The 144,179-nt window shown below is 46.5% G+C and overlaps 2 protein-coding genes across 21 annotated transcripts in view; both read left to right on the top strand.

Annotated features, from left to right (window-relative positions):
• Nucleotides 1-13,008, top strand: part of futsch — a 199,838-nt gene extending 186,830 nt beyond the window's left edge. For all 4 annotated transcript variants that reach the window (XM_065452204.1, XM_065452177.1, XM_065452185.1 and 1 more), the window contains exon 5: nucleotides 2,082-13,008. In XM_065452204.1, the coding sequence (XP_065308276.1) occupies nucleotides 2,082-7,633 (5,552 nt within the window). In that variant the 3' untranslated portion in view covers nucleotides 7,634-13,008. The remainder of the gene's footprint in view (nucleotides 1-2,081) is intronic.
• A 27,406-nt stretch (nucleotides 13,009-40,414) lies between these two features.
• Nucleotides 40,415-142,876, top strand: LOC135918464 (protein lingerer-like). Of its 17 annotated transcripts, none has more exons than XR_010569677.1 (23): nucleotides 40,415-40,499; nucleotides 41,308-41,496; nucleotides 43,235-43,321; nucleotides 44,444-44,554; nucleotides 46,679-46,880; nucleotides 50,442-50,534; nucleotides 57,399-57,599; nucleotides 63,557-63,777; nucleotides 75,957-76,109; nucleotides 78,916-79,151; nucleotides 82,510-82,834; nucleotides 100,569-100,722; nucleotides 101,148-101,393; nucleotides 102,332-102,492; nucleotides 107,811-107,952; nucleotides 110,019-110,110; nucleotides 126,783-126,851; nucleotides 130,785-130,866; nucleotides 134,362-134,630; nucleotides 135,191-135,228; nucleotides 137,300-137,387; nucleotides 138,117-138,209; nucleotides 140,017-140,061. XR_010569677.1 is itself a non-coding variant. In XM_065452103.1 (23 exons), exons 2-23 carry the CDS (start codon nucleotides 41,347-41,349, stop codon nucleotides 140,227-140,229), a joined length of 3,444 nt encoding a protein of 1,147 aa, XP_065308175.1. In that variant the 5' UTR covers nucleotides 40,415-40,499; nucleotides 41,308-41,346; the 3' UTR covers nucleotides 140,230-142,876. The 17 variants fall into 17 exon arrangements, 11 of the variants coding, with proteins under 11 accessions (XP_065308175.1, XP_065308177.1, XP_065308174.1 ...); XR_010569681.1 differs by lacking the exon at nucleotides 140,017-140,061 and adding an exon at nucleotides 138,731-138,789; XM_065452103.1 differs by lacking the exon at nucleotides 135,191-135,228 and adding an exon at nucleotides 138,731-138,789 and having other exon boundaries at nucleotides 110,022-110,110; nucleotides 140,017-142,876.
• Nucleotides 142,877-144,179: the final 1,303 nt, after the last annotated feature.

Genomic DNA, 144,179 nt, shown 5'->3' with positions numbered 1-144,179 from the left:
AGGTAAGTCTGAAAGGGTTCGCAAAGAAAGTTTTCGCTTAAATATGTGGCTAGGTTTGGGCAATGATTGATTCTAGTGCGATCATGGCTCATTTATAGAGTGCAAGGCAAACTATTTTATATGAAGAGGCATCTAAACACTTTGCTAACTAATCGTAAAATGGCCTCACTTTGAAAGTACGTCTTCCCACGAATAACATGGCGCAAAACTTTTCGGAATCCTTCGATTTTAATTGGAGTTATCCCATCGATACTAGGCTTTCTCTCTCTTTTCGGTCTGCGCTAGCGCACTGGAAGCTACACAGCGGACAAGCCAAAAGGGCAGAGCCCCGGCCAAAAGTTGTGTCGGGGCGACGAAAGGGCTCGTCGCGATGGCGAAATGGCTCGTCGCGATGGCGAAATGGCTCGTCGCGTAACCCCGTGGTGGACGGTGTATACTGCGCTACGCATCACGCGGCTGCCATCTCGGAGGCCAGGCGCAGCAGACTCCGCTACGCGCGATGCGAAGATTACATTATTTTTCCGACTTCTTGAGATCGCAGACTTATACGTTTGTCATTTATTTGACTCAAAAGTTGCTATTGCGTATTATTGAGAATGTTCTCGCAATCCCGAAATCAGTCAATAGCTTTTGTGGGCCAACTGCTTTCGATGACGACATTGCGGATGCGAGAGCAAGCGTCTGTTCACTCCTTTCAACATGGGATTGTGAATTCCCTGCTGCATTCAGTGCTGTAATATTTGGCTCACATGTTTACAGGAGCCTGATTAAGAGATATGCAACGTTATATATATATATATATATATATATATATATATATATATATATATATATATATATATATATATATATATAACGTTGCATATCTTGCATATAACGTTATATAACGTTGTATCGTTGCATATAACGTTATATATATATATATATATATATATATATATATATATATATATATATATATATATATATATATATATATATATATATATATATATATATATATATATATATATATATATATATATATATATGTCATTAAATATGTGCATATGCCCGTTCTTGGGAAATTTTCCAGAACGGGCTTGTGCGACAATGGCTGCATAAAACTTGAACATTTCATGTCAGCCCTGTGATATACTCGAATAGAACGTTAATAGAATGGTCAATTATATTTCATGGATTCACTTATTTACTCTTTTGTTTATTTAGCCATTCGGCATGTGGCACTGGTAATGCGTCCGTGCTTGGCCAATCCTCTAGAATGGGTATGGCCCGCTGTGACGCAAGAGGTACAGAATTTCTATATGTTGCTTGATACGTGTCGTACCATTCTGTGTCTGGAAGATTACTGTCATTACCATTCTTCCCTCAACATGCCTCATACATCCTCTTCGTCATTGTGACATCTCCGTGTATACGTTTCGTACAGTACAACACGCCGGTTAGAGTTTGCGTTTCGGCATAGCTTGTGAGCGACGCACTGCGCAAACATAAAAATGGCACGGCAATAAGGTTGTGACCTTTGTGGTGGATAAGCAATGCATTCCATGAGAGAACTCATTGCACAGTATGAAAGCAAACAGTAGCGTGCATATTGCGGTTAGTTGTAATGCATTTATTTAATCAACCACTTTATTAAAGCATCGCTTCACATAGATTCCTACGTGGGTGTTGCATCAGCTTAATTTTTTTTAATGAAGTGTGCCATGCACTTGTGTATCCTTTGAAGTTTTACAGCGCAAGCTATTCGTCGTGCCTAACCACCAGCTGAAACAGCATCGCTGTTAAAAAGACAGTTCGGCTTCGTGTGGAAGAATCTGCATCCATATTGACCGGCCTTTCAAACGCCATGTTTCAGGGAGACACAAAATAGTTCTGGCTGCAAAAAAAAAAAATTGATACTAGCAGTCTTGTGAGATGTGGAATAGCCAGGTGCTTTACGACACGCAGCTATAAATAAAATCAGCCCACAGTTATCTGTGAGCAAATTACGACCTTTGAAGGATTGTGTAGCTATATGAACAGAATGAAACATGTAGGTACCTTTTCAACCAGACTTACTGTTTGCGATATATTTTCAGGACCGCCTGAAGAAGAAAAGAGTGTTCCCGCCTCCAGGGAGCCGGCGACTACAGAGCAGAAACCAGCGAGTCCGTCAGCGCAGATTGAAGTTTTCGAAGAGGTAACGCCGGAAACATCGCTCTCTCAAGGAAGCGGTTCGATTACACGCGACCTCTCGGAAACACGTGACGATGGAAGCGCCCTGCCTGATTCAAATATATCGAAATCTTCCCCTGTCGACGAAAGCTCAGTAAAACTTTCTGAGGAAAAGGTACACCACTTTCCCTTGGACTTGGACGCAAGCTCCGCAACGGACCTGAGTTCTTCTCCTGTCGCTCTGAAAAAGAGTGCAGGTCACCCAGACTTGCGGACAATGAGCGACAAAGAACCTGAAAGCGCAACTGAAATTGCTTCCGCTGACCTCGAAATGGCGTCCGAAAAGAGCGATGTCTGCGATGCACGTCTTTCTTCTGAACCAGAAGGAACAAAAGTACGTGATGAAGCATCGTACGGTGAAGCTGACGAGAAACAAACTGCTACCAGTGGTTCACCGCCACTCATCCGTCAAGAGCAAGACTCTTATGAGCCAGAGGCACCATGGATACACCACCGCGGCTCTCAGGATGTTCCATCGCTGGAAATTTCCGATCAACCGATGAAGGATCCTAGAGCGACGTGCCCTACCTCTCTTGATGCGCCAGAGCTGGCGCACATGCAACAGAGGATGTCTGTCGAGTACGAAAGCTCAATAACTTCCGTTTCCGATATTGAGTTCGCGATCGATGCCAAGACCTTCAGATCGGGAGTATCCGAAGGCTCTTGGCAGGATGATTCAAAGACAGCTGAATGCTCCAAGGGCGAAAATGACGCGTCTCGTCCATCCAGTCCAGAAAGTCCGCCCAAGTCCCCAGTTAAAAGGATAGCCGCAGAGCATCCACGCACGTCTAAAAGAGCTCGCACTACGTCAGAGTCCAAGCACCCTATTGCTACACAGGGGTCCTCAGAAGCCGACATATCCAGTGAAGACGAGGACAGCGCACACAAAGTCATTGCTCATTCTTTCCCGGATGCCCCAAGTTATGGTGCAGAGCTGCCCAAAGAAAGCCCACAGTCAGCGCACAGTTCCCAGCAAGCGGGTCTTCATCCTGAAAAGGACAAACCGCTTGAGGGCGATGAATACTGTGCGTTACCAGGAGGCGCAGATTATAGCGGTTCTCGGCATCCTCCACTTGAAGTGCAGCCCGACAGCCTTCCTTATTTTTCTGACAAGACCGAAGGCTTGTATTTCGCGCATAAGCGAACACCGTCAGAAGAAGATTATCTGCCCATCGCTGAAAGTCCTGATGAAGCTAAGAAGAATGGCAAAGGTTCAGAAGCTCCTCAGTTAGCTTCACAACATGTGGCGGACTCGTCGTCCTCTACAAAACCCAGTGAGCATGATGTACAAGTACCGCCATCACTACTTGAGCCAGAGAAAGCAAAAATTTCAGGTGAGACGGGCTCCCAGCTTGATGAGACATATAGCAGCCAATTGAAGAGATCTTCAATTGAGAGTGAAACGACTTCATCTAGTGATGACGCAGGATCTGGTCGTAGGTCTCTTACGGGGTCTAAAGATACTGATTTGATGCGTGAGTACACTAGACACTTGGAAACTTCACCTAGCGCAAGGTTCAGTGTTGACTCCACGTGCAGTGTGACGTCGGAAGAACGAAGTTACACAGAACTCGAGAAGCCTTACCAAAAAGACGACAGCCGCGAGAGCTTTTCCAGCACAGTAAGAGATCATCCTGACCAATCTTCTGTATCTGGGACCTTATACAGTGACTCTACCATCGAGCCTTTCAGCACTCTCGATCACCAAATGTCTATAGCACCGCACATCAGCACAGAACAAGTCGAATTGGGCTCCAGTGCCGACGCATTACTTCCTGTAAAGCCCGAGAGGCCCACCCAAGTCGCCAAGATGGAGCAACAGTCTGACGTGTTTCCAACTTCAACTGCCACCTCTGAAGAAATGGAGAGCGACGTAGAAGCTCCCCTCTGTGAAGAAACTGTTACGAGGGAACCAGGTGGGCACATCTCGTCTGCAGCCGAAATTCCTATGATGGAAGCCCGACAACCAGTTACCGTTGTAGCGCATGGGCATGGTATAGCTTCAGGTCTGTTTGCCGCGTTAAAAACAGAGCTGTGCGTTATAGACTCACCTTCTATGGACACTGTCTTAGTCCAAACGGGCAAGGATGCTCAGAGTCTTTCTGATCAGGGCGTCTTCGACACCTCATTGAAGTTTTCGCAAGAGCATCGTGAGCTTGACTCAAGTGAAATCAAGATTCCTGAAACTGAACGAGAAGCTCCGACAGATCAAGCACGCTCGGACAATTACAAAATAGGAAGTGCACTTCATACTTCAGGTATAATGCCAGATAAAGAATCCAAAGAAACTCGTTCTATTTCCGGAGACGACGAAGCGCTTCCGGGGCGCAAAGTTTCTGGGGAGGTTACTCCTGTTAAGGCTCTCAGGTTTCAACTAGGAGACGACTCTTTCATAGAACCACTTGCCGACCACACGGATACCTCAGCACCCTGCACGTCGTTCGATGCTGATCATGGTCTATCAAAAGAAGTTTTTGAAACAAAAGTTCGCTTAGAGAAATTTCTTGAGGCCGAATTTCTCGAAACCATGGCAACAGATGAAGAGGAGGAGTCGTCGCGTGCATCTGTGAAGCCATCTACTACATCAATTACAAGTTCCTCGCATCAAGAAAATGGCCATAAGGTCGCCGAACCGAAAGACGACGTTACCGACGACGGTGTCACACTGGCGTCCGGTCTTTCATCCGGACTTCCAACTGAACTCGTGTGCATGGCACAGTCGTCCGTCGATTTATCAAAAGACATTACCCGCATCACCAAATGTGCCGACTCGCAAGAACGCGTATCACCTCCTCCAACTTCTCCGCTGGACGCCGCAAAGCAGGATGAACCAGCCGCCGTGGCCGCCGGACTCGCGTCGGGTCTGCCCGTCGAGTTGGTGTGCATGGTAGAGTCCAGAGAGCTGTGCTCCGAGATTAAACGCGCAGAAGAGGAAGCTATTCATCACGTTATAGAGAAGAAAGCTGACTACGCAGAGGAGGATGACGGTGTCGCGATGCAAGCGTACATAGAGCGGCGACTCAGTGACAGCGACCACTTCACAGACAAGCAGCAACGCGCCAGCCCTCCGTCCGAAATAGTTTCAACTTCGCAGCACGGGATGCCGATTCCTGAGCGAAAACCTAGTAAAGGTTTTGATGAGCTTCACTTGAACGGCACGTCGCACTCGCCACCAAGCGTCGGTCTCGTTGCTGGCCTTGCAGCTGGACTTGCCACGGAGCTAGTATGCATGCCACAATCGGCTGAAGAGCTTTGCATTGATGCTTCAGAATCAAGGTGGCCGCCAGCACGAGGTTCCCGCGTCGAACCCATACCTCCGGAGATGACAGCTTCTATTTACGAGGAGCTAACTGAGCATACAGGGGAGAAACCATGCTCGGACACCGACACTGAGAGCGTCGGGCAAGGTGCGGCTGATTCGGCTGTGCCGCATCGCATGGGTCAGATACCGGTTCAGCGTGAGGTAATCACGACCGTCACTTCTCGGCGAGTTGTTTACCAGCATGATGGTCTCCCGGACACCTGGGACGCATCGACTTTTTCGGAGCCACCTCAACACGACACAGAAGACGACTCGAGACGTACAACCGTAACATACGTCTATAGGACTTACACTTCTGGAGAAGGTGATGATAAAGGCGACCCAACGCTTTCTTCCGGTACTCTGCCTTCTAGTCGAGGAGAAGATGGTCTTCCATTTGACATTCTGCGCTCAACTGCCGAAAGGCATCCTCGAGAGGAAGATATGCCTGACGAAGGTGATCACGTTACTGGAACTTCGTCCAGGAGCTACGTCTACACCGTTTCGTCTGACCACAGTGCTCCAGAAGCGTTTATCCGTCATGCTGACGACACAGGAACCCTACATCATCCGGATTCATCTATCCACAGTATCGCGATGGACGAAGTAGCTCGCATAACCGAAATGGCCGCCGCTGCAGTATCCCAGTCACCAAACGGCTGGACGGTTGTCCACCGCTCGGCTGACTCTTCTTCGCAACGTCCGCTGGAGCTGACCAGTCCTGCGGAGCTGGTGGAGAGAAGAAACGGACACGCCACGCACGTGACAGAGACTCGGCAGATTGTCTACCATCCTGGCAGCAGTGCCGAATTTCGCTTCGCACTGGGACCATCTGCAGAGGAAACATGTCTTCCCCCGGAAGGTAGCGACCCAAAGACAATCTTGGAGTTCATGGCAGCTCAGACGAAGCAGGCGGCTAAGGAGATGTTAGAGGAGCAGCCGCTGTACGAGGAAGACGAAGAGGCCGCCCAGGAGCAGAGTTCGCTTAGCGACGCCAGCCCCTTGGTGGAGGAGCCCGTGTTTGGAAAGACCCTGCAACCGGACTACCCTGAACTCGTCGAATTGTCGGCCGGAAACACGCCGTCGGAACCGCCGAGTCCGCACTCCGCTGCGCAAGACGCGCGAGTCAGGCACAACGGGGAGCCCTCCGGCACCTCTTCCGTCCAGCGAATGGTGGTCGTCGAGGAGACGGAGCCCACGTCCACAATGGCGGGCGGGAGCGAGGCGCGTCGGGTCGTCAGCTACGTCGAAGAACCCACTACTGTCGTGCGGGAAGAGTGGGTGCTAGAAAGCGGCCGCGGCGCGGCGTCGCACGTCATATCGCAGTCGTCCATGTTCCAGCATGAGGTACTCACCCGGGAAGAGTCGACGTCTGCTGGTACCGCGTCTTCTCCTGCCTCTACTGGTGGCGATGCCGTCCGCTTCACGACGCTCCATCACCTGGAACGCGACCTTGGCGCGGCTGCTGGCGCTGTCCAACGAAGCTCTCTGAAGGCATCAATGGCAGCGGTGCAACACGAACAGTTGGGGTCCGATGCAGAGGGTGCAAGTGGGACTGAAGCACCTCGCGATACCGTCAGAGAGCTTCAGACCACCTCCGCCGAGGGGCAAGCGAACGGCCGGCGAGATGGTGACGCCGCCGCGCCGTTCGACATTCGGGACTGGGGCAAACCACTGGGCCTTCCCGTTCCGCCCGACCCGTCGTCCAAGTCGTCCAAAACCGGCGGCAAGAAGGCAGGCGCGGCAGCGATGCCACGTGACGCCGCCGATGTCGTGTACGTCGACCTGACCTACGTCCCCCACCACGGCGACCCGGGCTACTGCGACGCAGAGTTCTTCAGCCGAGTGCGAGCGCGCTATTACGTGCTGAGCGGCACCAACCCCAGCCAGCAGGTGCTGGACGCCCTGCTCGAAGCCAAGCGCGGCTGGGGAGAGCCGGACGCCCCGGTCACCGTCATTCCGACCTACGAGACCGACGCGCTTTGCTACTGGATCGCACACAATCAGAAGGCCCTCGAAGAGCACCACATTGACGTGGCTCCCTCGGCGTCGCGCTGCACCATCAACCTCCAGGACCACGAGTCGTCCTGCGCCGCATATCGACTCGAGTTCTGAACGATAGGAGCCGTCTTTTTACACACTTTGCATCCAAAGTATTCGCTGTTACGTCCGGCTTCCTGCTGGATGGCAGCACCGGGCCCCCTGCCCTACTGCTATGTGGTAGTGGGAGAGTCTCTGTCCAATCACGCTAACGCCTGTCAGAACCTTCTTTTGCCTGTTTCCTTTCATTTATTGCCCAGTCGTGGTGACGGTTTTAAATCGTCGGGCAGGAACGCTAAAGGTCCTCTGTCCCTTTCGGCCACGAGCTTTCGAAGCGCAAGATCTCTGAATGTTGTGAGCGTCGTAGTTGTGATGTGCCACATGGACTGAGACTGTTTTGTCGTGTAGAAGGAAAAGAGTTTTGCTTCTGCCCAACGACTGGAATCGTCATTGTTGCCTCTTTCTCTTTTAGCCCCGAACTGTTGACATGATTTGTTTCCGTCATGTTCGTTTTCAAACTAGACATTGAAGTTGAACAACACGACCGCGAGCGCACGATACGCGAGTATATGCATAATGCATTTATGCGCTCTCAATTCAGCGTGCGGTCTCTCGCGAGATTATTTTGTTGATTGTGATTCATCTTCTGGCTCACGTCTCTTTATTTTTAATTAGAAACGTTACTTTGCCTTTTGGATGGTTTTCTCCTTGCCTGAAAGCAAAGAGTGATTTCTAGTAGCGTCTTCTCATTTCCTTCCCTAATGCGGAGAGTCCATTTAGAGGTTAAAGGCGCTACAACTTCGGCATTGTGTATTACGACATCTAATCCCTATAGGCCTAAACACATCTCTAATAACTTAGAACCCGTCTATAGCAATTTTTTCCTGACGTTCGCGCGCGGCACGCATTCAGAGCACCCTTTGGGCAGTCGTGCTGCGTAATCCCCTTTCTAATCCCCTTTTAATCTTCTTGTTTTCTGTGATACATCTCCCTACGCTTGAACCCTTTTAAATATTCCTACTGCTACCAGATAGGCTTATTTACAAACATATATCTTTTTTGTCTTTGCTTCAGACCCAATTTTATTTATTGTCACTTGAATAAATCGTGTATGTATTGTTTCGAGTTTAATCGCGTACGGTACCTATCATAGCGATTGTCAACCGTAGGAGTCAACGTAGCTTTTTTCAACCGTATACTGAAGAAATTTTAGGAAACAGCCTCGTTGCTTGTTTTATTTATTTAGTTTTCACTTACCGTATTAGCCCCGCACGGATGTTATATAGTACTTCGAACGCTGTACAGCGTGACTTGGATCTCTCTCGGACACCTCGGAGTAGGCGAAGACCCCCGCTATTGTCGCCATTGCTGCGGCGTTTCCATAACAATTAAAGCTTGCGCTTAATAGTGTGTCGTCCCTTTTGTTGAGCCAACAGGGACATGGTGGCGTGTCAATGAGGCTTCCATGAGCGTACGAGGTTATTTGCATTCAAATACACAAACACAGTTATATACATAATATATATATAGGGAGAGTCTGTCTGTTCGATACGTGCAATACACACACACACGCACATTTGTGATTATCTCGAGTGCTTGCACAAAAGAACCACTGTGTATACTACTAAAAGTCACAAAAAATAAAAATAGGAAGAAATAAAAGCTATACGAATTGTTGCAAGAGATAATAGAGTGTGTAAGGCGAAGTTGAATATAAACTGATGGAGCCAACACTTTATTCTGTTTGTCTTCTTGCAAAGTATGAGAGGTGGTCGTGGTTTTTTCGCGAGTTTTTTCACGGTCCTTATGTAAAGGTGCGAAAAAATGGTTTGTAAGTGAGAGCGAGAGAGAGATAGAGTGAGAGAATTTGAGGCAGGGTAACGCAAAAGGCTCATTATCCTCTCTTTTCTTTCGAGTTCGGCTGTTTCGGTAGGGATCCTTGTATACGCAAAGTGATGGGTGTTGTGGGTCGACTCGATCCCTCGACCTGTCGTAGCCCTGTGCGGCCTTTCGCTTTGCGCCTGAGATTGCGCATCAAAATAGAGCTGCTGAAGTTATGTCCACATAATTGTATGTAACCGCCACAGTTTTGCAGACTCACAGTCGCCGTCGACAACCAGCGTATACGAGTCAGGAAGAGCGCGCCTTTGTGATCGACGAAAGGCAGCCGCACGACGTTCCTTGTCATGAGCATTCCAGTGATATGAGCTTATCAAAATAGAGAAGGCCGATGTTATCGCCCACGGTCGTGGTCTCGGCGCACATAGTGCTGTTGGCATTGGCGCTGTTCGTTGAAGAAGCGGAGAATGTGATAATTACGGCACCGATGTTCCTCCAGGATAGTGGGCAGGGTGGTTACGGTTAATAAGAGGGCACGGGCTTACATGTGGAACGGCCGTTTAGTTCTCGCTTGTTGTTTCGTTTTTTGAATTTGTTGAGCTGTACTAGCATAGTTTCGGTTTCGTTTTGTACGCGTAACTTCGCTCCTCAGTGCCTCGTTGTTTGAGTGGCTTATTAATTTTTCAGGGTACTTACTATATTTTGCACTTTTGTTTCTTGCGTAGCTCCAAGCATACAAAGTTCGGCTCGTACACGCAGACATCTTACCTACTAAATTTTTCCATGAAGCGCGCGGTGCAGCTGGCCTCGAGAAGTAGCGTATTTAGTTTTACCTGCAGGTAACTCTTGGTACCCTTACCGGCGCAATACCTTTCTTGTTTGCTTCATAATTTTCTTTTTATGGTATAGACCAACTTACGAGACATGTAGCGCGCAGAAGCTCCTTCTTTCAATGTTGCTGTTGACCGATATTGGTCCGCTCCGCGCAAGCTCTATTTGCCCAACAACTATTGAAATCTGATGCGTCATCGGCTTCACCGCTTGGCAGTTTCGAGCACCGCTTACAGCGCTTCACCGTAACATCTTTCTCGGTGACCTAGCACTGGTCGTGTAGTGTACTGTGTGTATGTGGTTATTTAAATTATAAATAAATAGTGGTGCAGCTTAGACGGAGCGAGAAACTGAAAAAAACTTGTCACTGAAAAGAGATGAGCGAAGTCGTGTATGACGCCTAGGGCGGAGACCTTTGGAAAAATCATGCAGCAGCATCTGAGCCAGTGACGGAATACCTCACGTTTATTTTCTTGTTTTTCTTTTATTCTTTCTCGTGTGTTTCTTTTTCACTGCGTATTGCTCTTGTTTTGCAGATAAACGTCGTCTAGTCATTTGCTTGCGTATTTTGTGCCAGTATAAAGTGTTTTGTTTCTTTTTTCCGGTAAAAGCAGGGTCTTCCGCTTTGAAGGCGTCGTGTTTGGTATTCTTTATAAAGCCTGCTAAAAGGGTCGACCCCTTAACATCTAAAGCAAGCGTTTAAAGTACCCGCGAAATTCGCGCGGACCTGCGTATTGGCTGATTTGTGTGTCATTGATTCGGCCCTGATGATCTCTCTATGCGTACCACTAGCGCGTTTCTCTTATGAACCTGTGTAGGCGCCAAGTGTATCTACGCTTTGACGTGATCGACAGTGAGCATTGGTGAACCTCGTAAGGGTTTTTGTTACGAGTGTTGCACTATCAAACCGCACAGAATGAGTCGCCACTCCGCGCATTTGAGGCAATGACGTGCTTCATCGCAGACAGCTATCTCAAGCCGTTCTGGCCAATTCATTTTCCCGGCATGCTCGCAAACTTCTCAGGGACATTTATGCCTCGAAAATCAGTTGGTCTTCCTTTTATGCCTGTTTTTATTATTATTATTCAAAGCACTATACCGGAAGTTTCAACGATTAAGCTTCCATCCTCTAAATGAGCTCGGGAGAGATGAGGGGAATTAGACGAAGCCGCGATTCGTGACTTTGACCTTCCATCCACGAAGTGAACCTTCATAATGGTCGAAACGTCATTTCAAGTATAGGCCGGCTCGACTAAAACCGTTTAACAACGTTTGCAGAATCTGAGACGCAATATTCAAGTTCACTAACTTGAGAAGGTGCCAGCTACATGCACGATAGCGGTAATAACAAAACTTAAAAGTTCTGACGTCCTTCAAGCAAAATTTATTGTAGCAGTCGCCAGTAAAAAAAAAAGAAAAAAAACATTTCTTCTCTTGACCCGTGAAATTGACGTTGTCGACACTCGGAGATAATCTGAAGAAATAGAAATGGGTGTCAACCGCCTCGCGCATGATAACGTTAACTTCTCGGACATTGGCGGAAGATGTAAGCTCGACCTCACGCTTGTGGCGACTCGTCTAGTGTGTCTCATGCTCGTCGCGTTGAGAAACTGTCCAGTCACGTAAGAGCTAAATGCACTTGGTGGTATGCGAATAGGGCTTCGAACAGAGCGTTTGTTCGATACCCTTGCCTTCAGCCATGGAAGAATTTCTATCGAACAGTATAGTTTGTGAAATCAATGAAGTTTCTGAAAGCAAGCTTGTGCTTATTTAGGCTCATCTGCACTGGAACTTTTGCTGACCATGAGCAGTTCGGTTCGAATCGCTTTTCGCACACCTACTGGTTCCTATTTAACTTCTTTTATTTCACTGTGACCTTTTATTTTTGTTGTGTAATTGTCCGCGCTCCTGCCTGTTCTTATGTTCCCTGTTAGCGGCTATAGAAATTTCCATGTTCTCGTCGGCCTTCGGGCCCTGGGGCGCACAAAGAATAAAAACGATAACTTGCAAAAAGAAATATGTAGCCAACATTCTTTCTTCGTAACGTTCCACTTCACATTTTCTTCGATGGCGTCCATCTACGCGACGAACTATAGAGGCGAAGTTGTATAGCGTTTTGAGCGACAGTCTCATCGCAACGCGTGTGTGCAAGTGGAAGAGAGCGTGTGTGTGACAGCGAGGTTGTTTTCTAGGCAAGTGACGCTTATTATTGTCGTTATGTTTTTTATATGCTGTAACTCTGGGGGAGGGGAGGTCATCGATTACAGCTGATTGCGGTTGCGCTCCTTCTTTCCACGGGCGGGGCTCGCAAAACTGTGTATCTTGCCGCCTCTTTGCGCTTTATGTTAAAAGCATCGACAACAATGTCGTTCCTGTTTGTTTTCGTACTAGGTGTGTATAACACGCACCGGAGGCTAATGAAAAAGCACACACACCAAACCAAAGAAAAGGGTGGTGAAGCCATGGGAAGCGCGAGTGAGTGAGTGTAGCGGTAGAGAGTGTGAAAAGCATGGACAGAGTCCTGTTTTTGTACGGTGCGCATTGTGTTTTGTAGTGCACGCTCCTTATGATTGTCGCTATCGTTGCAGCTGCTGTGTTGTTGAGGCGGCGCTTGTTTGCGTTCACCGTGTATACTTGCCAATCCGTGCGTGTGCATGTAAAGTGTGTGTATGTAAAAACTGCCGCGGCGGCCACCGATCGCCCTCCCCTCTGGCGGCCGCCCGGCAAGGTCGCTTGTGACCGGTTAACCGGCGCTACTTATGGCTAATAAAGCTGTGCAGCACTTACCTCTGTTCTCTGCGTGAGTTTGTGAGTCCGTGTGACGCCTCTTAATTAGAGGGGCGCAAGCGCACGCATGTGCCCTGCAGCCGGTGCGAAAAGTTTCGAGGCCACTCCATGAGCGGCTTCATAAATCGCCGAATTCCGTTGCGGGGCTCCCGTGGAACGCCTACGAAGCTTTGCAGCATAGAAGAGTGAGGAAGTCGGAATCTCTATCGTAGAGTCCCTTCGAAACTTTTGACGAAGGCTGAATGCATGCGTCGAGAACGGTGAGCGCATATACCGGTCATCTCAAGCAGGGCTGGCGACGAAAGCGCTGCCGGCGGCAGTCAGCTGTGTTCGCATACTTCTAATCTTCCACATTGTCAAAAGTGCGACGACACTTCGGGGCTCTTGCTTAGTGCAGTAGCGCCGTGCTTCCAACATTCAAAACAGTCGTAATGAATTGGCATGCTGTTTCCTCGGTACGTTTATTCTTTTTAACCGTCAGCAACAGGGCATACACAATTTCTTCAATGATTTCCATTATGTTGAGGTATTCTCCCTCAAGCTAGCGCTGTGCCCTGCAATGCGGTTCCTGCGGTGTTATGTACTCGCGAGCGCCTGGTTGCGTGGTTATACTGCTCGTGCTTGAGATGATTGGTGAATACGCGAACCAACTGGAAATGTGCGGGAAGTGTGTGGAAGGGCCACAAGCACGTGTATACAGGAATGAGCACCGGACGGCGCCTTGAAATGGCCATCTTTGCAAGTACAAAGGTAAACCGAAGTGGGCCGAAAAATGAACACTTGTCGGCAGTTACGGCACAGGCACCTCCTCAGTTGGTTTTAAAGGGCCCTTCTTTAGGTTTAGGCGTTGCAAAAAGATAATCGCGGTGCCACGGCAGGTCCCACGGTGACGCTCGCGTCTGCATTGTATCAGCCAGCATTGTATCAGCCAGCCAGTCTGCATTGTATCATTAACAGCAGAAACTTCAGTCATTATGAAAGCCTATGCCCCCTTCCTCTCGTGAAGACGATCTGGTGCGTAAAGACTTCCAAGTACAATTCACGTTGGCTGCACTGCCGAGAAACCCAACACGTAGCCTCAGCGCTATTTCCGATCGCGATGCCGACCATGCCGGTTATAGCAGAATGGTGATCCAGAAATAAAGCAACACGCACCAAGACTCCAAAATTGGACCCACAAATGTACAGTCCCGATTAAAATCTCCCAGGCCGCAGCGACCGGGTGAGATCAATGTTTCTTCTCGCTCTCTTTTATCCACGCAACCGGCGAGCGTCGTCGATGGCAGCACCACGATATAGCAGAGCGCGGCTGCTCCGGGCGCAGTCACTGCGGCCTGGAAACTTTCGACCAAAACTGTACATTAGATAAATCGTCACACGAGCATAAGAGCATCTGTCCGGAGTCCCGATAGCTGGTTGCACAGCCTGCGCATAGTAGTGCAAAGCCTTTTGTCACATACATGTCTCCCTAAATGCAATATGGTAGGTCCAACGAAACGTCATTATTATCATAATCACCATCGTCAGCCTAATTTCTATCCGCTGTAGTACGAAGGCCTATCCCAGAGATTTCCAATTAACATTTGCCCGCGTCAGCTGACCCCAGTCCTATGCCTGCAAATTTCCTCATTTTATAAAACCGCCTGACTTTCTAACGTTCACGACCGCATTTTCCTTCCAATAGAGCCATTCTGGCACCTTGATATACACTGAGGGCATTCAGTTGTACACTTCTTAGGAAATTTTGCCGACAGGAACCGTCACCGGAAAAACTAACGAAGCACGCTGATTTACTTTAATGCGTTTGCAAGTGTAAACCCTGAAATCGCGCCTCTGGAAGAAGAAGTACAAGTTTGCAAGTCCATTTGTAAGCCGTGCAGGTCAGTGAAGAAAGAAGAAAATATGGAGATCCAAAGCACATGTTTGAATCTACGGGAAGCGAAGCTTTAATGAAGTGGGTTGCTAATTGATATATCACTGACGGCGATGCATGTTTACCTGCATCATACGAAGCGTGTGATCTCACGCAGTGTGTATGCTTATCCAGTACAAAGGCAACAACCTTGATCGCACGCAATTTTAATGCGAAGCGTTCTTCTCGAGTGTAGTCCGGTTTTTCTTTCTGTCATCTGTCTGACCGTTTTCGTGAAGTAGCTAGAGTTATCAAGCGCCTAGATAGTGCACGAGTGCCGACGAAACAGTACGCGATCAGTTCTACATGACAATCCACTCTCGGCTTCTCGTAAGAGCAAACTTGAGTTTTTCCGCAAGTGGCGATTCTTGGCTTTGACGTTAGCCTTAGGGGCCTAACGACGCAAGTGACACTTGGCGCTAGGCGCGTGTGAGTGACGTCACAACTCCCTGAAAAAGAGAGGCTCGCTCCTTCCTGCTTCAGTGCTCCTTGGGAACTGCGTGGAGTCTTCACGTCGCTCTGCATGACCGTTTCCTGCCAAAATGCCTCTCCCCAAGAAACTCCTTACCCTGGCCGAGTTCGAAGAACGTAAGCGGAAGTGCGCCGAGGCCACTTGTCGTCATGCGGCTTAGGTGACTGACGGCCACGCTGCCCGACTGGAATGAAAACGTTTCGCCAAACGTGAACGCTACGCCGCCCAAACGTAGTTTCTTCAATGTAATAAAACATGACCTCTTCAACAACCACTGCGTCATTGCGTTGCGTCATACATGCCACAAGTTCGCACACACATTACAACTGTGGCCGCTGTTCCGCCCCAGAAAATTAACATTATTCTTGACAATCCTTCGAACCAAACAAAAATGCTTCGCATCACCTCGCGCTCAACTGGGGTAGCGGCTGCCGGAATTTTAAGTGCGGAGACCTTTAGGGGCCCGGGATATCGTCCGTCCAATGTCGTTGGGTGTCACGCACTTAGGCTGATACCGAAACTAGTCAAGAGAGGGCGCCATAGTATCTCTGAATAGACAGTCTAGGCTCAGTTTTAGCGCAGCTAAGTCCGGTGGGATGCTTTTCAACGATACAGCTGATCAGGAGCTCACAATACAAGGCCATGAAATACACCGAGTGGCCGAATACAAATATCTCGGGGTATGAATAAACAAAGGGCATATGTACACGGAAAAGCATGAACAGTCTCCCATACCAAAAGGGCGGAGATGCCAGGATAATGAAACATAGGGCATTGTGGGGGTAGAACATGTATGAAGTACTGAGTGGTATTTTGAAAGGAATAATGGTGCCGGGGCTTACTTTCGGGAATGCGGTCCTGGGCTTAAGGGCAGAAGTTCAGTCGAGACTAGAAGTAAATTATAGTATTGGAAGATCATTCGTACTGCATCGTTCGAAGCACGGGAAGCTTAGAGTAAAATCCTACACGAAAAACGCCTGAGGAAATTGGGCGATAACAGGTGAGCAGCTAAGGTATTCAAATACCTATACAGAAAGAGCATTGACTCACAATGGCGGAAAAGAACTAGGAAGCTAACCAGTAAGTATGCCAACCACGAGGATGGAGAAAGAGCATTAAACGACAGGTTGAAAACGCGAAGGGGTGAAAATTGGATAAAATCAGTGGAAAATAAGCATAGTGTTGAACTATATCGATACTGGAAACAGCAGATCAGGAAGGAAGCGTTTTACGATAACCCAAGAGGCAGTGCCCTGCTCTATGAAGCTAGGTCGGATGTCTTAGAACGCGCAGCTATAAAAAGAAATTTAACGAAGAAGACACATGTACTGTGCGTGGTAAATCTGTAGAAACAATAGAACACCTCATACTAAAATGTGATGGTATCCATCCCGATGTCGATGCGGGCACAGTCACGCTTCCTGAAGCCCTAGGGTTTAGGGATAACAATAGTCATGTAAATAAATATGCGGCGTAAATTAGCAAAACGCGATAGGAAGATTGATGGCTCAAAAGCAGAGAGCCGACATAAGGTTAAAAGTGTAGGAGGAAGTATTTAAAGAAAATGGCGAATTTTAGTAACTTAAAACACAGTTAAACAAAAATCAAAACTAAACGTGGTGGCAACTGCCATCACCCCTTTTCAAAGGGGACGCTCCTACTTTCCATACATCCATCCATAGACTCTGCTCGTGAAAAGGTTGCTCGAGTGTTGCACACCAAAATGGCAAATTTACCCCATGAAATCCTGCTTGTAATTGGAAAGCCCTACATGATCACGGCAAACATTAATGTAATCGATGGTTCAGTGAACGGTACCTGTCGGAGTGCTGAAATTGTGTGAACATCCCATCGATAATTTTCCTACGCGTGTGTGGTTAGAATTTGATGTGGCTTCTACTGGAAAGCTCACCCGACTTCTTTCTAAACGTATGGTTAGCGATGCTCGACAACACAGCCATGACATTCAGCCAACTTGGGTTCCCCGTCTAGCCTCGCGTCGGAACCATTGCTTTAAAGGGCAAGACGGGCATTGCTTACAGAAGAAGACAGTTCCCTTTAGTTCAAGTGCTGTCACCGTTCATAAATGCCAAGGAGGAACCTACCCGTCTGTAGTTTACGAGTACAGCAAAAGACAGCGCCAGAAGTTAGTTTACGTACTTATGTAGAAAGTTTAAACCATATCTACTGTCGTTACTAAATGTACTAGAGCTTTAAAAAATCTAAAGTCAACCTCAAGTAACAAAAGAAAAGAAACAATGGATAAACATAACAAAATAACAGATAAACAAAAGCAAAACACGAAAAGAAGACCTAAACACTGAAAAATAAAAGCAACACACAAATAAACAGAATATAAATACAAGGTTCTCAAAACAATAACACAAGGGACACACTGGCGAATCACTGCTGCGCACTTCCGACAGCTTTCACGTTGAGTGAAACTGCTTCCATTTTTTTTTCTTCTATGTAACCCTCGCTTCTCTTACGCACTAACGAAGGCGCTCAGCTGCTGAGAACGAGTACCGGGTTTGAATGGGGGCGAGATGCATAAACGCTCGTGCACTTTGATTTGGGTGCAGCTTAAAGAACCCCAGGTGGTCAAAATTAATCTGAAGCCTTCCACTGCGGTGTCTCTCATTGGCCCAGCGTTGCTTTAGGAGAAATGTTGCCACGTGACTGGCCGCTCGATGCCCTTTGCGTGTATTCGCGGGCTACATTTACGCTCGTAAAAACGCTTTTATGTAGCACGTATTGAGCAACAGAAAGCTGTATCCGGAGTTCTTCATGTTGCTCTGCAATTTTCTCGTTGACATTTTTTTCATCTAATTATAATGTATGAGGAGGTGACTAATTAATTAAGACTAGTGTAATTATACGGGATGCAAAATATAATCAGAGTTTCTCCAAACGACGTCAAACAGCATCATTTCGGTTCTGTCCAGTTTCGGTGCACCTGCATATATTTAAATCTTGGTGCATGATAGTTGGGACACCGTGTATATTAGCGCATTTTTTATGGTTGGTACTGTCTATAGTTAGCGTGGACAGTGTGCTTGCACATGTATTCCAGTGCAAAGCGTACCAGTAAAAGCATTTCAGCCAGTCCCTGTGCGCAAGATGCAAGATGGCTATCCCGAGAAGACGCACCGATTCGCGGCGTTAAGCAGTGCCGCGTGCAACTGAAGAACCAGGCTGCTTCCTGTCACCGTGCAGTCGTATAGATGTAAATGTATGGATGTAGATGTAGATCCTTGTCATCTACTGGCACGTACCTACTCTGGAGGATTGGCCAAAAACCGGGTAGGCTATAAAAAAGCGTAAAAGAAGTCAGTTTTATAACTGGTAATTAAGCTATAGTCGATGGATAGTCACTATCCATCGATTATAGTCGCTAGAACGATGTCATCAGCTTTTGGTGTGTGTACTCCCAGGTCGATGGACGTCTTCGCCTACAGCAACGTACAAAGCTCCCGAACGATCACCATCAGTTGTCAGAAGTGTGCGCTGTATAAGTGCTTGCTAACAATGATGTCGCCGAAGGAACAGCTTCCACCTGCTGCTTTCAATACACTCTGTCATGCAGAAGAAATACAATGAACTTTGACTTTAAACTACCGCGTGGAGAATCTGCTGTCGTCTGGGCTTGTCAGCGGCAGAATGGTTGACATCCGGGCCAGTTCGTACATAGTTGAAGGAAAAAACTAGTCACAAAAAACAACGGACAAGAACAGATGTTCCCACCTCAACGACTGTCGTTGTGGTGTGAACATCTCTTCTTGTCCGTTGTTTTTTGTGACTGGTTTCTTCCTTCAACTATGTAAGCGGCAGACGTGACTTAGGCACAGAAGTAACGCCATTTGATCGCTACTTCGTTAAACTATATTTGTGGTATAGCCTACCCTTGACACATTCCTCCCAGTAACGCACAAGAACTTGTCAAGAAGTCTCTTAGTAAGAAAGAGAAGCGCTTGAAGTGTGTCCGACAACCTGGTAAAAAGAGAGTGATTGATCCGGGCACAGCAGCGCGAAGAACAGGCTTTGGCGCGCCATGAGTGTTATTCACGGACTGTAATGTTGTGAGTGGATACCGTTGTTCTCGCTCCTGTGGCGCGAGTTTTTCATCACACCAGACTAAGCGCCTCTCTGTGTCTCGTTTCATTACGTACCCTGCGCTCAAAGAACGCAGAACAGAATCTTTCCGCGTGCAGACGCCACCAGGCAACGTGGGATCTCGTTAAAAGACCGTCGTTTTGCACGTGAGGCAATGTATATGTCATTTTTTAAAGGAAACTACAGCAAAAAGTGCTGTTCATGGCTTCTACCAGCAGCGACCTACAGGAAATATACTGAAGATCCTCACCAAGAATCAGGCAAATTGTGAGAACTTCGCATGGCTTCCAGCGTCTCAAATTGGAGCAAACCTAGAAAAATTAAATACCCCAAGATTCGGAATCGAGCAATAACTTATGCGCTCATCGTATCCGTAGCATGCCTTATACTCCTACATACGATACATACCTACCGCGATGACAGGCTCCGATGCCTATATTATCACCAGCAGCAGCCTATTTTATATCCACTACAGGACTCGCTTTATTCCACTCGCTTATTCTTTCAAACTACTCTCGATACTCTAGCATATCCGCCTTGAAATTGCAACTAAAACTTCCTTCTCTCGCTTCCCGTCGCCGAATTTCACGTCTCTGCCTTTATCACAGGTTTTTCCATTGCTCGCCCCGTGACAGCAACCTCATCCTACCAGTACGTCGAACACCTCGCACAGGCCATCCAAACAGCGTCATCCCGCATCGTTCCCGAACAACTACATTTCAGAAATCATTTTTTGTCCACACAGCTCGCGACTGGAATGACCTTCCCTGTCACTTAGCACAAATCCCTGATCCAGCCCATTTCAAGACTGCCATCGAGGAAGCCATGTCATCGTCATGATTCTCATGTAACATTCATTGTTAACCGCCGTTCTTGCGCCCACCCCTCATGTAATGTCCCGCCAGGGACCCTTGAGGTTCAAATAAATAAAAAATAATAAATAAAAAATGTGCATTTTGTTTCGTCAGAATATTGTCCATAGCCAGGGCTAGTTCTGATGGGGCAACTAGCCCTGGGCGCAGCTAACTACTGCGCCACTTGTAAGACACACTCGTGACACTCGTAATGCCGCTCCGGAACGCTTGCATAGTTATTTATTGCAACGAACGCAATTAGCGCACCCATCTTGAACTTCGCTTACGCATTACCCATTACTCGATCCTTACTTTCACCAATCATAAACAGGTTGGCTCGTTTAGTTCATCGAGAACATCGGGAGAAGCTCACATGACGCATAAAGAAGCTAAATAAAAAAGAGGGTTCAAGAATTATTTTAATGCTCTTAATTGAGCCAGAAACGTTAAAATTTTGTGACACATTAGACTTAATATGGCACCCATTTCTACTAAATATAAATTTTGCTTAAATGCAGAGTTCCATCGGGGTATTTGAAAATTCTTCTTTCACCTTGTATTCCCTTTACCCCTTTCCACAGCACAGGGTAGCCAGCCGGTACTTACACTGGGTAACCTCCCTGTCTTTCCTCCCCTTTTCTCTCTGTCTCTCACCTTATAGCTAATAACGGCCACGTGCCACTTTCGAACACTTGCTTAAGAAATTTTTTTGCAAAAGCTGTATTTGATTCACAAGTCTTTATCTGCACGCACAAATTTGCCATAGTGATAAGTCCCAGTTCGGTAAGTTTGATCTTGGTGACATTTGTAGTTATACCAGCGCAGTCTAATCTTGCGCCACTCGTAAAATATATTCATAACGCTCGGGAGCTCTTGCGTGCATACGTAATTCATGGAAAGGGCTGCGATTAACACGCACACTTCGAACTTTGCCTACACATTACCCAAGCATACTCCTTATTTCCGCTAAATTTAAACAGAGTGCCTTGTTTACTTCGCCGACGACTCAGGATACACCAACTATCGACGTCGTATAATGCATAAAAGGGGACAAAAATAAAAACAAGGTTTAAGTAATTACTTGCAGCGCTTCCAACCAGGCCAGCAACGTTAAAGTGTCCGTTCACATTGTACGTAACACGACACCCATTTCTCCGAAATACAAACTTGATGCAACACGGAGTTCGTAAATGCTGAGGTTTTAAGTGCCGAAACCCCGATATGATTATGAGGCACGCCTTACTGGGGGACTCCGGATTATATTGACCACGTGGTGGTTTTAACATGCACCCAATGTGCGGTACACGGGCGTTTTTGTATTTCGCTCCCCATCGAAATGCGGCTGCTGTGGCCGAGGTTGGACCCGGTGCCATGGGGCTTAGCAGCGCAACGCCAAAACCAGCACGCCACCACGACAGGTTAACGTAGAGTTACCTAAGGACATTGCCAAGCGTAGCTTACAGCGTCCGTGTGACACTTTCTAATATTTCACTACGAAAACTTTTGCAATAGCTGCATTTATCTACATGTATTAAGTTTCAAAGATTGAACGTAGAGTCCCCCGCGCTTTCGCTAAGTGAGATCTTGGCTACATTTGTTACATTGACAGGGCAACGCGCTAAATTCTGCATCGGTCGCAAGACAAACTCGAACTCTGGAGCACTTTCATGTTTAATTTATGGGTAATTGCATGGGCAGTTTGACAGAACCCATCTCACATTGACTGTCGACGATAAAGCGTTAGCATTGAATCGATATAATCACACAACGTATTCACACCGTAGAAACGCGTTATTTATGAGGCATGTACTGCAGCGGGGCTCCTCTGTTGCGCTTTCCTAATACGTGGCGCCATCTAGCGCCGGCACGGTGAGGCCTGCGCAGTACATCCATAATGTACGGTGCGCTGCTGTGTGCAAACGCTGAGAAACGCGTCAGGCGGCGATCGGGCTCCCCTCTTGCGCTTCTTTCTGAACACTTCATTAAAACTTTCTGGGAGAGTTGGTGCATACTTGACATAAAAATTGTAACAGCACAAACACATGCAACCACAAAGTATCAAGGACGAGACACAAGCGCTGTGTCTCAGGGAACCCTGTTCCCTTTCTGGACACGCTGCACCATCTAGTGGCACTGCCGAGATTGCGCTTGGCCTCTGAGACGAGAAGCACGTCCCGCAGTGCTGAGAATTGTTTCGTCGCTTGCCACACACTCAGTGGCACAAACTCAGTGACCCAAGTTGACGAGACGTTCACTAAAGAGCAGCACATAACCAGTGCATTCGTGGAGCACCTCGCTAAAGCGTTGGCGTAAAATGCATTCATGGAAAAGCGGCAAATACCCTGTGAATTTGTGGTGCAGCCGGAAAATGCGTCGGATCGCTGTCCTCGAAGAACCCTTGTGACGTATGCTCGATTCCGATCTGCATGGGAGAAATTTAAGGGATCTTTTTGTAAATGTAGAGCTGCACACACCTACAGGCACATATCCTGTGATCCAAGTTGGCATGAAAGGGGGTCATTGAAGACAAGCCCAGACCCAGTGCTCCAAGTGGCGTCAAAAGGTTTCTTCGAACAGCGGTACCTATACCCAGTCCCACATCTACAGCAACCCATATTAGCATGAAAGAGGTTCGCTGAAGAGTGGCCCGTATGTAGATATTACCAGTTACTTAGTGACCCAAGCTAGTTCAATGGTTGGTTTCGAACCCTGTTCCCTCGGCACAACAGCAGTGTAACACGGCGCCTCAAAGCGCGAGCTGTCACAAAGAAAGAAAAAGAAAATGTGGCATGTTGCGTACGCATCGAGTGTTTCAAAGAGCTGGCTGCCTTTGGAACTAGAGAGCTATGCGTGCGATCGTGGACTAGTGGGAACAAAACATGTCGAAAGTTGATGCACAGCTTGTGGAAAGCACGAATGATGGACCGCAACGCCGAATTGGTTGTACCTATACGCGGGTGCATTTCATCCAGATAATTTTGGTGAGGTCCCCATTCTTACCACCCTTGAGCTTCCCGCAGAATGCCTTGGATCAATGCAGAGCGCCCGTGTGTGCTCGAAGGCCCGACCTACGTGAAGAGGTCCTGTCCATTGTAATCAACAGCCAGACACGTTTCCTGGCCTGTTCCCCGTTGTGGATAGGTGCCGTTGTATGTAAATCATAATCATAAACACACAGCGATCATATAAAAAAGCTAGTTGTTGTTGGCAAGATGCATACCACCCGCTTGTTGGCGAATCCCCCGTTGTGGGTATGTGCCACAGTGTGCAAATCATCATCATCACGGTCGAGCTCAACTACACGTCCATCGGCACCTTGACAAACTACGAAACTAAGCACTGAAGTCCCGGGATATTGTACTTCCCTGGGGGTCCTCGCAAGCCACTTTGCAAAATATGGCTGGTAATGCGCGGCTCACGGTTTCCTCCAAAAGAAAATGCCCATTCCGGGCTGTGGCAATTGTGCAATGTAGAATTGAGGTAAAAGTCGCAGAGAACTACTGCTAAATTATTGTGGCCGCAACTTCTGGCCCATTGACACTCCCTCAACGGCAAGCACCACTAGCCTTCGATGACCGTCTCGATGATTCATGATGCAAGAACTAGACGCCGCACTTGCTGTTTCTATACGTTCATCGGCAGCCGGACCATACGACTCTACGTGCATCGCGATCCGTTTTCTTGGAGTTTTCTCTCTCCGGTTTCTCTCTCTAGTTGCCGTCTCGTGTCACTAAGGTACCATACCAGACAAGTGTATAAACGGTCGAATCGTGACGCTTCTGAAGCCTGGCAAGTCTACCCATGCCATATCAGCCCTAGCAAGCTGTGTGGGGGAGATCATAGAATGGTGTTGACGAGATTGAAATGGTTTCTTGAGAAGTGCGACTTCTACCCAGACATTATGGCAGGCTTTTGCAAAGGAAGATCCTCCATTGACAGCGTAATTGACTTGGCTTCCACCGTCGAACAGGAAAACAAGCGTCGGCGCTTGTTAGGAGCACCCTTTTTGGACGTCAAAGGCGCATATGACAATGTGTTACCTGACGCCATTCTCGATCCACTCGATGACCTAGACATTGGAGGCAGAATGTTTCAATGGATCACCTTACAGGCCATGCCATCTTTACGATGACGATGGATGGGGAGACCAGTCACCATCAAGTCGGCGGTGGCCTTCCTCAAGGAGGCGTACTCAGTCCCACGCTTTTCAATACAACCCCAATTAGACTTGCTGATAACGTAGTAAAAACTGTCAGAATGAGCCTATACGCTGACAATATCTGCGTATGGACTTCAGGTGCTTCCCGACCACAACTTCGTCCAAGACTGCAACGTGCAGCGTCTGCCACTTCAAAGTTCTTGCGCTTGCGAGGTCAGTAAATGGCGACTGCAAAGTGTGCAGCACTTGCGTTTATGCGCAAAGCGGAGTACCGATATCAGATTACGATTTACGGAACACCTATATGCCATATTCAATGCATCACAGATTCTTAGGTATCATTTTTGACTGAAACTTGCCCTGGTATAAGCATGTACCAATGCTCAAGTCTAAGCTAGGTAGCTTCGTACATACGTTATTGCAGGAATGAAGCGGGATCCATCAGAGAAATCATTGCTCTAGTTGTACACGAGGTACTTTTCGTAGGCTACCCTAGGATGCAGCTTACCAATCGTGACAAATATTTGCCCTTCCTGCCTACGTATATTCGAAAGCTAACAATCTCAAGCATTGCGAATATGTATAGGTCTGTCATGCTGCACCTCAACCAAAGGCCCAATTGCTGAAGCACGTGTCTGCCCAGTAGATGTTTACCGCTCTTGTGAACCTCTAAGGGCGTACCTTCTATTGTCGACCCACCACAACGTCAACCGCTTTCGACGATTCACATTTCACGTCGCCCCCCCCCCCCCCCCCCTAGAGAGCTATTTTTCTCAATCTCTGTGCTCTTACACTATGAGAGCGCTATTTCAGCAGCTTTTGCTCCGGTCAGATTAGTAAGTGTATACGAGCACAGGCTTTATGAAGACCTGTGGTGCACCTCTATATACCGGGGGTTACTAAACTGTCACGTAAGCTCTCATGTGGTCTTAAGCAATTTGCCCTATTCCATATTTCTACAGAATATGCCGCCTCTATCCATGTATATACTGACGAATTAGTGTCTCCAACTACTTCAACAGCGGCATTCGGAATACCGAATTTGACGATCTGTAAGCGCTTCCGTCTCAATCGCCAAACTAAATCAATGATCGCAGAGATTGTAGCCCTCCGTGAAGCAGTCCGTTTTATATCGAATCAACCGCCTCAAGTATGGACTATATTTTGTGACACGAAACCAGGGCAGCAAGGAATTGATTATGTCGTTAAACAATGACCTTATTATTATTGCCTTGCTCAAAATGTACTGGGATTACACGAGTTCGTACAGAGAACTGGCCATTGTATAGCGTTACAGTGGATTCCAGGGCACTGTGGTTTATATGGAAATGAGTCGACCGATGAAAAGGCGAAGATGGCCCGCAATAGTGCCACGCAAGTGTCCATCCCGTTTTCTTAACCGGACATCGATGCTCCAGTGTGTGCACTGTTGTATGAAAACAATAGAACATACTGGGCGCTGCCGACTCACCGTCATCGACGCCTTCATGGACTCGACCCAAACATACCAATGAAGTTACCGCCGAAGATCAAAAGTTATGCAAGCCTGATTCACAGGTTACGACTAGGTGCGGCATTCATTCGGCGATATCTACACCTTACTGGCCGTGCAGATAGTCTAGACTGCAAGAAGTGCGACAAGCCCGAGACAATCGAACATGTCTTGTGCATTTGCCCGCGATATGCTGTGCAAAGACAATCATGAGTACAAAATTTGCTCAAGTATGCCAATCAACCTTTGTCTGAACATGTCCTATTAAGACCTTCGCCGGATTCTTGTCGGGGTGATGTTGAACAAAGCTTTAATCAAATTCTTGCACGAGAACCGTCTAGATTTAAGACTTTCAAGAGCGTTTGCTGTGCACGTTCACTGACCGCCATCTTCGCCCTCATTATCAACATTTCTGTCCCTCTCTCTTTTTTACTACCGCCTCCCTTCCCCTGTCCGTAGCAAGTAAAACCTTTGATACAGGCTGAACTCTTCACTTTTCTATCGCTTCGCTTTGATACAGGCCGAACTCATAGCTTTTCTCTATCTCTTTGTCTAGAAAGGCATATGTAGAAGAGCTTATTTATACCCTTGAAAAAAAAAACGCGCTAAAAAGACGCGGACTAAAAGTTGTTACATCACCTTGCCCACATCAAGCTCCTGCTGCTTATTTATATACGTTCGAGAGACTTTGCGAGCACCATTATAATGTGGCAAAGGCAGTGAGCGACCATTTGGTTATACTAATTCTGTTGTAATGGCACCACAGAAAGTAAACGAAGAAATTATATGTAACGCTTTATGCAAGCGCCAGCTCTCAACTAAAACTTTAAGGTCAAGAAACAGGCAATACTATACAGGGTGTTCCATCTATCACGCACCAAAATATTAAAATATGAAAACGCCAGGTAGCTGGACAGAACCAAGGTAGTGTTTCCTGGCGCTTGCAGATACGCAGATTATTTTATTTAATTCCAACTAATTATATTGAGACGTGTACTTGCTTATCCTTTTCGGTTGACCGCTTTTCACTGTCTGACAAATGTTATCGCTCAGCGCTGGACGCGCCCGCATGTATTGGAAGTTTCTTGAATGTTACTGATGGTTCTTTCTGCTGTCTGTTGTCACCGAAGCTTGTGTAATCTGATTGCATGCGCGATGCGAATTCTGTAGAACTTTCTGAAAGACACGCGGGCACCAGCGATTACTCTGGAACCTTCGATGGTTCATGTATAAAAGCCGTGCGCATGACCAGTAGATCAGATTTCGACGATTGCCGACCGTGTTCGCCGCTATCGCTGTACTTTGAGCGTAACTTGCTTTTGTGGGCACAAAGGCACAAGTTCACCCAAAAAAAGGTTAGTTCCGTCATTTACAGATTTGCCGCAGTATTATTCACCGTCACTACTACGTGACAATATAATTCGTCTTAATTAATCAAGTTCTAAAATATCATAATTGAATCAAAAAGGTCAATGAGAAATTTGTACGACAACATACAAAAAAAACTCCCGATAAAGCTTTTGATCGCTCAACAGGCACCGGGCGGCCGTCGTATAAGACGCCAGCGGTGCGCCAGCGACATGTCGATGGATAGATGTATGGATGGGTGTTATGAGCGTCCCCTTTGGAACGGGGTGGTGGGTTGCGCCACCAGGCTCTTGCTTACTGTCTAATGTCCTGCCTAGGTTAAACAATAGAAAAGGGAAAAAAACACTATGAACTACCCTACCCAAATTTTCTGATCCCTTATTGCGAACTGTGCTTTTGTACGTCTCCGTTTTTTGTAGTTTCCCTACTGTTCTTCCACCAATCCTCCAATCGCCTCTTACTAATGCCTCGTGCTGGCGAACAGCGCCGCGAACGGCAGAAGTCAGAGCACTGGCATGTGAAGCAGACGACGGGGCGAAGGCGCTCACGTTGCTTCCAGTAATTTAGCACTGTGGATTTTGAGGCCTGACATACCGAAGAACGAATTCTTGTGTGCCTGCTTTTGAGAAAGGTCGTCTCTTGTACGAGGCAGGCAAGATCCATGGCACCAGGTAACATATAAAGTAGAAAATTAGGGCAAATTGCGATGAAAATGCACCCTGCCAGCAGAGCTCACAGCAGTAGGCTAAAACGTGGAGCACCAGCATTTACATTCTACATCTTGTTTTGCTGTGCACGTTAACATTGTCGCGTACTTCATCATGCAAATAGGGAAATTGCAACAAAAAAAAATCACCGACGATGTATGAAAAATGTATAAAATACGTACCACTGGGTACGTACCCATGATGCCGCTAGGTCTGTAACACTGGGTTTGTGCCCCAGGAGGCAAGGGGCATCTGCCGTTCTTCAGTAAACCTTTTTCGACGTTAACTTGGGTCACTGCAGGTATCACAACATCACACCTACTACGTAGTGGCGTTCACGTAAAGCAATTTTTCTTGCAAATCAGGGTCCGCGTCAACGTTGTGGATTTTTTTTTTTTCTACAATCGGAAGGCGCGTTTTTGCCAGATATGACCTTCAACATCGCGTTTGTGCTTTTTAAGGTCTTTGCGAGGGAGATATTTGCCCAAAAGGTTTTCGCTGCTACCGAAGCGGTGTACGATGACTGTTCTAATTTTCTCGTGGTTCATACAATGACCAAGTATTTGTCAAAAGACTACAAAGCTTACCAGAGGGACTGCAGTGGTTATGAGCGATAACACGTAGGCTTGTACGTGCGCTCCTTGGCTCCAATGACATTCAGGCGGGCATGCAGGTCGTAGAGGAAGGTGCCGAAATTTACGCGATGGGATGGAACCCCCGACAGAACACACACTACAACCGTACGATGTTCAAACCGTACGCATGTATCTCTCATGCCGACGCCAGCTATACCTGAGCACCACTTTAACGAATGGAATGATCCCATCCCTGTTCTTGTGTGATCTGTGCGTTACGCGATCTTTATAATGAAAAGACCTGTAAACGAATGATTTCGGACGCCCCAAGCACTTTGTCATATAAAGGCGTTCGGTTGCATTACGCTACTTTGACACGACTGGCTCTATACGTCGAGTCCCGCATAGCACGAGCATATAGCGCTTGTATACGCTCTATCGTCCATTCAGCCAATACAATTATACTCGCGGACAACTTTATGTGGCTGTGAAGGGAAAGCTGCGGAGGCAAAGCGCACACAAGTGAGAACGTTTCTGAAAATAGTCCCGCGTTTTAATTCAAATTAGTCTAGGATGGAGAAGACAAAATATGAAGACCTTATTAGTAACAGTAGAAAGAACACACCACTGAGTGTAAAGGTTCACTTATTTTTACCGCTTTTCCCTTCCGCGTCTGGGAAAGCGCGAAACCGTCGCACGTGGGAGCTGCGTCTATTCAGAGTCTGTTCCGAGCACACAAAAGCACTGTCAAACGCTGTCGGTCTACTTGGCGCGGTAACATATGTGCAGCAGCCACGCGCCCGCAGCTTTCCCTTCATATACATCCACAGAAAGTTGTCCGCGAGTGTAATGACTTTCTTTCTTGCGTCACGATCGGGAGCGTCTCGCCTCGTATGATGTGTTTCGCACATGCACGATGCTAGCTCACCAGGGGCTAAAGAAAACATAAATTGTAGAGAGGCCTGGGAAGCCCTGCTGCGGAGCGAGGACCCTACTCCACAGCAGCACGCCATCCGCCTGGCGGAAGAGGCCGTGAAGAGTCAAGACCTCTTTGCTTGCCTCTAGTCGCGGAGGTTCCGGCCCCCGTCCCCAAGGCCTGTGTGCCAGGGACGGGGAGTAGGGGCCTCCTTATCCGGCGGTACAATATAGTTGCTATCATCATCGTCTCGCCTCGTGGCACCTAGCACTTTATGGGACACCGTGTTAAATTGCACCCCCGCCTTCGGGGTCGGCTCTCATTCCCCAGTCCTTTCCCCGTAGCTGAACGCTACGAAGATGCCGCGAGACGTTGTACCACCGTCGGGTTCGGCCCAGGTTGTAGTGTTTCTTCCTGGAGTAAAAAATTCGACGATGATTACGATGTTCCCTAGTGCGAAATCTATACCCGTTTTCATTTCGCGATTTATTAGCTGGCGCAGACATTCTGTCTCGTGCGGTACGTTGCAAACGCAGCGAAGTGTGGCACGACTGCCTCGCCAATCGAGAGATCGCTAGAGGAAGCGCGCTGCGGTGAGGCGACGGGCGCGATTCCCAGCAGCCGCCGCAGACAGACAGACCTCCGCTCATGCAATGCTTCATTTCCATATATGGTATCGGTCGACGCGCTCACTGCATGCCATCGGTGAACAGACGACAGCGCACTACTCTGGCGCCATCTCGTAGCCGTCGTCGCCGCAGAGCCCGTCTTACGGGGCACTACGCTTTTCTTCTCACGCTTTCACCCTCCTCCTCCGCTTTCCTCGTCGCGCTTTTATATGGCCCTCTTTCACCCCCCGCTGCGCTCCGCGTTCGTTCTTTCATCCTTCGCTGTGCTCGTTCACTCGGTTACGCCGACGGTCAATGAAGGAACGGACGCCTAAGAGCTGCGTTCTAAAATTATGGACAAAAAAAGAGACGTACGTCTCCCTTCTTCAGCTGCTTCACTGATCGCACATCTGTCGGTATGTTCTCGTTCTCATGTCGATTGCAATCATTTTTATATTTGCAATGCTTCGTCCTTCTTAATGTATTAGAATATAGCCCAATATTCAGTCATGGTCCATTTCACACAGCTTAGCGCGACGAGAGCCGCCGGTGGCGGCAAGTGCGAACACGCCGGTGCGTTTGCGTTCACCGTCGATGCACAGCAAACAGTCATGTGCCGAAAAAAAAATTATGGGGTTTTGCATGCCAATACCGCTTTCTGATTATGAGGCACGCCGTAGTGGAGGACTCCGGAAATTTCGACCACCTGGGGTTCTTTAACGTGCACCTAAATCTAAGTACACGGGTGTTTTCGCCCCCATCGAAATGCGGCCGCCGTGGCCGGGATTCGATCCCGCGACCTCGTGCTCGGCAGCCTAACACCATAGCCACTGAGCAACCACGGCGGAATGCAACTAGAGTTGGGAAGCGTGAGGAAGGAAAATGTGCCCTAAAACGAAGACTGGTGCACTGATAAGACGGCAAAATGGCGACTACAAATCTGAGCGTTCGCTTTCGTAGCCCATAGTCCGAAGCCGTTACAGCTGCGGAGGCAATTCCCATGGGACACGAAACTCTTGCCTAATAACGGTTCCTTCATTCATGTTAGAACTACTAGACCATAACAAAGCAGCGTCGGAAATGTACAGCGCTCAGCGATCGAAACGCAATACTCGGAGCTCGCGGATGCCATCGTCTTTTTTCTTTCTTTCTTCTTTTTGCGCCACATGGGAGCTCTACATGATCGCCGTGCCTTGCGCACGACGGAAGACGGCGCGCTTCCTCCACTATTTCCTCCCTTGCGTGCGCAATATTGAGCCACCATCGTCGGCTCAGCCTCACACGCTTTCAATCGCACATACACACATACGGCGCGCGGCGATAATGTTATCGCCCTTGGTCTTTATATGAACATCGTGGCGACGCCAACGACGACGGCAGTAAACTCGCAATATATCGTAATAAAAATTATTGGCGCGATTAAACAAGGCATGAAAACGGGATATGACGAACTAGATGAGAGAAGCAAAAAGGGAGTCACGGTTATTTATTGTGCTCGTGCGCTTTTTCACGGGCAATAACTATAGCAGGTCGCGTCTCAAACGGTGTGTGACTCAAACAGTGGAAGCCAGAAAAACGTTGTCGTGTGCGGCACATTTCTCAGGCGGTGCACTGTGCAACGGGGTCGCGTGCAATCTACCATTGTCATGTAGTCGGGCCCAGATCGTATAGACAGACATTCTATTCATCTGAGATTGGGGGAAATCAGTTGTCTACGCGCTACAATTCTCATCCGCACAGGCACGTACCCAGGATTTTCTCTCGGGAGGGAGGGGGCCCAACCCAAGGTAACTTTTCTATGCAAATAAAGGGGGGGGGGGGGGGGGGTACCTTTACAAGTACAAATGTGAGTAATGCCCACCATTCGTCATAAAGACGCGTAAACCTGCAAAAGAGAAATGAAATAAGGTGTAACTCACAGGTACGCCTGTGAGATAACCCTCTCCGCCACCCTCCTTCTCCCTGAGAACATGCCTGCATCCACACATGGCGACGCACTGCAGAAAATGTGGCCGTGTTTTTGTGTTCCATTAAATTTGCTGTAGCCAGAAACTATGACCAGACAATCTGCAAGAGCATTAAGCTTTGGCACGCCTACAAGCAAAAGCACAGAAAATGTGGCCGTGTTTTTGTGTTCCATTAAATTTGTTGTAGCCAGAAGCTATGACCAGACAATATGCAAGAGAATTAAGCTTTTACAGGTTAACAAACAAAAGAACAAATACTCCTGTCATTCAGTAGTTACGTTGCACGAAAAAAGAAAGCTTTTGAATGGACACCGTCACTTCATATCATCGCATGTTGTTTATCCTGTCTGTTTTCTTATTTAGGCTTGAGTTACAGGGTCCCTGAAACGGTTCGAAAGAATTTTGTGGACGCGTGTAGGGTGCAGCTACAGTAAAACATTCGCGCTACAATTTGAGTGAAGCGTTCCTTAAGAGAGCTACGGATGATTACAAGTTACCCACCCCCCTGGCCATGCGTTAAAGGGACACTAAAGTAAAGAATGATTTCTCCTGCATCAGTAAATTACCGTTCTACAACACCAAGAACACCACTCTTACAACGATAAGACGTTTGGTTAGCCAGAAAAAGCGCAAGAACGAAATACGGGTGGCGACGCCTACTTGAGTTCCCGCACCTGGGGGCTGTGACGTCATGGATTTTGATGGCATCTTCTAGGGCCTACTAATTATATATAGTGGTACAGATTGACTACATTGTGTTCTGAAAGAACCAAATATTAAACATGGTAAGTTTTGGGAACCGTTATTCAGCCAACACGGCTCAAATGCGAAAACATACTTTGGAATCCCTGACGTCACGCTGACGTACCGGCGCAGAGGTTTCGGCGCGAAATTCAAATACTGATACTTGTACCTTCATTTTCTCATCTAATAATCAAACTATCTTTTTGAAATGACTGCCTGCAGGGTTCTCAAACAATACTCCATTAGTCTGAACTGATTTATTGTTTCCCTTTAGTGTCCCTTTAAAGCGAAGCTTTGTTTGCCTCTTCTCCCGACTTTCCGGGCGCTGCTGCTGCTGCTGTTGTGGTCTAGCTCGCACGCGCCGCGGGGTTTCTTGCAACACCCCCAGATGGCGCTCGCCTCCACGCCTCCCTAACTATAGTCACGTAAACAATAGTCATGATAACAATATAGTCATGTACATAAATATGCGGTGGAAATTAGCAAAAAGCGATTGGAAGATTGGTGGCTCGAAAGCAGAGAGGTGACATAAAGTCAAAAATGTAGGAAGACGTATTCAAAGAAAATGGCAATTTTAATAACTTACAACACAGTAAACAAAAATAAAAAGCTGAGCACGGTGGTAACTGCCATCCCGCCGTTTCAAAGGGAAAGCTCCTACCTTCCATCCATCCATCCCTGCCGGCGCCACCGCCGCGGCGTTTCACAGTTTGTGTGCATGGCTCAAAAGATTTTTCACTCGAAGGACATGTACGACTTAAGAGAATTTCAACCGGACTAGTGTGATCTCTCTATAAGTGGCTTGTCGTTACCACGTTTTCAAGTTCAAAACTACTTTTGGCTCTTCTGTGTACGTGCACGGCGCGCTCAGCGTGATTTATCGGTTTTTTCTAGGCATGGATACGAAATCTGTCGGCTAGTGCTCGCACGTTTCCCGCGTATTGTACGTTTGTCGCGTATGCATGATGCATTAAATACCATGTCAAGGAGAAAGAAAAGGGCCAACGATGGCGCAAAGGTTAGCGTGTTCGGCTATTTATGTATACGGAGTGATGGACGGTGGAGCAGACGATCGAATCCTCACCATGGCCACTTTTTTTTTTCTAGTTAGACGGGGATGACGTAATTTGTGTGCCGTGTTTCTGCCACGGCTTTCTAATGACGGCCGGGTCACACAATGAGACAAGTGATGCCCTCGCATTAAAACATGTCCAGATGGGAATGCGCTATATAGAACTAGCGAAAAACGCCCACCTGTGTGTTTTTGTGGGCGGGGTACTCAATTTAAGCTACCGTGAGCGGATGGTCTAAGTAAATGTAAAGCAGGGGTGCATGAGCTGGTGATGATATACTTGCCGTCAACTCTTTCATACCATTTCCTCACTCTTTGCAGCTCTACCCTTGGCTTAATACTGTCGTGAGCGAAAGGACGGCCATCTTGTGTAGGTCAACTTGAAAATGTGGAAAAGCCTACTTCCAGTATTTCGCATATCCCTTGTCGCCGGACATTCGATATAGAGTTCGTCGCGGGTGCTGTATGTTCGAGCTTCGCGCCCACATCGCAAGATGAGATACATATTTGTTGTTGTTGTTCTTTCAGAACCTTCATTTCTTTTTTTTTTTTTGAATGCCCAAGAACAGTGAAGATAACAGTCAATTGACTGTTAAAACTTCAATTTAAGTTTAAATTATTTATATTTAATTACATACGTTAGAAAATACGCAAGGGCACGAATAGGCTCCTAACGTCTTGAGAGCTTCGTTGCTTGCGAGCTTTCCGATAATTAATTACTGTTTTATATAATGGAGATTTACGATCCGCACAAACAAACGAGTGCCGAAAGCCGCTCAGAAGTTGTGGGAAAAGCAAAATAAGTGCTGTTTTGTGCCGTAAACACACGTAACAGGACTCCCTGCAAGAAAAACATCACTGTATGGTCGCAGCGTCAAAGATAAAAATGCTGCTTTACTACACTGCCGAGAAGGTTAGATTGGTCTAGAAGCAAAATTCGAAGGTTATCACGCATACTTTTCCGCCGCGAAACCGAAAACAAAACGCATTACGTATCCATTTCGCTTCCGTATGCTCTCCAAAACAATGTGGAGGACCATGTACTATTAGATGCAATTCAGAGAATTGTGACATCATTTTTTATAGTTGAGTTAGTGTTCTAAATTTGAAGTTTTGTTTTCGGAAAATTTGTGATTGTGACCAATTTTGAATAAAGAATCGACAACATAAATGAAAAATCCGAAGCCAACAGTGACTAGAATTTAGGTTTTTCTTTTAAATGCAACAAACTTCGTCAAATTTGGTGCAGTGGTTACCTATGAAAACGAATTCTCCTTCTACATGTATTTAAATAGGAGCACTCGAGCTAGAGCTTTCTCTTGAGGAGGAGGAGGAGGAGGATGCAACACGTATTGAGCAACAGAAAGCCGTATCGGGAGTTTCTCATGTCGCTCTGCAACGTTCTCATTAGCCCCGTTTACATGAATGCGACAGTGGCGCATCGCATTTCCAAGCGCATTTGGGAAAGGCGATACGACACCGTTTACATGTAGCGCATTAACTCTCACGAGAACGTAGCGCCACATGGTGTCGTATAAGGGAAGTGCAGCCGACTTCAGGTGTAACTGGCTTCCGGTAGTGGGCTGAGTGCACGTTGGTGGCTGAGTGCCGAGAAATAGGCTGCTTTAGTCTTGCGTACGCAACTTAAATTGTACGCTATACGCTATACTGTAGTGTACGCGAAGCACCGCACGTTTTTCACACTTTCCGTTGGCCATCGAGATTTTCGGATCTCAGAGGCTATATGCCGTCGTTGCGGCTATTTCCCTACTCTAGCGATAGGTAGCGCATACATCTCGAATGTTTCTTTCGTTAGGGTTCGAGTCGTTCGAAACGAGAAGCGATCTCGAAAACACCACAAGGTTATCTATAATACTCAGTCGTCGAAGCGGCCTGAGACTAAGCGAAAGCCGTTTACACAATCATTTGCTGCGAACGAAGTGCATTTTACAAAAGCAACGCCAAATTCAATTCGAAGCGGGCAGCCGGGACCGCCGCCATGTTGGTGGCTAGTTCCTTCCCATCATTCCTAATGCGACGATCGTGCGTTTACATGCTCCGCGAGAGTCGACTCGCGCCCGTAAATCTACCCTTGCCTGGCGCATTAATGCGATGCGCCTTCCTAGCGCATTACTGCTGTTTACATGAATGTGATGCGCTAGAAATGCGATGCGACGCGACAGCATTCATGTAAACGCTGCTATTTACACTTTTCATCTAATTATAATATTTCAGAAGTTGATTAATTAAATAAGGCTAGTTAGCTAATTAGGCGGAATGAAAATATAATTTAAGTATCACCAAGCTATGGCAGACATTACCATTGTTCTGCCCAGCTACGTGTAGTTTGCATATTTTTAAAGTTTAGCTTAAGTTACGTGTGACACCCTGTATAAAGAAAGATGAGAAGCACCACTTCGCGGTTGTCTTCGCTTTATTTACCCAATAGTTTCAGTCGGTGGACCGACCAGTTTCAAGGGAAACTGTACATTCTCGCAACAGTCTCCTTATATATTTATGTATAAAAAGAAAAAACTCGCAAATGGTACCCGCGTATATTTGAATTCATGACATAGGGCGGGCGTAAGTTCCTTTGCTGCTCTGGGCAAACTACAGCGGGGCACATCTTTCGCTTCGAGGAGACCATTGGTTGAAGCGAGAATTATTGATAGCTAGCACAAAACTTGCATAAAAAGACAAGAAAATTCGGATAAGGAATTACGCGTAGCCCTCTGTAAGATGCCAACGTTCCGCAGTTTCATCTCTATAAGACACTTAAAACCACGCAAACTGTTGAACTTGCGAGATTCGCACACCGAGGTTAGTGGTGAAGTCGTGTTATGCATTTCGCAGAAACTCCGTTCTGTGAAAAATATCGAAGCGCGCGCTCATTAGGTCCATCTTCGTTATATCGGGTACTTCGTAAAATCGGGTTTCGTTAGATCGAGTTTTAACTGCATATGTTCGTAGCAACCGTCTGTCACTGCCCGCAGTCTACAGCACGCCAATGTGCCTGATCTGAACTAGCGCGTGCGTACCCGTTGACAAAGGGGACGTATTGTAATCTGCGCAACAGAAACAAGCACAATGGGGCGAATCAATTTCACCTGGCCAAAACGGCAAAATTAACGCTACCCAAGAGCCCGCACCCCATTATTCCCCAAAACTGCGTGAAAGCAGTAAGATAACTTTAGAACGACAGGAAGTTGAAGTGGACAACACGTGTTGTCCACTTCTCTTCTCTTGTGTTTTGTCTGCACAAGTCACCTTTCTTTTTTTTTTGCATAATGAAGCTAACTTTGATCCGCAGCAGATGCTTTAGAGGGGTGCCAATCAGATTCAACATACAAAAAACTGACATATTAACTTATTCAATTATAATGAAAATAAAACGGACTACTAGAAAAATTAAGTCGAGAAAGTGAATTTGTAACAAAACTGTCAGCGTTTGCTTTTATTTCCGCTTTTTTGGACGTCGATAAGCGCCGTTGTCCCAAAGCCTCTCTTGTACTATGTTTTATCTTATCACGTACTGTATTCACGGACTATCTAATGTCACCATAAGCATTTTGTCACTTATAGGCCTTTTGAGAGCTTCCAGACTTTCATTTTTCTTTAGTGCTTCCAAGTTGCTTGATGTTCTAGCTGCTTCTTTTTTATGTCAGCATAAGGGCATACATTGAAACTTAATTTCTTCAGTGACATTCAATGTCACCAATATCCTCTGATAACCTTCAAATTTACATCAGTGTTGCTCAAAAAAAAAACGAAACAAATGGTGAGCGCATGTCATACAAGTTAATACGTGTAGCGCATGCTGTTTATTTTTTCCTGATTTTGGTCATCCGTGTTGAACAATGACACTTGGGCGAGCTGCTCTGGAAATCGCGCTGATTTTTTGTAACCGCGAGCGCGCCAGTTGTGGCATGTTTGGTCTCGTATATAAAAAAAAAATTATGAAGTGTTCTCTTATTTTTGCTCGTGCCACGTCTTTTGCGGGCGACTAAGCAATTTTGCATGGTTTGCAATTTTGCATGGCACGTAACCATGCAATTTTGCATGGTTACGTGTGTTGCATGGCCCGCAGTTGGCCCATGGCCAACTGCGGGCTTTCAAAAAAGAGCGCTACTTGCTCCGCAAAAGTTTTTAGAGGAGACCAACATTTTGGGAAAATATTAGGTATCAGATGATCCGAATGCGCTAAATGAGTAACATAAACGTTGTTCGTGATTCATAATTGGTTTATGTGGCGATCGCAACTTTTATGCAATATGTATAATTCTCTTCTGTACTTGCAGTGCATTACATGTGTTGTTTGTTATGGCTGTTCTAAATATCTGACTTTATATATGCGTACGTGGACTGAAGTAATGCACAGAACTATGCGACTCATGTACTGTAGGACTGTATATTTTTTATTCATCCAGTGTTCTACTGAGTGCCATATTTCGTGTCGCTATTTTCCCTTTTTACGCAAATTTGTTTCCTTTGCCAAGTGACAAGGAGTAGCCGGTGCCACCATAAAGGCGCCAACCTCTCCTAATATTCATTTCAATAAAAAAAAAACGGCCAGTAGAGCAGTTCTTTTTTCTTATCCCTTCATTTCATTCTTTCTTTCTTTTCCCCCCAGCAGCCGTGATCGAGAACCTGTTCGGGCATGTGCGGCGTAGGGAGGAGGCCGCACTCGTGACCGCTTCTTTGAAAGCGCCGGCGCCATCTCCGTCGCCCATCCTTTTCGGCGCGAACAGCGAACTAACCGTACTTCGTAATTATCGATATTTGCTCTTTCTGTGTCATATTCGACTGTGTATATTCATTCTGATATCCCCCCCCCCCCCCCCTCTGCTCCTCTAATGTGCATTTTCGCTAGAAATTGTGTAACAGAACACCCTATACGTTGAATCGTGTCAACTATATAACGTTATAATCCTTGTGTAGTGAAAAAAAAATGTTTTGCAGCCTTTACCTACGGTCCCTCGTTGGGCATGTAAGGTATGCTTTAACAAATAAATAGGCCTTTTTTTTTTTTTGCCGGTTAAGAGTGAGTTAGTCCGTCCGTTATTAGTTATGCACACTGATATCTACTGTAGCTTCGGCCCCCTATAGTAGAGATCAGTGGTCATGCCCTTTTCTAATCCATTTAGATACGTAAGAAGTCCCACCATTCTTTTTTTTTTTTTATCGGCATGGCGAACGTGTCGTTTTTGCGGATGACTGTATAGTCGAGGCGGACATGGCTTCCGTTAATAACGCGAGTTTCTGAAAACTCATTAAGAAAACATTCGCTAATTTACTCTTTCATTAGAATCCTGGGGCAGTTCTTGAGATGGCGCATTTTGAGGCGGTCACATTTTAATGCACCCTCTTTTCATTTTCTTGAAATCTTGAAAATCGCACGCAAATTAGTTGAGATGTCCACCACCGAATCTCAGCGCTCCATTAGGGCAATATCCAAACCGAGCTGCTCCGCTGCTATGTAAGACAGATACGGCAAATCGCCGCAGACGCTTGCCGTGCAAAACGTGCGGTATCAGTATCCGCCGTGTCTGTGTCAAACTTCGTCGTGCTTTTCGTCACGGGGCGTTTCCGTCTAATATGACAGCGGGGCGGCCTTTTCTGTGCTCCTGGCTCGCCCGGTTTCAATTACACCGTGGTTCCAATCAAGGAAGGTTCACTATCGTGATCATACAACAGTGCAACGATACCCTTGTTTTGAGGTAGTTTGTTGTCCCTATCCGCGTCGTTTTGCTCCACTTTTTCCCCTTCGACAGCGCAGCGTGCTGTCACTCTGGGTGTGTAACAGCAAGCTGTGAAGCGTCCAATGCACTTATTCATTTTAGGCAGGTGTTTTCTTCATACGTTCTTCTTTGACATTGATCCGGCAAGTAAACGATGTTCTTCAGCTAGTGCTCTCTTCGACGATACCAGTTGAAATATCCGGATAAGTACTTTCATTTTTATCTACACTCGCAAAATGGTTGCAGTATTTACGCGTTTGCGCTTCATGATGCGTTTCTGGCTCCTGCAATCGCTTCTGGCACATGCAGCTCGCAAAAGCATAGCCTTCGAGATTTGCATTTGTTACGTTGAGGAAGCCATCTTTTTTCTGAGGACCTAATCTGGGCACTATCGGGCGCCACCTACAACTTGACTTCCAGAGCACCATTGAGTTTCATACACAGAACGGCTTTGACATGCCGTACGCCTTTGCAACGAGCGGCAGTCCACGTTAGTTGCCCTTCGAGTTAGCCCACATACAAAAACAGATCTCGAAGGCCATGTTCAGCGTGCTGCAGGCGCGAAAAACTACATTACCACCTATTAGCCCCAATATCGCCAACCAGATAGTTCAATGTTTTTTTAAACTGAAAGAAGTTTTTTATTTGACCAGTATTATTACAAGATAACATGAAAATATTTTGTCATTATAAGAGAAATAAGAAACGGCGCCCAAATTCTGACGTCACCGACGAGAGGCTCTCTTGGTCACGTGACACACAAGCTTTTTGTGAGCGCATTTCCAAGGTAAACGCATTTGGACGTGTTTTATTGTTCTAAGATAACCGAGCGGCTCTGTGCTCGGCCTCGTCGTGTGCATGATATTTTTGCACATATTCCTGAACCGCGAGCGCCCAAAGATTTGATGCAAATTCGTTCTAGGACTCCGTAAGCTCTTTGAAAATCGTTTTTCGTCGCGTTTGTGCGTCCGCGTACAAGGCTTAGCGCTTAAGCCTAACGTTGTGTTGCGCGGCTCGCCTCGCTTGGAGACACCGCTGTACCGCGGCTACCTCCGTCATTGCAGCGCTCCCGCCGTTATGAAACGAACCGATTCTGAAATCGATGTCGACTTACAAAACTAGCGTCTCTCAAAATGAATCGCTTCGTCTGAGGTCGGCGTCTCGAGAGCCTTGTGTGCTGCGAATAGCTTTTCTTTCTCTGCCGTTGAACCCGATCCCCCCCCCGTGAAAGTTGAAACGCGACGGCATTTGGCCCGCGCGTTTAAGCGGCTGGCGTCGGAGGAAGCTCCTTCGAAATCATATGTGAAATTCCACTCCAGTTCAGGACTTTTGCCTTGCGTGCCTGCGTACATTCTTTGCGAGGAAGCGACGCGCGAGAAGACAACGTAGTTTGTGCGCGCGGCGGCGAGTCCGTGTCTCTTGCGCGAAGTGCGCCGTAGGTCTAGCGCACGCGTCCGTTATTTCTCCTGTCCGAAGCATCCTGCGGTGAGCTTCGCGTGGTTGGTGACGCATCGCCAACTTAAGCTTCGCCATCCCCGCTGTACCGATTGTTCTGACCCGTGATTCCCCCCCCCCTTTTTTTTTTCTCCCCGCAGCTTTTGTACATAACATTTTGTACATACGGTATTCAAGTGATGAGTTCGAGTAATACACAGAGGGCGGGGAAAAGCAGCCGAGATCGAGGGAACAAGTCACCGTCGACGGCGACGACACAGTCTCCCAAGGCGGTCACTGCCACAGATGGGCATGCCAAGCCGCCCGACGGCTTCATTCCCAAAGTCCAGGTAAGTGTCCCTGCACAGTGCGTCGCGTTGGCCCGCTGGCACCCTTCTCGCATCGTTTCTTTTTTTTTTTCCCCTAGAACTCTCTTGTTCTTTTCTTTTGCAATGTCGTCTCTTTGTTCTTTTCGGTTTGTGTAACTATTTAGAAATCGTACTGCCATCAGATAGGCCACGTTTGTGTTGGACCATGACCTGTTGGGCGCCCTGTAGGCAAATGAAGCAAAGAGGGGGGTGATGATTTACGTTTACAAAGCTTTCGCAGAGCTTTACGTTGTATAAGGCCCCCCTTTCGCTCGTTTTGTGAAATTCCGGCAATGTTAACCAGAACTCTAGGTTCCAATTTTGTGCATGATAGGTCAATATGGTCGGTGCTTCATAAGGGTTTATATCATTCTGACCTTGTTGAATGGAAGCTCTAGGGTCCAAAGTTGTGCATGATGGACGAGTGGGGTCTGTCCATGCCGAGTCAATAGACCTATTACGCTTGCCATGTTGAATGGCGTGTATCCATGCACATTCCGATCACATGCTTTTACGTGCTAAGTCGCCGGCAGCTGGATGAACTGTTAGCTACACATCTGTTAATTAGTTACACATGTGTTTAGCATAATGTTAGGTGGTCAGCTGCAGTGTAACATCAGATATGTGCTAGTGTTCTGCATTGCTTGAAGCAGCACCAGACCTCCTCTTCCTTTGTGCAAATGCGATTCAGGAGTATCACTTTGAGCAGAAATCATTGTAATGGTATTTTGAAACAGTGCAATGCCTCACATGTTTCATTCTGTTTTTTGTGAGTGCTGGCTTATGGCACATGCAGTAAGAATCTTGTTTGTTTATAGTGTATATGCTTGCATCATGCACTGTGACGAGAAAGGTTTTGTGCTACTCACTGCAGTCATATGCAACAAGGAAGTCGAAAAAAGCATTATTGTAGTGTGACAAAGCTTTGACCACAAGGATCCTTCGGGTAGTACTTAAAAATGTCTACGAGTTACAATGTCAGAGACATGTTATTGAGAAACATCTTGTTGAAAGAAAAGCGAAGTTGTGTGATATGAGACAGGCAATCTTGTGAAGTGCTATCGGATTGCGGTCTGCTGCATTCGCAGTGATCTAGATAAGTTGGAAACTGGGTTTATGTTCACCTGAACTCATGTGACATTGAACCTTATGTCAGCACCTTTGCCTCCAGCAAGCAAAAAGCGTTTTTTCGTTTATGATAGTCTGTGGATTTCCTGTAGTTAAAATTCGGGCAGCTTCAAGTACACTTTTCAGCTGTGGCCATTGTTTTGTGTTGGTTTTTTCCTTTGTGTTTTGTGCATTAAATAACACAAACCCCGCAGCTACATATTGAAAAAAGAAAAGCTATGAAAAAGAAGATGCATATACTGGAGAATGTGCAATGCAAGTGGGTTAATTTTGGTGCCCGCCATTGTAAACGTGTTAAACCAGTAAATTGCAAGGACTGAGAATATTTGAACATGATTCTACAATACTCACCCTAATCTTAGGACTTTTCCAGTTGGTGGCCCGTGAGAGTGAGATGTGTGAAAGGTTTAAGTGCCCAGTTGGCAATCCTGTAGCATTTATCGTGAACTTGTAGGAGAGTGTTGCCGGTTGCCAGAGACTGACATTCTATAGGAGCTTGGCAACCCTCCTAAAGCTTTTTGCGTTGTAATAGTGTTGGCAAAAATGCCACAAAGGGTCTTCTCAAAACTGATGTGGCCTTGTTTTTGTGCAGCCAACTCCCGAGCAGATCCGGCTGGCACAGATTATCAATGACCCAACGAAGCAAGATGATCCGGACATCAGGAACAAAGTCAACCAGGTGAGTCCTTTGCCATTCTGATAGGGCAACTTGACCCGTGCAGGATTCTATTATGCAAGGAAGCTGTATTGCTTTAACAAGTGCACCGGTTTGCTTCCTGTTGGACAGGTGCCAGCATAGCTGGCTATGCAAATGCCTTGAGCTGTAGGATTTCTTTCTTTTTTGTGACTGTTGGCAGCATAAAAATTGTGCTTCTGGATTGTCTGCATTCACTCCAATCCACAGCGGAGAAGGCAATGCACTTCATGCATTCAAGACTGCTTTGTCTTTGGCAATTTTGCATGTTTTTCTTTTGTTTTCTGAAGTTGCGCTAAACTTGGCTATTATTTGCCCGGAAATGTGGTAACACAGTGTGGGCAAACTGCACAGTGAGACCTCCACAATCAGTTGCTTTCAACAGTTCAAGGACTAAAGTGGGTTTCTGAGTAAACTTGCTCCCTGCTTACCTTTTATGGGCTACCCAGTTGGTGACACCAGCTTGCAGCATCATCAGTTGTCATAAATAGCAGCCTGAATATCACACCTAGACAGATTTAGACTTATTCATAACTTATAAGTGTCTCCTCATCGCCTCTTTCTGGCCACATTGAAGGGACCTGGAGAAGCAAAAAAGGCTTGCACTCGCTGAAGACCTTGTTTCAATCGAGCTGGTTCCATAATGCATCGAAAACACAGCAGGCCAACTGCAATTTTGTGTTGTCAGAGTTGAATCTTTGCAAGTCAGCTGCACTCTTCATGAATGAATAGGTGTTTCAACATTTACTTGAACTGAGAATACTGCTGTTTGCAGTTGCAGCTTCAGTTGTCTAAGCAAGTACTTAAGGTTCCTTAAAGTTTGTTGAGTTGACTGTGTGCTGTTATGACGTAATAATGGAAGTCTATTACTGCAGTCCTCAAAAAGGATAAATGTAAGTGTCCTTTATGTCAAACTTCTGATTGCTTGCATTTATTTAGAGGAGCTTTGCATTCAATTTGAACCATTCAAGCCTTGAAATTTGTGAGGCAATTAAGTTTGCCTCTGCGAACTTAAAATGGTACAGGAAACAGAATAGCGCAATCCCAGTGCCATTGCAGTATTTGTGTGCATGTGTGTGTGTACTCATTATCATTATTTCACTGCAGGTGATGGAGGTGACAGGCCAGTCCAGTGATGCAGTCGTGATAGCACTGCATGACTGCGACAATGACCCCGCACGAGCCATCACCATGCTGATTGAAGGCAACAAGCAGGAGGTTAGTGTTGGATGCTTCCTATGGTGTTTTTTGTGGAGCATGTCCAGGATCATGTACAAAGTTAGTGCAGGGTATCTATTAACAAGGAAAACCGGGAATTCTCAGGGATTTTGAATAATCTGGAAAACTAAGAGAATTAGTGCTTCAATCAGGGTAAATTAGCCGTCATTTTATTGATAGGGGGATGAAAGTCGCCCTAGTGCTGGCTCGAGTAAGAGAGGAATCGTAACGAATTGTCTTTGACGCCGTGCCATCTGCTGGAGGAGTTGCCAGTGCACATTCGACAGATTTTCTGGACACCCCATTTTAGGGAAATGCCTAATAATTCGGACGGCTTCGTGGCACCACCACATGCCCCATAGTCAGTATATAAAAACGTCAGTAATTTCACATGCAAGAACCCTTCGCTGTCCAATTTTCCGGACTTATTGCCGTGACGGCAGGTCCGAAACTGCATTAATCAAAGCCAACATCGCCACTTTGATTATCTTGCCGCCTCAAATCGGCGCTCTCACACGCAGATCCGCTGGCAGCCGTAGCCACCACCGCGGCAACACGAGGCTTAGCTACTTCGACGTTGCACTTAAGGTTCTTGCCGTTCAGTGCCGTGTTTTTCATTGAAAGAATTCGACGCTGTCAGTAATGGCACCGACTCCGCCTTTGTAATCCTTACGATTGGCTGCGAAGCTTAGAAAGCATGGCACTTTGCATAATGCCGGCTCCCGAATGACAGCGGCGCCTCAGCACAGGGACGTTACACGGTGAAGCATACATAAAGTATTGCGGTGAAGCTTAACAAGCGTGGGAGGGGGCAATTGTCACGGGACACAGTACATATTCCATATTTATACAAGCATGCACCCACCGTGTCTTGTCACAGTACGAGCACTGAGATGCCTAATAGGTGTACAGAGCTTTTTCGGACGTGCCTGTGAGGATTTGAGCCCATAAGGGTAGTAAAAGACATGCATCCATTTTTTTCGCACTGCCCGTTTGATTTTTCGAACGTTTTCGTAGCCCCTAGGGATTCCAAAAAATTGATGACTGTACAACTGACCAAGAGGGTGCTTCACATGATGGTCCGTGGGGCGAATGCGTGGCGAAACGAGAGCAAGAAAAGAAATGTTTGTTGCAGTCAGGAATGATTGGGTAAGGAACTGGGCCGCCTTTACTTTGAAGGGGCTTGAGCTAAAAAAGCAAAGTGTTGGCTGATGCAAAGATGCAGGTGATCCTCATCCATAGCAAAAATAAACTCTTGAAAGCAGTGAAACACAAAATATAGACATTGTGTGTGGGCTCAGAGTATGTGAGGATAGTTGAGGTTGACTTTCCGACTGCTGAGAAAACCTCACTTGTGACAAAGTTCAGTCCTAATACGAATGATGTTGCTATCACTTGATAGAAATTGCTCATTTTCGAGAATATTTGCTTCTGTATGCATCTCTTTTCATTCGTACTTGAAAATGTTCAACTCTATTTGCAATGGCCTTTACCACTTCTATTTTTTTGAAGATATTTGCTGTGCATTTTACTATCCCATCCCTTCAATTTTCTATTTGGAATAAAACAAACACTACTCCTTACTATTCAAACTGGATTAGCTATTTTTTTTTTCCCCCTTAAAGTGCATATTTGAGAGTGACAGAATCGGGCGACGTTGGTGTCAGCCTGTCTTGACATAAAGTTGTGTCGCTCAGGGAAAACCTGGAAAACTCCCAGAGTTTGAAAATGTCAACTTGTTAGACACCCTTTAGTGTGTGCTTATGGTCTATGTGGATGAAAGTTTTGGATGCTTGTTTATGCTGCTCCCTTCATGTACCTACCGCATGTTTATTCTGTGCGAGTTGATTGGTGTGAGCGCCTGAGATTTTTGAGGCCAGTAATGCCACCAAGCTCTGCATTGCTTTCATTTACATGCAGATATCAAAACCTGGTGCAGGAACATTAGGTTTCATTCTATGTGGCATTGGTGTTACAAGTGCGTACTGCACTTCTTAAGCAGGCATTATCACCTTGCAATCACAGGAGAAAGGCCCAACATTAGACAATGCCAGGCATACACAGGGCTCTTCCTGCTTTTTGTGTGCATGTGAGCTGCTGTGCTAAGCGACTTTCCCATCACAGGGCGAGTGGGAGACTCGGGGCAAGAAGAAGAAGCCTGTGAAGGAGGGCAACCAGCAGCAGCAGCAGCAACAGAAAGGGGACCAAAGTGGCCCCGCGAGCAGCAACAAGGAGAACCGTGGGGGGCCTCGCGGGGAGGGCGGCCCCCCACGCAACGTGCCTAGAGGGTCTGGTGGTGGCCGCGGAGGAGGTCGCGGAGGAAGCTGTGAGTGCGGCACCATGCATTGCATTGCCTATTGAACTACTCTAGCCACTTATCTGTAGCCAAGCACGCTTGCATTCGCAACATTAGTTCTAAAAAGCATTTAAGCATAAAGCATAAAAAGAATTTATTGCAAGAAAACGCCATAAGAACATTGTTGCTGCTTTGCATCAAGTAAACAAAATTTCAAAATACACATTTTGAACAAAAAGACCATGTATAACATTCACACAAATATAAGGTTTCTGTTTGTAGCTCTTTATATACAAAGGAAAATGTTAGCTCTAGTAGCTACCATGCTCGTGCGGCAGCTCTTATGAGCTGCCGTACAGCACTGCAGAGTCCAGTAATTGTGCAATGCCGAAGTGCACTCCCGGCTGCCTTCTTTCACAATACTACTCTTTGCACTGCCATCAGCAAGTGGACCTGTTCAAACGGCGTTGACATCTTGCAGATAACTGTGACCTTTAGAACACACTGGATATCTTTAGATCTGAGTGTGGCAGCAATGAAACAATTCATAGTTGAAAGCGAAAGCTACTGACGGATACCTGTTGATGTTCCGGGGCTATTGACACACTTTCGCCATCCGTGCTGAAGTCTGATAAATCAAAATCATCTTCTGAGTCTGTGCTGCTGCCACCATAAAAAAAATTCTGACGAAGGCTCATCGGAATCTGTCGAAATTCGTTGTTTCCAAAGGGCATCTGCGCACGATGTCGATGCGAAGTCTGAAGCTACGAACGCTCGTCACGCTTGACTAAAAGGTGCTTTCAAACTTTTTCTGTGGTGGAGAAAAGAAACTCGAAAAAATAGTTCCTCTTTGATGTGGTGGATGACTCTGGCTATCCAAAAGCGTCCCGAGCACTCTAAAATATCAAGTTGAAACCATCGATAAGAGGCTATCAGTGGGTATAGGCACGGACAGGAAAGTGTTAAACAGCCCATTATCAGGCGTGGACGAGTTGACGTGCCACAAATTTGAACGTATCCCAGCTTGCAAGACACAGTGGGCTTAGGTGGTGTTTCTCGTGAGGACTGTCAAAGTGCCCTTGTGGCTTGCAGTAGTTTTGCCGTATCAAAGGCCTAATTTAAAAGTGCTTCAAGGGGGATGGTGTTGGAATCATTTTAGTGAACCATGGAAACTGTTTAAGGGGGGAGGTGGGGATCAGAATTAACTTTTTTGTTTCTTGACAGAAAGGGCTGAAATTTGGCACACACACTGCACATTGCAATAAAGGGACAAATCTAAAATTTCATTAGGATATCTTAATTAGTTTTTGTTTTATAAGAATTTACAAGTTCCTTGCTTGTGGAAAGCCTGGCACAGTAATGAAACGTGATAGGGAGCTCGGAATACTTTGCATGTTTGCCCAGTTGTCTAATCTACATCAAGACAGTGTTCGATTTTTTTTTTTTTTGGTGCACTTATAATTTTTTGCTCAACATAACATGCACATGACTATGCTTCACTGCATGGAGCCATGTAGTAATTGTGAAATAATTAAATAATGGAAAGATAAAGAAACATTTCAAGACTGTCTTTAAATAAAGCACAGCTTGTGGATCACAGCAAAACAAACTGGGCCAAAATCGGTCCAGCCATTGTTGTGCTACGCTTTCCACGAGCGAGGTGATGGACTAAAAAAATGCAATTGAGAAAACTGGCTGCAAAGTTTTAAAAGCACTGCAAATTTATTAAAAAGCACCAGGGCTGTAATATTTTGAATCATTGTTGTCAGGCATCTTCTTACACATTTGCCTCATTGTTTGGTGGGCTTTGGATGCCTTCTTCAGGCGTTCTTTATCCTTTTCTTGCGCCGTCTGGAGTAGTGCATGACCACCATTTTCACTGCCAGACTGAGCCTGGTATCGCAGTGTACACCCACAGAACGCTGTTGGCATCTTGGGCACAGAGTTTTAGCGATCAAAGAGTTCATCGCGGAAACAGGCATAATAATGAACTCACAGTCACAAGGGGCCGAAATGTGTTCTTGGCATTGCTGCTTCCGCTCAGTCGCGGACACTGCGCGAAAAGAGTCGCGAACGCTGCATGCCTGCGCTTCTGCAGTCACCGCTGACACAAAACGCGGCTCGAGGCGCGTCTGAATCGTGCGACGATTCGTCTGGTGAGCCTTGAGTCACCATACAGTATGTAGCTCGACGACGGTTGGGGCTCACTCGCAGGCTGCGTGTCCCTGTCGCACGATGCATCAGAAACGCACACCGTCTCTGCCGGCGATGGAGACCTTCGATTCGCGTCGCCTCCAACAACGCGATCTCGGTTGCCGACTCGCGCACGTCGTACGCAGAGCCCCCGTTGGCACGTATTCTGGTGGCTTGGTTATCAGTGCCGATGTCACAGGGCGATTGTCGGCTTCGCTGCTGGAATCGCACGGTGCAAGATAACGCGGCACGTTATCCGCGTGTTCAGTCGGGTTCTCCGCTTCTCCCGCTGGCCGCCGTCTTTTTCTCGCCGTAGGAGGCTTGCGCTTCCGTTTTCCGAAGGCATGCTTCATTTAAAAGTTCTTTTCGAACGAGCGACGATCCACCACTGACCTGGGAGTTTTCATAAATCCGAAATCTGCGAGTGTCAAACGAAGAAAGACGCCAGCATGGTTTTCAAAGCAGACAACTGCGGTCCGCTGTGGTTGCCAGCTTGCCCGCTGCTGCAGCAGCAACCAATGGCGAGACGCCTTTCAGTACGGCAACCAATCGGAGGCCCGCTTTCATCGCAGGGCCCGTGTGACCGCCTCTAGCAGACCCGCGCGTCTTTTGTGTTTGTGCGTTTGTTACAAGATGGCGACGACCGAAGAATTCAGAAACGGAATGGCGAAACTTCGAGCTTTCGTACGATACCAAGATGGCGGCGTTCGGTGGCGGGAAAGACGAGTTAGGGCTCCGCGAACCATGGTGATTTTACGCGATTTAAAGCTGTTTTCTCGCCCTACGCACTGATAAATTAATTTTTTTCGGGCACTTTTATTGCGTTTTCAGACAAACCATTTTGATACAATGTAGATTAGGCATTGCAGATACCGAAACGCGTCGTTGCCAAAAATCGATCTTTTTTGCGATTTTCGCGATCTGATCCCCGCGGTCCCCCCTTAAATGCATTGCATAATCACTGGTTTTCTTCAGATTCACCCTGTCATGCAGAGAAGCATACATAAAACGTAATGAAGCATATCAATAGTGGTGAAGGGGTCACTGCCACGAAACATCAGACGTGTTCCTTAATTATACACGCATGCACCGTTCCCAGTCACAGTATAAGCACCGATACATCTGATTGTACTGGCAGCCATTCGAAGCTGTTTCCAGTGTTGGTTTGGTGGTTTGCGGTCTTCCTCACTATTAAGTTTTTCCAGCTGTTACTTCTTTTCTTCTGCAGTCCCTTGAAAATTGTATCAATGGGGTTCAACTCTATCGACATTTTATCAAAAGGTCCAAAAATACAAATTCTTGCACTAGCCTGCCGTTTAAAAAATGTGTTTAGACCAGCTACTCAAAAGTGTCCAATTGCATCCCCCTTTTAACCATGTATTTTGGTGTTTGTTGCAGGGAAGAATAAGGAAATTGAGAAGAATGAACGAAACTTGGAAGACGGACGTTCTGGCGAGCGGACTGGTGACATGCGGCCACGGGGAGGCAGCCGTGAGTGGTGTCTTGCTTTGTCCTTTTACATCTATGGCTGTGTTTTAGGCCCCTCTGCATTCCGGCATGCTAAGAAAGCAACTGCAGATTACCTATCTGAATTGACTGTTTCACTTTGGATACTGTGTCGTCAACAGGCAGGCACATGTATGAGGTGTTAGAAGCAATACCTTTCTTCACCTTTTGTACAAGTGCTCCAGAAATGCACGTCAGGGCCGTAGGGATGTCACTAGGCTGCGAAAGCGGACAGTGTTAAGGGGAGACGCTCCTCGGGAACTTTTATATTTTTAAATATTAATGCTAGACTAATGAAAATTGTACCGCTTGTAGACCTTGATATCCTTATTCCAAATCTGTTTTTAGTTTTAGGATAGCTCGATGCTTTCATGTTATAAGTGCCATGCATAAGTGAGAAACAGTGCATGTTTGTGCAGCTACTGGACGTAGCAGTTAGCATGATAGAGCAGTGCAAAATGGTTTTTCTTGTCCCTAATACTACTGAGTGCCGATAAGCAATATGTCATTCCCTTGACAGGCAACATTTTAAGAGAACCTAATATCTGGTGCTTCGTTTCCAGTGTCTGGTACCCAATGTATCAAACATTTTCATCCTTAAAAGTAAACTGATTGCATTAAACCCTAGATAAGTGCATTCTATGCATCTTAAAGATTACGGACACCAAATTTGGTCTTGATTGAACCGCAATAAGTACATAAAATGTCATACACAAAAGCCATGTTCGGCCTAAAATTTGAAGTTGAGAAAAACTCACTTGAAAGTTGTAAAAATTGTTTATTTCTGTTGTAGCAGTGAAATCTATATGAAAATTGCACACAGTACAGGCCAGCGTATCCAGATCCGGTACACCACTTTAGAATTCACCTACACCATATGTTGTTCCCCCAGTCTTTGTGGGCAGCATGCTCAAGACGAGCCTCCTTGGCTAGACGGTGACGGTGAGGCACTGCCTCTGCTGTCAGCTTTAGTGACCTGCTGGAAATCCTTCTCTTTTCACACTTTTTGCTCAGCGCAACTAGTTCCCTTAGGGAAGCACTCCTAGTTCCTGCAGGAGCTGCTCATAGCCCTTGTAAGCTTGGTTATACCACAGGACAGTGAATGCTGTTGCCATCGCCACGACTGTGCGCGAGGCAAACCTCGTCTTGGGGCACAACATCCTAATCTTGCTGTTCAATGATTCAGCTCCGTTTTGAGTTTTTCCCTTGACACAGCGAGTGAGTAGCTGTTCTTCTTTGAGCCTTTTGTATGCGGGCAGCATTGTCTCACCTTGGCTGTTTGTGAGAGTAGGGATATGTGCTGGGCCTGCCTGGCCCAACGCTTCTGCCTGCTTGAACTTGCACTAGGAGGGTTCTCCATCCGGACAAAACTTATGGCTCTTGGCTGTATCCGTTGAGCACGAATGGAAGAATGATGCCAAGATTGCACAATATACTTCCTCTGTTGGCACTGATGGCTACTTGAAGGTAGCTCTCTATCTTCTGAATGACTGCATCTGTAAGCTTCTATCCTCATGGCATTTTGAGCTTTTGCAGGGCAGTTCCACGCCACTTGGCTACATGGTTGGTGCAGTCTTCTTTTGTGATGGGCACACTTCCATACAACTTTGCCAGTGACACAGCTGTATAAGCCTTGCTGTCACCATCGCCGAGGAAGGTTGTAAACCTCACTGGTGTATGTACTGCAGGGCTGAGAGAGAGAGAGGACTGCTGAGAGGATATTCCATATCCTCTCAGCAGCATTAGCCTCCATGGCATGTGCTGAGCAATGCACATTTTTTTCGCACACTGGCATGTTAAAAGCTTGCCATATTTCTTCCTCCTCTTCGCTTTCAAATGTCTTGCGTGTACTGCAACTCTGGCAGTAGTTGGGCAAAACTTTAATGAAGTGTAGGCAAGGCCCCGTTTCCACAGAAATGGCTGTGCCTATGCCATTATGACGCTTGTGGCTTCGTTTCTGCCAACTACGATCAAGCATGACGGCTACATTGGCAGAACATACTTCGTGTGCTGTTACTTTCCGAGCTAACTGCTTTTGTAGCACAAAATCGCAAGGAAATTCACCAGGGGCATACCGTATTTACTCGCATAATGATCGCACTTTTTTTGTCAGAAAAATTGACGCAAATTCAGGGGTGCGATCATTACGCGGGTTAAATTTACCGCGAAAAAAAACATTTTTTTTTTTTTTTCGCCCCGCGTTTGCTGCGGGATGCGAGATTGCGGGTGCGGGACACCAAAACAAAAATGGCGGCCGGCGGAGCAAGCCGAGCGCGCCGAACGCGATTTTTTTTTCTTCTCGTGAGTACATTACGTGTATTGAAACAGTTTCTTCCGTATCAGTGATGAATAATATCGTTAATATCGGCAAGTTTGCGGCAGTAACATAGCCATGTCCACTTTGAGGGGACAGAAACAGGTGGGCGTGCTTAGCTGCCAGTGACATAGAAATGCATGGGTGCGACATCTGTCTTCACTACTATCCTAATACGGCACGTTTCCGCTAAGGGTGGGCGAATATCTTAGCTGTGTTACAAGCGTCGGCGTATGAATAGGGTGCACGTTTATCGTATCAGAGTAAACGTGGCTACTATCATTGCCGCGCGCGATTTGTTGCGTGCTCACGAGTACAAAAGCAGATGAAAAGAGTCGAAATGCGCCTTTATTGTTTTTGTTGAGATCAACCATTATAAAGCCAACCCATAATAAAGGCAAGTTTGGTTGTACCTCATTTTGTCATAGATGTGCGGAAAGTGACGAAAGTAATGAAATGAGGCATCTACTTAAGAATGTTTGGTGCGTGCAGGCCGCTTGGCTTGTCTTGAAGAGTCGTTCGCGTAGCATTCGACAGATGGTAAGCGCGATCATTATTAGCTAGACTTAGCACACGACATATCGCTGCGGCAAGTTTGGGGTGCGATCATTACGCGGGGAATAAAAAAAAATCGAATTTTGACGACAAAATTTAGGGGTGCGATCATTACGCGAGTGCGATCATTATGCGAGTAAATACGGTAATCTGGATGCATCCTATCTTTATGCTGCTTTTTGGGCAGCTTCCTTGCGCTCAAAGAGGCTTCTTGTTGGAGTTAGCACTTCGATGGCCGTCTTTCTCCTTTGCTCGCTGAGATGCAGTGCCAGGAATATTCATGTGTAGCTGCTGTAGAATTGCAGTTGACGCAAGCAGGTTCCCAGTGTTGAAGCGTAGGACAGCTTCCCCAACAGCAGCTTGCACGGCAAAGAGAGATGCATGCTGTTCCTTTGAGACTCTCCAAATCACTGAGTGAAGGTTCTCATTCGAATTCTGGCTTGCCTCGCTGGCCTTTCTGAAGCAGTTTTTTCAGATATCTGCGTATGTACAGGCAGCATCGCTTCTGCCACATGTTCTGGCAAGTTGTGGTGCCTAGGTTCAGGCTCTTCCTTTGCTCTCGCAGCATTCTGACGACAGAACATTGTCAGAACATTGCCGAGAGCCCATACTCCTTGGCGGTGTCATGGAAAGCATCACCACTTTTTAGCCGCACCCGGGACACAGCACGAGTCCAAGGAACTCTTGTACGATGAATAAATCCACGATTGCAAATTCACTTCCGCTGTCGTTGAGGTCCTCTCTCCTGTCGACAGCCAGCATCTTAACCTTTCGTTCCATTGCAGACTGCGACGCCAGGCACGTTTTCTAGTGATCGCTGCACGCTCACAACTTTCTTCAGTCGTGAAGGAAACGGTGCCTGCATGATCTGTGCCAACACGCATGGCATGGGCAGAGGAAGTGACGCTAGACGTGCTGGTTTGCAGCTCGGAACTCGATCCGGTAGAATGGCCAGTATGACAGGCCTAGCCGCCTTCCGTCGCGCATTCCAAAGCTGCTTGATGCATAGTAGACCACCATCTTTCCCAGCCTTATGGGCAGCGAAATGAACACCTTATCAAACGTTGCTAAGCAAGCGGCTGAACAAACGTAGACAACATAGACAGTGGTGCCATGAAACCAGAGATAAACAAACGTAGTGAAACGCGAGAGCGGTCGAGCAGGCGCCAAAGAGCGCCAGACCAATAGGAGTGAGGCACGCGAGGTGCGTTGGCACAGGGGTGTGCGCGTTGGCACGGACGCATCCTTCAGAAATGACGCGATAGCAGCGGTTTCCCTTCACCTACGCCATTTTAACTGCCGCAAACTGCGCACAAAGAAAACAGCTTCAAAACAAGTGCAAGATGGCGGCCACCGGCCATCTTGTTTGCAAATGGCGACGGTGTGAAGTTTGAACATTTTTGACCAAATTTTGCTGATTTCGCGTTCACCTTGGCCCCTTTAAGCGAGATTTTTTATTTTCCGATTAAATTTAGCTTCTAGATTTTGTGGAGGGATGCTTAAATGTATAAACATAGCGAAAATGCATTTTTCCAAAAATCAGCCTTTTTTTTTTTCCTTTTCAAGACCCGTGTCCCCCCCTTAAGGGGGGACACGGGTTGTGGCGACCAAAAATCGCGAAAAAAAACTCGATTTTTTTTATTGCATTTTTGGAATGTACAGCTATTATTGCATCTATATTGTTAATTTCATACCGATAACATCAGTATTTTAGCCGCAGTGACGCCTTATACGACATGTACTAGCTGAATTTCAGGTGGAACTTGCGCTGAAACGGCATATTTTCCGAAACGCGCGCCTGCTCTTCCACGTGCGCTAGCGCGGACATCTTGGTCTCATTTGAAAGAGGCGACTTTTCCCATCAAATTCCCGCCAGAACGGGCCCCATTCAGCCATTGGCCACTTAGAAAATGCGCGGCAAAAGAAGGTACTAGAACGCCCTCCTATTCGTCACTCGGTGCACGTGACTTGAGCTTGCCTCCCGATTGGCGGAACTGCATGGCCATCGTCTGCTCCGCGCTTGGAGCCGCGCACTGAGGTGCGCCATCTTGCCCCAGTGTCAACGCGATGTCTGAAACGGAAGCGCAAATTTCGAACGCGGTACAAGTATGGTGCACAAAAAGTGCGACGAACGCTCATCGAAAACTTAAAAAAACGCTGCTCAACACTGCAAAACGCTCAGGACGCCACAACCCCAGCGACCGATGCCGAAATCGTCGATGCAGCAACGGCAGGCCTAACGACCTCATCGGCTGCTGCGGATACTGTGACAAGTCCGCCTGCCGCGGACCCTTCGACCAGCGCTCGCGTACGGCAAGATACGATCTACCGGCAACCCTCCAAGCGGGAGGAGGAGGAAGCGAAAGCCAAAGCAAAGCTATCGGAGTTGTCTTCCGCTCCAGCGACGGAGAGGAAACGCGAGATTTTGGGTGACGGTACCGACGACGCACTTCGCCCGCCTGATGGGACTATGTTTACGATTGTGGATTTGAGTGCCGTGAACACTTTATTAACATTTGCGAACTGCAACAGCTGCAGTGGTGCCTTAGAAATCGTCCGAGATGAGCGGGAATACGGACTCGCGCTCGCTTTGAAGCTGCGTTTTATGTGCGCAAACTGTGGAGAGATTGCGTCGGTGTGGAGCTCGCCGCGCGTTCAGTGCTGAAGGAATGAAACCCTTTGCTGTGAACGTTTTGGCTACGCGTGCCATGCAGGCAAAGGGGGACCGGCAGACCGCGTTCAATGACGTTTGTCTCGTTGATGGGCATCGGCCGTCGGGCTCTTCACACGAAAACGTGCCAGAGCTATGTGAAGACGAAGTTGACGCCAGCGGCCGATCGCGCGGCGCGTAATCTGACGTGCGCGCGGTCGGTTCGCGAACTTTACGCCGAAATGAACGTGGGTCATACTGGGAACATCGTTGTGTGCAAGGGAAAGGGCCTCAGAGGCCATAATGAAAGAACTGTCTAAATGCGAGCGAGCAAAGTCGCACCCTCATGGCCGAGAAAGATAGGCGTCAAATGGCAGCATCAGCCAAGAAGTGCAAAGCATGAGAAAATTTGTGCCAGTCCCTCAAAAAGCGGCACACAGGGGCTGGGAGTCAGCAGGACTACATGCCTGGTGCCTACTGAGCTGTTCCAGCTGTAAATTTGTAAATAAAGTAGGGTTTTGCACGTTTTCTCACTTATCTCAAAACATGTTTATGGCTCACTTCACTAGACTGTCGGAGTGATAGCTCATGATCTACAACAGCTAGAGCGCTAATTCTTTCTTTAGCAGAAAGCCTAATCTACATATTAAAAAGTGCTGAGAGCAGAATTTCAAATTTGTGCATATGTATATTTCCATTTTATGAATTTTCTTTTGGTGTGGTAGCCTTAGGTCAAGGAAAGAATTTTGATCACCTCCTGAATGGCTAATTAAAATTTGATTTGAAAACTTTTTGCAGCATTGCAGTTATTGCACATTATAGTATCTAGCCATGCAATAATATTCACTTTCTGCAGAGCCGTTTTTTTTTTTTTTTCATTGTCTCCGGAAACAATAGAGTGGCAGCACGGTCAATCTCCTGAACTAATGAACCTACAAGAAAAATTATTGCATATTTGAAATCAGCACGAAAAACTATGTAAGCTTGTGCATTTTCATCAGATTTGGCCATAAGATGCAGGAAATAATCGCCACAACCCATGTCCCCCCTTAAGGCACGTAAATTAGGATGTAGGCAATTAAGGATGCCTATTGCACATTCTATCGTCTCTTGGTGCGACCATTTCATTCCACCTTTACTGTGGGCAGTTTTGTAGACATCATTGGTAGAATACCTTGCATTCTGTGTATCTTTTTCTTCAACATGACAAATTTGTAGCTGGTGCATTATGGAAAACCAAATTGACCATTTCATCTCTCTGGAAGGGGTGTGGCTATTTCACTGTCGTCAGTGCCTTGGTGTGTTCTCCCTCACCTTTCTCTCTGTGCAGGGCGGGGTGGCCGGGGGGGCCGAGGAGGGGGTGTTGGTGGCGGTCGTGGTAGCCGCACGTTCCAGAACCGGGGACTGGGTAGCCATGATGGCTTCCCCCAGTCTATGGACACATGGACCAACAGCACGTCAGCCGGAGGGCAGCGGGCATCCAGGGGAGGTCAACAGCAGCAGCAGCAACAGCAGGATGCCATGCCAGTCGGTGGGTGTTCTTTAATTGTTCACCTAGGCACTAAATTTGGCCGTGTATTTCACAGTAGTTGGTTTGTTCTTCTGCATCTTTCTGAGCACAAGGTCATGGGTTCCCAGTTGCAGCATCTGCATTTTGATGCAAATGGAATGTGAAAATGCATGTAATATCGAGATTCGGGTGCACATTGATGAAGCCCAAAGTGCCCAAATAAATCTGGAGCCCTTCACTGCGGCATCCCTCGTAGCCCACTCTGCTGTTATTGAAGCACTGTTTGTTGTTTCTTTGCAAATATTGATCAAACGTATCATACTTTTTTAAGATTACTGTTCCAATTCTAAATAAGTAATTCGTTTTGGTGTAGGTCAGTTAGTTCCTAAGATAACTAACATTCCACTTCCATCGGGACACAATGAAACATTAATGACACAATAAAAAAATATTTTTTCTTGTTTAGATACCGTATTTACTTGCATAACGATAGCACTTTCTCGTCAAAAAAATTGACTCAAATTCAGGTGTGGGATCATTACGCAGGTTAAATTTTCTACGAAAAGGAAAATGTTTTTTTCATCCCGCATTTGCTGTGGGATGACGACAGGCCAACAAACGGGCGGTTGTCGCTGTAACAGTGCAGGACACCAAAACAAAAATGGCGGTCGGCGAAGCAAGCCGAACACGATTTCTTTTTCTTCTCGTGAGTGCATCACGCGCGTTGAAACAGTTTCTTTTGTATCAGTAATGAATAACATTAATATTGGCAAGTTTGTGGCAATAACGTTGCCATGTCCACTTTGAAGGGGTAGGATATCTATTATAGTTTACGAGTTACAATTGACAGCCTGTAATGGTCATGCCCAAATTAATTTATTAATTACACATAAGTTCGCCAAGATTTTCACATCTGCATGTTCACAAAGGCCCATTCTGTGCAATAAAGCTATTGATGTATTTTCTAAATGCCAAAGTGAGCATAAAAATATTTTTTCTGCTTTCCTTTGCATATTGTCTTACTAATGACTTGCAAAAAACCCATTATAAATTTTTTAATACAGTGCAGTTAAAGTTTCAGCATCTAAGTGCAAAAGACAATGATGTTGTCTTCATTTGTTGTAAAATGGCACCGGGATCATCATCATCATCATCATTTATTTTTCCTTAAGGACCCCTGTCGGGGTATTACATAAGGGGGGGGTTACAGAAGATAAGGATAGAAACAAAGATATGGTTACAATTTCTTACAAGACTCAGCCTGTGGATTCGCATTAAAAATAACAAAAATAAAACAACAACAACAAGAGGCACACTGAATAGAATGCAAAAGCAAATCAGCAGAACAGTCACAATGTGAGACGGCAATCACAAAAGAATGAAGGCACAGTACGGTCATTGTAAGGTTAGGGTTTAAGGTGATCAGTAAGCAGCTGCTTGAAGATAATGGGGTTGCGCTCATTGACAACTCTATCTGGTAAATTGTTCCACTCTATAATGGCGCTAGGCAAAAACGATTGATTAAAGGAAGCTGTTGAACCATGCAAGCGCTGGATGCTGCAAGAGTTAAAAAGGCGACGAGATGTACCGGTTGGTGGGATTAGAAGCCTTCCATGCAGTTCGGGGAAGTTATAATAAAGTCGCTGGAAAAGGCACAGTTTCGCAATTTTCCGACGCAACTCCAATGGTTCGAGTCCTAGAGATGATTTAATCGCACTGACACTTTCTTCACGGCTGTATCTGGAAGTGATGAATCTAGCGGCACGATTTTGTATTGATTCTAACATATTAATAGCTTGGTGCGGGCTCCAAATAGCTGAGGCGTAGTCAAGTTTACTTCGAATAAAAGTTTCATAAGCTAGTTTTCTTGTGGATGAGGGGCACAGCGCAAGGGTACGTCTGACGTAACCAAGTGATTTATTAGTGTCGGTAGCCAATTTTGTTATATGGTCGGACCAGGTCAACTTGCTATTAATAGTAATACCGAGATAACGATACGACTCAACGGTGGATAGGGCTGTCGAGTTTAAAAAGTACGAGTGATTCTTGTTAGAGTGTTTACGGGATACCTGCATAACTTTACATTTGGAGATGTTAAGTTTCATTAAAGAGTTGGAACACCAGGTCTCTAATGAATGTAAGTCTTTTTGGAGCGTTGCATGGTCGGCTGGGTCTGTAATGCGACGGTAGATTACGCAGTCATCTGCAAAAAGTCGGATATTGGATGATATGCCGTTGGGAAGGTCGTTTATGAAGATGAGAAAGAGAAGGGGACCGAGGACGGACCCCTGTGGTACTCCGGAGATGACGCTAGCAGTGGTTGAGAAATGATTTCCGATAGCTGTGTACTGGAATCGATTAGTAAGAAAGCAACGGATCCATGACAGTGCGAGAGGGTCGAGACCGAGGCATGAAAGTTTGGCCAAAAGCCGCTGATGGGGAACACAGTCAAATGCTTTGGCGAAGTCTAGATATATGACGTCAGTTTGAAGTGATGAGTCTAAATTCAGGTGAAGTTCAGTAATAAATTCAAAAAGCTGTGTATCGCATGACAAACCAGGCCGGAAACCATGCTGATTGTGAAAAAAGAAGGAATGATCACCGAGATGACATGCTATTTGCGAATATATTATATGTTCTAGTAGTTTACAGGGAATACTCGTTAGGGAAATGGGGCGATAGTTGGAAGGATCAGAGCGGCTGCCTGACTTATATACCGGTACCACTTTACTAATCTTTACTTTTCTGTGGAATTCAAGACACAAAGGGCGAGACCTGGCTTGAGTCTCAGACCAAAATAGTATCATTCTGCTCCGAGCAACTCGGCTTATCCGTTAGTACAGACGACTTGGAGCGTGCACACCGACTTGGTCGTTACCAGCAAGACAAAACTAGGCCTATTATTGTAAAATATGCAAGATTTAAAGATAAATCAAGAATTCTTGCAGTGGCTTCTAAGCTCAAGGGCACGAATTTTTCGATTCGCGAGGACTACTCAGCCCGAGTTCGACAGGCGCGAAGGAAACTTTATCTTCGTGGACAACAGAGCGGCAGATCATTTAAACTTCGCTTTGACAAGCTGCTGCTTGATGGCAAACAATTCACGTACAATGCTGAATCTGATTGTATAGTTGAACTGAGGGCATAGCGATCACTGCGTCTCTCCAGGCATGCGCGCCCCTCCTCTCCCCCCCAGACCTGCCGCGCCTCGGTTACTGTCCCTGTTTATCAAAGTATGTCGGTCTTGCTTGCAAACATGCGTAGTTACCTGCCTAAGAAAGACGCTCCAGAATCTCTCTTGAAAGACAACAATACTGACCTTGCTATACTTACGGAATCTTGGCTGCATCCAAATATTGCTGACCATGAGCTACTAAATGATAGCCACACATACGCTGTTCACAGGCTTGACAGGTTGGGGCGCAGGGGAGGCGGCATTTTGATTTTTGTGAAAGAAAGTGTTCCTTCATATGTCACCAAATTGAACTGTCAACATGAAATTTTGTGTGTAAATATATCACTTCGGTCAAGTATGACTGTGATTATAGCTTGTTATCGCGCTCCTGACTGTGATGTTTCTTTCAACCATGAACTAAATTCTGTACTAGCGAATCTTTACTCACGCTTCCCGTCTGCAAACTTTATGCTCTGTGGCGATTTTAATTTTCCGGACATTAACTGGGCAAATCTAGACGCACATTACCAGCAATCCAAAGATTTTCTTGACACAATCCTTACATTCAACTTTACTCAGATGGTTAATATGGCAACCCGTGGGGAGAACATTCTAGAACTTGTCCTTGTCTCTAACCCCAAAATAATAAAATCGCTATCATCCGTAGCTGGTCTAAGCGACCACAAATTACTGCTATTTAATCTCTGCATCCCAGTTCCTTTCAGACAGCCCTCGACCAAATACATTAGGGACTACAACAAAGCAGATTTTAGCAAAATTAACACTGAACTGAGCACTTTCTCACATTTTTTTCGTGAGACTGCTCCTTCTCGTACAGTAGATGAAAACTGGTTGTTATTTAAGAATAAATTATTACGGCTTGTTGAGAGACATGTACCTCTTGTTCGCATTCGCGGTGATTTAGGAAAGCCCGTCTGTTTCGTGATGCGAAACGCTCTAAATCTTGTTCAGAGTGGGACAAGTACTTCAAATGCCTGCGCAAATACACTAGCACTTTGAGACAATCCAAAAAGAAGTTCTTCCACCACGATTTGCCTAACATCATACATGTCAAACCCAAGAAATTTTGGAATATTTTGAAACCAAACAATAGCTCCAATAACATTTCCTTGACTTATCCTGACGGTTCAAACGTGCCGCTTGATCAGCGATCAGACGTAATGAACTCATATTTTTCTTCTGTTTTCACTCGTGAGCCTGCACTGAAGGACTTTGATTTGCCCATCCACAGTTTTCCCCTCATGTTTCCCATTGCAATTACTTCTCAAGGCATTATGAAACTTATTGATAACCTAAAAATTTCTAGTGCCCCCAGGCCAGATAACATCACTGCTAAGGTACTAAAAGGTACGAAAGAAATTTCCAGTCATATATTACAAATAATTTTTACCCAGTCCATTACTGACAGTTCACTTCCAAATGACTTCCAAATGAAAGCAACTGCACAAAAAGACAAGCTGAGAAAACGGAGCTCAAAGTTGCATTTGTTGTAAACGTGTAAATCTTTATTTTGAGCACCTAAAACCCGTCTGCGATGTAGTCCTTTGCCTGTGGGGACCCATTTGCTTTCCATCTTGATGTAGTTTTTTGCGTTTTTGCAGCAGTTCCGTGCACCTTGGTTGCCTTTTTTGGTCGTCATGCAGAGGCAGGTGACAGCGCACTCAAAACATCCGCTCTTGTATCTCGTTGCGCAACGTCTTTATTAGTGGAGTTGGAGCTGAAATTTGCAGTTGAATATTTGCCGCGGAAACTTCTGCTCCACCGCTGTCGCGACTGCACGCGGACGTAACGTCACCATCACTCACGGTTGCGCCTTCACCATCGCTTGCGGTTGTGGCTTTACCCTCACTTGCGGTCGCGCCTTCACCGTCGCTCCCGGGTGCTCCATTACTGTCACTCACGGTCGCGTAGGCGTTCTGTGGTTGTGTCGTCAGTAACGCACGCGGGTGTGCTTTCCCAGTCACCGACGTGCGCCGGTCATGCCTCGTCAACAAGCTCAGTGGCATCTGCTCTTACGAGTAGTTTTCTGCCTCTTTTCCACGCCTTTCATGGTCTTCCATACACGCAGGCTGTTCGGAACTTCATTCCTTTGGGGCATATCGCAGAAAATGTGCCTAAGCTGCCACGATCGTCAATCACGTCGTTAGGAACGCACTGCTCACTGCTGTGCAAATGCGCGCGAGAGAGGTTCGTCGGCAATTCAAATCTACAACAGCCAATAGGAGCGCGCCCTGTGCCCCACGTGACTGCTACGCCCAATTGCAATGCCACATTCGCCTTTTTTTCGCTTGCGTTTTCTGGTTTATTTTTCGGTGGAGAAATGCGTCGCTCCGGCTATCTTTAGCTCCGTCTCTCCTCTTTACGATGGTACCAAGATGGCGGCGCTGCGTCAATGGATAGCCAGGCGATCCGCTGTGTGACGGGGCCTTCCGAAGCCCGATTTTTCGAAATTTTTTATGACAGCACTCTACAAAAGTGTTGTTTTCTCTATTTGTACCACGTATTTTATTATATTTCACTACGAGGTAAATAAAGGTCCGTGGATTGCAAAAAAAATAATAAATCAGAAAATAGAAAATTCTGACAATTTGACCACTTCAATTGCCGCGTCCCCTCTTAAGGATGTTTAGTCGTGCTGTTCTGTTTGTGTCATGCATTCTACTTGGTCATATTGCCTCTCGTTTACAATGGATATCCCTTGCTGATTTCTCTAGTGCGGAAATGATTGTGGAAATAAAACCAAAGCATTTGGCTGACAAGAGTTCCTTGCTTTCCTTCTCAGGCAACTGGAACGACCTGGCGGTCAGTGAGGACTGGAGTGAGGAGGACTGGACTGGTCAGCTGGAGACGAAAGTGTTCACGGCAAGTGGAGTGGCTGCAAATCCTCCGCCAGCACCCGACACAGCAAGCATCATACAGCTGTTGAAGGAGTCTCCACACGAGTCAATCAGTGTTGCCCAGTACAACCAGCAAGCTACCGAATCTATCAAGGCAGCTGTTGGGGTGAGCTTTCTGTCGTCCTAGTGGGCAGGGGAGGAAACAGACCATGGCAGGTTTTGGTAGGAATGCATCGGCAATCTTCGTTCCAAAATGAATGGTTGAGGTTGTGAAATTCTTAATTTCTTTATTTACAACATGTTCTTTTGGTTCTTTTTTAGTTTTCATTTTTTATGAGGTGATTGTGCAGCAGGCATTTAGACTATTCGTTGCATCATTAATTCAGAAAAAGTCATGGGGAAACGCAAGAATGTCACAGACCAGAACTATCACAAGAAGCCAACAAACACTGACACCAAGGACAACATAGTGGAAATTACTTGTGCAATCAAATTAAATAAAGAAGCGATAAATTAATGGAAATTAAAGTGGATGAAATAACAACTTGCCGCAGGTGGGAACCGAACCCACAACCTTCGCATTTCGCGTGCGATGCTCTGCCAATTGAGCTACCGCGGCGCCGTTTCCCTATCCACATTCTTCGGTATTTACCGTATTTACTCGCATAATGATCGCACTCGCGTAATGATCGCACCCCAGAATTTTGTCGTCAAAATTCGATTTTTTTTTTATTTCCCGTGTAATGATCCCACCCCGAACTTGCCGCAGCGATATGTGGTGTTCCAAGTCTAGCTAACAATGATCGCGCTTACCATCTGTCGAATGCTACGCGAACGACTCGCCTGCACGCACCAAACATTCTTAAGTGGATGCCTCATTTCATTACTTTCATCACTTTCCGCAATTCCATGACAAAAAGACGTACTACCAAACTTGTCTTTATTATGGGTAGGCTTTATAATAGTTGTGGTCAACAAAAACAAAAGAGGCGTTTCGATTCTTTTCATCGGCACTCGTGAGCACACAACAAATCGCGCGCGGCAATGATAGTAGCCACGTTTACACGGATACGTTAAAAGTGTACCCTATTCATACGCCGACGCTTGTAACACAGCTAAGATATTCGCCCACCCTTAGCGGAAACGTGCCGTGTTAGGACAGTAGTGAAACCGGTGCCGCAGTTTCCGCAGCACACCGGCCATGCGTTTCTGTCACTGGCAGCTAAGTGCGCCCATCTGTTTTTGTCCCCTCAAAGTGGACATGGCTACGTTATTGCCGCAAACTTGCCGATGTTAAGGGGGTATGAGGGTCTTGAAAACTTTTTTTTTATTTCTTAACGTATCTTCCTGAAAATTCGCATGCAGATATATCTTTCAATGCTGATTCCAAATATATATTCAGATTTGATATATCTCATTTAGAAATGAAGATATCGCAAAATAACTTATCCCACATAGGTCTTTTGTTACGGGCCATTATGGTAATTTCTTAATTAAAAAAACTAGTTTTAAAGAATAGCTGTCATTTCCAAGGACCTACTGCACATCCTAAAGCTAAAGAAATTTTTTAAAAGTCATCATATAGGTCATGAATGAATATCAAAGTAGGAAGAAAAAAACAATGCAGGAGTAATTAGCTTACACCTGACCTAATTGCTAGTCTATTTGGTTTAATGAAAAATGGAAAGCTTTAGGATGCAGCTGAGGTTTCACTGAAAAAAATGATACCTAATTCAATAAAATCAGTTGATGCAAACATTATGAAAAGTTCCGTAAGGCAAAGGCATTTGATCGAAAAAGCAAAGCTGAGAAAATTGCATTCAAAGTTTTGCTTACTCTGCCACTTTTGTTTACCTATCACATGGAAAAATTTAATGCTTTAGCATGCAGCCCAGTCATTACTGAACACAATAACACCAAACTCACAGAAATCTGTTCATGTAAAGATTGTGAAAACTTCTGTATTGCGTTGGCCTTTGACAAAAAAAAAGCTCAAAAAGTCACCTGCTATTTTCTATGAATCTGCCACACATTCACAAAAGTCCTGGGCAGTAGTCCTGGGTTCTGTCAGGCTTGTGTTTCTTGGCCATCCTCTTCTTCACCTTTTCAGCGTTGGTGTGACTTTTATCAGACCTGCACAGCCTCTGCTTATCTTTCTCAAGGCTCCTACGAATGAGGCAGCTCCCAGGACTGTAACCAAGCTGTGCTGCAACAGCTCTGCTGGTTGCTGCCATTCCTTGGTTGAAGCGAGAAACTGCTTCTGCAACAGCTCTTTCAACAGCCAGCAAAGAGTCATGCGTGTTCTTGGAGCTTTGGCTCCAAATGACAGAGTGTAGGCACTCAATGGCGTTCTGTGTCATGCCATCTTTGCAGCGCTCCAAGAGGGCCTCGTCGCCCAGCCTTGCAAAGATTGGCTCAAGAGCAGTGCGAACGTGGCCTGGCAGAGGGTTTTTGTGTGGTGACGGCTCCACTTGGTTCGCCAAAGCACGATTGAAGGCACACCACGAATCAACCCCTTGAGGACAGCAACTGTGGTCTGGGGCTTCATCTGTCGAGGTCATGTGCAACAGCGTGGCATGCACTGCCTTTTTCATGCCTGCAACGTCGTGGCTGTGGCTCCGCAAGGCATACCCATAGTAGTTTGTAATTTTCTTTATCTTATCTTGGGTGAGGTTGCCCTTTCCGCCAAGAGATTCTCCTTGTGCCTTCTTCTTCTCCACCAAGTTGCGAAGAGCCGTCCCCATCCGCTTGTGGACATGGTTCAAGCAGTCTTTCTTTTCAATGGATATATATCCATACACTTCTCCTGAGGTCAATGCATGAAAGGTGCGGCTATCACCATCAGAAAGTATAGTTGTGTACCGCAACCCATTTTTTTCCAGAGACCTGTTGAACAAAATGATAGCTGCTTCAGTCTCCATCCGGCCGGCATTGCAGTCGATGTTTTTCATGCACTTGTGGTTCATAGCCCAGTCACCGTACCCATCATCACTGGGATCAGGTGCCCCTTGGCACCCACGACAGTACCTCGAGAGCACAACATGGTCCAGTACTAGGCCAGTGTATAGCTCTATGATGCAGCCTACTGCAATATTTGAATTGTGACCACGTGTTTTCCATTTGCCATCAAATATGACATCTACATTTCCTGGTGGATTCAGGAAGTTCTTGTACATGTCCTTCACCACTTTGACGCTTGCTGCTTCTGTAGCAGTAGCTACTGCCTGGCAAGCTTTCACCATGGTGTCCATATGCCCCCTGAAAGTCTTGTGGTGAAGTCCTCGGTGAGAGAGGTTCATGGTGGCACAAAAATCTGCTAGGGCAGTCGCTCCCTTGCCTATACTTTGAATTCCCTTCATTGCCCGCAAATTGACTTCAAAGGGCGTGATGTTGGATTTCCCGGGCACTCGTGGCGACGAGAAGTGCCGCTCGGCGAAATCGCAATTTGAGCATGTGAGCTCCAACTTCACTGCTAGGCCGTATTCTCTCTCACTGCACTTTGCGAGTTGGAGAGTGGTCATCCCACACTTGCTGCAGCTTGTGGACACAAACATCTTCTTTAGCACTGAGAGATCAACGATGATGTACTCTGTGCCGCGATCGTCATCTTCACTTGCTGTGCCGACGTTCATTAGCTCGAACTTGCGGGAAGTCGCGGACTGCTTCGCCAATGAAGTTTTAACGTTGTCTGCGTAATTTTCGCGCCCCGCGCACTCCGCCTCCGTGAAAAACACAGTGTCGAAGCGTTGAGCACGCGAGCTCGGTTCAGCCGCGTCCGTCGGCACCGAAGCGGCGTGCGGAAACGCCGAAGTCAACGTTAGGCTTAGGTCAGCCGGCTCGGCCGCTTCCGACGACACGGAATCCGAAGCGACTTGCAGCGTCTCAAAAGTTGGCATTTTCGACGGGCTTAGTCCAGGCGCATCCACCGGCACTGCACAGACTTGCGGTAACGAAGTTGACACTGATCGGCACTGTCCAGCCGCGTCCACAGGCGAAGCTAGCGTCGACGGGGTTTGTTCAGCCGCGTCCACCGGCGAAGCTGTTGTTGGCGAGCTCAGTCCTGCCGCATCCACCAAGGGCACAGCAGCTTGCGGCATCACCGAAGCTGTAGTTCTCGACGATGTAGCGCTGTTCTTATTCCATGCGCGTCTCTTTTTGCCGACTGCTTTTCGCGTGCTTGCTTTCAAGCGCGCGTCTCGCGCCATCGTGACACGCGGAACAAAGCCACCAGGCACGCAAAAGCAAGAAATTCGTGGTTAAAAGAAGCGACCCAATAGCCAAAATATCTAGAAGAACGATAAAGAAAAAGGCAGAACGAAAAATACTAGGAAACAAAGAGGAGCTCGAAAAATGACGTGCGTCCAGGCGAAAGCAGACGACGTGAAGGAGTCGGACAACGCGGCCGCGGAAGGCGAAGCATACGTCACGGCCAATCAGAGGGCTGCGCCTCGAGGAGGCGCCCGGTTCACCCAATCAGCGGCTGTCTCGCGACGATTTCCCGCTTGAGAACGGGTGCCAATCCCTCTGCTGCACGAGGGTCTACAGCGTGCCGAGGGGCGCCAGAATGGAGAGCGGGAAACCAGCTTTCAAACGAGACCAAGATGGCGCCGATCGGTACGCGTCGCGCGGAGCTACGGCAGCTTGAAAATGAGGCAAATCTTCGCGCTTGGCGTTCAATTTCGGCTCACCGACGTTTATAAATTACCGTTTATTTTATACTTCGAGTAGGAATTGCGCCATAATATTTTGTAGAGGCATAGTTGGGACATTAAGGACTTCAAAAACGCAATTTTTGAAAATTGCCATTTTTGACCATTTTTCGCGATTTCAAGACCCGCGTCCCCCCTTAAGGGGGGACACGGGTTGTGGCGACCAAAAATCGCGAAAAAACTCGATATTTTTTTATTGCATTTTTGGAGTGTACAGCTATTATTGCATCTACATTGTTAATTTCATCCCGATAACATCAGTATTTTAGCCGCAGTGACGCCTTATACGACATGTACTAGCTGAATTTCAGGCGGAACTTGCGCTGAAACGGCATATTTTCCGAAACGCGCGCCTGCTCTTCCAGTAGTGCTAGCGCGGACATCTTGGTCTCATCTGAAAGAGGCGACTTTTCCCTTTCAAATTCCCGCCAGAACGGGCCCCGTTCGGCCATTGGCCACTTAGAAAATACGCGGCAAAAAAAGGTACTAGAACGTCATCCTATTCGTCACTCGGTGCACGTGACTTGAGCTTGCCTCCCGATTGGCGGAGCTGCATGGCCATCGTCTGCTCTGCGCTTGGAGCCGCGCTGGCCGCGCATTGAGGTGCGCCATCTTGCCCCAGTGTCAACGTGATGTCTGAAACGGAGCGCAAATTTCGAACGCGGCACAAGTTTGGTGCGAAAAAAGTGCGACGGACGCTCACCGAAAACTTCAAAAAACGCTGCTCAACACCGCAAAACGCCCAGGACGCCACTACCTCAGCATCCGATGCCGAAATCGTCGATGCAGCAACGACAGGCCTAACGACCGCATCCGCTGCTGCGGATACTGCGACAAGTCCGTCTGCCGCGGACCCTTCGATCAGCTCTCGCGTACGGCAAGATACGATCTACCGGCAACCCTCCGAGCTGGAGGAGGAGGAAGCGAAAGCCAAAGCGAAGCTATCGGAGTTGTCTTCCGCTCCAGCGACGGAAAGGAAACGCGAGTTCGTGGGTGACAGTACCGACGATGCACTTCGCCCGCCTGATGGGACTACGTTCACAATTGTGGATTTGAGTGCCGTGAACACTTTATTAGCGTTTGCGAACTGCAACATCTGCAATGGTGCTTTAGAAATCGTCCGGGACGAGCGGGAATACGGACTCGCTGTGAAGCTGCGTTTTATGTGCGCGAACTGTGGAGAGATTGTGTCGGTGTGGAGCTCGCCGCGCGTTCACAGTGCTGAACGGATGAAACCTTTTGCTGTGAACGTTTTGGCTACGCGTGCCATGCAGGCAACGGGGAACCGGCAGACTGCGTTCAATGACATTTTCTCGTTGATGGGGATCAGCCGTCGGGCGCTTCACACGAAAACGTGGCAGAGCTACGTGAAGACGAAGTTGACGCCAGCGGCCGATCGCGCCGCGCGTAATCTGACGAGCGACTGCGTGCGGTCGGTTCGCGAACTTTACGCCGAACTGAACGTAGGTCATACTGGGAACATCGCGGTATCGTACGACGGGTCATGGATGACCCGCGGTCATACGTCCCATATCGGCATCGGCACTGTGATCGAGTTGTTCAGCGGACTTGTGCTCGACTTTGTGGTATTGAGCAATTTCTGTGCTGGGTGCGAGTCGGGGCCTAAGGAGAGTGACCCTTCCTATGGAGCCTGGAAGAATGGCCACAAGTGTCAAAAGAACACTAATAAGAAAGCTGGGGAGATGGAGGTGGAAGCTGCCCTCATTCTTTTCAGGCGTTCATTGGAGCGGCACAATCTGCGGTATACAACGGTGCTTTGTGACGGGGACAGCCACAGTTATCTCGCTTTACAAGATGATGAAGTGTATGGGTATATCCCGATTGAAAAAGAGGACTGTGTGAATCATGTGCAAAAGCGCATGGGGACGGCTTTGCGCAACTTGGTGGCAAAACACAGAGGCCCTGGACATGAGAGTCTTGGTGGAAAGGGCCGCTTGACAGCAGACTTTATCTCCAAGTTAACCTCTTACTATGGTTGGGCTCTGAAGACCCACAAAGGAGACGTAGATGCCACTCAAAATGCAGTGATGGCCACATATCATCACGTGACATCAAACGATGGTGTGGCTAATCACACTCTTTGTCCATCAGGCCCAAACTCCTGGTGCAAGCAAAATGCTGCAGCGGCCAAGGGTGAGCCGGTTCCAAAACATCCTCGAAAGCTTCCTCCTCATGTTTGTCAGGCTTTACGTCCCATTTATGAACGTCTTTCAGACAAGAAACTGCTGCAACGTTGCCAGCGTGGTAAAACGCAAAATAACAATGAAAGCCTGCATTCGATGATCTGGGCACTGGCGCCAAAAGACAGGCACGCTTCTTTATTCATGGTGGAGGCTGCTGTGGCAGAGGCAGTACTAAAGTTCAATGCAGGCAATGCAAGGGCCTCAAAGGACATAATGAGAGAATTATGCCTGAATCCAAGCGAGCAAAGTTGCACCCGCATGGCCGAGAAAGATAGGCGTCGAATGGCAGCATCAGCCAAGAAGCGCAAAGCGTCAGAAGATTTGCGCCAGTCCCTCAAAAAGCGGCACACAGGGGCTGGGAGTCAGCAGGACTACATGCCTGGTGCCTACTGAGCTGTTCCAGCCGTAAATTTGTAAATAAAATAGGGTTTTCCACGTTTTCTCACTTTTCTCAAAACATGTTTTTGGGTCACTTCACTAGACTGTCGGAGTGATATCTCATTATCTAGAACAGCTAGAGCAGTAATTCTTTCTTTAGCAGAAAGCCTAATCTGCATATTACAAAGTGCTGAGAGCAGAATTTCAAATATGTGCACGTGTACTTTTGCACTTTATTTTCTTTTGATGTGGTAGCTTTAGGTCAAGGAAAGAATTTTGATCACCTGCAGAATGGCGAATTAGAATCTAATTTGAAAACTTTTTGCAGCATTGCAGTTATTGTACATTATAGTATCTAGCTATGCAATAATATTCACTTTCTGCTGAGCAGTTTTTTTTTCCATTGTCTCCGCAAACAATAGAGTGGCAGCACTGTGAATCTCCTGAACTAATGGACCTACAAGAAAAATTATTGCATATTTGAAATCAGCACAAAAAACTAACTAAGCTTGTTTATTTTCATCAGATTTGGCCATAAGATCCATAAGATGCAGGAAATAATCTCCACAACCCATGTCCCCCCTTAACGATATTATTCATCACTGATACGGAAGAAACTGTTTCAATGCACGTAATGTACTCACGAGAAGAAGAAAAAATCGCGTTCGGCGCGTTCGGCTTGCTCCGCCGGCCGCCATGTTTGTTTTGGTGTCCCGCACCCGCATCCCGCAGCAAACGCGGGACGAAAAAAAAAAGTTTTTTTTTTTTCGTGGGAAATTTAACCCGCGTAATGATCGCACCCCTGAATTTGCATCAATTTTTCTGGCGAAAAAAGTGCGATCATTACGCGAGTAAATACGGTATGTGTCCTAGAAGAACCCTGGGAGTGTTAGCCAGCGCCACCATTCAGAGCCCTTGGCGGCGGACGTGGATCGTCCTTTTTGCCGCAGGCGTCATGAGAACGTGATCTTTTTGGGTGAAGGCAACTGGCCAATAAACCCACATATGCTACCTGAAGGCATCAATGTTGCCGGATTCTATCTTTCACGGGCTTGTTCAAACAAACATCGGGTGGCTGGAGCTGCGATGTCATGCTGCCGGGTATCATGACAATGTCGGTGTTGCATGCAGCCAGCTTGTCGTTGTTGCGCTGGTCAAGGTGGCACCTGAACGTGTCGAGCACAAGGATCCCACGCAGACCCACACTGCCGCCGGATCTCTTCCGCCGAACGTTATCATTCCAGTCAGCGACCAAGTCCGTGGTCATCTTACCTCTTTCATTTGTACGCATAATCCCGCCACTCGGAAACACGATTCTTTTCGGGAGCATCTTCTGTCTGAAGATAATATATGGGGACAGCTTGTGCCCATCCGCAGTACAACAAAGCATTGCGGTGACTCAAGTTCTTTTCGTGGCCAGAAGACAAAACTCGCATTTGCTTCGCCCCTTTTTCAACGGTTGTGGTGGCAGGCATGTCAAAGTAGAGCAGCGTCTGATAAACATTTCCAATCTGTCCGAAGTGGTAGCCGTTTCTATGGTGCAACTTAAAACGTACCGCTGAAAACTGCAATTTCTTTTCATATTCTTCAGGCAATTTTTGCCATATCCCTGTCCACCTTCGAAGAGAAAAGCCTTTTCTTTTCATAAGATTTGATAGACGGCCTCTGCTCGCTTTGAAGTCACTCCGCATTAGACCTTTCTGTAGGGCTAACTGCATCGCCCGTACTTTGAGCAGATCGGTCATCAACGGCCGCTGTGCCGCTCGCTACTCTTGCACGTGTTCCGCAAGTGGGCGGTAGATTACACCGGCGCCTGGTTACACGTACAACATGGAGGTATGCACATGGAGGAAGCTGTGACAGCTAGGCTGGAAGCGTGTACGAGACGGCCATTTTGCAAATGTTGACGGCGGTATGGTAACACTTATTTAGGGTCGTACCCCATTCTAACGTGCATGCAATTTCTGGGCCCATTCCATCTGAAAAAGTGTGTGCATTAGGTTCAAGTCAATACAGTAATTCGATATAGATGTTCTGAAGAATTCGATAACAAAAAAGCTCATACCAGTTGTAAGAGCACTTTGTTGATGAAATGAGCTAATAGCGGTGTTATGCGGGTCCTCCCAATCTGGATTGAAGTCCACGACCGTAATTGGCTCCTTTCTGCAGCTTGCATAAAGGAGCCAATTGCGGCTAAGAAATTCAGTGGGGAATAGGCTCAATCAGAATCAAAACTGCACTGTACAACACCCATATACATTCGGTTTGTTGTGGCATAAAATTGTCGGGGATATTCTGCTCAAGTGGGGACGTTTATTCCAAAATCAACTTCCTTTTTTTTTTTTTTTTTCCTTTGAGAGAGAGAGAGATTTCGATAAACAGTGGCGGAGGTAGTGGTAATGTTTCTGTGGTACTGAATGGTTAGGTGTGTTGCCGTGTTCGTGCCAAATACTGAAGCTCAGGATCTTCGTTGTACCTAGCCTGACATTACGTCAGTTACCCTCTGCGCATTGAAAACAGCTTTTTTAATGAAATACAGTCTACACTCGTTACAAACGCCCCATGTACAACATACTTTCGGATATAACGGACGATATTTCAACTTTAGTTTGTTCTACCTATTTATTGACACAACCAAGTTAGCTTTTCAGACTGTGCTACAATGGACTCTGCTACAGCAGACGAAATTAGCAGCAATTTTTTTCAAAACGGGCGTATAAAACATACTTAACATACTTTTGCTGTGTCAGCACGGGCTGACAACTTATTTTCAACGGTCAACCGACGATAGCGGCTCAATATCACGCACGAGAGTAAGGCCGGGCGACAATGCGCTGTCTTTCGCGCATGAGGCACCGGAGAAGGGAAGGGAGAGTGGGGTTCTACTTTTGAAAGCGATCTGCGATGTGGACAAAGTGCTTGCCTGCACGGGCACCAGTATCTTGAAAGCGATCTGCAATGTGGACAAAGTGCGCGCCCTCACGGGTCTCGTCTTCAAAGCAATCTGGGATTTGGACAAAGTGCGCCCAGTGCTGGTAGCATCATATGCGCTGTGCTTTCGATGTTCGCGTTGAAGCAAGAGACCGCACGGAGGTCAGTTCACTCGCTGCTGCTACTGCCGCGCTTCCTCACTCCGTTTTGACAGCAACTTTCCGAAGTCGTAGAGAGAGATAAAACTACTATCCTTACTTCGCATGGCTGTCTACTGATTTGCTATTGCAATCGATGCTTTGCCTTTTGGGTGAAACTGCAACCTTGTTTAGTTTGGACGTTCCATTCTTTGCAATGATGTTAGACATAGTGACCAAAGTTTCGGAAGTGAGGTGTTTCGGATATTACGGACTTCAGACAAAGGACATTATTTGTCAGATTATCAAGGGTCTGTTGCAATGAGAGTCTACTGTAATATTATAGGCGAACTTCACCCATTTTGAAGGTACAGTTGCCGACCGTTTATTCGGACCTCACGGGGACTGCGGAAATGTCCGAATAAATAGGCGTCCGAAAAAGCAGATTAAGAAAGAAAAAATGAAATCCTTTATTTCTACGCACTTATTCGGGCTCGGCAGTAGGCTTGAAGAAATCGTGAGTGCGCCGTTGCACGCTGTTCTGTTTACGCGCAATCGGATAAGCCTGAATCACGGAGAGGGTCGTACCATGGTCGTACGGTCACTATAGGCAGCTGAAAGCACAGTCACTGCTTGTGCATGCTCCGCTTGCGACGGCAGCGTACCACATGGTGCATCATCGTCCGGCGGTGCAGTAGAAACCTGACGAATGATCTCGCCGTCGTCGAGTTCTGCGCATGTCAGTACAGCAGTGTCAGCACCCTGTGAAACTGTCAAATGAGACGGTGTCCGGAATCGTAATGCAACCACTGCGCAGGTCTCGGCAGAACATTTTCCGTGTCAGTAGGGAGCACATCGGAAGGCAACAAATCTTAGGCCTCCCGGCACGCACTTGCCGGCGTTCCCCAGCGCTGTCTGTGCAGGCATTGCGGCGCCATTAGACACTTGACGCGATGTTTCCGTACGCCGCGTGTGATCACCGAAACCTCGACACAGCACACAAACACCACCGTGCCGACACCAGTCGCACAAACGAAAAACGTGGCCTGCTCGCAGCGTCGTGCACAAAAAAAAAACACATCAGCTGCTGGATTGTCTTGACATGGCTTACTAAGCTGAAACCGGAACTGCTGTACGGCCACTCAATCGAACCAGGCAGAAATGACGATGATGATGAGCGGGGATTTCCACTAGCGCCACTTCAAGGGGCAGCAAGAAGGCTCCGTTCAAAATGAAAATGGCGTTCAGCAAGTCGAACTAAGCACCAGTCCGAGTCGGTGCATGATACCCTTCATCGAGTTGGCTCAAGGAGTGTCCGAAAAATCGGACGAGAGGTTGCAAGGTGTCCGAACTTTCGGCAGTTGTTACACATTATGGTCTGTAAAGAGAATGGCGGGGCCGCGAAGCTGATTGAATAATCAGGCATGTCCGAATTTTCGGAGTCCGGAAAGTCGGTCGGCGACTGTACCTAACCAAAGACTTGAGATGTGTTGATCATATGCAGGCACGTCACAATGTTCACTGAATCACAAGTTGGTAACATACAAGGTATAGAAGTACCACTTTGATGAATGAGTGTGCAAGGTCACCAGTGACGTATGTGCATGTGCTTTTCAAGGCAGACACAAAAAGAACACACACTTGCCATACATTTACTAGGCGATCAAGTGCCGAACAATATGATGGAGAGCACAGGCCAGGCCAAAAGGGTCGACGCTCCTCTAGATTCATAGCACTGTGACCATGGTCATTGCTAGCAATGCTAAATGCTATCCTAGTTGATTTTTGGAAATGTGCCAGCTTCTGGCTGTCTGTACTTTCACATATTTTTATTTATTGGCAAGTTCATCTGTGGCTGGTTGCAGCATTTTGTTGGACACCTAGCAAGCTCTCTTTGCATTTTTTGTAGTTTGGAATCAACTTTGTTAGTTCATTGTTGCATATGGTTGCCTTGATATCGTGGGGAACCCCTCTGTCCATTGCCAGGTTGGCTCGGCAGCCAATTCCGTGACCAGCAGCAGCTACCCCGTGGCTCAGACGGCGTCCTCTGCAGACGTGTCTTCTGTCACCACCTCCAAGCCAGTCCCTGCGTCCCAGCGGACAAAGACGCCAAGGGTGCGGGTGCCACCTCCCTCCAAGGTCTGTGAGAATGTGTACAATAACAAGCTACAGAATTCAGGCCAGGGCTTATGCATTCACTAGCGCACGTACCGCATGCACTAGTGAATGGCTCAGTCGTGGTACCGAGGGGGGGGGGGGGGGGGGGGGGCACTAGGTGCTATCACGCGATTCTGGAATCTATTCAACTTCAAGAGGCGATGAGGCACTTTAAATTCCTTTATTCTCTTAAATAATTCTATTGAAATCTGCACAGTTAATGTATTTTTACCAGCTGACCAGAAATGCGATTATTTTTTTTTTTTCCTATGATAAATATTTTTCATTAGATCCAAAAGAGGATGTTCTTTAAGGCCTAATGAGCTAATGAACAGCAACTTGCATACAGTACACTTATTGGTTCTGAATGTTCACAGTGGGTCATAAGCTACAAATTGTTTTAGACCATTTTTGAGCAAAGAAATACGTTTGTCAAATTTAGTCATAAAAAGTGCCCACCTTGATAATAGAAAAATATCAAGTTGAGCATTTGTTATAGCTAAGTTATGACTAGATGGCAAAATCTCTCAAATTCACGGAAACTTGTGGGGGGGATATAGAAAGTGTTCACAAGCACATCCCTCTGGAAATAATAACTTTAGTAGACCGAGGATACTGCAAAACTTCAGCAGCTGAACACGCCCGATCCCAATCGCGCATGCAGTGAGCAACTTTCAGGTAGCAATGTAACTAAACGCACAAAAGCTTTTCTTCAATTGTAAATATCGCCAGCTTTAGTGGTCAGAAATGGTCTGCGGGCATTAAGGGCGGACGTGGCTTTGAACATCAACTTCCTTGTTTCTTCATCGATTTTGATGAAAATTGGCACAAATGTTTAGAATGTCTCCCTGGTGCTTCCATAAAAGTTTCAAAGCGATATCTTCAGAACATTTTATTCAATTTTATTGAGCAGAATTTTTCTCCCTCATACTTTCTGGAGAGCCTGGGGAAACCAAAAAACTTGATAGAAGGCTTGTGAAGTATTGACTGCATAGCTAAATGCGGGTGAAAAATCATGACATTCTTGCTTTTTTTTTTTCGAAGCAAATTTTTTTTGGAGTGTCATATTTTGTTACCTTTACATCAAGCGCACTTTCAGGGTGGATGAATAGCCATATCATAAACTATATCATAAACTATATCGTAGTCCGGGGCAGCAGCGCAGACAATGTGCAGGTGACGGTAAACCAGGGGTGACTCCACTCACGCTGCGTACACTCAGCAAACACTAAAGTAATGCAAGGGAGAGGAATTCTGCATGCATATCGCCCATGTGGTACGATGTTCAACTCGGCAAGCAAAAGATCGGGCAGCTACTCAGATGCCAAGTTCACATGAGCGAAGCTCCCTTCCTTGAGGCGAACGAGTAATTTCAATTCATGCGAGGCTAACTAGAATGAGGGAAGCAAATTGCAACACCTCAACGCCACGGTCCACCAGGTTGTGTCCCTCCACGTGCGACAGGCAGCTTCGTAAAGCCTTGGGCCTAAAGCGTCGCTACCCTGACAACAACCGGCATCGAAAAAGCAACACCCAAAATGGGCGCAAAACAGGCAGTCGCGAGGAGACATCAGCTCTGTTAGGTGGTCCTACCCCTCTCTGTGCACACAGCATCCGAGTTGACGGTGCCCACCGTCCGAGACGGTGTCGGAGCGCCTGGTGCCAGGCCACAATACCAGTCGGCCCGTAACAGCACCCGTGGCCTGCGGCCACTCGGCTCCCAGAGCCGCGACTTCATCAGAGTCGGAGAGATAGAAGAAGCTATTTACATAAGAAATTCGGACCACCCACGAGGCTTCCCTACGCACTCGCTTCAGGCTTGCCAATGCTCTGTAGGCGCTAAGCCTCGCTCTCCCAGGATGAAGACCACGTGGCTCTCGTACCGACGAATGTCATTTAAAAAAACACTTGCGGAAAGGCTTAGAATGTTGACAAGTTCAAACGCACGACAGCCACTGTCGCTTCGCTTAAGAAAGCACGCCGCCAACGCTAGTGATCAAATTCCACGCTAGCCCTACTCTTCGGTTCAAACAAAGGTCTCTAATGAAGCAAAACTGTTAAAACTATCATCTGATGCCCCAAGAGCCCCACATTGGGCGCCAGATGTGGGGATTCTCATTCGTGCTCTTGGGACTAGGGAACGACAACACAGTAGTGCAAACAATCGCAAGGGCATTTATTGCACCTTCCATAGATCACTGCCTGCTAGCCAAGTTGCTATCCACAAAACATGCCGATGGGCGCGCAACAAATCTAGAAGTCCGACTCTCTCGAACTCTCTCGTACTGCGCCTCAACCAGACCAACTACTGCGGGCATCACACAGGCCACGCGGTGAAGCCTAACCGCCGGAGACGGGAGGCATGCGGGAAAACTACACATCAGGGGACGCGTGAAAGTCGCACATCCCCACAGTGTGCATCTGTGTGTGTGTGTCTGTGTACGGGCCTCGATTACACAAAGGCCTAAGGTGGGCTTCGTACAGCAGCTCTCGCCATAGAACTCCGCACCCGATTCACAAGTAAATGCTGCAATGGTGTTCGCATGGCTACAAAGTTCTGACGCTCATGACAATCGAACTTGTGCTTAACAGACCTAATTCCGTGCACTGGCGTTAGTGGCCACGAAATTTCGCAATACCTTTCAGCAACTATTCGAAACCTTTACGTGTGAAAGCTGGTTTGTGTTGCTTATCCTAACTACTGGCCAGAGGGCAAGAGCGGCGGTGTTTGTTAAAAAGTATCTGTAAGCACTAAAAATGCTACTTGTTCTGTGTGTGCTTTCTACAGATACCAGAGTCAGCAGTTGAAATGCCAGACGACAGTGCCGTCTCTTCACTAGAAGTTCAGTTTGGTGGCCTTGAGTTCGGCACAGACACGTTTGACTTCGGGGCTGCGGATGGCTTGGCAGCTGTGTCCACAGCACAGCCCACAATGCCGCCAGGGTTGGTTCAGAATGAGCAGGCAGCAGTCACTTCATCGGTTCCCTCGTCCACACCTTACCTGGATGGACATCATGGTGTCAGGTAGGTGGCCTAGCATATTAGGTTTATCCTGCGAGTTTTCATTGCCAGTTTCACATATAGCAAAAAAAATTATACAGCTGTAGCTGACCCAGATCTTGATAGCAGTCTGAGTGCAAAGTTTGTTTCAAGAAAATTGAGAAATACAGACAACTCTATTTAGAAGTGAAATGAAGTACATGTTTACATGTTGCCCATTGTAACAGGTTGGTGTGCAGCGGTGTGAAACGGTTATCAAAAGAGAAAAAGATCATGTTGATTGCCGGTGCTCTGCATTTTGCGTGAAGCGAGATTGCTCACGAGGAAGTGGGTGCACATTTGGCATGGCAAACTCTGCACCAACACAGCATCGCCTTAGATTTCACACATGACGACTCTCTATGACAAGACCGCAGTCACAATCATCTTTGCTTACTGCCGCAACTTGCACTTCACACAAGACAGCAGAGCATTTATAAAATCAAGGCTTACGATAGCAAAGCGCGCGCCCATTGCATCTGAGCCAGCCGCAGCTGCATCAGTGTGAGCAAGAAACTCTGTTTTTCGCTTGGTAACTGGCGTTGAACCAGTCTTGTAGTTTTTCTTGAGCCTTTATTTTCTCGGCAGCTGGCTCGATGGATTCCGACAGGGTCATTCTGGACTCGCTCTTGGCTTGCGCCAAGGACGCGCAGCTTCTAGGATGGCTCTGAATACGCCTCCCCCCCCTCCTCTTCCTATTCCCCATTATAGGACTTCGCGCCATCCCTTAATAAATACATTTTGTCATCATCATTTTCTCCAAATCATCTGGCTGCAGTAGTCGTGCTGGAATGCCGCATGAAGACTGGCAACATATTACATAACAGACGTTGCCTTCAATAATTCTCGAAGTCACATGTCACCATGAGCAACGTCGCAGTGCAAACACGTGTGCACAGGTGCACTAGCACGTTTACGTCATTCTCCAACTTTGGAGCGCAGCACCTGTGAGAAGGCAAAACGGCGTTCAGTTCGAAATTTCAACTCTTCATGCGGTGCGTTGCAATGTAATACTTTGCAGGCATGATCAGTATCGTACATTGTATGCCATGCGCTTGTTAGTTCAAAATGGCCAGACCTGGTGAGAGGCCCTATAATATATGCAGATTCGGAAAATGCAATGTTGCAGAACTTGATGTTTTAGTAGATTTTAGGCCTGAATTCCACTTTCCCCTCCCCCTAATCTTTTGTGCATGTGTTTAAATCTTGGCTGTCGCCTCTCCGGTGATGATGTGGTTTGTGACTTTCGTTCTCCTGAATGTGCACAGTTGAATGAGACTAATTAAAACACACTGAGGAGATGCTGCAACCAAGGGCTGTGCTTTTTATAGGCTGGCCTATTGCTCCAACCTCGGAGATTGTGAATGGTAGTTACAACCGATAGAAGAAGGGTTCACTGTAGCACTGGACTGTAGTTTGCTTTCAGCAGGGATGCAGTGAAACCTTGTTAACCTTCATTTTAAAAGTTTCGTTTTAAAAGTAGTAAAGTCAAATTTCTGACTTCAGCAACCATTGAACGTAATGTGTTTTGTATCCGCATAAACTATACCAGCTTACTGCATACGTATTGGTTAACACAGTGTTTTCACTTTTCATTGTGAAGTCGCGGCGGTACATTGGCCTGGCAGAACAACGTGCTTCATAGATTGGAACGGCCTCCCTAAGCGCAAACGCAGAGGGCGCATGGAAGGGTAAAGCCGCATCAGCATCAGCATCATTTCAGCGCTGTGCCAGAGTCGGAGAGTGTTGGGGCCCATGTTGTGGCGTCGATCAAGCTAGGACAAAAACCGGGTGCTCAGAATAGAAGAAAAATTGGGACATCGTTCTGCCATCGAATGTGGCACGAAGAAGTCGGGGCTGGCACGCGAGAGGGGTGTACCATTGGCTACAGTGTGTGGCATTTGGAATGCCAAGGAGAAGTTAGTTGCACGGCAGTGCTGCTGCGACCGCAAAAATATGTCTGCTATGAGGTTCGACTTTTCGCCATTGTTACCTCTGTTAATGCCGAAGCGTCACCTAACAAAAGTAAGGGCGATTCAAGCCCGACAGTGGCAGATGCTGCACGTTATGTCAGCCTCATGCAGGTGTCAGTCTCGTGGCTGGTGGAAAAGTTTGTTCATATCTTAAGGGAGGAAGAGGAGTTTAGAAACTTATTTTTTGACTAAATTTAATGACAATTGTCACCCAGGCAGTTTTTCATGCTGATTTCAAAACTACAATTACTTTTTTAAATTGACTGAATGATTCAATATATAATTAAAATTAATCACCTATTGTTTATCTGAACACCTGTCAGAAGAGTATCAGCCAGAATGTTTTATGAAGACATGTCTGGATACTACAAAGTGTAAGCTGCACAACTATTGGCTACTTTTTTTATATTGCATGTATTAGTTTTACAGCAATTTGAAGTTCGATCTTTAGATATGGAAATCATGTGGTCCAATTAGTAGCCAGATTTTAAAATTTACAAAAGCAAAATTAAAAAATCTGCTCCTAGCATTGTGTGGTACACACATGTAGCTACATGCCACTTTTAAAATTACGATTCTACATAACCTGAAGACAGAGATAGCGCTTCGGCAAGTTTAAAGAACATCAAACATGAGATTCTAAGAAAGCTTGAAAAAAGAAAATGAGCTTATTTTTATAACGGAACACCACGAAATATTTGAACATATACAAGTGCTATTGCATTAGTAGCCTCCAGGAATGTAGTCTGGCTAGTGTCATTAGGTGATGCCTTCTGAGCACTTGCTGAAAGCTTTCAGCAGATGCGTGCTCAGCAGGCGTAGCCAGCATCTTGTTTGTTCCGGCCGCCGTGTCGTCAGCACGATCTAGTAGTTCCGATTTTTGGTCATTAAGCATTAGCGCCAACTCCTGCGCTGTGGAAAAAGTGCTTCTTTATGGAAACTTTAGCCTATATTTAGCCAAGACTGGTGCCAAACATTTATATTACAGCTACAATATTGATTTAGAATGCTCAAAATTTGGTATGGCACTGCGGTTGCTTAGTGGGTATGTGTTGGCCTGCTAAGCACGAGATCACGGGATAGACGGAAGTGCAAAAACACCCGTGTACTGAGATTTAGGTGCACTTTAAAGAACTCCATGTAGTCCAAATTTCCAGAGTCCCCCACTAAGGTGTGCCTCATCATCATATTGTGGTTTTGACACCTAAAACCCCATAATTTAATTTCTTTACTGTATCGCCAAAGGAAAAGACCTTTCTGGCCATCTCATCTGCCCACCGCGAAACAGCAGAAACTCAGTCAAGCATTCATATGAAGCATGCGTTTTGATCAAGCACATCTCTAATTATTTCATGCCTACTCCCTTGCAGTAAGGTTCCATCATCAACAGTCTCCAGCAGTCCTGCGGGTTCGCTAGGTGCCTCCTCGGTTGCCAGCAAAGATGTTGCTCCCGCAACGGCTGGTGCAGTGCCTCAACCACAGTCGCAGCCACCGCAGCAACAGTCTCAGCAGCAGTCACTACCTTCTCAGCCAGCAGCAGCGCCGCCTCGGCCTCCTGGCATCCCTGCGCCCAAGGAACCTCAGGGCCTGGGAAACAGTGTGGCCCCTGCGGGCAATGCACTGGGCAGCGTCCCCGCGTCCTCTGCAACCTCAGCAGGTGTTGCAGCATCTGCAACTTCCTCGGCCAGTCACAAGGTGAGCAATAGCTTCAGTGGACCACCAGTCATCTGTCCCCCGTGTTATGACCTCCTCAGCCCAACTTATATCTGATCTTGACTAGACTGCCTTTGTATAGCCATGTTTGATTGGTAATGCATGGTGCCATCTTACTGTTTTGTGTAACGCTAGCCCAGGGTTCTCCCCAGAAATTTTTTAGAGGCGAACATCATGCAACAAGGGTGGAAGGGTGGGGGGGGGGTACAAACACAATTAAGCCTCTCTCTCTCATTTTTTTCCCAGGACAACTATTCTGACATGTTGAGTTTCACATTCACCAATTTTTCTTTTCGGGTGGTTTAACAGAACTAAGGCGAGCCAGCAACGTGTCCCATTGCCATTGCCAAACTTTGCTGGGACAAAGAAATGCACCACTTGGCCGTGTTAATATGTGCATGAAACACCTGTTGCCGATTCAAATTGGCCAGTGGAAGCTCCTCCTGCGTGTCTGTGGCAATAGTAACGAATTGCAATGCTTTGTTTTTCTTATATCTCTCTGTCTCTCTTGCTAGTTGCTGCTTTTGCTTTTTTCTCCACTGCAAAATACAGTAAAAGCTTGTTCATTCGAATTCTGCAGGGATGCTATGAAAATTTGAATTATACAAAATTCAAACTAATGAAAGCTAAAGAAAGCAATCGCTCGGTTAAAGGGGAACTTGGGTCTTTGGGACCAAAAATCTGCCCAAAATTCGAATTTTCAAATTTGTTCTTTAACAGCGCGAAGGTTAAGGCGGGACACGGCTCTTTGGGACCGAAAATCGGTCAAAAAGCCCGATTTTCAATCTTTTCATTTTTGGATTCATGGCATAATTCTGCAACTTTGAGCAAATTTCCATTTAAATCTGATGCGTAATTGCGCCGTAATGTCGATTTAAAATAATGTAGTTTCTGAAAGCGCCCTTTAAATTGAGGACAAACAGCGCTAGTTACGACCGCGCGCCGCGCAAGAACGAAAAGCCGCACCTATGCCATCTTGGTCTTGTTTGAAAGCTCGCGCGTCCGGCTTCCCACCCTCTCTCGGCCAGCCACCATGTGCCAGCCGCAGTAAAATAAAACAACCGCAAAGTTTTCTTCAACACGCGTTCTTATTGGTCGGTAAAAGCACGTGACCCGAATGGCACCATCTGATAGGCTTAGGCCGGTTGCCCTGGCATGAGCGCTGCACATGCCGCCATTTTGAGCGGGTCCTCGCTACTGCACGGAACTATGCCAGGGGGACCGAAGAAGCACCATTGCGTGTATATGTTCGGCCGGAGACGAAGGAAAACGAAAAAGAAAGTAGGGTAATCGTCTTCTTTTCCGTCTGAAGTAAGCGACCGACGAGGAGCAAGTGCAGACGAGCAGCCGCATGATAGCCGCGGAGAAGCAAACAAGGCATCGCTGGACGACGCATCGCTGAACAGTGCTCCCATCACTTCTGCGGATCGTCAGCCGCCCGATTGCCGCGGAGAAGCAGAAAATGCTTCGCTGGACGATGCTTCGCTGGACAGTGCAGCCAACACGCCTGCGGACGCCAGACTCGCCGACCAACGCACGGACGGGCAACCGCCCTGCCGCGGAGAACCAAACAATGCCTCGCTGGAAGTTGCATCGGTGGACAGCGCGCCCGACGCGTCTGAAGTGTCCGCCCGAGTGAGAATTGACTCGAAAACTGTGACCGACAGCGACGTAAGGGAGGCAAGCGCTCGTGAAAAGGCTACGCTCGAGCGGCTTGCGTCGACGGCAGCAACGACGCGAAAGATGCAGCAGTTCACGGAACTCGGCGGCGCGGCAGCGTCGGTAACAGACGAACGTAAGACAGCGTTTACTGCCGTCGACATGCGTGCGATAAACTCCCTCCTTGGCTTTATGCGCTGCCAGACTTGTCAAGGACACGCGGAGATGGTGACAGGAGATCGCGAGTACGGCCTCGCAGTGAAACTGATGCTCATCTGCGAGAGGTGCGGTGAGATAGCGACTGAGTGGAGTTCGCGACGGGTACAGAATTAAAAGAAATGCAACCCGTTTGAAATTAATATCCTTGCCGGGCGTGCGATGCTCGCAGCGATGGGCCTGTCTGGCCGAGGTCTCCACAACAAGACGTTTCAGCGGCATTTGAAAAAAACTCTGAACCCCGGTGCGACGCGCGCAGCTGAGGCTGTTATGGTGCAGTGTGCAGAAAAAGCGGTTACACTTTACGAAAACTTGTGTTTTGGACACAAAGGCAACATTGCTGTGTGCTTTGATGGCACCTGGATGACGCGGGGCCATTCTTCGCATATAGGAGTAGGCGCAGTGGCGGAGCTATTTACCGGCTACATCCTGGACTACGTCGTGCTTTCAAACTTTTGTTTGGGCTGTGAAATTGGGCCCAGACCTGACTCTGATGAGTATGCTGGGTGGAGGAAATCTCATCAGTGCCAGAAGAACACTGATTGTAAATCTGGCCAAATGGAAGTTGAGGCTGGATTAATCTTGTTCCAGCGTTCTTTAGAACGCAACAAAGTAAAGTACTCAACCATGCTGTGCGACGGTGACAGCCGCACTTTTAATGCTACTATCAAGGATGCAAAGGTGTACGGCTTTGTAGATGTTCAGAAAGAAGACTGCATCAATCATGTACAAAAACTTATGGGTGCAGCGCTTCGAAACCTGCTCCAGAAGCACAAAAGTGAAGGCATGCGGGGACTTGGTGGCAAGGGGAGGCTCACAGCAGACCTCATCAACAGGCTGAGTGCCTATTATGGTCGAGCGCTCAAGTCTCGCTGTGGTGATGTTGACGCCATGAAGAGAGCGGTAATGGCAACGTACCACCATGTCACATCAACCGACAGCTGCTCTAACCACAGCCTGTGCCCAAGTGGCAAGGATTCTTGGTGCCGTCATAATGCGGCAACAGCAAAAGGTGAGCCACAACCAAGGCACAAGTATAACTTGCCAGCGGACGTGGCAAAGGCCCTTTTGCCTGTGTATGAGCGCTTGGCAGATGTAAAGCTGCTGGATAGGTGCAAGCGAGGGAGAACCCAAAACTCCAATGATTCATTCCACTCAGTCATCTGGAGTATGATTTCCAAAGAGCAGCATTTCTCCCTTTTTGCTGTGGAGGCAGCTGTTGCAGAAGCAGTGCTACGCTTCAATACTGGAAATGAATATGCAGCAACAGCCATTCTTCAAGAAATGAATATGAATGTGACAGACTCCGGCTCAAAAAGAGCCAAAGAAAAAGACTTGCGTCGCACCACTGCTTCCAGGAAAAAACGGGCATTATCACTGGGCCTCCAGACGATGGCAAAAAAGAAGCACCAATCTGGGATGCACCCAGATTATTCCCCAGGTGCATTTTCGTAATTTGAGGTGCTTTCGTTCTCATAAAGGTGCTTGAAACCGTTTTTCTTCGTTTTCTCAAAACTACAATTTTGACACACAAGCAGTTTTGGAGTGAACATATTTCTGTTTGTATTTGTGCTAGCACAGTAATTTTTTTTTCCCTGAAAACAGAAACTCTTACTCTATGTAGTAAGGCTAATTTCACTGCGCATATTGGTCAGTAACATTTTTTAAAAAGATACTGTGTATAAAGCAGGTGAGGGAACTTTTACTGCAATGGGTTTAGCAACCCCTAGATTTAGACCTAATTGGCCTAGGAGACTCATTCTTGTTTTACTACATTCCTTAGATGTTAAACATTAATTTGGTATGCTAAATTTTATCATTGCATCAATTGTTTGGGAAATTATCAAACTCCAAATGAAAAACATAATATTGTAAATATTTTGAAAACTGTTTATTGTATGGAAAAAATAAATGCAGATTTAGAATCAGTGCATAAAACTTAATAAAACATAGAAGTTTCATTGAAATCAATCCACAAATAAAAAATTTTTTTCAAAGAGGGGTGTCCCCCCTTAAGGGGGGAGGAGGGGATCAGAATTACCTTTATTTCTTGACAGAAAGGGCTGAAATTTGGCACACACACTGCACATTGCAATAAAGAGACAGATCTAAAAGTTCATTAGGATATGTTAATTAGTTTTTGTTTTATAAGAATTTATAGGTTCCTTGCTCGTGGAAAGCCTGGCACAGTAACGAAACATAAGGAGCTGGGAATACTTTGCATGTTTGCCCAGATGTCTAATCTACATCAAGACAGTGTTCGATTTTTTTTTTAGTGCGCTAATAATTTTTTGCTCAACATAACATGCACGTGACTGTGCTTCGCTGCATGGAGGCATGTAGTAATTGTGAAATAATTAAATAATGGAAAGATAAAGAAACATTTCAAGACTGTCTTTAAGTACAGCACAGCTTGTGGATCACAGCAAAACAAACTGGGCCAAAATCGGTCCAGCCATTGTTGTGCTACGCTTTCCACGAGCGAGGTGATTGACAAAAAAGATGCAATTGAGAAAACAGGCTGCAAAGTTTTAAAAGCACTGCAAATTTATTAAAAAGCACCAGGGCTGTAATATTTTGAATCATTGCTGTCAGGCATCTTCTTACACCTTTGCCTCATTGTTTGGTGGGCTTTGGATGCCTTCTTCAGGCGTTCTTTATCCTTTTCTTGCGCCGTCTGGAGTAGTGCATGACCACCATTTTCATTGCCAGACCGAGCCTGGTATCGCAGTGTACACCCACAGAACGCTGTTGGCATCTTGGGCAGAGAGCTTTAGCGATCAGAGGGTTCATCACGGAAACAGGCATAGTAATGAACTCACAGTCACAAGGGGCCGAAATTTGTTCTTGGCATTGCTGCTTCCGCTCAGTCGCGGACACTGCGCGAAGGGAGTCGCGAACACTGCATGCCTGCGCTTCTGCAGTCACCGCTGACACAAAACGCGGCTCGAGGCGCGTCAGAATCGTGCGACGATTCGTCTGGTGAGCCTCGAGTCACCATACAGTATGTAGCTCGTCGACGGTTGGGGCCCACTCGCAGGCTGCGTGTCCCTATCGCACGATGCATCGGAAGCGCACACCGTCTCTGCCGGCGATGGAGACCTTCGACCCGCGTCGCCTCCAACAACGCGAGCTCGCTTGCCGACTCGCGCGGCCGTACGCACAGGTGCGAGAGCCTCCGCTGGCACATCTTCCGGTGTTATCAGTGTCGATGTCACAGTGCGATTGTCGGCTTCGCTGCTGGAATTGCACGGTGCAAGATAACGCGGCACGTTATCCGCGTGTTCAGTCGGGTTCTCCGCTTCTCCCGCTGGCCGCCGTCTTTTCCTCGCCGTAGGAGGCTTGCACTTCCGTTTTCCGAAGGCATGCTTCATATAAAAGTTCTTTTCGAACGAGCGACGACCCATCGCTGACCTGGGAGCTTTCATAAATGTGTCAAACGAAGAAAGTCGCCGGCGTGGTTTTCAAAGCAGACAACTGCGGACCGCCATGGTTGCCAGCTTCCCCGCTGCTGCAGCAGCAACCAATGGCGAGACGCCTTTCAGTACGGCAACCAATCGGAGGCCCGCTTTCATCGCAGGGCCCGTGTGACCGCCTCTAGCAGACCCGCGCTTCTTTTGTGTTTGTGTGTTTGTTAAAAGATGGCGACGACCGAAGAATTCAGAAACGGAATGGCGAAACTTGAGCTTTCGAACGATACCAAGATGGCGGCGTTCGGTGGCGGGAAAGACGAGTTAGGGCTCCGCGAACTGCGGTGATTTTACGCGATTTAAAGCCGTTTTCTCGTCCTACGCACTGATAAATTAATTTTTTTCGGGCACTTTTAGCGCGTTTTCAGTCAAACCATTTTGATACAATGTAGATTAGGCATTGCAGATACCGAAACGCGTCGTTGCCAAAAATCGATCTTTTTTGCAATTTTCGCGATCTGATCCCCGCGTCCCCCCTTAAGGATGAGACGAGTGCACATACCTTGCGCTGTTAAAAAAAAATGTCACACTAACTTACCCACGCTTCAACAGTGCCTTCAATTTTTATTTTCATTCCTGACACATTTCCTCGCCTATCTCTGGAATTTGGTTACAAAATACCACACAGTTCTGTTATAGTGATCTGAAGATGCGAATCCGCAAGCGTTGCCCTTTAAGGGGGGATATGGGGATCAAAGCTAACTTTTTTATTTACCATTCGATTTTGATTAAATTTTGCACAGATGTTAATAATATCACATAAACAAAACTGTGAAAATATGGTGAAAATATGGCTGCAATATCTGAAGTACTTTTTTGTTTACAAAATTGTTCTGCTTTCATTTTTGCAAAATGCCTGCACACCTGTATATTGGTGCTAGGAGTTCAAACAAACTTTGATAGCACTCCTATATGTATCCTCCACACAGTGACATTCCTGTAATTTTTTTAGCCTAACGGATTTTTTTTATATTTTCATTCTTTTGCAGCTACTTCAGTTGCATGAAAATTGAGACTGTGAAAACAAAATATAACAAATTATTGAAGCAACTATTTTGAAAACAAAACATGTCACTGTGTGCAGTGGTGCACAATGAGTGTAACAAAACAAACGGTGTAAAAATATTCATAACGGTGGCTGAGATATTGGCTTTGCAAGTTGACCTTGGTCGTAGAAAAAAGTTTTGAGAAAAAGGTGTTTGAAGTTTTGGGCCATGTTTATTCGACTAGAAACCACCGGCCTTGTAGGTACAGGAGTCAGGCTGCTCTCTTGGCTTCTTGGATCTTTTATGCTTGCTTTCATGTGCTTTTTGTGCCCTCTTCTTGCACAAGGCATTTTTCTCAGCTGCTCGACTCGCTTGAGTCCGTCGCCACCGAGCATGATCCTCCAGCCGCAAACCCTATCTTCCGTTCGGTTGCCGGCACAGAACGAAGTGACGCGCGTACAGTGGCGGCGGTCATATTCAACACTTCTGACAAGATGAATTGTGACTCAAGATGCGACTGCATGGTGCGACCGTTGCTGATGCGATGCACGGTTCGTCTTCACGGCCGCAGACGCACGCGCTTGGACCGCACTTTCGTCGTTCATCTCGGTGACGGCGGTGGCACAATCGGGGTACGTCGCGGAGCATTTACAGGGCGTTGCAGGCCCGGAAGCATCGGAAAAGTCGGTTATTAGTTCGGTATCATCACCACTGGAACTCAAGGCTGCAACAGCCTGCGAATTGCCCGGCAATGCGTGGGCAGTCTAAGCTTGCGCGCGGACGCAACTCTGCTAGGACTAATCCATCGGATGTTCGGCGGCTTGCGCTTGCGGCTGCCGAAGCGGCGCTTGGTCGCGTATTTCGTCGTCCACGCCCGCCAAGTCATGCTTGAAACCACAAAATGAAATAGAAAACTCAAATCCGATTAAAGCGATGAAGCGGCGGCGCACCTCGAATATCCAACACGTAAACAAAGGAGCAGCAGCCAGCGCGCAATCAAACGGGAGATGCAGACGCCGCAGCAGCTCGGTTCCAGACCCGGCCAATGGGGCGGCTCATAGAACGCACGTGACGGAGCAAGCCAATCGGCGGCCGCGACAAGCAGCTCCGCGACCTTCAGACTTTTTGCTTTTTTATGCTTGCCCTTCTCTCTATCAGGAAATGAAAGAGAGGAGTCAAAAGGCGAAGAGGCGCGCTTTTCAACGGTACCAGCATGGCCGCGCCGCGTACTGCCGTTCCGGAGCTAGGGACGCTCGAAAACCGCGACTTTTCCACCGATTTTCACGAAATTTTCGCTGTATTGCCTTATGTATATATTTATTTATGGTACTTAGCAGTCGTTTTCAGCGGAAATACTTGGAAAACTTATAGAAAAGGGGTCAAAGATTCGAAATCTGCAACTTTCTAAAAAGTGATTTTTGGGTCGTTTTTCCGGAGTTGATCCCTGCGTCCCCCCTTAAGGGGGGACGCGGGTCTTGAAATCGCGAAAAATGGTCAAAAATGGCAATTTTCAAAAATTGCGTTTTTGAAGTCTTTAATGCCCCAACTACGCCTCTACAAAATATTGTGGCTCAATTCCTACTCGAAGTATAAAAAAAACGGCAATTTAGAAACGTCGGTGAGCCGAAATTGAACGCCAAGCGCGAAGATTTGCCTCATTTTCAAGCTGCCGTAGCTCCGCGCGACGCGAACCGATCGGCGCCATCTTGGTCTCGTTTGAAAGCTGGTTTCCCGCTCTCCATTCTGGCGCCCCTAGGCACGCTGTAGACCCTCGTGCAACGGAGCGATCGGCACCCCAAGCACCCGTTCTCAAGAGCGAAATCGTCGCGAGACAGCCGCTGATTGGGTGAAGCGGGCGCCTCCCCGAGGCGCAGCCCTCTGATTGGCCGTGACGCATGCTTCGCCTGCCGCGGCCCCGCGGCCGCGTTGTTCGACTCCTTCGCGTCGTCTGCTTTCGCCGGCGCGCACGTCATTTTTCGCATTCCTCTTGTATTTTTCGTTCTGCCTTTTTCTTTATCGTTCTTGTAGATATCTTTTAACCACGAATTTCTTGCTTTTGCGTGCCTGCTGTCTTTGTTCCGCGTGTCACGATGGCGCGAGACGCGCGCTTGAAAGCAAGCACGCGAAAAGCAGTCAGCAAAAAGAGGCGCGCATGGAATAAGAGCACTGCATCGTCGAGAACTACAGCTTCGGTGATGCCGCAAGCTGCTGTGGCATAGAGATATGGCTGTGGCCTTGGTGGATGCGGCTGGAGTGAGCTCGCCAACAACAGCTTCGCCGGTGGACGCGGCTGGACAGTCCCGATCGGTGTCAACTTCGGTGTTACCGCAAGTCTCTGCAGTGCCAGTGGATGCGCCTGGACTAAGCCCGTCGAAAATGCTAACTTTTGAAACGCTGCAAGTCGCTTCGGATTCCGTGTCGTCGGAAGCGGCCGAGCCGGCTGACCTAAGCCTAACGTCGACTTCGGCGTTTCCGAACGCCGCTTCGGTGCCGACGAACGCGGCTGAACCGAGCTCGCGTGCTCAACGCTTCGACGCGGTGTTTTGCGCGGAGTGCGCGGGGCGTGAAAAGTACGCAGACAGCATTAAAACTTCATTGGCGAAGAAGTCCGCGACTTCCCGCAAGTTCGAGCTAATGAACGTCGGCGCAGCAAGTAAAGACGACTTTCTGAGCTGTTTTTTTTTTTTTTTTTTTTTTTTTGCCAAGTACCAATGCAATACAGAGGTTTTCACAATCTTTACATGAACAGATTTCTTTGAGTTTGGTGTTATTGTGTTCAGTAATGACTGGGCTGCATGCTAAAGCATTAAATTTTTCCATGTGATAGGTAAACAAAAGTGGCAGAGTAAGCAAAACTTTGAATGCAATTTTCTCAGCTTTGCTTTTTCGATCAAATGCCTTTGCCTTACAGAACTTTTCATAATGTTTGCATCAACTGATTTTATTGAATTAGGTATCATTTTTTTCAGTAAAACCTCAACTACATCCTAAAGCTTTCCATTTTTCATTAAACCCATTAGACTAGCAATTAGGTCAGATGTAAGCTAATTACTCCCGCATTGTTTTTTTCTTCCTACTTTGTTATTCATTCATGACCTATATGATCACTTTTTAAAAATTTCTTTAGCTTTAGGATGTGCAGTGGGCCCTTGGAAATGACAGCCATTCTTTGAAACTAGTTTTTTTAATTAAGAAATTATCATAATGGCCCGTAAGAAAAGACCTATGTGGGATGAATTATTTTGCAATATCTTCATTTATAGATGAGATATATAAAATCTGAATATATATTTGGGATCAGCATTCAAAGATATATCTGCATGCCAATTTTCAGGAAGATATGTTACGAAATAAAAAAAAAAGTTTTCAAGACCCTCATCCCCCCTTAAATTGGGGACAAATCGCGGCCAATTTACGTCGTGCATAACTCGATAGCTACGTGTCTGCCAGCGTCATTTTGGTATCATTCAAAAGCTCACGTTTCTGGCTTTCTTTATTCGGCGGTCGGCAGCATTCTCAGCCGCAGCGCTGTGGTTACAAAAATAACATCAGAAAAGAAAGCTCGTGGCGCACGCTATTATTGGCCATTTGGAGCATGTGACCAAGATGGCAAGTCATTATTGGCTCCAAGAACCACGAGCGCTCAAACGACGAAAACAGCCGCCATTTTGTCTCAGTCTCGCGACGGCGACGCTGGATAGGCTGCATGTCCAACAAAGTTTCTTTTCGTGAATCGTTACAAGCTGAAACGTACGAGACGCAGTAAACTTCCAAATGCTAATTCTCATCGCAGTCGTCACAGGATATCCTGCAGCTGGCTGCTTAAAGGGACACTAATGGGAAAAATTATTTCTTCTGCATCAATAAAAAACCGTTCCACAACACCAAAAACACCACTCTTGCAACGATAAGACATTTGGCAAGCCAGAAAAAGCACAAGAACAAAATGCGGGTGGCGATGCCTACTTAACCCTTTCGCTGTCGGACCTTTCTGGCCGTGACGCACCCCCAGTGTCGGGTTGGTTTTAGGGAGCGAGCATAACAGGGAATGAACATAGCAATTTATTTTTGATTATAATTGGTATACAAATAACATAGCCAATGCAATATGCACATTTCAGTGTTCTGCAGCTGTTGTTAGTAAACATCATCATCATTATCAGCCTGACTAAAATCCGTTCAACATCCGAATCTGACGATGCAGAACCATCTTCCTCGCATGCGACTCTGTCCGAGTTCGAATCCGAGCTCGGCTCGTATTCTGAATCGGAATTGAGCCACCGCTCCAATGAGCAGACGAAGGCCCCGCGCGCTGAGCCATCCGAAAGTAAGCGCGCGCAGGGCGGAGGCGCTTTCAGTCGCCCGCACAACGGAGAGCAATGGGACGTTCCGTGGTCAAGAAGACAGAGGGAGATGGAAAAAGGCTAAACAAAGTTCGAAGGGCTTTATGTTTACTGCTACAAGTCGGAAGCGAGGGTGCGGCGAGAGAGTGAAAGCAGCAATCGAGTCACTCTTTTCGGAGAGGCAACGGCACGTGCGCCTGAACTTGACGCGCCGTAGCATACACACCAACAGAAGAAAAATAAAAACCTTCAAACCAGCGGAGATGGCAGAACAACCCTTGAACCCATAACCACACGCGCGCGACGCATGATAAAGCGAACACGGAGCCACCGCGCCACTCAGCAAAGAGAAAGTGGGGAGTGGCACTCGCACCGTACTCTTCAATACATGGACTTGGACAGGTCGGGGCGAATATACGAACTTGTAGAAGGAGTCAGCACATAGCGTGGCCAATCCAGGAGCGCCAGCTTTGCGCTCAGGCGCGAAATTTTGAACGCGCGATAGAGAACGTACCGGTACGTCAGTGACATGTAGGGGGGGAAGCGCGATGACGTACCCGTACGTCCGTGACAGCGAAAGGGTTAAGGGGGGAGGAGGGGATCAGAACTAACTTTTTTGTTTCTTGACAGAAAGGGCTGCAATTTGGCACACACGCTGCACATTGCAATAAAGAGACAAATCTAAAATTTCATTAGGATATCTTAATTAGTTTTTGTTTTATAAGAATTTATAAGTTCCTTGCTTGTGGAAAGCCTGGCACAGTAACAAAACATGATAGGGAGCTGGGAATACTTTGCATGTTTGCCCAGATGTCTAATCTACATCAAGACAGTGTTCGATTTTTTTTTTAGTGCGCTAATAATTTTTTGCTCAACATAACATGCACATGACTGTGCTTCTCTGCATGAAGCCATGTAGTAATTGTGAAATAATTAAATAATGGAAAGATAAAGAAACATTTCAAGACTGTCTTTAAATAAAGCACAGCTTGTGGATCACAGCAAAACAAACTGGGCCAAAATCGGTCCAGCCATTGTTGTGCTACGCTTTCCACGAGCGAGGTGATGGACTAAAAAAATGCAATTGAGAAAACTGGCTGCAAAGTTTTAAAAGCACTGCAAATTTATTAAAAAGCACCAGGGCTGTAATATTTTGAATCAATGCTGTCAGGCATCTTCTTACACCGTTGCCTCATTGTTTGGTGGGCTTTGGATGCCTTCTTCAGGCGTTATTTATCCTTTTCTTGCGCCGTCTGGAGTAGTGCATGACCACCATTTTCATTGCCAGACCGAGCCTGGTATCGCAGTGTACACCCACAGAACGCTGTTGGCATCCTGGGCACAGAGTTTTAGCGATCAAAGAGTTCATCGCGGAAACAGGCATAATAATGAACTCAGAGTCACAAGGGGCCGAAATTTGTTCTTGGCATTGCTGCTTCCGCTCAGTCGCGGACACTGCGCGAAGGGAGTCGCGAACGCTGCATGCCTGCGCTTCTGCAGTCACCGCTGACACAAAACGCGGCTCGAGGCGCGTCTGAATCGTGCGACGATTCGTCTGGTGAGCCTTGAGTCACCATACAGTATGTAGCTCGTCGACGGTTGGGGCTCACTTGCAGGCTGCGTGTCCCTGTCGCACGATGCATTGGAAACGCACACCGGCTCTGCCGGCGATGGAGACCTTCGACCCGCGTCGCCTCCAACAACGCGGGCTCGCTTGCCGACTCGCGCGGCCGTACGCACAGGTGCGAGAGCCTCCGTTGGCACGTCTTCCGGTGGCTTGGTTATCAATGTCGATTTCACAGTGCGATTGTCGGCTTCGCTGCTGGAATCGCACGGTGCAAGATAACGCGGCACGTTATCCCCGTGTTCAGTCGGGTTCTCCGCTTCCCCTGCTGGCCGCCGTCTTGCTCTCACCGTAGGAGACTTGCGCTTCCGTTTTCCGAAGGCATGCTTCATTTAAAAGTTCTTTTCGAACGAGCGACGATCCATCGCTGACCTGGGAGCTTTCATAAATCCGAATTCTGCGAGTGTCAAACGAAGAAAGACGCCGGCGTGGTTTTCAAAGCAGACAACTGCGGTCCGCCATGGTTGCCAGCTTCCCCGCTGCTGTAGCAGCAACCAATGGCGAGACGCCTTTCAGTACGGCAACCAATCGGAGGCCCGCTTTCATCGCAGGGCCCGTGTGACCGCCTCTAGCAGACCCGCGCTTCTTTTGTGTTTGTGTGTTTGTTACAAGATGGCGACGACCGAAGAATTCAGAAACGGAATGGCGAAACTTCGAGCTTTCGAACGATACCAAGATGGCGGCGTTCGGTGGCGGGAAAGACGAGTTAGGGCTCCGCGAACTGCGATGATTTTACGCGATTTTAAGCCGTTTTCTCGCCCTACGCACTGATAAATTAATTTTTTTCGGCCACTTTTAGCGCGTTTTCAGTCAAACCATTTTGATACAATGTAGACTAGGCATTGCAGATACCGAAACGCGTCGTTGCCAAAAATCGATCTTTTTGGAGATTTTCGCGATCTGATCCCCGCGTCCCCCCTTAAGTTCCCGCACCTGGGGGCTGTGACGTCTTGGATTTTGATGGCATCTTCTGGGGCCTACTAATTATATATGGCGGTACAGATTGACAACATTGTGTTCTAAAGGAACCGAATATTAAACATGGCAAGTTTTGGGAACCTTTATACAGCCAACGCGGCCCAAATGTGAAAACATACTTTGGAATCCCTGACATCACGGTGACGTACTGGCGCTGGGGTTTGGGCGCGAAATTCAAACACTGATACTTGGACCTTCATTTTCTCATCTAATAATCAAACTATTTTTTTAAAATGGCTGCCTGCGGGGTTCTCAAACAATGCTTCATTAGTCTGAACTGATTTACCGCATTTACTCGCATAATGATCGCACTTGCGTAATGATCGTACCCCTAAATTTTGTCATCAAAATTCGATTCTTTTTTTTTATTATTATTATTTCCCGTGTAATGGTCGCACCCTGAACTTGCCGCAGCGATATGTCGTGTGCCATGTCTAGCTAATAATGATCGCGCTTACCATCTTTTGAAGGCTATGCGAACGACTCGTCTGCACGCACCAAACATGCTTAAGGGGGGACCTGGTGCACAAGCAGAGCTTTATCGTTATTAACTCTAGAGAGTTGAAACTTGCAGCTTATATTAAGTTTAGTGAGCTGAGCGCAAATATGTAATCAGTTTTTTTCTATGTTTAATGAAAAAAAAGTTATGCAATCTTTAGTATTATAAATTTGGGATGTGACTTTCAAGAAATTTATTGTACTGAGAGACCTAAAATTAACTGGGTATGTTTCTGAATGTTTGAAGAGTGCACATATAAAGTTTTGTATCTCTATCTACATATTAGCCAAAGTTATCAAAATTTGAATTAGCAACTTTGGAAGAAAATTTTTTGTTGTTACTTCTTGCAAGATTTGAAAAAGTTGCGTTGCACTAGCATACTATATTATAGTTTTCTTGCACTCTCCGACTGTTTAGCATTCAGGAAAAAAAAGAATCGTGCAAATCGAAGAACTTACAGACACAGTGCACATCCCAAATCTTCGCGCGTGCGAAAATCATGATCTGAGAAAAACGCAAAAAACATTTAGCAATGTGAAAAATACTTTTTATGGGACAAAATCATAGAATTCACCACTACAATGAATCAGAATGCTCCTGGAGAATAGTCCGAAGCAGGCTTTTCTTTGTGTCTCTTCTTGATGGCTTCCTGGAAGGCTGCCGATGATGTGCGCTTTCTGTCTGCGTTGGCCACACGGCGGCTGTCTTTCTCGGATGCTCGCCTACTGCCTGCGCAAGTTTGTTGCACGTGCAGCTCACTGAGTATGTGCGAGCTAGACTGGTGGCTTCCGAGGTTGAACCGCATAACAGCTTCTGCCACGGCAGCCTCAACAGCAAACAGTGATGCATTCTTTTCTTTTGGCACCAGGCTCCAAATGATCGAGTGCAGTGATTCATTGGCATTTTGCGTCTTCCCTCTCTGGCACCTCTGCAAGAGCTTCTTATCAGAGAGGCGCTCATACACTGGCCGCAGTGCATTGCTTACAGCATATGGCAGATTGTATCTGCTTTTTGGGGGGGGCTCATTCTTTGCAATGGCTGCATTATATTTGCACCATGAATAAGGGCCGTGGGGACAAAAGCTATGGTTGGGCTTCTCATCAGTTGAGGTTACGTGGTAATATGTAGCCCACACTGCTGTGTGCATCTCATCCACATTTCCCGAATGTGATTTGAGCGCCCAACCATAATAACTTGTCAGCTTATTTATGAGGTCTCCTGTCAGGCGGCCCTTACCACTGATGCGCTCACCATTTTCCCCTTTCTGCTTCTGCACAAGATTCCGCAGCGCCGTTCCCATGCGTTTCTGCACATGGTTTGCGCAGTCTTCCTTTTCCACAGGTATGAAGCCGTAGACTTCTGCTTCATCAATGGCACTGTATGATCTGCTGTCACCATCGGAGAGCATGGTTGTGTACCTCAGGCCATGAAGGGAAAGCGAGCGCTGAAATAAAATTAGTGCTGCCTCCACCTCCATCTGGCCTGCCTTGGAAGACGTGTTCTTTTGGCATGAATGCTGTGACTTCCAGTGAGCATAATCTGGGGTTCCTGGTTTCGGGCCAAGCTCACAGCCAAGGCAGAAATTTGAAAGGACAACATAGTCCAAAACATAGCCTGAAAAAAGCTCTATCACTGTGGCCACTCCTATGTGAGATGAATGTCCCCGAGTGTGCCATGTGCCATCAAAAGAAACAGCAATATTACCTGCATTTCCAAAATTCAGGCTTCGGTACACATTCTTCACCGAAGTGGCACACTTAGCCATATTCTCAGTGCAGGCACTTGTTGCAGCTGGATTTAGTTTTGATTTCAAATAGTGCTGATAGGTCGTGTTGTGAAGGCCTCTGTGCGAAACCCCGATAGCGGCAAAAATATCGTTAAGCACCGTCTGCCCGTTTCCCGTGCTCTGTACAGCACGCGCCGCGAGAACATTGATCTCGAAAGGATTGCAGTTGGCAGTGCCACCAACTCGTTGCGAGCTCCATTTCGTGTCAATTTCGCCGCAGTTGCTGCACACAACTTTCAGCTTCACGGCAATGCCGTACTCCCGCGAGTCCCGCTCGATAGTCAACGCTCCGCGACACACTCGGCAACTAGCAACTTTTAGTAAACAGTTCACCATGTCGAGGTCGACGATGGTGTACGTTTTTGTCGACGCACTTTCCAGACGAGGTTCGCTTGTTAGGCACTTTACCTTGCGCTCCGTCGCTGAAACTGAGGAGAGTTCCGCTATTTTTTCCCGTGCTTGTAGCTCGATCTGATCTCGCTCCACCGCCGTGAGATACGCCATGTCGATTCTCGCGCGGTCCGGCCGAGTGCGCATCTCCGTAGCACACGCGCCCGTGACGACCGCCGCTCCGCAAGCAGGGGTGTGCGCTGTATGTTCACGGTCCGCCGTCAACATCGCGAACGGCACCGACGTTTTCCGTAGCACAGGCCGAGCGCCAACGCCGTCAGCCGTCACGATCGCCTCTTCCGGTTGTGCTGCACCCAACTCCTCGGTTACACCGCTGCTCCGCGGCGTCTGCAAGTCCGCCGGTCCGATAAGGTCGTCAGACGTCACTGGAAGTTCCGGTGCATCTTTTCGCTGCACCGCGCGCTTTCTTCTACGCTTTCCAAATTTATGCACTGTACGGAATTTCCGTGCACGGTTTGGCATCTTGACTGATCACGTTCACGCTGAGCGATAGCATGGAATAAAGAGCGATAGTCTAGGCAAAATGGCGTCGCCGGCGCGGACGCCCGGCGTTCCCGCGCTCCAATCAGAAGGCGCTATTTAGTCACGTGATGGTGGCCGACCAACAGGATGGCGGGATTGTCTCTCTCGTTGTTGCCTGGTTGCTCCCTCCTGAAGCAACCTTGAATGCCCGTTTTCGGCGGGAAAGGGAGCGGGAAGCACACGCTTTCGAACGAGACCAAAATGGCGGCGCTCCGTTGATCGGTTTCGAAACTGTGAGCGGCGCAAGATGGGGCGTTTTCGGTGCGTCTTGCAGATGAAAATGAGCGTCTCGCGTGATAAATACGGCATTCTTTTGCCCAAAGACGCGTTATTTCGCGTTAATTTTTTGTCGACAAGCGCGTGATGACGTCTAGATTGCGAAAATAACAAAACTGAAAAATCGACTTTTTAGTGATTTTTTCGTCTCCAAGACCCGTGTACCCCCTTAAGTAGATGCCTCATTTCATCACTTTCATCACTTTCCGCACTTCCATGGCAAAAAGAGGTACAACCAAACTTGCCTTTATTATGGGCAGGCTTTATAATGGTTGTAGTCAACAAAAACAAAAAAAGGTGCCTTTCGATTCTTTTCATCTGCACTCGTGAGCACGCAACAAATCGCGCGCGGCAATGATAGTAGCCACGTTTACACTGATACGTTAAAAGTGTACCCTAATCATACACCGACGCTTGTAACACAGCTAAGATATTCGCCCCCCCTTAGCGGAAACGTGCCTTGTTAGGATAGTAGTGAAAACAGATGCCGCAGTTTCGCCAGCACGCCGGCCATGGGTTTCTGTCACTGGCAGCTAAGCGCGCCCATCTGTTTCTGTCCCCTCAAAGTGGACATGGCTACGTTATTGCCGCAAACTTGCCGATATTAACGATATTATTCATCACTGACACGGAAGAAACTGTTTCAATGCACGTAATGTACTCAAGAGAAGAAGAAAAAAAAGATCGTGTTCGGCTTGCTCCGCGGGACTTCTTTTTCGTGGAAAATTTAACCCGCGTAATGATCGCACCCCTGAATTTGCGTCAATATTTTTCTTTTTTTTTTGACAGAAAAGTGCGATCATTTTGCGAGTAAATACGGTAGTTATTTGTGTGGTTTAATGGGCCGATAAGAGTGCATGCACTTGCAGCCTTCATAGTGTTGGTATGGCTCTTTTTGAAATCTAAAAACTAGATGTCTCTTACATGACCCTTGCATGTTTTGCAGCCTGGCTCTGTGATGGCCCCTGAGCACCTGCTGCTGCAGTCGCAATCCCACTCTGAGCGCAGCAAGCCTGTGTCATCCTCATCTGTGGCTGGCCCACAGTCCAAGATGTATGCTGGTGGAGCTGCAGCCCAGAGGAACAGCCAAGGGCTTGAAGGTCTGGCCTTCTATTCCTGCTTTACCCCTTCATGCACACAAATGCGAGATCCTTTGCTTTGTTTTATTCAATTCTTAGACATAGCATGACGGGCTGCATGCAGCTTGCATGGAAGTTGCACAGGCATGCCCCTGTGTGTGTACGACTGTCATATGGTCTATTTTGTGCTGAGGAAGAGATTAACGGTGTTCATACGGATGCTAGCAAAACTGTCATGCGAGTCAGCAAATCTTGTATGCATAATGTTTCGTGTCTTGGTAGAATGCACCACATGGTTGCCTAGTGCACATGTGTGGTGCGTTATACTTTGGTTTAAGGGGGGACACGGTGATCGGACTGTGGAAATTGCTAAAACAAAACCGGTCATGTGAAAAACTCGTTTTAATCTGCACTGCCTGATTAATGATAAATGGGTATGTGTGCAGGTGGGCTGTCGGCAGGCAAAGTGGAGCAGCCAATGTACTCGTCAGCAGGTGGAGCCCAGCACTACAGCAGTGGTGCCTACCCAGGGGGTGGGGGCAAGGGCCTGGTTGGCTCCTACCTGGCCCACTCGCAGGGTTTCCCATCATCCACCACGGGGGCGCAGCAGCAGCAGCAGCACTACTATGCTGCTCAGCAGCCGCAGCCCACCAGTTCTACAACTGCTGCCTTCAGCCAGCAACAGAGCAATGGTTAGTCACCAATTATAGTTGAGAATGTCAGTGTGGCAAATTGTAGACCCATCTCTCGATTTGCAAGTGCACTTCTCTGCGCTGCACATCTGCTCAATCGCGCATCAGTCGTCATTCAAGTGAAGTGCTAGAGGCACATCCTGTGTCCCGTTTCTTGCGCCGCGCAGTAGGAAAACAAAACGCATTACGGGCGGCCGGAGCACCAACAGCTCGACACGTCGGTGTCTCGTGCCACAGTGATCCGCGCGACGCTTTGCATTAACTAAATGCCGGCAATGGTCGAGTCTGTCAAATTTTTTTACTTACTTCCGATCATACATTTTGTCTCGTGGCTTTTTCCAAAACGTATGAAGGAGGTTCTACTGTTTGTGGAATGTATGAGACATGGTTTGGTGCTTGAAAAATTTCGACTTAGCCATTTTTGTTGTTCCCCTCATAATATGTAAGTTCAAGTTAACGAGGTATTGCTATACAGCAAAGCGGCAAGGCCATCCAGCAGGTCGGTGCGACTGTGGCTTTGCCTGCCTATCAACGTAGCTTTATGCATTCGCTCCATACTGCGGGCAATGCTATCAGCCATTAGGCTGAAGTAGATGTCAAAGTGTGGCTGCCTTTGCTTTATCTAATGTTACCAGCACTCACTCAGCTGTCTCTCCCCCGCCCCCTGAATTGGAAACTCTTGCAACCTCTTTAGTGCAAGACAAATCCCTCGGTGACGCTCTACTTATTTGCACAAAAGATCAAATTTGAGTGTAACGAAATTTGTATAAAAAGTAAATTGCCGATTTTACTGACTTCTTTATATCAAGGCTTAACTGTATACACGAATGGCACCAGCTGAAAGAACAATGGCATTGAGAAATGACAGGCCTTGTCCTTGGATGCGCTTGACCTTGCCTGATTGATGCAGATTCTATAAGGCTGTTGTGCTGTTTCAGGCTACCAGGGTCCATACCAGAGCAATGCCTATTCTGGGCCGAGTCAGCCACAGCAGGCAAATTATGGGGTCTCTTCCAAGCTCTCGGCATCCGCAGGGTTGGGTCCTCACTCAGTGAAGGATTCAGTGCTTGACTCTTCCCAGCAAGGAACTGCCAGCCAGGTGAGTTCTACAATGCTTTGTGAACTGCAGAAGAATCAACATACGGTTAGACCCCGCAATAACAATCGTCGGGGACAGCATTTCTTTCATTCTCCAAGAATTTCGTTATTGCAAAAATGAGAAGGCAGACAAAGAAGGTGCATAACCGACAAATCATGTTTTATTGAAAAAATTCGTAATCTCGGTCTGCCGTCCACAGCCTCGGAAGAGTTTTAACACTCTGTCCTCACAACTCGGAATATGTTGCATGGCCACGTCGTCATGTATCACTAAGAAATTTTCTGCGAAAAAAAAAAATGCATCTCGCGTTTGCTGTGACATGACAATGAGTCAACAAACGGGTGGCTGCCACTGTGACAGTGCGAGACATCAAAACTATCCGTATCAGTGATGAATAATACTGTTAGTATCTGCAAGTTTGCAGCAATAACATAGCCCCATTCACTTTGAGTTGACAGAAACGGAGACGGGCACACTCAGCTGCCAGTGACATAGAAACACATGGCGGGCAGACCACAAGTGCATTTCACATTTGCCCGCCGTAATGCGCGTTGCGAAGTGCAGATATCGCGTGTGCAACCTTGCCTCTGGGATGTTGTCAATTTAAACTGTGTTTTGCAATTTTGTCTGTTCGTAACTTTGTCTAGACGCGAGCTTTTGCCATTCCTACCAGTACAGGCACATAAAGCTTTTACCACAGTAGTCGACCAATTTCCCGGACCTCGCGGGCACAGAAACAGTCGGAAAAACTCATTCATGTAAAAAAGTCTTCATGCAAAACTAGGCCAATAGTTTTTCCAAAAAATCGTATTCCAAACTCTAGGGTTGGCTTTGATTGGAGGATTTTAAAAAAAGCACCAGTTTTTCATTGAAACTGCTAAATATGGTGCATAGCTAGCGCCATCTAGAAAAGTCAGTATTGCAGCCGCTACTAGCCGTGCCAGTAGCCAACCGTACGCAAGCAAGGTCACCATTTTCACCTGTGTCGTGTAGGCCGTATTGGTGTGTGGCGTGGTGTTATCAGGAGAAACCACTACAGTGCCGCTTTCAAGTGAAAAGTTGTGATAGCCGCAGAGGCATCGTCGAACCTTCAAGCCGGGCGGGACTTCGGCGTCGGCGAGAAAAACATCCGTCGTTGGAGGGGACAACGGCAGCAGCTTTTTGCGTGCACCACAACGAGGATAGCATTTAGCTGGACCAAAGAAAGGCCGTCATCGCGAAGTGGAGACAGTTTTGGCCGACTTCGTTCGGACACAGAGAGCAACTGCCCTTCCAGTGACAACAGAAGTGCTCCAAGCGAAAGCTAGGGAACTTTTGAGGGAGCGAGGTCTAATGCCAAAGGATTCCAAAGCCAGCCGGGGCTGGCTTCAGAAATTCATGAAGCGCTTCGGCTTCAGCCTCCAACATTGCACTTCAATCACCCAGAAGCTGCCAAGCAATTTGGAAGAAAAGCTGATTGCTTTTCAGTGCTACATGCTGCGAAAGAGAGAAGTGGCAGGCTACAGCATTATGCAAATCGGGAACGCCGACCAGACGGCTGTGTATTTTGATATGCCAGTGGCGTACACTGTGAATGAAAAGCAATTATGTTTACACCCAGGTTCCTTTTTTTTTTTGCATTGTAAGTTCACTAAGAACAATAAAGATAGCATCACCGACTAGAGCTGCTCTCTAGCGTTCTGGCCGTATACTTTGTTTTTGCTTTTGACAAAGTTAAGTTTTTGAAAAGTCCCGTAAAAAATTGACTAAATTTCTGTATTAGAAACTTTGCATCATTTGTTCTAATGCTGATATACAAACTCTAATTCAATATTTACTGTCAGCAGAAGAAAACTGAGCAATACTGTTAAATATCGTACAGTTCACACTAAAATTATCAAAGTTGGTTTTGGAACCCATGTCCCCCCTTAACCTACCATTCCCCTATCATTATCTGACAGATGCACCAGATGGACACCCTCCTCCGTACGGCACTGAAGGCAGCTCTGGGACTACCCCAGCATGCGTCTTCGCCGCTCCTAGTACGGCTCTGGCTGCACACCACCATCCGCGAACTAGTCAGAGGTCATCTTAAGCACGAGAAAACATCGGCATGAATGAGCCCAGTTCCAGCAGTCGTGTCTTGTTCTTAGCATATAAATGAGCTGCACGCTGGCCTACTAATGCACATATAAAAAGCACAGTGCACACAAAGCTCCAGCACAGAGCGCTTACAAAGCTAGATTTGACATGTAACAACCTCTGCGTGCTTGTTTTGGAGCACGACAAGCTAAACAACTACAGTCAACGACTGAATTTTCGGACATGCCTGATATTTCAGACGTCTTCGCAGCACCGCCACGAGCCCCATAGAATCAATGTATAAGGACATCTGAAGTTTCGGACACTCGAACCCCCCGCCATCCAATTTTCCGGACTTTTTTACGTGACGGAAGGTCTTTTGCTTCCTCGTGCAGCGCCCTTGCGAAGGAAATCATTTCACCGCTTTGAACCACAACTAGCCGAACCTAGCCGTCACACACCGATTTGGTCTGGCCACGCTGGCTATGTTCATCGCCGCACTACCGCCTCCGGCGGAGTTTCCGTAGCGGCGCCATTTCGTTTGTTTGCACAGGCCACGTTTTGGCTAGCGTGGCGGGTGGTTGTGCTGTTGTGTCAAGACAACATTGGTGTCAAGCATGCTCTGCGACGCTAGGCCTAGGTGCTTTGACGCTCGTCAGCGAACTCCACTGTTCGCAACTTAAAGATTTCACTTGCCTTCAATGGCCCCCACTCCGCCTTCGTCGTCCTCGCCGATCGCATCGAAGCGCGGAAAGCAGTATTGTCGGTTAATGATGGAAAAGAAAGCCGCCATTATTAAGCAAGTCGTGAGTGGCCGATCGCAGGCTGACGTGAGCAAGGAGTTCGGCATTTCTAAGGAAACAGTTTCGGATTGAACTTTTGAACAGTTTGCTTGACGCTGACAACGAGCTCGACTTCTGCATAGAACAGCAGCATTAACACCGCAGCAATTAACATTGGCTGCCCGACGATGCACATGTACATAATAAACCGGAGTCGGCTGCATACAGTTTTTGAACGCCTCTTTTTGTTGCCACTTCACTGATGCTTTGGCAGGTTTTCGGAAGCCTGGTACTTTGTCCTTTACCTCTAGATCCGAGAAAAACAGAAAAAAATGTGCGTCTTTTTTTTTTTGGCATGCATTCATTTTTCCGGATTGCCTGAATTTTTCGACGTTTTTACGTTCCCTAGAGGGTCCGAAAATTTAGTCGTTGACTACACCTCAACGAATTTACAACAAGAATCGGTTCACGCGTTTGTACGGATGCTGCCTGCTGTTTTTTTCTTCCTCTCCTTGCAACAATCCACTTCAGCTGCCGGGTTGCTTCTCACGGTTTTGAAGGGAAGCTGTACAATTTTACGGCATATAAGGGGTGAACTTACCGCGCCAGCATGCCACCCAACACACCCACTGGCTAGGCCTAACCAGAGCCATTTCGTCAAGAATCAGTGGCCAAAGTTGCGGTTCGATGGAGAGTTACCAAAATGCTTCGCAATGACTGTAAGTTGAGGGACCACCTCGCCAACTAAAGTGATGGCACATGCCGTTTGCATGCTTCACTTCCCGGACACATGTTGCTGCATGGTTCACATGTTTTGCACATGCGCAGCCTTTGAAAAATGTTGTGTTGGTTAAAGTGCTGAAATTTGCGAAGTCGGTGATTTATGTTGTAAGCGGTCTCTGGTGTAATAGCACCATGCATATTTAAAGCCTTCCCAATGATGAAGCAAATCATGACTTTCGTTCTCCTGAGAATGTACACAGCTGAATGAAACGCTTGATGCTGAGGGAAGGAAGCATAATCGCATAATCCTATGTGAGCCCGTTGATTACAGTCGCATCTGTGTATAACGAAATAGGTCTGAAGGATTTCTGATATCTGCAGGTAACGAATTGTATAGTCTTAAGTATTGCTACGAAACAGTATCTGCGATGACAATATTGACAGTATTGATGATATTTGATATATTGAATGTATTTTCATGTTGTCTGCAACTTCATTAGTGTAAGCTCGTTACAACAGACTTTTGGATATAGCGGACCATATTTGAGCCTTAGTTTGTTCTACCTATTTTATTAATGCAACAAAGTTCACTTTTCACAGACTGCACTACAACATACTATTGACTAGAGCGGACGAAGTTAGCGGCAATTTTTTTTTTTTTTTTTTTCAGAAAGGAGCTTATAAACCTTTTTTTTTTTTTTTTGCCATGTCAACACGGGCTGACAATTGACTTGCGAGGTTGGTGGATTGCGTGGCTTAATATCGCGAGGGCAGAAGGCAGGGCAGAAACACACCTTCAGTGCTCGCCTGTGCAGGCACCGTATCTTGGAAGTGATCTGCGATGTGAACAAAGCGCGCCCAGTCCCAATAGTCTTGTATGCGCTGTACTCGGGGTGTCTACCAACAGGGAAAACCGGGAATTCTCAGAGATTTTGCATAGTGTGGAAATGCTTGGGGAAAACTCGGGGAATTTGTGCTTCTATTTTGTTGAAAGGGAACGAAAGTCGCGGCAATGCTGACTCGAGTAAGAGAGGAATCGTAACGGATCCTCTTTGACACCGTGTCTCCCGCTGGAGGTGTTGCCAGTGTAACGTCAATGACTGACTTTCCGGACGCCTGATATTCGGACTGCTTTGTTCTTGGCAAACTGGCATGTCTTATAAAAATTTCAAATCTGAGCTGACCCTAGTGTTTGGTGTATGATTATTTGCAAAAAAACTATCAACCTAGGTTCGAATATATACGGTTATCATGATAGGGGGGCTTTTGTTGTTTCCTGTGCCACTTTCTGCTGGCCATATGGCAATAATGAGCCTTTACTGTACCAGATTCACAAGCGCAGAGTCTTGCAGGGCACAGGGAATGAATGAACAGCACGAAAAAGTGCCACAGTGGCAAGGATCTTTAAACCGTGACCGAGCATGGCACTAGGTGGTGCAAGGCATTGGTTTTATAGGTGCAACTCTGTTGCAACTCCCTTAAAGGCAAATTACTAGGCTATTTCACCAGCTTTGAGAACTTTTCTTTCCCCCGAGAAAATTATTTTTGCATTTCTAGTTTTTCTCCAAAAGTTCACTTCTGGTGTTAGGGATGAACAGTGTTTCGCTGTGACAAGCGTGAATCGGCATGAGAGCGATGCCTTTCCCGTTTCTCTAGGGAGCCCTTTTCATTTGTCTTGACGTAGCTCATCAGGCAGACCTGTTTGCATTCTCTCTGTGCTTAATTTTATTCTGTTCTCTTGACCAATTGCAGCACAACACGTATGAGAATTCGCACGTCCCTGCCACAGCAACGGGGCTTCCCTCTGGGCCAGCTTCGACGCTAGCGACAACGGCCTCCTCATTAGCAGGGGCCACAGCAACGACGTCTGTGCTCAAGAACTCCATGTCAGCAAGTGAGTGGAGTTAGTAGCTTTTCCTACCACTAGGTGGCAAAGCCAAAATTGGCGCTGTGATAGGAGAATGTCATATGCATTCTATATCCTATTTCGATGCTACGTGCGTCTAATGTCAACATCAGCAGAAACAGCGCACTTGTCGCTCTTAGGGTGAACAATCTGAAACTGTGTCTGCAGCATAGCTCGTGTGAAAGTGCCGTCGATGCAACGAGACCACAGAGTGTTAGGTCAGTTTTGAGGCGCGGGTTCAGTTACTTGCTTATTAAAGTTAATGCCTCAAGTAGCTGCCAGAGGTAACCGGGAAGGTTCGTCAAGCCAATACTCCTCTACTTATCCTGGCCACATGTTTGGCATCCACTAGGAAAGGATGCAGCCTTGCAATGTATCGTATGTTGACATTCAGCCTGGTGCCCTTGCACGCTGTAGGGCTTCACAAAAGTATTCTTGGTGAACTAAAGACGCCCAAACTTGCCATATAAAGTGTGTGTGTGTGTGTGTGTGTGTGTGTGTGTGTGTGTGTGTGTGTGTGTGTGTGTGTGTGTGTGTGTGTGTGTGTGTGTGACAGTAACCAAGTTTAGTAATTCAGTAAATGTTCCGTAGGAGAGTAGTCGTATATTTAGTATGGCCATTCTCATGAAATATAGAGCTACAGAATGATGTCATTAATATTGCTGTAGCTGTAATCTAGAGAATGTTACAGCTGTCTAAACTTAAAGTGAGTTTTTCTCAGTTCAGTGTCCTTACGCACCACACTCATTCTTACGGAGCTTTAATATATGTTGTCGTCATGTGATAATAACAAGTTTGGTATCAGTGTACTCGTATTGAAATGATCTAGAAGGTGATGCTATTTCTATTACTCTAGCATCATTTTGTAAATTTTAATTAAAAGTAATAATGAGAGAAAATAAGAAAAATATTCACATAAATGTTTGTCTGCCCACTTACCTCTAGAACGCTTTCACACAAACAAAAAAAGCATCACCCCCTGGAGCAAAATCCTTGGCATTAGGGTCAGGCACATCCTATTACTTCTCTCCACCTTGTGGGTTTCCGCAGAACTACTACGTCAAGCACTTACTTTTTGTGTTTAGCAAGGCAATATTGAAAAAAAAAAGAAATGCCCCGTAAGAAGTACCCATTAAGTTTATTTTTCGGACTTTAATACCGTATTTATTCAAATCTTAAGTCAATATACTAAACTCTATGGTCGGCTTAGATTAGAAGATTTTAAAAAACGCATCAGTTTGTAATCGAAAATGGTAAATATGGTGCATAGCTAAGTGCCATCTAGAAAAGCCACGTTTCAATGCGTACAAGCACCACACTGTCTGTGCATGCGTGTGTCCAAAAGCATACGAGGCTAGCAGCGATGACTATGTAAAGCGAGCTTGGCATGTTCATATTAAAAAAATGCAGTTTCCATTTTGTGATGAACGCTCAGGGTTGGCCTTGATTCGAGCAAATACGATAATTTTTGAACCAGAGTAGCTGTCAAAAAGCAAATTACAAGTTTAAAATCTGTATGAAAAACTGATCGAAACAGTAAAGTTTAGTTCGGATTGAACCAAAGGTGAGAAAAACCTTTTAGAACCAGCGTGCACTCCACCTAATCAGAGGCCCGAAATCGTTCTCAGAAAAGCGGCAAGAGCGGTCCTTCTGTTTGAGCGGCGCCATTTTGAGCTGGCACAAAATGCGCAAAAAGAAAGCCGCTTCAACGCAAGCCCACGGTGATGGCGGTCAGCTGGCAGCCACTGCGCGTGTGGGAAGTTTGAAACAATTTTGCCTGCCACAGGGTGTTTAGTGGCTCCCTTGGCGTTTTTGAAGCAGATTTTTTTCCATTTACCAATTAGAATCAGCATTAAAAATTTGCAGTCAGGTGCTTGAAGGCAGCATTCTCAAAATGCATTTTTGGGAAAATAAATTTTTCTGACATTGAGACCATTCTGGAACGTGCATCCCCCCATAAACAAAACGTTATCACAGTGCTGTAGGATGCCTGTTGTATGCTGCATTTTGCTTGCATTGCCGTTGTTACAAAATAAGCGTGCTGTTGCGCGCAGCAGGCAAGACCATGCCTACGATGCCGCCTGGAGTGCCTACTGCCATGCTGGGCCACCAGTTCCTTGTAGGAAATGCTGCCATGCCATACTATGTGAGTGCCTACAGTTTTTTTCTTGCCTGTTTGAAGTGTTCTTTCGTTGAGCGTGATTGGGTGTCTTCTTGGAGACAGCGGAGGGTTTATTGTAGGCAGAAGGGCAACTTCGTCTTTGTGCAGCAGTTGTGCTGTGCTATGTTCTTCTGTGCGAAGTGTCGTCAAAACATGGGATGGCCCCTTGATACCTCTTAGGCATTTAACTGCCCTTTGCATGTACTTGCCAGAGTGTTCATATTTGTAAATGTTTAAAAGCTATTGTACGCAGCTATTCGCATGGGCTGTGTGTGGCCCTCTGGGGGATCGGGTGTTAATTCTACGTGTGTGGGCACCAAAATTTTTGTGAAAACAAGTGGCATTCCAGCAGCTGGAAAATGTTAGGCATCATTGCAGGGCATGTGTGTTTTTTCTGCACTCGCAAGATGCATGGAAGATGCATTGGAAGCTGGTCATCACACTGCAGGTCCTGTTATGTAGCTGATAACGCTGACTGTCAAGTAAATGGAGGGCTCAAACTGCTTCTAGTAGTCATCTAATTTTTTTTATCTTGCCACCGTCCTCCCCAATCACTTGAGGAAGGAATAAAGTTTGATTTAATTTGGTTTGAAGCTTTGTGCAGCAGTCAGCAGCCATTGACACTGGCAGCTTGAACTTGACATCCTTGCTCTGCCCTTTTCTGTCCCTGCCACTTGTTGAGCATATTTTTGCTATTGGCAAGATTTATTTGGATTACAGGGCCTTTGTCAAAAGTAAAAAATGCAATCCTTTCTTGGCTGGACACCACAGTATACCAGTACTATGGTATCTTAATATGTGGTAGTGCAGCCAGTGTTAAGGCCAAGAGCATTTCTGGGCAGAGAATGGCAAGTGTCATTCTCCACAGACATTACAAAACAGCTCCAGGCACTATAAAAATGCTGGAACAGACTGGAGACAGCAAGGGTGCAACAGGAGCAGCATTTGATTGCCAATAACTTTGTTAATGCAAAATTAATTTTCAAAAAGTTTGCTTAACAAGATTCGTGCAAAGAAGCCTGTTACTACCAGGAAGGTATTCTATCTTTTATAGGTGTTCCAAGGCGTTCCTTTAAGGGGGGACACGGGTCTTTGGCACCGAAAAAATATCGAAAAAAACTAATTTTGGAAAATGGTATATTCGGCATCTACGTTCATTATTCTACTGATCTGCAAAGTTTCATATCTGAAACATATAATATCATTCTTTTGCATTAAAAGTGGCTCAATTTGTGTAGATGTAGAACCGAAAATGGTGCAATTTCAACGACGTGCAGCTTCCGTGCTATAGCTCCGCTCGTGGCCATATTGGTATCATTTGAAACAGCAGCTTCTTGTCTTCAAAATTTTTGCACGCCAGCGCTTCTCTTCAGTCACCGGTAACAGTAGAGAAACACCGCAAAAAAAATTATGAAATGCCAGTCGCCATTGGCCGCTCAGGGCACGTGGTGAAAAGTGGCTACTCGATTGGCTGAGAGCATCGTCTGCAGAACGTCTCGGTCGGTTACCCAGGCGCCATTTTGTCCTGTCGCCGGACACGAAAGCAACTTGCCGCGATGTCAACGAGAAAGTTTGTGTACCGACATGAGTATGGCAAGAAAAGAAGGTCGTCACTGATTCAAAACATCAGAAGAGTGGCTGAAAGATCAAGAGGCACTGAGGGTGAACTTCAAATCGAAGATGAGTGACTGCAGGCATCGAGCAACGAAGCCGCGAAGCTGTGTACACCAGGATTAGGCTTAGCGGCCCCTTCGAGTGACCGTGACGTCGGCCGCGTTCATCGGGATACAGTGATACAGTGATCATCGGGATGCCGAACAAAGCCAATTCCTTTCTCAATAGCTGGAGATTGCCCCGTTCCGAAAGGAATAGAAGATGGCTGCCCCCCGACCGCTCAGACAGTCGCTAAGCGCACCTACCGGTGAGCATGGATTTATTTTCGTATAATAAACCTTTTTGCGCGGCAGTAAAGCGTTATCGAACCCTTTCGGCACGCATACGCCGTTGCTCTGCCAACGTTTCTTTGCCGAGACCTGTCTTGGCGGCATTTTTAACGTTCCGTTGCACGCCGCCGCGATTTTCAACCAACCACGGCAAGCTAAGGGGCTGTGGATCAAACGCAGACGCCGGCACCACCCTCTTCATCTGGTTATCCGCTTTCACTGTACTGGCTCGGCCCCATCGAAGCCTTCTCCACTTGAGCGTGCTCCTCGCCTCTATTCAGCCAGTTCGATGAGAAAACGTGCTGAACGTAGGCAATGCTATTCGCTTTGAAAGTGAAAAAAAAAAGAGTTGCCTCCTCTAAGGGAGCAGCGCGTTTGATTGGGTTACCCAGGCGCCATTTTGTCCTGTCGCCGGACACGAAAGCAACTTGCCGCGATGTCAACGAGAAAGTTTGTGTACCGACATGAGTATGGCAAGAAAAGAAGGTCGTCACTGATTCAAAACATCAGAAGAGTGGCTGAAAGATCAAGAGGCACTGAGGGTGAACTTCAAATCGAAGATGAGTGACTGCAGGCATCGAGCAACGAAGCCGCGAAGCTGTGTACACCAGGATTAGGCTTAGCGGCCCCTTCGAGTGACCGTGACGTCGGCCGCGTTCATCGGGATACAGTGATCTGGGCGCCTTCAGGTATAGATGAAGGTAGGAAAAGACCCGATGCCAGAGTTCGAGAGCTTGCATCGACTACAGCAACGCAAAGACAATCGGACTTGTTGGCCGCGAGCGATTTCGGTGGCTGCCCGCCTGACGAGACCAGTTTCACCGTGGTGTGTTTGGAATTGAACACGCTTTTTGAACACCTACAGTGCAAGATACGTGGCAGAAACGTGGAAATATGCCAAGAGGAGCGAGAATACGGCCTTGCCGGGAAGCTGTCACTTGTTTGCTCCAATTGCGATGACAACGCTACGTACAGCTACGGTACAAACTACGTAAATTGTACGGCAAGAGGAGCGAGAATACGGCCTTGCCGGGAAGCTGTCACTTGTTTGCTCCAATTGCGATGACAACGCTACGTACAGCTACGGTACAAACTACGTAAATTGTACGGCAAGCTCAGGGTGGACAATCCCGGGAACATCACCGTGTCCTACGGCGGGGCTTGCATGACCCGCGGGCATTCGTCCCACATTGGCGTCGGCGCGTTTATCGAACTCTTTTCGGGGCTCATCTTGGACCACGTTGTACTAAGCAACGTTTGTGCTGGTTGCAAATGCGAACCACAAGCTCATGACCCTTTCTATGAAAAATGGAAGGCCAGTCACATATGGCAAAAAAAAATACGGACAAGAAATCTGGTAAAATGTAGGTTGAGGCTGGCCTTATTCTATGCAGGAGGTCTTGGGAGAAGCACCAGCTCAGATATACAACAGTTTTGTCAGGTGGCGACAGCAGGACGTTCCTTGCCCTAAAAGAGGCTGAAGTCTATGGGTATATAGATATCCAAAAAGAGGAATGTGTCAACCATGTGCAGAAGCGAATGGGGACAGCCCTCCGCAGTCTGCTGGCAAAACACAAGGGCTCGAAACCACTAGGTGGAAAAGGGAGGTTGACTGGCGACCTTGTGAACAAGCTCAGCTCGTGCTACAATGGGCAATCAAGTCGCACAGTGACGACATTTAGGCTATGCAAAAGGCTGTGATGGCAACATATCAACACGTAACATCAAATGATAGTCTCTCCAATCACAGCCTTTGTCCCACTGGTCCCAATTCTTGGTGCCGGCAAAATGCTGCGAAAGCTAAAGAAGAGCCAGCACCAAAACATCGTTATAGTCTTCCTGATCGTGTGGCCAAAGCTCTGCTGCCTATCTATGAGCGGCTATCTGATAAGAAGCTTCTTGAGTGGTGTGTACGTGGCAAAACTCGAAGAGTAGTAATGAGAGCCTGCACTCAGTAATGTGGGCACTCACCCCAAAAGAGAAGCCTGCATCTTTATTCGCCATTGAAGCACCTGTGGCAGAAGCTGTAATGAACTTCAATGCAGGCCGTGAAAGAACCTGAGCTGGAATCCTACGTGAGCTTAGCATGAATCCTGGCCAGCGAAAAGCACGAAACGCATGAGAGAAAAGGATCGGCAGCAATCAGCCTCATCTGCACGCAAACGTGCATCTGCAGACACTGTGCAACAAACACTGAAGAAGTGCCATAAAGGTGGCAGTGATCAAAGTGATTATGCCCCAGGAGCATATTAGTGCTTTGCGAGTGCAAATGTGTTTACATTTCTCAATTTTCTTGTATAAATAAAGCTTTTGTTTTTTTTTCTCACTTTATTTGAAATGCAAATTTTGGCCTCTCAGTGCATCCATAAATGTGATATCTCAGCTCCAGTTGCAGATATAGTAGTGCAGATATATAGTAGTATAGTGCATAGCTGAACGAATGGAGCACACACTGAAGCCAAGCAATTTTTTAATTTCCTTTTCACAAATATTTTATATGGTACAATTTCTCAATGGGTAATTACCGCTTATGAGACGCTCGTATTCAGTGGGCTTTAATATGGGACATAATTTCACAAACTAAAATCTGCTTGCATTATTGTGTCCCTTATGGTTTACCGAGTCCACAAACACGTATAGAGAACATTTTTAACAAGTGATCTGTTTTTAATTATCTGACAAACTAAGCAAGCTAGAAGGAATGCGATTGCATTTTTGGAATCTGCAAAAAAAAAAACTGAACAATTTCGCGAAGTTTTGCCAAGTTTGGCCAAGAAATGAGTCTGTTGTAATTTGACATGCAATATATATATATATATATATATATATTCAACATGTTTCAAGGTGCAGAAATGTAGTATAATAGACTCTGGGAGCCTAGCTATCGGATAAAGCAAAAAATTGTTCAACTATGCCTCCTGGAAAATTGCTTATTACCAAGAAAAGCGTGTTGAGATAAGTGGAAAAAACTATCCACCATGTTAAAAAAGCATTTTATTCTCCTGGATGCACTAAATTGTCATAGCCAATGGCTCAGAAGGCTCTAGGGGAATAATCTGGATGGGGATTTCCTCGCTGCCTTCGCTTTGCAGCTGCTTGAAAAGCTGCTGAGGACGTTCGCTTTCTATCCACACTAACAACCTGACGACGGTTCTTTTCAGGGGACTCACTACTATTGATATAGTATTCATTTATTTATCAATAATAATGAACCTTTGAACCTAATTAAGATTTCTGTGCTGATTTCAAATATGTAATTCTTTATCCAATAGGTCATTTGCAGAAACAAGATAAAAATAAAATACCTGCGCTACAAAAATTCATATTGCCACATGCTTAGTACTAGATAACATAGGGAACACAATGGTAGGAATACCTTTTTGATGTAACTAATATTAGTAACTCTATAGCAATTCAATAGTTACTGTTCCAAATGTGAGTTCCCTACTGTCTGATGATCTAAAGCGGAATTGAAAAATTTCAAAGCATAAATTCCAAAATCTGTTCCTGCCACTATGTACTTTGCGTACTCAGCTACAAGTTGCAACAAAATTTATGGCTCTGCGTGTCTTGAAGGCAGAGATATCGCTGCCGCAAACCAGCAAGCAGTCAAAAATCGGCGTTTTGAGAGGAGAAAAAAAATACATTCACTTTTAATCAAAAGCGCAGAAATAATTTGGCAATATTTTGCAGTCAAAGTGGCCAACAGCCACCAGGAATGTAGACGCTCTGACCACGGCCACCTATGACAAAAACATAGTTTAGCGCCATTCGCCAATTACCGGTGGCTAGCATCGCGCGCGCGGCAAGGTTGCCGTTCCTGCAGGTCGAGCTCCACGCCGACGCAATATCACTGCAGCACGCGCACATGATATCGATCCTTATGGCGAGGCTATATTCCCGTTCGCTTTTGCCTACTGCGACGTTACTGTTGCACACCTTGCACTTGACAAACGACATTGGTGCATTCACGGAGTCCTACGGATGATGGCGAAGGCGTAAACTGGTGCAGCTGCAACGCCGTCGGCGCGAGTGAGCAAATCCAACTTCCGCTTTGTTGCTGTCATTAACGCAAAAATTTCTTTTTTCTCTTTCTCTCTCTCTCTCTCTCTCTCTCTTTTTTTTTAGCATTCATCTTCCTTTGCAGCAAATCCGCATGCTGCAACATTGCAGTGTCACGCCGAACGCGGCCGCTGTCCAGAACACCTCGTTGAGCTGGCTAGGCTTACTTCGGCATCACTTGCGATTGGCAGCGGATGATGCGGACGATTGTCAATGTTCTCCGAAGGAATGGAACGCTTTTGAAAGTTATAAGCTGATCGCTTCTTTTTGCTGAAGTTGTGCCTCATGGCAAACTTATCCAGTGGATCGGTCATCGTTGCACATTTGTCACAAGCCAACGAGACGTGCCGCTGCGTTGCCGGCGGAATGAAGCATACGACAGGAACCTCGTGCAGCCAACCACAGCACGCATTTCTGATCACGCGCACTAGTCGACGAATGGGATCACGCATTTGGACTTCTTTTTTTCTTCCCGAATTTTAACGTCAGCGGCGAGCCGGCGAAGTCACTTTTGGCGGGAAATTGAAGAAAGACTCCTCTTTCCAACAAGACCAAGATGGCTGCGATCGCGCACGTAGGAAAAGAGCTGTGCGCCGCAATAAAAAGGGTTGTTTTTGCGCCAAATTCAGCTCACAGTGATGTTATAAATTGATATTGCGGGCAAAATATGCTTCCACGATATGTGAATTAAAGGAATAGTAGCTGTAGGTCTTAAAAATGTTATTTTCAAAATATCAATCTTTTTTTTTTTCACGATTTTTTCACCTCAAGACCCGTGACCCCCTTAACATCCGAAATGAAATTTGAACTGCATGCCACAGCGACATTCAAAAGGCTGTGGGCACACCCTGCTGCGTCGTAGCCTTCACAGCACAAGGCATGGAAGAATGAACAAGGAGCATAGCAGAGGCCGTGTTTAATTTGTAACAACTCCACTTCTGCTGAACTCATTGAAGTACTTTTGCGGCTAAGTATTTCTGAAATAGCCTATTTTCACTTCAAATGCTTTTCTCCACTTCGATAAAAAGGGTTTCAGGGCCCCTTTGAGTAAGCAACATTTACTTTTCAAGCTTTTTGAGAAATGTGCATATTTGCAGCTTTTCCAATGATGACTTTCATTCTGAAATGCACACTGTTGAATGAAACACTTGAAACCTGAGGAGAGGCTGCAAAAGTTGCACTGTGGCCAGATATATTTTATGGTATTCTGCTTAGCCAGTTGAAGTGAAAATGCAAGAAATGCAGTTGCTGATTGCGATAGTTGATGTACAATGTCTACATGTGGCACAACCAGGAATGTGGCTAAAAGAATAAGAAGCAAATTAAATACAGCTATGAGCTTCAAGGGGGGACGCGGCTTTGAAAACCAAAAAATCGTGAAAAAGTCAATTTTTGGAAAACTGCATATTGTGGCAGTATGTCTTATAATCTACCATTTCTGTAAATATCAACGTCTTAATTCATCACGAAACTGTTTCAAATAAAGTTTATAACGATCTGCGGCAGCCCTCGAGCAGCGAGTGAGCTCTCAAAATACCCTACTTGGTGCTAGCGCCATATCTCAGCCGCTCAAGCAAGCGCCGCCATCTTGGTTTTGTTTTGTTTGTGAATCCTTGCAAATGTTTTTCCTGGCATTGCCGGCAGTAGCGGCAGCGTGGTATAGGCATGGCTTGCTCATGATTGGGTTGCTCGCAAGACCTTTCGAATTACCCGCAGCTGAAAAGCGCAGCTGCGATTGGACAAAGCTCGCGCGTGGGAGATCATGCGGCTGCTATTGGCTGCTGGGTGCACGGTCGCATGGTCATCTCCGGCTGCCGCAAGGCTTGTTGTCTGCTCCGGCTCCCTTGTTGCAGGCGTCTGTGTTTGCTGTTTGCCTTTCACCATTTTTGTGATCGTTCACCGCTCTTTGTCGTAACGAGTCCTGGCATTACAATCCGTGTTCTTGTGGTGTTATCAGCTCTCAGTGGTCCTCTCAAAGAAAGCAATGTGTGAGGATTTTCGACACAAACCTCAGATCTATGCAGGCAATCCGGGGCATTGGCAAAGGGCCCTGTTCTCTGGATGACTTCTAGGCAGTGATGAAGGTTTCGCATCGAGGACTGCACCAGAAGACATACCAAAAGCATTTGAAGAAAGTGCTCAAGCCAGCAGCTGAAGTGGCTGTGCAAACAGTTCTTGCAGATGCTATGAAGGCTGTCAAGGATGTCTACGAAGAAATGGAAGTGAATTCGACTAAGAACATTACAGTTGTATATGATGGCACATGGCTAACGCGTGGGCACAACTCACACATTGGTGTAGGCTGTGTAATAGAATTTTATACAGGTCTTGTGCTTGACTGTACAGTCTTATCGAACTTCTGTCTTGGATGTGAAATAAGGCCAACTGAAAGCAACCCTGCATACCATAAAAGGGAGAAGGCCCACCAGTGCCAAAAAAACAGATGTCAGTGCAGGACGCATTGAAGTTGAAGCTGCACTGCAGCTTTTTGCGCGCTCCCTTAGCAAAAACGACCTCAGATACACAAATGTAATCTGTGATGGAAACAGCCGCACCTATCTGGTCCTGTGCAATGAACAGACATATTGGTTCATACCTCTCGCAAAGGAGGACTGTGTGAAGCATGTTCAATAAAGGATTGGCACAGCACTTCTCTCTTGTGTGCAAAGCCAAGAAGGGAGAGGCACTCGGTGGGAAAGGTGACCCGACACAGGATTTGATAAGAAGATTGACTAGTTACTATGGCCTAGCCCTGCGAAGTAGCACGAATGTGGAAGACATGCAAAGGACAGTGATGGCAACACTATATCACGTCGCATCCACAGACGCTGAGCGCCATCACAATCTGTGCCCACCTGGTGCCTGCAGCTGGTGCAGGCACTGTTCAGTTGAGGCAGAAGGCAAGCCACAACCTCCACACGAGTATGATCTTCCCAGCAGAGTCGTGCAAGCGCTGCTGCCGGTCTACCAACGCTTCCCTGACCCTCATTTGCTTCCTTGGTGTAGAGGCAATAAGACACAGAACGCTGCAGAAAGCCCACATTCAGTGATTTGGTCGTTAATATCGAAGCAAGAGCATGCCTCCCTTATCTCTGTAGAAGCAGCAGTATGCGAGGCAGTTGCTAGGTGTAATGCAGGCAACTTGCGAGCTTATAATGAGCTTTGCATTACGCTGGGCATAAAACCTGGTGCCCCTGCCCTTCAGAGGGCTGCAGAGGAGGACTGTCAGCGAGCCAGAATATCGTGTCGTGCACGAAATCAAAGGGCAAAGACCCAAAAAGTTGCGTGTAACCAAGGACAGCAAAAACTACAATACTGGTGCATCTGAGAAATGTGAACTAGTCCAAGAACTTCGAGAACCCTTTTCTCAAAAGTGCGCTTTGAGCATTCTGCGTTTTCTGTGGAAAGGGTAGCATGAGAATTCCTGGACCAATTTTGATCCTGTTTGCTTTTGTGTATTCCCTAAAGTGTGCTTGAGGGTATGACAGTCTTCAATGTCTTGCTGAGGGCATAGTTTTTTTCTGCATGCTATTTTGTGAATTACATTTCTGGTTCAATTAGTGAAGGTGAACATGATGTTCTGTGTAAAAAAATAATAATAAAGCAGTTAAAAACGTTTTGGAACTGTTGTACCCTGTAGTGCTTTTTTGAGCAAAGATTAAAACTACAGACAGCTCCCTGGCATGTTTATTACAATGCCAGGTTTTCCACAAGCGGAACACATGTAACATTTTGTAACTTGAAAACTAGTCAAGGTATCATAATGAAACTTCATATTTCTTTATTTAAGACACTTTCGAGTGTGACTGCCAAATTTCGTTGCTCTAGGTAAAGGAACAAAAAAGCTGGTTCTGATCGCCACCTCCCCCCCTTTAAGGGGGGACGCGGGGATCAGATCGCGAAAATCTCAAAAAACATCGATTTTTGGCAACGACGCGTTTCGGTATCTGCAATGCCTAATCTACATTGTATCAAAATGGTTTGACTGAAAACGCACTAAAAGTGCCCGAAAAAAATTTATTTATCAGTGCGTAGGGCGAGAAAATAGCTTTAAATCGCGTAAAATCACCGCGGTTCGCGGAGCCCTAACTCGTCTTTCCCGCCACCGAACGCCGCCATCTTGGTATCGTACGAAAGATCGAAGTTTCGCCATTCCGTTTCTGAATTCTTCGGTCGTCGCCATCTTGTAATAAACGCACAAACACAAAAGACGCGCGGGTCTGCTAGAGGCGGTCACACGGGCCCTGCGATAAAAGCGGGCCTCCGATTGGTTGCCGTACTGAAAGGCGTCTCGCCATTGGTTGCTGCTGCAGACGCGGGCAAGCTGGCAACCACAGCGGACCGCAGTTGTCTGCTTTGAAAACCACGCCGGCGTCTTTCTTCGCTTGACACTCGCAGAATTCGGATTTATGAAAACTCCCATGTCAGTGATGGATCGTCGCTCGTTCAAAAAGAACTTTTAAGTGAAGCATGCCTTCGGAAAACGGAAGCGCAAGCCTCCTACTGCGAGAAAAAGACGGCGGCCAGCGGGAGGAGCGGAGAACCCGACTGAACACGCGGATAACGTGCCGCGTTATCTCGCACCGTGCGATTCCAGCAGCGAAGCCGACAATCGCCCTGTGACATCGACACTGATAACCAAGCCACCGGAAGACGTGCCAACGGGGGCTCTGCGTACGACGCGCGCGAGTCGGCAACCGAGATCACGTTGTTGGAGGCGACGCGGGTCGAAGGTATCCATCGCCGGCAGAGACGGTGTGCGTTTGCGATGCATCGTGCGACAGGGACACGCAGCCAGCGAGTGAGCCCCAACCGTCGACAAGCTACATACTGTATGGTGACTCAAGACTCACCAGACGAATCGTCGCACGATTCAGACGCGCCTCGAGCCGCGTTTTGTGTCAGCGGTGACTGCAGAAGCGCAGGCATGCAGCGTTCGCGACTCCCTTCGCGCAGTGTCCGCGACTTTGCGGAAACAGCAATGCCAAGAACAAATTTCGGCCCCTTGTAACTGTGAGTTCATTATTATGCCCGTTTCCGCGATGAACTCTTTGATCGCTAAAACTCTGTGCCCAAGATGCCAACAGCATTCTGTGGGTACACTGCGATACCAGGCTCGGTCTGGCAGTGAAAATGGTGGTCATGCACTACTCCAGACGGCGCAAGAAAAGGATAAAGAACGCCTGAAGAAGGCATCCAAAGCCCACTAAACAATGAGGCAAATGTGTAAGAAGATGCCTGACAACAATGATTCAAAATATTACAGCCCCGGTGCTTTTTAATAAATTTGCAGTGCTTTTAAAACTTTGCAGCCAGTTTTCTCAATTGCATGTTTTTTGTCAATCACCTCGCTCGTGGAAAGCGTAGCACAACCATGGCTGGACCGATTTTGACCCAGTTTGTTTTTCTGTGATCCACAAGCTGTGCTGTACGTAAAGACAGTCTTGAAATGTTTCTTTATCTTTCCATTATTTATTTCACAATTACTACATGACTCCATGCAGTGAAGCACAGTCATGTGCATGTTATGTTGAGCAAAAAATTATTAGTGCACTAAAAAAAAATCGAACACTGTCTTGATGTAGATTAGACATCTGGGCAAATATGCAAGGTATTCCCAGCTCCCTATCACGTTTCATTACTGTGCCAGGCTTTCCACAAGCAAGGAACTTGTAAATTCTTATAAAACAAAAACAAATTAAGATATCCTAATGAAATTTTAGATTTCTCACTTTATTGCAATGTGCAGTGTGTGTGCCAAATTTCAGCCCTTTCTGTGAAGAAACAAAAAAGTTAATTCTGATCCCCGCCTCCCCCCTTAAAACACGAAGCAAAATCGCACTATAAATCGCAGCTGCAACCTAAAGAGGAGCCTTCCAAGTAAACACCTGCTCACAAGTCAAGGAACGGTTTATGATCTAGGCAGCTATGATATTGCAGCTCAAGAATATGCACTAGCCAGTCTTGTAGCCTTGGCTCTGCTGGGAGGAACTATTGAAACAGTATAGACCTCTCTTCCACAGATGCAACCAACTTTGCATATTGGATGCATTAACGAAACACTAGCCAACAACACATTTTGCTGCAAACGCCGCACTTCGTCGGGACAAAAAATGCGCAGCTCACCACTATCAAAACGCGCACGAAACTTACCTTAAAGCTTACCTCGGATGTAGACTGAACAAAAAGTGAGGACAGCATTCACAAAATATAAATGGCATTTATTGAATATGAACATGCCGAGCTGATTCTAAGTCGCTTTCTTCGTATCGCTGTCATCTCCTCGTTGCGGCTGGCGCACATAAGAAACATTGTTGCTGAAGTCCCATCGGTTTGAATGTTTGCCTCTGCGGCTAGCACAACTTTTCATTTGAAGCAGGAACATAGTGGCATCACCTATTTGGTGCCATTACGATAATGACGTGCCACACGCTGATAAAACACAGGTAAAACTGCCGATGTCACTCATGTACTTCAGTTGGCTGCTGGCGCATCTGGTAGCAGCTGCGATACTGACTTTTTTAGATGGCACTGGCTATGCACTATATTTATCAGTTTCAGTTAAGGGGGGACACCCCTCTTTGAAAAAAATTTATTTGTGGATTGATTTCAATGAAACTTCTATGTTTCATTAAGTTTTATGCACTGATTCTAAATCTGCATTTATTTTTTCCATACAATAAACAGTTTTCAAAATATTTACAATATTATGTTTTTCATTTGGAGTTTGATAATTTCCCAAACAATTGATGCAATGATAAAATTTAGCATACCAAATTAATGTTTAACATCTAAGGAATGTAGTAAAACAAGAATGAGTCTCCTAGGCCAATTAGGTCTAAATCTAGGGGTTGCTAAACCCATTGCAGTAAAAGTTCCCTCACCTGCTTTATACACAGTATCTTTTTAAAAAATGTTACTGACCAATATGCGCAGTGAAATTAGCCTTACTACATAGAGTAAGAGTTTCTGTTTTCAGGGAAAAAAAAATTACTGTGCTAGCACAAATACAAACAGAAATATGTTCACTCCAAAACTGCTTGTGTGCCAAAATTGTAGTTTTGAGAAAACGAAGAAAAACGGTTTCAAGCACCTTTATGAGAACGAAAGCACCTCAAATTACGAAAATGCACCTGGGGAATAATCTGGGTGCATCCCAGATTGGTGCTTCTTTTTTGCCATCGTCTGGAGGCCCAGTGATAATGCCCGTTTTTTCCTGGAAGCAGTGGTGCGACGCAAGTCTTTTTCTTTGGCTCTTTTTGAGCCGGAGTCTGTCACATTCATATTCATTTCTTGAAGAATGGCTGTTGCCGCATATTCATTTCCAGTATTGAAGCGTAGCACTGCTTCTGCAACGGCTGCCTCCACAGCAAAACGGGAGAAATGCTCCTCTCTGGAAATCATACTCCAGATGACTGAGTGGAATGATTCATTGGAGTTTTGGGTTCTCCCTCGCTTGCACCTATCCAGCAGCTTTACATCTGCCAAGCGCTCATACACAGGCAAAAGGGCCTTTGCCACGTCCGCTGGCAAGTTATACTTGTGCCTTGGTTGTGGCTCACCTTTTGCTGTTGCCGCATTATGACGGCACCAAGAATCCTTGCCACTTGGGCACAGGCTGTGGTTAGAGCAGCTGTCGGTTGACGTGACATGGTGGTACGTTGCCATTACCGCTCTCTGCATGGCGTCAACATCACCACAGTGAGACTTGAGTGCTCGACCATAATAGGCACTCAGCCTGTTGATGAGGTCTGCTGTGAGCCTCCCCTTGCCACCAAGTCCCTGCATGCCTTCACTTTTGTGCTTCTGGAGCAGGTTTCGAAGCGCTGCACCCATACGTTTTTGTACATGATTGATGCAGTCTTCTTTCTGAACATCTACAAAGCCGTACACCTTTGCATCCTTGATAGCATTAAAAGTGCGGCTGTCACCGTCGCACAGCATGGTTGAGTACTTTACTTTGTTGCGTTCTAAAGAACGCTGGAACAAGATTAATCCAGCCTCAACTTCCATTTGGCCAGATTTACAATCAGTGTTCATCTGGCACTGATGGGACTTCCTCCACCCAGCATACTCATCAGAGTCAGGTCTGGGCCCAATTTCACAGCCCAAACAAAAGTTTGAAAGTACGACGTAGTCCAGGATGTAGCCGGTAAATAGCTCCGCCACTGCGCCTACTCCTATATGCGAAGAATGGCCCCGCGTCATCCAGGTGCCATCAAAGCACACGGCAATGTTGCCTTTGTGTCCAAAACACAAGTTTTCGTAAAGTGTAACCGCTTTTTCCGCGCACTGCACCATAACAGCCTCAGCTGCGCGCGTCGCACCGGGGTTCAGAGTTTTTTTCAAATGCCGCTGAAACGTCTTGTTGTGGAGACCTCGGCCAGACAGGCCCATCGCTGCGAAAATGTCATTCATGGCTGTCTGGCCGTTACCTGTTGCGAGCATCGCACGCCCGGCAAGGATATTAATTTCAAACGGGTTGCATTTCTTTTCACTCTGTACCCGTCGCGAACTCCACTCAGTCGCTATCTCACCGCACCTCTCGCAGATGAGCATCAGTTTCACTGCGAGGCCGTACTCGCGATCTCCTGTCACCATCTCCGCGCGTCCTTGACAAGTCTGGCAGCGCATAAAGCCAAGGAGGGAGTTTATCGCACGCATGTCGACGGCAGTAAACGCTGTCTTACGTTCGTCTGTTACCGACGCTGCCGCGCCGCCGAGTTCCGTGAACTGCTGCATCTTTCGCGTCGTTGCTGCCGTCGACGCAAGCCGCTCGACCGTAGCCTTTTCACGAGCGCTTGCCTCCCTTACGTCGCTGTCGGTCACAGTTTTCGAGTCAATTCTCACTCGGGCGGACACTTCAGACGCGTCGGGTGCGCTGTCCACCGATGCAACTTCCAGCGAGGCATTGTTTGGTTCTCCGCGGCAGGGCGGTTGCCCGTCCGTGCGTTGGTCGGCGAGTCTGGCGTCCGCAGGCGTGTTGGCTGCACTGTCCAGCGAAGCATCGTCCAGCGAAGCATTTTCTGCTTCTCCGCGGCAATCGGGCGGCTGACGATCCGCAGAAGTGATGGGAGCACTGTTCAGCGATGCGTCGTCCAGCGATGCCTTGTTTGCTTCTCCGCGGCTATCATGCGGCTGCTCGTCTGCACTTGCTCCTCGTCGGTCGCTTACTTCAGACGGAAAAGAAGACGATTCCCCTACTTTCTTTTTCGTTTTCCTTCGTCTCCGGCCGAACATATACACGGAATGGTGCTTCTTCGGACCCCCTGGCATAGTTCCGTGCAGTAGCGAGGACCCGCTCAAAATGGCGGCATGCGCAGCGCTCATGCCAGGGCAACCGGCCTAAGCCTATCAGATGGTGCCATTCGGGTCACGTGCTTTTACCGACCAATAAGAACGCGCGTTGAAGAAAACTTTGCGCTTGTTTTATTTTACTGCGGCTGGCACATAGTGGCTGGCCGAGAGAGGGTGGGAAGCCGGACGCGCGAGCTTTCAAACAAGACCAAGATGGCATAGGTGCGGCTTTTCGTTTTTGCGCGGCGCGCGGTCGTAACTAGCGCTGTTTGTCCTCAATTTAAAGGGCGCTTTCAGAAACTACATTATTTTAAATCGACATTACGGCGCAATTACGCATCAGATTTAAATGGAAATTTGCTCAAAGGTGCAGAATTATGCCATGAATCCAAAAATGAAAAGATTGAAAATCGGGCTTTTTGACCGATTTTCGGTCCCAAAGAGCCGTGTCCCCCCTTAAACGGGAAACTGGCGAGTTTTCTTAAATCTTCAAATTTAAGCTGACCCTAGAGTTTGGTACACGATTTTAAAGAAAAAAAAAACACTATTGGCCTAGATTCAAATATAGTATTAATGGCTGTGCACCTATGCATAGCCAATGTTGTTGTAGCATCCGGATAATTACTTGTCCCTTTTGTTGTATTCCTGGGTATTGATGCTTAAGAGTTCTAGGAAGAGGGAAGCCACACAAACAAATGTAGGCAAAACACTACCCATGTTTAGGCCTGCAGTGAATGTTGCAGTAACATCGTTTCACAGTCTGCACAGATGCCGTTTGTGCAGTGGGAGCTCTCGTGGCCTTGTATTGCAGGGGCTTGTCCAGTAGCTCAGCAGCTATGGTTTTGCGTTGCTGAGCTCGAACTTGCGGATTTAATCTTGGCTGCACCAGGCTGCATTTGATATGGACGAACTACAAAAACTGCACCTGTAACATGCGTCAGCTTGTACGAAACCCCACATGGTCAAAATTAATATGGAGACCCCCACTACAGTGTGCATCATAATCACATTGGGGCTTCACCGCGCAAAACGCTTGAGGCATTGGTAAAAGAATTCTGCTCACTAATGGAAGCTTTGCAATGTGTGTATGGCTTCCTTGTTCCAGAGGTGTGTACAGGCGCCAGCTTTTGTGACCTCAAAGTTGTGCCCTATATTGTGCAGTTTAGTTTTACTTTGATGTACATTGAAACATGGCATGTGTTTGCGATTTGGTTGCATTTATGTTACGTTTCTGTTGTTTGGTTCTGTGATGAGCTTTTGAAAGCATGTTGATCCTGACCTTTTTATTTATTTATTTTTTTCTCCTGTCCTTTTTTTCCCCCCTTTTGTTTTCTGTTTGGCCCGACCCACAAAAGGGCTTGCAGCAGCAGCCTTTGTATAGCTACGAAGACTTGCAAGTGCTACAGACTAGAATGCCACACCTGGTAGGTCTCACTCACTCTGTCTCCTTGGTTTGAGAGCACTGGCATATTTTCTTTTCCTTATTTACGCAAGCTTCTCTGTCTACACAAGCTGCTAATTTCCTTGCTTTTTCACTTGGTTGCTGTGCCGTGCTGTTTTTCTTGCTGCCTCTTGTGCTTTATAGCAATTTCTCCTTGCACTCATGTTTTCTCCCATTGTTCTGCACTGTTCATTTCTCACTCTCTTCTAACAGCTACTCATTTTCCCACTGCCTGTAAGGGACTTTGTGTCTCCTTAAGTTTTGACCGGCACCACAGCTTTTAGTCCTATAGCAAATTTAATATAGAGAGCTATTTATTATTTACACTGGCACTTTGTGTTAGTTGGGTTTGTGGTCATTGAAGCTTCTGGACACTCTTTTAGCCTTAAAAAGGTGTACAGCATTCATTACATATGCATTTGGTTGCTTGCCCTGGTCATGTGGTGGCATATAGAGGTGCGCTGCAGATAGGGCAGCAGTGAAAGCATCACACTTGTCCACTGCATCCTGGAATTCATAGGATTTCTTGAAAATCAAACATGGTGGGATAGAAAACTACTCCAAAGCATCCTGTGTGTTGGGAGATAGTTGTATATAACAAACACATTTGTTCACTGATTGGGCATTTTAGCCAAGTTGTTGCTATACGTGTTACTCACTTCAGATGGAATGGCGATGCTTAGTAAAGTATCATGGTTCTGTGAAGCAATATATATATATATATATATATATATATATATATATATATATATATATATATATATATATATATATATATATAATTTTTTTGCATGCACTCGGGGCTGCATGTGGGTTGTTCCCTGTGCGATTGTGCACAGGTTGCCTATACGCTGGCTCTGTGTTGTGCATTTGGGTTTTGTTTGGGTATGCAAATTTACCCAGTTTTTTCCTTTTTTTTTTCAGTAACTTCTGCAATGTAACCTTGTTTTTGTGTAGCTGTGTTATGTTTATGTAGTGCGAAAGTCTGTTTTTGCATTCCATCGTGGGCATTTTACTTCGTCTGCAGCAGGCTTTAATTACTTGCCTGTTGCACTGTGATGTGTCCCCAGTGTTGCTAATGAAATTTCCACTTCTGTTTCTCGTTACTTCCTTTGAACTGTGTTTGATGCACTGTACAAGTGTTCTTTAAAAAGTGCTCTCTTTAGCAAGATTTTTTTCAAGTGCATGTAAGTAACATCCAAGATGTTGTTACTGTTGTGTGTGTGCATGTAATTGCATTGACATCGCTATTCCCTCTGAATTGAGTTTCTGAACAGCCTCAACTAAATTTTGTTAAAGAATGTATGCCCTGTTGCCTAAAGGTGCAGAGGCATTGGCAGATTTGGACATTCTTTGTGAATACGCCTCAGGGGTGCCGTATAAAAAGTGCCAGTGTGATTATTCTTAATCATGATTATTAACATTACTGCAAACTTTCTTGCATATCTTTGCTTCTCTTGTTTGCTGAACCCTTGAGAACTTCATTTCCGTTGCCATAGTAGAGTCTCATAATTAAATGTATCAAGTGGCAATCCAATGGCACATACTATTTCCAAAATACTTTTGGCATACTGGCATTGACCATTGTTAGGTCATTCATTTTGCACCGTGGAGCTCGTACTAATAAAATTGCTCTGTGCTTTATGAGAGTGTATGGTGTAAAATGCATGGCCTGACACTGCACCAAAAGTAGGTCGGAAATGGATCCCATGTGGTTGCCATTTTGTTGCTTTATAAGCTCACATTTGTTTGTACCCTTGCCACACGAAAATCATTGGAGTTGCCTACACCTAAGGTTCTCTCACCCAAGCAGTGTATCTCCACTCTTCGGCAATAGTTAAACCACACTTAGTGGCTCAATTCACACTCAACATTGTGATCCCAAACATCTCCACTAACGTTTGTCATTGCCCACTCCCCCCTGCATTGTACACAGCAGAAGGTGTGGGAGAGTTGAGACCGATAACACACCTGAAGCACTGACTTCCTCATCGGTGGGATGTGTACATATGAGGAAACTGTTGCTTTATGAATGTAAACAGAAAAATGAGGTTTATTGCAGCATACAGTTTACAAAAGAAATTAATCAATAAAGATTTATCAGAGGTCAGTACGACTGCTTCACAAAACAAAAATACCCATGCACTTTTAGTGTGCGCTTTACCACCGAAATAAAAAAATTTCACAAATTTGAGCGTGCGACAGTAATATTTGTCATTTTCATCTAGCAAGTCGCGTGATTTAGAGCTAGCAAAGTTGTAAACTAAAATATACAAAGCAGGTCCTGTGAAGCAGTGAAGTTTTGAAAGTGTAGGCAAAGTTAATATCGGAGCAAGTACGACCGAAACTGTTCCGTACAGCATAGAAATATTCAACAGGTAGAGGCAGTACAATCAACGGCCAGTTTTTCGGGCATGCCCTATCATTCACACTCCTTCCTCGTATAGCCAGTGTACAAGAACGTCGGAATTTCTGCATGCGGAAACCATTTGCCATCCCATTTTCCAGACTTCTGCCGTGACTGCAGGTTCGAAACGGCATTAATGAGTCACCACTGCCGCCATTTTGGTTATTTCGCGGCCTCAAGCCAGTGCTCTCACACGCTGGTCCACTGGCAGCTGTACCTACCATCGCAGCAATGCTAACTAGACCCAACTGGTTCAGTGTTCACCACCAATTTTCCTACTGTTCAGTGCCATGTTTTTCATTGAAACAATTCGTCACTGTCGGCAATGGTGCCAATTCCACCTCTATCGTCCTCGCTGATAGCTTCGAAGCGCGGGAAGCATGCCAACGGTCAAGCATTCCATTATGGGGTTCCCAGTAGTGAGCCTCGCTGTAATACAGTAGGGTCACGTGGGGAAGCAGATGGGATGTATTGCGGCGAAACATACGAGTAGAGAGAGGCAACTGTCACTAGACGCTGTGTATTTTTTAAGGATAACGTGTGCACCCATCATTTTTTGTCACAGTACGATCATCGATATACCTAATAAATGTACTGGCAGGCCTTCAGAGCTATTTCAGATGTTTAGGTGGCAATTTGAGCCCTTGGGGGCACTAAAAGGCATGCATTCATTTTTCTGGGCGTTTTCTCTTCCCCAAAGGAGTCTGAAAGAATCGGAAATTGATTCTACATAGTGCACTCAGACATTGAAGCCACAGGGTATTTTCCTCCGTGAGAGTGGAGTTAATAATTTTGCACAATATAGCTACAGATTGCCTAGTGTAGTGCAATGCATGTTCACCCCATTTGTATAACTTGGCAAGTCTCTCATAAATTGCTAGCTGCTTCATATACAGTGACCTTCAGAGAGCACTGATCTGTTGACATTGGCGATTTTCCAGGCAGCTACAGTACAACCGTGTGACAGGGGTGTTGCATATTGTTGATTCATTGCAGAGGCTGCGCAGTGATAGTAGTAATACAGTGCAGAGGTTGAAGAGCAGGAATTTTTTTAGCAGCAAGTGCAGGGCACAATGAGGCTTCAACATGCTAATCTTTTCTCAGCTCACTCTCGCGATTTGCTCACTCTCACTTTGCTGCTAAAATGGAAATATTTTGGCAAGCAATGAAGAGAATGCTCTTGCCGTTACGTGTATTGCAGTGCTAGTATAGCCTATGTTTGGAGGCTCTTAGCTGTAAATTTCATCAATATGTAACTTTTCTGCTGCCTTGCTGTATTCCCTTCAATATCTGAAGTGGAAAGGTTTGGTGCTTTTCACGGGTACAGCATCTTTACAAACGAGTATTCTAACAGGGAGAGTAGCCTTTTACTTTGCGACGAAGGCATAGGGGGTGTGCTTGCCATGGCCGCTTGCATTTATACTCTTTTAGGACGAAGATTCTCTGTGGGCTTTGCTAGAGGGCATTGTGCCATTCCCTTTTTTTTCTTCCTCAACCTGGCCAACACAGGGCTACTATGACATGCAGTACCCTGTGCCTGCCACGAGCCTAGCCGGCCGAGACCTTACATTGAACAACATGGCTTACGCAGGTGAGTGTTGCCTCGTTGCTAATAAGTAAAAGCAGTGAAATGGCTGTGCTAAGCTATACTTTTTTTTTTTTTCCAACAGCTTTCAGATTGCCCTTTAGCAGACAGTGGGCATCGCACCACAATGCTTTGCTGTGGCACGAATGTGAGGCTAATCCCAGAATCCTGACGGACCCAGTGAGAGCTGTTCCGGTTGCATTTATTGCCATATGCGAGAATGTCTGGCACTACAGCCACACGTAACGGGCACATTGACCTAGCCCACTTGAGCCTTTGCCCTTTGTGCCCTCTTTGTAACTGCAATGTCGCCTCAAATATTTTTATCGCAATGTACTATTTCAATGCTAAAGGGCAATGAAAAGGCAATGAAATCGTAGAGCTGGATGAAAGCCTTCAGGCAGAAAGACGCTCGATTCAGAAAGTCGCCTTGCTTCTCTTCAACAATGTCTCATGTCGTGTTCCCTCACGACAATTTCTTGGCAAGCACGAGAAATGATTGTAGTCAGCTATGACTACAGTCATTCTATTGCAGTCATTCTGCTTCACTAAGTTTGGGCATCGCGAGCAGGTGAGCATGTGCAGATCGTTCACTGACACTTGTGTCAGCAAGGTATTACATTGTTGTATGCCATGAAAACAGATGAAAAAAACTTCAGTAAGTTAGCATAAGAGTGCTACTGAAAGTGAGCCGCAAAGCAAGAAAGGAAGAGATGGACAGGGGCACTTGTGACACGAGTGTCATGCAGTCCCTTGGCTCCTGTGTGTGAGAGAAGGCAGGGCAGCAATGTCTCTTGCGGGTGCTATTCAAGACAAAGGGGCAGTATGTGGCAGAGAAGTTGGCCTCCTGGCAGCATGCCTTTGTAGCGTTTCTTCCAGTCTCCTGTGAAAATGAATGTTATAGGGGGAGCAAATCCCCTAGTCAAGCCTTTGCATGGGCTTTTTGTGTGCCCCCCTAGACATCTGCGAGATGCTCAGTAAATTTGTTTTGAAGAAAAAGGTAGTAAATAAAAAATATTTCAGTAGAACACTCAGACGTCACTTGCAACGTCCAGCATACAGCCAAAATTTCCTACAGGGTGTAGTCGAGCAACACAGTAATTGAGGTCACAGCGCTGAATTAACAAGGACAAGAAAGACGACTAGCGGACATCCTGGCGTCTTCCTTCTCCTGTATCGAGTCAATTCAGCGTTAACACCCCAATTACTGCAACGAACCAACTAAAAATCCATACCCTTGGTAAGCAACACAACTCTCGATTGCAAACTGCATCATCAGCGAAAAGTAAAATCACTTTTTGTGGTTACCATGTTTTGAAAGCTTCTGTTGGGTACCATTGCAGCTTATTTTATATATGTTCTTAGCAACGCCTTTCAGAAGTAAAGACTGAGTTTGCTCCTGAATTTCAGTAATGTGTTGTATGCGATACATGACCATATTCTGTGGGGCATCAAGCAAGGAGATAAGATAAATAACAGACTTTCCAATAATCGGGTGAAACTTTCACCCGTGAGGGACCAGTGTTTCCAATAATTCTTGCATTTGGGCGGCAAGCATAGTGAAGGCAACAAGTGCCTTGTAAGGTGACATGGCAGTTACAATATTAGTGTGCGTACTTGCAGCCTCTCCAATGATGATAACTTTAAAATGACTTTCGTTCTCCTGAGTGAAGTGTAGCTGAATGAAACACTTGAAAACTGAGGTGGGGCTGCAAATTTTGCACTTGCACCTTCACAAGTACATTTCTAATAGATGATTGCATGGCAAAAAAGAAACTGGCACGAATAATTTTTTCCAGGGTATGTTTCGGACATTAAAGGAAGCATTGTTGCAAAAGTCCAGTCACTTGCTTGTTAATGAAACACGGCTGTCGTGGTGTATTTCTGATGCCTGCATTACTAAAAAAAGAAAGCGTGGTCTTTGAGACTGGCCGTGGTTACATGTTAGGCTCGTTGGTATGTCATACTAAAGGCTCACTTACGCTAGGCCACCCAACACTGGCAAAAGAGTGACATGACGGTGCTGGTAATTGTCCAATTAGTCAGCAGACTGTGTCGCTGAGAGAGACTGTCGCATTAAGCCGACAACACCTCCAGCACGAATGACAACAGCGAATCGTGGCAGCGTGACACCATTTTGTGACGTCAACACTGACAAAACCAATCTGTGGACTGTTTTTCAGCCAGTCTTCTTGAAATTGTCCGCAGTAGCTGCACTTCTATATATACTTAATCGTGTCCAAAATTAATGAAAGCATACTTCTGAAGTTGAAATGCACGATTGTCAGCCCTTGCCAGCAGTCTGCAACAGAGCCAGTGCCGATCTTGTTCATTGGAGAACCAAACGACGAGGGGGTTTGTGAGCATATGCCAATAATTGTGGGCTTAATTAATGACCCGGTCTCGCTAGGCCGATACAATTTAAATTTTGGTCTCTTGAGTTCAGTGTAGTTCACTTCTGTCCATGGCAACATGAAATGGATCGCTCTCGACTTCGTACAATCCGGACACAAGCGACCGACATGGCACGGAAAGCAAGAACCTGTTACCAAAATGGGCAGTGAAAGCTGTTTGCGAAGCACGGTAGCTCATATCAGCTTGTCTCTGGGAGATGCTACGCTGATTGCCAGTTCAAATCATTGTTTGCAGCATTTCGTCAGTATTCCAGGTCAGCGCTGCATAGTTTCTACTGTTTTCCACAAGAACATTGGCTTCCACTGTATTTGAAAGCAAACCACGAACGGCAGCAAGTATAAACAGAAACAAATTAGCCTTGTGTGGCACCTTCAATCGAGCAAAAAACAAGCAAGCATTCGTAATTTGTTACCTCTGAGATGTGACAGTGCTTGTAATCTAAGAAGCTATGTCCAGCTTATATAGCTGCCTTTTTTAGGTCTAATGAGCTCGGAAACCGAGAATGTATCTCTGAAATAGCACAAAGTTGTCAATAATAGCTTGTTGTCGAAGCGTCATTACTCAGATTGATAGCAAATACTTGTTGGGATCGATAGATCTGAAGCGGCTGGCTTTCACCTAGAAGGTAGTGCCATCTTCAGTCATGTATGGTCATGCCGTTGCGTTGTAAAAAGAAAATCGCCTAGCTCTCTGCCGATGCTTCGCCAACACGGCTCTCAACGATCTACCTGCACACTGTTGTCATTGGTGCAGTGTGGCATGGACACCAACACGAAAACGCTGTCGCCATTAGTCGGCAGACCAAAATCAGTGTCGTGTCAGCCTAGTGTGATCGAGCCTGAAGGCCTAAGGCATAGTGCACCCAGCACAGGATAAATGATCAACACCGAACACACAGTGCTAGTGCTTTGTGTATGTGTTCTGTGCTGCTCTTTTGTCTTATGCGGAGTGCTTGATGTCTTAGGTCTTTACTTTGAGATGGGTTTTCTCTGAGGGAGCCAGTAGTCCGTGTGTGCGATGTGAACACACCCTGTTTTATAACTGCCAACTCAAGACGCACTGTTCCCTCTTGGCTCTGCCTTGCAGAGAGTAACAAGTTTGGCCGTGGTGAGAACAGCGACAGCAGTCCCGGCACGGTAGCTGGGGTGGGACCCCAAGGGGCTGCAGCGGGTGCTGCAGCTGCTGCCCAGGGTGGGGCCCAAGGGGGACAGCAGGGCGCACCCCCCACGGCAGGACAGCAGGCAGCAGCCAGCCAGCAATTCCTGAATACACTGCCCCCTGGATATGGCTACTACTTCCCATCCAACCTCATGCCCGGATCCATCCACCACTACGGACCACCGCCCATGTTCCCTGTGAGTGGTGGTCTGTTCTTCACAGGCCTGTTCACGCTTGTATGTTGCCGTTTGCATGCACACTAAATTCATTATGAAGCGTTGAGATGCCTTTGTTTGGGGGGAAAGGGGGCACACAACTCAACCAAACCAGGGCCAGTTACCCAGATCGAACATTGTTCAGGGCAATGAACCGTGTTTTGCTCGTATGCCAAGTATAGAGCTACAGTTTGAGGCAGTAAAAGCATACTCTGGGTGTGGAGTGGTTCCAAGGACCCTGTATTCCTGTGAAAAACTCTGGCCCTTTTTTTCATGCTTTCATTCACACTGCAATCTTTCGTGTTTGTTCACTAAGATAAGCCTTTCCTTTCAGTTTATTTGTTTGCCTTTGATCTCATATTATAGTTCTCATATTTACGCAATTTCACTTTTAAACCATAACTTCTGCAGTTGTGATTGTGGTGGCCCTGGATGGTATGTTTATGTGTAACATGTGGGAAGATCCTTTAGACAAATTCGATGCTAAAGGAGTGATTTATGGCAATTATTGATATGTGTGAGCAAATTGTGATTGGAAGTAGCTTCTCTTTCAGTTCCACGCCGTGCGTTCTGATGCCACGCAAGTGTTTAACTTTAGCACGTCTACCCTGCCTAGCGTTTCTGGGTGGCGTGCTTTTCATTTCTTCCGCCTGCACTTAGGGCCCTTTGCTTCTCGTCTTCACCATTAACATGAAGTAAAATGTAAACACTAGATGAAAATGCGCTGTTTATGTGTAGATTATAGTGACAATGTAAAAATTGCTCTTGCTTATTTTGTGAAAGTGCAGTGTGGTACAATACGTCTTGCCTAGCAGGTAACACTGTGGAAGCTACGCAGGTACTGTGTGATTGCGTCATACTGAGTCACGGTGGCTCATTTTATGGTGAAGTAGTGTAGACTTGCAAGACTCACTACAAGATAACTTAGTCTGGTATGGCTGAATGGGTGAATTTCACGCTATGTCAAATTGCGCAATGTTTTCACCTGTCCTTCATTCTGAATATGTGGCAAATTATTGTCACAAATGCATGCTACCTGTTGTAGAAGCAAACGGTAGCATGCCTGTAGGGTTGTTAAAATCTGTAGGCACTTCGTGAAATCTGTGTGCGGCAACCATAATGTGTTAAGTCACCAATACTTCCGATAGCATGCTTCTGCTATGGGATCGAGTTTTGCTTGTAAGTGCCATCAGTGTGAGATCTCTCTCTAGCATTCACAGTATTGCCTGCTATGTATGAAATAGAGCACAGCGTCTTAATGCCCCGTTAACGCTGTAGGTGCTAGTTTTCTAATTAGTCATCCCTATAAAAATGCCTGTTGGGGTGGAAGGAATGGTTATTTTACTATGGAGCATTGATAATGCGAGCTGCTGTGTCTGTGATGCACAGCAAAAGCTTGTCAATTCTGATTTCTTCTGGGGTGAGAAAAGCTCTTTTCTGAATACCTGATTGTCAGATAATCGAATAGACCAAGAAAATTTTTGCTGCATTGCAACAGTGCTTGCTGTTTGCAGCACAACATCCGTGCAGAAAGTGCAATTTCCATCACCTTCCGCAGACAGTGAGGTATTAAATTGTGTGTACATTGCATGGTCCAAAGGCCAAATTTCATATTTTTTACAGTTATTTAATTTAACAAGCTGTGCCTGCATTGCATTGTAATTTGTGTGGACATATCTTTTTGTCATGTTTTTTTTTACTTTGTATGAGGCTTGCTCACAGCTACCCTTGTATGGCCACAAAACATGCCCAGTTTATTAAGCTTCTATTTTATGCGCGTGAGGTTTCTGTGCATCAAGGGCAAGCTTGGGGGACAGTACATTGTGGCATTCGCACTTGACACCAAAATCTCAGCTTCAGTGCATTTGATTTCCAATGCCTCGCCTGTGCAGTTCTTATTTTAGTGGTCGTGTAGTACCCGCGCCACAAAGGCAAATCAAATGGCATTCGCCTCAATGCCATTTGTCACTGAAGGCATTACCGAAGAATTCATTCGACTGAGAAATTCGTACTCTCAACACTCCAGCTTTCTTAGTGCAGTTTACTTAATTTGAAGCGACGTCCTGTTTAGCTGGAAACAAAATTTTCAGGTGTTTAAGCAATACAGCACACATAAACAAGCACAGCAAGTTTTATATAATGCAAAAAAAAATAAAAGAACATGAAGAGATGATGCTGCAAGCAGAGTCGTGTTAAATGTCTGCAACAAGCACACAACAAGGAGTATGTAATCACCGTCGTGCTTATCCGGTTGCAACATTATAGAAGGCAATGACATACGAAAGCTAGCGGCACCATGGTATGCTTATTTCTACATATCACTAGCCCTGAAGGAAGTTAAACTTGTAAATGCATGTTTATCTTTATATTATTACCCTAACGTTGCTCACTGCAGAAGGCGCTGTTATCGACATCATCAGGTCAGATGTCATAAAATTTGAACGTGTGGCACAGGTATAACTCAATTGTTGGGGGGCCACTTGTAACAAAGGTGGGTTCCTCTGTGCTGTGCCCCGCATTAAAGCTCTAATGCACATTCAGAGATCACTAGATTTGCAAGCGAAAGGGTAACATAGCTGTAGAAGCGTACAGATTAGTTTGACTTTCAAGTAGACGGGGCAGTTCTGACCCCGGGGTGTGTTGTGTGGCAGGTGCCTCCAGCGACCAACGCCCACGGCCCCACCACAAGCGCGCAGTTTCAGAAAGCCAGTGCGTATGCATCCCACTCGTTCACCTCCGGTACGTCTGCCCATTGTCAGTCGATTCTTCTGTTTTATTTCTCTTGTTTTTTCTTGAAGTTTACCAGTGCCCACCATTGTACCTTCCCTCCCCCCCTCCCCCTCACATGCTTGTCAACATTGTTATCCTTCATTCCCACATCTGTGACTGGCAGGGCAAGTCTCTGTGTGGCATGCAGCCAAGCAGCATCTAGCTGGTCTGGGTTAATAAATTTTGTGTGTGGCCATTCAGGCTTGCAAGACAATGAAAGTTCCCAGGTTTTTGCCCGTGGGAGTCACTTTGATAAGGGCAGGTTGTGCAGGCACCAGTGTGCAAAGACTACCACGTATACAAAGAGCCCTGGGGATGTTAAAATCGTAGCCACTTTGTAGTGGTGCCCTTATCCAAGCAGCAGCTGCAGGGTATAACAATCGACACCTTGCAAGGCAGTGCACAGCAGGAGTTCTGCGTGAGAATTAGTTAGAAGTTGTCTTTTTTTCCACCGGTAGTTTGTGTGCAGCCAGCTTTTGGGTGTCGTAAAGCACAGTGGACTGTTTGATGGCCTTCCTTCTGCAAGCTCAGGCTTCTAAGCTTCTGGTTGGAATGGTGCAGTCTCCCTCTCCTCTGAGTGACATGAGAGGCAGTTGAGGACAAGGGTGGTTCATGAGGCTCTGAAATGAGCACAGGGTGCCTGTTGAGACTTGCAGGCAGTAGGTGCGTCATTTGTCGTCCCTCCTTTTTCTCTTCTAGGCGGGTATGACAGCCTGACTCAGACACCAGACTACGCCAAAAACACCTATGGTGCAGGTTCTCAGGGACAGGCTAAGGGCATCTCGGGTTCATGTGAGTAGAGCAGTGTGTGTCTAGGTGGTGCGGACCCTCCGCCCGCTGCGACATTTTTGCAATTTCTCTCGAGATGCACCCATTCTCTACAATGTACTGCTGGTGTTGTGCACCACCTTTGTTGTGCTTCTGCTTGCAACCTAAGTAAGGTGTTGTGTGTGCTTTTCTTGGTTTTTTTGAGAGAGAGATGGTGATGATATCAGATGTGACCCCATTACTATTGTATATTTTGCTCCCCTGCTTCTTTTTGTGGGCAGTGCCTTGTGTGCTGAACCAATGGTGGGAAAGAGTTAGAGAGTGGTTCGGGGGAGAGGGACGCAGAGGAAGAAGCTAGGGCACAGTACAACAGGTGTAGCTGCAATTTAGGGCTGCTGCGACCACCGCCACTATGTAGTGCCCCTTTATTTTAATTTCACTGGTATAAGTTGGGGAAGGTTGTCCCAGGGTGACTTCTTGGGAGAGGCGCGTGGCGGTGTCGGGTGGTGTCAAAACGAAGAACAAGACCTTTGTCTCTCTTGCAGTGGGTTCGGCCGATGCTTCCAGGTCAGGGCACACTAGAACCCACCCCCATTTAGCAAAGGTACTGACCCATGGTTTCTCCTCTGTGTTCCTCCTGCTCTTCTCTCTCTCCCTCTCTCTCTCGCTCTCTCTATCTCTCGGCTCTCTTCTTCCATTCCGTACCTCTTCTCTTGGAGCCGCTGCTGCTTTTTGCTCTTCTCCATGGCTTGCCGAGGCTCCCATTAATTTGGTGGGTGTTGCTTCAGAGCACTTTCATCTGCTTGCTACTGCCCCAGGGGCACTTTCTTCATCTCCATAACTTTTGTGTGAATGGCACCCTCTGGAAGTCTGCATTCTCTGCCTGTTGCTTTCTCTTCTCAAAATTCACTCCCCCTCCTTGTGGCCTTTACGTGCATATCTTTGCCAGGTGGCTGGGGTTAGCCACTCATGGCTGTCATTGCACTCCTCTGGAGTTTCATGGTCAGAACCCTTCTTCTATCTTTTTGATGGCACAAATTGTTTCTCTGCCTTTTCCACATTTTTGCTGATTTTCCCCATTTTTTGTTTGCCGCAGTGAGTTTGCTTATTTCTTCTTTGTCTAGATAGACTTCAGTGAAACCTGGAAAATCTACATGCGTGCTAGAATCCCATTGATACGTTTCTGGTGTTGCATTTTTCGTAGCTGCTGCATCATGTGGGCACACACACCTGGCCTTATGGCTTTTACATATTCACAGCCCATGAAGAACGTATCAACGCGGTTCTATTCTGGTAATAGTGTTTTGAAAGTCTGGCAACAGTGGTAGTAATGTCTTCCTACTGCACCCTCCATCTGTCAAATCCAGCATTCTAGCTGTGAAAACATCCCATGCAAGTCAAATGCTTTTTTTTTTTTTTTTCTTCCCCACTTATATCGGAATCTGAAAGGCTTGTGTGGTAGTAATGGTAGTTTGACATTGTGTATGCTTGTCTAAGAAACACATGTAAACGATTCCATACATGGGAATTTCTACTAGTGTTGTGCACTTAGTTTCTGTTTGGAACACCCATGCATACTAAGTTACTGCTGGTAGCCATAACATGTTTAGATTAACTATTTTGATGTTGAAACTAGGGCTGCATGCACGTAGCTTTGTCTATAGACAAGACACACCAACAGTCATTGTCATGGTGCGACTTGTTTTTTCTTTTTAACTGTGTTTTTGTATGCATGTGTTTTCATTGCTTTATGCTCACCTGGTGTTTTAAAAAGTTGATGTGACAATTTTTTTTTTTTTTTTCCCCCTCCCATCCTTGACGCTCTGTGCAGTCTTTTGAGAAGCCAGGTTTTCTGACTGGTTCCCAGTCCTCGGCAGCGGCAGTGGCATCCTCAACAGCAGCAGCAGGCCACCAGCAGCAGCCCGGAGGCTCATCGTACCCACAATTTGTGGGACCTCGTGGCTCGCCTCCGTCGTTGGCAAAGCAGCAGCAGCAGCAACCGGGTGGCCACATCCGACAGGGATACCCTTACTGGGGCAACTGAGCAGCCTGTGTGTTACGCTTGGATGTCCTTCCCAATATTAGTTACTCCCTCCTTGCCCAAGCAGAGTTTGCATCTATGCCTCTTCACCCCCTCTCCTTTGTTTGAAGAAAAAAATGCACCTCTCAAACTCTCTCCTCCACCCCGCCCTTCTGTCGAGAGGGATGGAGCAGAAAAGGTTGTCTGTCCAAACGCGCTCACAAGACAGTCCCCCCCCCCCCTTTTCTGCTGCCCCCTTCTCTGTGGCCCATCTTTTGCTCCTGTTGTATGCCTAGCTGGGCTTGCAGGGCTCTGCTGCCAACGAGACTGTGCGACTGGACATTAGGTCTCCAAATGGCTGGCTGCTCGTGGGACGGTTTTTCGGGTGTAGAAACGTGTGGTGTTCCGTGCCTCTGCATACTGTTGTGGCCCTGCTGCAGTGATAGTGATACTGCTCGCTGCCTCTTTTTTTCTCTCTGTGCTTAAGACCAACTTTTTTTTTTTCTTTCTTGCATTTTTTCCTTTTCTTTGCCTCACCACATCTTTACCTGCGCAGTTGCTCTTCTATCTCTTCTTGTAGCATGCACTTGCTGTATTATAGCCCCTACAGGCTTTTTTCCCTCTTCAAATTTGTCTTCTAGTTTGTCATGAACTTCTGCAAGAGCGAAAGACTCAAGGCAATGTGTACTGGCAATGGCAGGCTCTGGTGTTCTTGCCACTAGTAGAAGCATGACCATTTCTTTTCAGACATGTCTTGCTGGGTGGGGTACTCTCGCAAGGCAGCGATTGTGTGAAGTCATTTCGGGGAAATGTGCTTTTTTTTTTTCCTACAAATATTTGCTTTTCAACACATGCTGCTGCATGGATGGTTTATGCCTGCAAAGTGTTCTAATATCATATTTTTTCTTTGACTATATTTCGAACAAGACCTAATGCATTGCTCCTTGGCTCATTGGGCTTGTTTTTTGTTGCTCATAGTTCAGTCTTTCTTCCTTTTTTCCTTTTTTAACAATCGGATGCCTGCGGGCCAGTTGTAGAGCATCCTTCAAAAACATTTTTCACCATGTGGAACAGTGCTCTGTAAACACACCCTTGATGTAAAGCATTAGTGGTGACATTTGATAGCAAAAATGGAAACTTGGCAAAGGTGTAGGATCAACAATGTTTCTTGCATTTGTTTGTTGGCAGATTGTGAGTGTTATGATAAAAAGCTTAGCCAGCGCTTTTTTTTTTTTCTAAAAGTTTCTTTAAAGCTATCTGGAGCAGGGGGGGGGGTGTATTTTTGTGGCTCCTTGAGTAGTTCCATCTCTTGCATGTTTGCTTGGGCAGTGCCATTGTCTGTGGCATCCACACCATGCCTAATGGCAGTGCTGCACCAGTCTTAATGCTGCCGTTTCACAAATGTGCCACTTGGATTTTTCAACGCGATGAGCACCAGCAAAGACTCGGTACAGCACATTAAAAAATAAAAAATTATACACAGTACAAAGTGTACTTGAGACTTTGCCAAGTCCAAATAGCGCATTTTGAGATGACATTACACAGATTGGTGTCGCTTTGCCGCCTTTTGTTAGTCTAAAGGCTCTAGATTGAAACAGCACCAGCAAGGAATGGAACTATGGAGGGAGCTGTCTATTTGGGTTGTCGTTATCTGAATAGCCTGAGCTGAACTTATCCCATTGCGTGTGCTTGATTCTCGTTTCTCTTTTGCCTCTCCATTTTGTTAGTGCGTGTGCGCTTGAGTGGTTCTTTTGTACATATTTGCCAGGAAGTGACATCGTGAGGCACTTTGCTGCATTCATATTCTGCGCCATATTTTTTTACAGAAGCTTTTTTTTTTTCTTGCATTCTGGTGTGCGTGTCTGTGTGCTTGTGTGTGTGCATGCTGCTTTCATTGCTCTCCTCTATTTTTTTCATATTTTTTTTTTTAACTTGCAGTTAACAAGCTTACGATTGCCAGGCGCTAGCAGGCAGGCTGTGGCGTTGTGAATGGGGGAAAGCATTGCCTCCACGTTTTAATTTTCTGACGTGATAGTGCGCTGCCGTAAAGGGGAAAAGAATGTCCGCAGAGTGCAGTTGTGTTTACAAATTTGCTCTTTCTGCAATTTTTTTTTTTCTTGGTAGTCTGTTATAAGTAGCACTTGGGTGTGTGGTGTGGAGATAAGGGAATTGCAGCAGCCTACGGTAGTATTTTTTCTACTGAGCCATCTTGCACGCTGTGAGAATGTTGTTCTCCCCTCCTGTAATATTTTTGTGCCCTCCATTTTCGTTTGTGAAGTTGACACACATAAAATATATATATATATAATGTATATGTATACATATTCGTAGGGCAAGTGAAACAGAGCAAACGAAGTCCCCTTGTAAAGTTGTTTTACCCTACACGGAAGCAAGAAATGTGTGGCACTGCTGCATGAAATCAGGATGAGAAGAGAGAGAAAAAAAATAAATGTTTGTAAATATATGAATATAAATTTTTTGTTTGTTTTCTTTCTCACTGTGTTATCAGCCTGACGTTTCCTCGCAGTGCAGAATGCTCATGGTCTGATATAAGGATGCAAATGGGAAGTGCTGGTAGTTTGTTTGTGTGGTGAGACGGTGTGATATATATATATATAGTTTGTGACGAGAGGCTCCAGAAAAAAAATAAAATACTTGTCATTAATTTTGAGTTAAGTGGTCTCTGCTGTGTTGCTGCTTTTTAAACCCATTTATGAAACATTAATATCCAGAAGATGGGAAATATTCAGTAGCCTGGCAAGAGAACAGGTATTTGTAATTGGCAGCTGGCATCTGGAATCTGCAAGATAGTTTGTCTAGTTGGATTACTTGCAAGGGATCCCGATTATGAAAGGGAAATTGACAGAATAAATGTGGGGCGGAGTGCATGCATAGCAGGCATTAATCCCGACTTGGAGCTTGCAAATGTTGAAAAGAAAAAAGTAAAATCATTGCATTCTGCCATTGCTAACGTGCGAGGCAGAAACTTGGGAGGTTAGCAAAAGTTGACTGCCTAAAGATAGATTGAATGAAAAATAGGCTTAATGTTAAGAGACCGCGATTGATGGACTGGAGAGTAAACGGCAATAGCCGATATAGTTGACATGAGAAAGAGGTAGGCAGGTCATGCAATGCATAAGTAGGATAATCGGTGGACCATTTGTGTTACCGAATGGATGCGAAGGCAAGGGAAGCGCCTTCAAGGGTGGCAGAAAATTTAACAGGGTGATCGAATTGTGAAATTTGCAAGCAGGAATTGGGCTAATGCAAAACAGGTGATTTGAAATCGCACGGAGAGGTATTTGTCCTGCAGTGGACATAAAAATAAGGCTGATGGAACGTAAATTGCAGTTCACTAGGCAGACAATTGTGGGAAGTTTACCAAAGGTGGTTGTAAAGTTTTGGGTAATTGGCGATGTAGAACTTATTTCTCTCCACGAAGAGTATGGCTACAGTGACTAGTTATAACGGCACTGTTCCTGAACCAAGTTGCGATGACATCAGAGCCAATGTTACGCCCAGCAGCATGAAGTTTCACTGCATGGTGAACATTGGTGCCGAGGTAGTCTATTACGTGAAATTTTACATGATTTCTGGTGCCGAAGTTGTCTATTACGTAAAATTTTACATGATTTCACACCTCTCATTTGTCCAAGAGTATTGTAGTGTGTGTGTTCTTCGGGTGAGGGGGGAAATGTCACGGATTCCCTGCCGTACGGGGAACTTCACTCCAGCAGCTTGCATGAGGGTATGCTTAATTTACCGAGGACTTGGCGTCCTGTCACGGTGTGCGAGCGTAATGAGCAGTACCACAGAGGAGGCAGTGGGTGTCGTGATTCATTGAAAACGGGACAGCAGTTGCGACTATACTTTGTTAGGTCACATGCAACCTTGTTTAGAAGAACAAAACTCTCCGAATGGGCAAGAGCATAGTCCTTGGCCGGCCTTAACTCCCATTGTTTGAGGGGAATAAC

This window comes from Dermacentor albipictus, chromosome 2, assembly GCF_038994185.2.
Source record: "Dermacentor albipictus isolate Rhodes 1998 colony chromosome 2, USDA_Dalb.pri_finalv2, whole genome shotgun sequence".
Classification (NCBI taxonomy): domain Eukaryota; kingdom Metazoa; phylum Arthropoda; class Arachnida; order Ixodida; family Ixodidae; genus Dermacentor; species Dermacentor albipictus.
The sequence above is the reverse complement of the archived record's forward strand: the minus strand, read 5'-3'. Positions and strand labels throughout refer to the sequence as shown.

Bases quoted from the DNA above. Each gene is read 5' to 3' on its own strand.
- LOC135918464 (XM_065452102.1), top strand. From the start codon at position 41,347: ATGAGTTCGAGTAATACACAGAGGGCGGGGAAAAGCAGCCGAGATCGA. The intron at 44,555-46,678 runs GTTAGTGTTGGA...TTCCCATCACAG, and splicing joins TTGAAGGCAACAAGCAGGAG to GGCGAGTGGGAGACTCGGGG. The intron at 137,388-138,116 runs GTACGTCTGCCC...TTTCTCTTCTAG, and splicing joins ATCCCACTCGTTCACCTCCG to GCGGGTATGACAGCCTGACT.